Here is a 143530-nt window from a genome sequence, read left to right as displayed (position 1 = left end):
ATCATTTATTACCTTCAAGATGATACAGAGTACTTCCATTACTTGCTACAACCTCCGGTGGAGCCATCAAAGGACCACTATCGCTTAATTTGCATGTACCAGTTTCATTATTATAACTGAAGGAAACGCATTCAGTATCGTCTTTGCACACGAGTCCACAAGACAATATAAATGGAACAGACATTGTTTTGACTGCATTTCTGAATCTGACACTGCGGTGAATATTACGCTTTGTAAACTAAGAACAAAGTCGCATATATAAACATATGTCATTAAAGTAAAACACACCTAGAGCTTTCTAGGGAGACCCGTCATAATCATATTTCATTATACAAGTGTTTATTGTAGACAAACTAAGATTTAATTTTCACTTCATTTGTCTTGAACCAGTAGTATGATTAGTGAAAACTTCATTGACAATTTGTTCTAATAGATTCGTGTTCATATCTAATCTTGTTAAAGATTTCAGGTATTTTCTCAAAACTAGCATTAATTAAATTTCAGATAACCACTGTTAGAAATTAAAATCTTTCTTGTAATTTTAATGTGTTACAATTTCAACGCTAAATACAAAGTCACAGATATTTGCACAATTAAATTATCTAATGACCTTCTTATGCGTGACAAATGGAGTTCAAATTTATAAACACTTGCACAAATTATTTTTCTCCTTTGACAGTTAAAACTTTTAACAGATCCAAACTATTTAATTTACAGATATAAATCAAAATTCCTGTAGTTTTCCACCCGCTGACCCCACAAATGATTACTACATTTACAATCAACTTAGTTTCAACATTCCAAATCCTTTTCCAATACCTTCATCACAGCAACTTTGTCGCTTCTTCAACACCAGCTTGGTATTTATTAGTTTGGATATTGTTGAGTTAAAACATAAGCGATGGGTAGGAATATATGTCGCAAGCACATGCTGTGTAATCAATTGTACGCCGTTTTGAACACCTGTTAGTCGACTGGTATGTTATTTCAACAATCTACATTGTTTAGACTGCTTATCTGGCTGTACGCTAGAGCTTTTGATGATACTTTTCATTTTAGACAATACCTAAGTTGTTATTTAATAATATGTTCTGTAGACAATAAAATGAGAAGTTCAAATAATGTTTTCTTGATATGTGAGACTGTAGTATAGGTTCTCCAAAAGACACACGTTTGGATTAGTAATATTTTAACAGAAATATATGATCGATTATTTTTATAATGGTCGATTATTGCCTCCGTCAACGGACAGTTTCATCAAATGAGCTATTGTATAATCTCTTATTAATTCCTGTTCTATAGTGGACAGCGATTTTTCTAATCTTGACCAGATTATCGATTGACTAGCTGTAAATATCATTAAATATATACTTTAGCCCTATTAAATTCTATGCGTACCCTGTTTACCTACCATGTGGACAAAATATTACCATAGGTTTATAAAAATTCTAAAAGTGCAAACAAATGACAAAGAGTACTCCAAAACAAAAAAGATCTTTAAGTTTAAACTAAAGTGTTGATCTATGTGTTTGTATCACGTCTGGTTAGTCCCGTTCAGAACCAACGAGACCTGATACTAAATGTCCAGTGAAGCACAGTGTACGTAATGTAACTTGAATGTGTAACATTACGATAGAATGGCACGTAAATTTTATATTGTCCAGTAATTTTATTCGTCTTTACCTTAATTTTAGAAATTTGGATATATTTCCTGCTTTTTTAGAATGTATATGCTTCGAGGTTTTATCATCAGTTTTACAACATATTTATATAACAAGTTCAAGTGCGCGTGTAGTTCGTACAAATAAAACATACAGATATTCTTCAGATTGAAAGTACCTAAATATATTAAACTGTATAATGTAGTCATAAAATTCTCTTTAATTGTCTATAAATCATTGAAACGAATTTTTTAATCAGACTTCATGTATTACTTAGAGTTAGTAGTACTAAAACATCTTAACGAGGGTTAGAGGTTAGTCTTTCGTGAACGTCTAACCCCGTGTTGGTCTTTAATCATCCCCGACGCTGATTATTAGATTAGTCATTTCAAAGTGTAAGACTGTGTCAAAGGTTGTGTTATGTTGTTGTTTGTTATGTTATAACAGATTTATATAGCGCCTTTTTCATGATAAACACGTTCGAAGGTGCTTTACATATAGCAAACGCAGCCACACAGGGCGCGAAATTCATCCTTTTCTAATCCAGACACAGAACGAACTGACCAGAGGGACAGAGTGAGATAAAGCCCCCAAAACAGATAAAGAGAAATCCTGTTTAGATACAGGCTTGTCCGGCTAACATACCCTAGCTCTTTGCGAATAGACAGTCTGGTTCTTTAACTCTTTAACGTGTCTGGTGTACAGCAGCGGTACAAGTGAAGCCGCCTTTCCTGGGAAGAACCAGTACAGGTCTCTGAGTTAGTGGGAGACTCTACATCAATGACGTAAATTATCACCGTATGTGTATTGTATAAAATTCCGTTTAAAACTGGCGAAATTTGAATGCTGGCATAATATACATATTATGTAGCGGCATAATCAAAGTGGCGTTTAAAATCTTAATGTTTTATGTGTGAAGGTCTGTGTTTTTGCAGTAGTTTTGAAGCGGTAATGCATTGGATATCGTGAACTCCATTTTGGTTAGCAACGGCATTAACTCGCCTCTTGCCGACCACATGGTTTCATATTCTATGTCATAGCAGTATCTGTCTGACTTTACTCGAAAGGGATAACAGCTAAGCAGTTAGTACTTTCAATATGTGTTAACAGTAAGTTATTTCAATATGTATTATCAGTAACTACTTCAATATGTGTTATCAGTCAGTACTTTCAATATGTATTATCAGCCAGTTCTTTCAATATGTATGCACAGTAACAGCTTTCAATATGTATACTCAGTTCGAACTTTTTTATGTATTATCGGTAAATACTTTCAATAAGTTTTATATGTAATTACTTTCAATATGAATTACGACTAGGTACCTTTACTATAAAATATCAGTTAGGTATTATCACTATTATTATAGTAAGTAATTTTAATTTGTAACATCAGTTACTACTTGTAGTATCATTAAAAATGTCCAGATATTAGATATCAAACTTAAAGCCATTATGTAACTGTAAGCGGTAAGAGTTATTAACACCTGAATGTATGCAATTTTTGCAAAACATACAAATAATTCTTTGTTTGTTCGATCGAAACAACATACTGCTGATTCCAGACACCATTGTTTTTTTCAAACTTTAACCATTTTGAAAGGCACACTTCCTGCCATAAGGATCAACACCAATGTTTACATCAGATTAGTTCTTTTACTAGTTTGGTTCATTTTTTAAACTATCCTAATTTTATTCTATTTATTTTGTGAAGGACTGAAAAAAAATCATTTCAAAATTATATATAAACATGATAAAACGTTGCTAGACTTGTTAAAATGTCAATGCTTAAACAAACGCTGAACTATATTAAACAACACGACCAAAACAATTTGTCGATGCAATAATTATACAGTCTTTCAATGCCCTCATAATTGTATTTAAATTTTGGCGAGTAAGTCAGATTTCTTTTTATGTTAATGTACCATTTGTAAAATAAGCTACATGAACCACAAACTCTCAAGTTATTTATTACAGCAGAATAATGCTCTATTTCAAAGAGATCTTTGTCCCATTCAAATGCGATTCTATACTAGGAGAGAGAATAATTTGTACTCATCAAATATGCATCTGTTATTGAAGTTCGTTAGTTAAGCTAGGTATTTTAAACATACCCGATGGGAAAAGTTAAGTAGAATTCCAGTTCGCTAGTTCAGTAAAATAAATGTGCGCTAATGTATGGAAATGTCATATGAATTATGCAACAGCATATGGTCTCAGTTACAACGCTAAGGGATCCTGAATCTAATTTAACATTATTTTTTTTTCATTATATTCTGAACAACAAAAGAAACTATCCAGTTTAATAACTGGGGTATTTTTTACTAAAAAACTTTAATTTATAAATCACTTGTGTTTTTCATATCACATTACACTTGAAGAACTTCACGTGCAAATTAAAAAAAAATCAATTAACCATGAAGTCAGTAGTCACACAATAGCCGTTTTGCACGAAATTCACGTGCGCCTGTAATGAACAATCTTTTTGTGAAATTTTATTGTCATTGGAAATACTGATGATTGACTAAATCGAAAACAGCATAAAGTTTAAGAAATATTGTTGGTTGCACCGCACGACTGAATCAAATTTAGCCCGAGCGCCCAATTGGAATGTTACAATGCAACTGACGCCTTTCAAACAGCTATTATGGGACTACTGACTTCACGGTTGATTGATTTTTAAAAATTCATCACGAGAAGTTCTTCAAGTGTAAATTTGATAAGAAGAAATCATTCAAATTTGAAATTTTTTTGTTTTGTTTCAAGATATACCAGATATACATCTGGATAGTTTCTTTTGCTGTTCAGTATACTTCTCTAACTGGTGAAACAACTCATTTATTATTGTGACATGCTATGTACGGTTGACTTAAAAAGCTTTTAGAATTTAAACGTTGGGATATTTTTTATATAAGTTATTTCTGACATAAAATGTTTAACAGTCATACATTTTTATATTTGAAACATCAGCTATTCTTCCTCGAATGACAAATGCTGATCTGGGGCCGTATTCATAAAGCATCTTAAGTATAAGTATAACAAATTGATTATTTAATTAAGTATTACTTAGGTAAGAAATTTATTTTACTTAAGTATATTTGTTATTCATAAAACAACTTGAAAAGTGATTCTTGGCTTTTATTGTGGACGAAAATATAAAAAACAACAACATTGATTTCAGACAGATACAACATTCACAAATATGTTTAAATGTTTAAAGTGCTTTTATCTGAAGAACAATACTTTAATCGTACTCAGGATGCCATTTTGTTTTCTGACTTAGATCATTACTTACGTATCTTAAGTTTAAGCTGTTTTATAAATAGGACTTAAGTTTTTTACTTAGACTTAAGCTGAAATCACCACAAACTTAAGTAAAATCTTCAACTTAAGTCAAAACTTATACTTAAGATGCTTTATGAATACGGCCCCTTATTGGTAAAAGATTCTTTTCTGTATACGTAATTGAAATACCTAATGTCCTTAACATTTACTATTGTTTGTGTGACATCAATTATTAATGAATTGTATTTGCGTTTACTTAAAAGTAACAATTTGCAGTTCGAAATAGTTTCCACAAAATAAAAGTAAAGCGGTTTACGGTAGTGTTTCTTTGTGAAATAATACTCGAGAACATAGTGGACAAAATGCACCATATGCGGGTTGTAATAATTGTAAATGTATCATTTTTGTACTTTTATGTATATACAAGATTAAGAAATAGTTTAATGTTATTATTCTTAAATTAGTAAAATAATTCATATCTTATGTTCTCTTTAAAGATAACGACGAACTTGCACAAGGATACATATAGTCCTGAAAACAAATAAAGATACAAAAAGTATGTTACGCTGCTGAGAAATTGAGATATTAGAAAGAAAATTTCAAGAATTAATATTTATCAATATTTCATTGAACAATTTTCAAAATTTTCCTACATTTGAAATAAACCACATTGCTTGTATTAATGTCAAATTTGTCTAACATTTTAACACAACTATACTCTTTCTGCCCTCTTAACGTCACGCGCAGAGCTTAAAATAACAGCGTATATTTGAGAAAACCTAAATGTTTTTATGAATTATATCTGTGGGACATTACGATTGTAGTGTACATAAATCTATTTTGTCCTGTAATTTTATACGTTTTTAACTATATCTAAGTATATGTGAATGCATTCCCTGCTTGTTTAGAATTTATGCTCAACCGAATTCAAGTGTATTATATCATTATTATACCAGACATATATAGCGCCGATTTTATATAAACGAATGCGCTTTTCATAGCGTGTAGTTCATACCAATAAAACAAACTGATATTATTTAATGTGAAAGTACTAAAATAAAGTAAATTGTATACTGTAGTCATGCTAGCATCGTAAATTCTCTGAAACCATTGAAAATTTTGATCAGATTGAATTATACAGCACATATATTTTGAGCGTAAGTAGTACGAGGATTCCTTTACAAAAATCATAGGTTTGTCGTTCGCGATCGTCTTATCCCATGTTAGACTCATCTCATTTGCAATGTCTAACGCTTGCTATCAGGTTAGGCATTCAAGTACAAGACTGTGTCGAAGATTAGTCACTCCAGAACGTCTAATGCTACTAGAGGATTAGCCATCCCGAATGTATAACACTATGTCAGACTTAATCCATTTCCTTATGTTAAACAGTCTTTGTATAACGATTGTTTTGAACTGGCGACGTGTGAGCCATTACGTCGTGCTTGGCGACCTGTGGTTTTCCACTTTCTCTATTCCATATGAAATGCATCTTATACTCGGTATAAAATCTAAAACACCTTATTTAGGTTACTGATAAGTCCAGATTCAGATGTAAGCATGTGGTATGTGGATTTCTTGAATTACAAGATTTAGATAAGAACGGTCATTAAAATATATTTAAACATTTTCCAGATGTTTGAAGGAATAGTAATGTAATGTAAGTTATCACCATTACGGTATTAAAGTGTGTTAAATTTTATTGAAAACGCGCGGAATTGGAATGCTGATACATATACCAGCTGTAAAGATGGCGTTATCACAGCGGCGTTTAAAATCTTAGTGTCACTTAGTGTGTGAAGGTTTACCTAACTCAAGAGGGATATCAACTCATGTTCATTTTTATCTACAATGTAACACTGTCAATTAAATCTAAAGGTTAAAACTGATTTGAAAAGAAAAGTAGCATGTATCAAGTTTTACTATATCTGTCTTGATAAAGACTCTGCATATTTGAATGTAAAGATACTTATTGGGACATAGTACGAGTTAGGTTTAAGATTACATGTCAAGCACAATTTTGGCTACAACATGAAATATTCCATCATCGGTATCGCGCATACAAGTCATGGGGCTAGTATCACAATATCAATCGTACATGCACAAACATCTATTTATTAAAAGCTATTAACATTGCTAATTGAATAAAACTGAAGCACAGTTGATCTCCATATCTTCCGGGTACATAATATCAATACAAAAGCCAAAACAAATTACAATATTCTCAAAGAACATGAATTTTCCATTAAACAGTTTACAATGAATTGAAATCTGGACCTTGTCAAGTACTATTTGGTCCCATGAAAAGAATGTGTTACTAAAATGTCTTCATCTATAATTCCAATTTTTCTCTCCAGTGGAATCTTTTATTTCAGAAAATGTAGAAAATGTCAATATATATTAAACAGTTGGTTCCAGTTAAAAACATGCACATTTGACAAGTGATATGTAATAAATCAAAATAAAAGAACATCCCAGTAAAAAACACACGTAGAAACATTTTCTTCTCCATTGGAGAGTGTAACGTTTGTGCCGTTTTTTCTTAGCGCATTTGTATTCGCCCTGAAAAAAATCCATATTTTATTTTTTGTTGAAGCGAAATGTGAAATAAATAAACACATTCATTCTTTCAAGGCTATATACATACTTACGGCAGATAACTGCTTTACACAATAAACAGTTTGCCTTGTCTTGTATGTACAATTGAGTTTACTGAACATCGAACACAAAACAATATTATATCAAGAGGAAATATGCAGTTGTTTACTAGATAGTGGGGATGGCATTCTTAACTAAAGTACCGATTGCTCAATCCCTAGTTCTCGGACAGAACACGTCCACTTCTTCGTATTCTTTTACTACACGTTATTTTGAAATACGAACGTTGAGAATGAAATTTACACATTGAAGTATTCTTAATGATAATGTACGTAATATAAATTAATACCAGCAAGTCGAAGCTATACAATCATGGTTGTCGGTCGCTTTCTTTGGACATGCTATGCTACATCGAATCAAGATAAACACCATATTGTGATATCATTTTACCATTTCTTGTCATTTGGATACATACTAATTTATACCTTTTTCACAAATGCTCGGTCCAGTTATATCAATGCATTCCCCATACGGATGCCATAACCAGTCTATGTGTACGAGATAATCAACGCACCCCGTTGATGTTCCCGGTCTTCCAGGACCCCAACCATCAAATGACATTTCTGTGCCGTCAGTCCAACGAAATTCACCAGCTGTTTCATTATAGCGTGCTCCGATCAAGTAGTATGTTGCATTGCTTTCTTTGTTATCTTTAAAGAGAATATTTATATAATATTAACAGAATATCTAAGACCAAAGACAGACACCAACATATACTGTAAACTGAAAGTAAAAGACCCGTTACTAGTTTATTTCAGACTTTAATATGTGCAATTTATACTTATTTGCGAACTGTGAATTAATACCTCCAGCACGTTGTCACCATTTCCGGATATGTCATGAGTGTTATTTATATAAATATATATTTGTGTTATTGATATTATAGGAGTATAAATAATAATTCAATATTACAGTGTTTCTAGTTTCTAAAAGAACTGTCATTATTGGTGACAAATGCCCAAGAATTGTACATTTGTCTGCGCAAAAAAATCACACATACTTTCGTGACATTGACCTTGTCCAAAACACCCGGGTCATAAGCGTGACACACCTTCTTAATATTGTTAACATTTGTGTCAAATTGTTTTCAAACCCCTTCAAATATGGTAGTTATGGACTAGATAAAAACACCTTTGACTACTAAGTGTTACCTTGACCTTGAAGGTAGGGATCTGGGTCTTGCGCATGACAAATCCTCTGAATATAGGGAACATTTTTGCCAATTAATTTTAAAGTCCCTTCATCAATGTTGACAGAGTTGTGGACCGGACCAGAAACAAACCATGTTAACCATTAATCTCTGTGACAATGACGTTAGAGCTAGGGGTCTTTGTCTTGCCCATGACACGTCGAATCATTTTGTGAACATTTATGCCAAGTTATTTCAAAATACCTCTATGGATGGCAGAGTTACAGCCCAGACAACAATTTACACAAGCGAATGCCCGAAAGCACGGACGGACGGACAGTTAACTGACAGTCAGATAGTTTCATTTTCATCTACTAGCAGGTGTAAACTGTTGTCCTCACATACCGTGTTTTACATATTAAAGAATAAATGAAGCTTAAAGAAGTACTTTTTGTGGTTCCCTTTCTTAATGTAACGTAGTTTTCTTCAGTTTAACATAGATTATATAAAATCAAAAGCAAGTCATTATTTGTCATGTATGTTTTTCATTCCAACATTTAGTAAAAAAGGACAAGCTATTACTATATTCATAGCACGAAGCCATGGGAAAATGAAAACAAATTAAGTCAATTTTTTTACCTATTAATACAACCGCAGTGTGGCATTTTGAAGTTCGAACGGTATAAGTAATAGATTTAAGTTTACTGCTTTATTTATCCAAGGCATGATACTTACAATACTCTTGTAAGTTATGACGAATAAATTGGTGTTCGTCGTCATTTTCAACTTTTACAAGGCTTGCATCTAGGGATTCGCAGTAAGACTGGAATGAAATAATAGAAAGTAGACATAGTTTTCAAATGTTTTAGATTTAAATGATAATAGCAAGTTTTGTTAGTAGTTTAATCATATTTTATTGCAATTATCACACAAGACATGATAGCAAATGTACATCAAGACAGGAATATACAGTACAGATATATACAACAGCAACAGTATATTAAGACATATTATACTACAGTTCATCAAAATATATTCGGTAACTTGCAATAGTGTGATCATAATAAAAATGGGTTGGACCACAAGTTTTGCCAACATTAGAAATCTGTCCGTCCCTTGGTGTCAAATTAATGTTAGATTAAACTAAATGACGGATTTTTGTTTGGACTAGAATAGAAAAATGTGCACTACAAACTTAAACATTTTCAGATACAAATTTACATAATAGTAAGACAGTTAAGATAACAAACTATTTAAAAAGAAGAGCGAGAGAAAAAACCCAGAAAAAACGAAAACGACAACATCATAATAAAACAAGGAGCTGCGTTCAATAAACCCTTGATGCCCCCGGTGGCATCCTTGTCGATACAAAGCAACATAAGTCCAAAACGAGGTCAAGTTCAAGGTCAAGGTCAAACTGAGGTCAGGTGATGTCTGAAGTTGAGGAATGGTCACAGGTTACATCTTCATTAGTATCAAGTCATTCTAGTTAGGGGTATTGATGCTAGACGAAACGGTCCCATTTGGTTAACCTCGTACGGACGGACGAACTGACGGACGGACGGACAGGATAATCAATATATGCCTCCCGCACCAGTATATGCCGGGGACATAAAAATAAAATAGATAAAAAGATATGCAATCAAGCGCAAAGTGGTTCAATGCAACCTCGCCACAACTGTTGCCACATTTCCAGTCCAACCCAGAGGTCTCAAATCAGGTATATACTCAGACGATCAGGAGGCAGTGCTAGAGAAGTGATGTGTATGTTTTATATATGTTTGTACTTCTAGAAACAAAGTTTTGTTCTCCTCATCACTTAGTGAGGCAATACCATGAAGTAATTTTTGAGTACTACGTAGATGAAATCTACGGGTATTAATAAATAACAAGCGACCGACATTGGCATAATGGCTACATTTAAAAAAATGTTCAGCATCTCAATACCATGTCAACAAGAACAACCAGGATAGTCATGTAAATGGTTATAAAAGAGATCATTGTGTTAGTTGCTACATCGGTTTCTAATTCGTGTTTAGTTTCTCAGCATGACCATTTCGGCAAGGGTGGTTCCAATACTCCCGCTTTCATAGCATTGGATATTGTATGATCAACCCTTGGATATGGTGCCTGCTTTTTAATTTTTTCTTTTGACAGTTCCTGTGATATGCCGGCTCCATAACCTCAGATCCCCTTTCTAAATTCCAGTTTGTTTAGTTCTGCCCATTGTTTTCTCGTTTAGGGCAAACCCATAACTTTATCTGGGGACCAAACGCCGCTTTTCGTGGAATTACACGCCACAATCCGTGTATCATTGAAGGTTCCATGATCACCGCCGTTTGAATACATCTGCGGATGTCTCTAAATTGTCTTTGTACTTTTAGCATGTGTAAATGTTGAGTTCTGCTCAACCCGGGGCTAGAGGGCGTGGACGGTAGCATGCATTTCCACTACCGTCCATGAACAGGCTCAATCAAACCGAGCCTGCAACATTTTCGTTTTCGTGGTGTTGAGCGACCTGTGAAGTTTCCACTTTTTCTGTTTTATTATCACAGCAGCGTTGTTTGTGCCGTGTGGCGGCCGTAAAAAGTCTCCCCGTACATTCAATCAGGGCTGTTATATTTCGATCTTCTCAGATCGTTCAGCACGACTTTTATGTCGTGTTAATGGTACTGTTTAGTTTCTCAGCATGACCATTTCGACAAGGGTGGTTCCAATACTCCCGCTTTCATAGCATTGGATATTGATGATCAACCCTGGATGGCTGCTTTAATTTTGCTCTTTGACAGTTCCTGGGACAGTCAAAATCAAGATCCCTTTCAAAATTCCAGTATGTTGTTCTAGCAACTTCCCGTTAGTCAAATTTCCATTACTATCTGGGTCCAAATCGTTATATTCTGGAATTACACGCCAAGCCTAGATCAGTGTAGTTTCATGTTTGCTTCTAGAAACAGTTTTGTTCTCTCATCATTTGTGAGGCAATACCATGAAGTAATTTTGAGTACTACGTAGATGAAATCTACGGGTATTAATAAATAACAAGCGACCGACATTGGCATAATGGCTACATTTAAAAAATGTTCAGCATCTCAATACCATGTCAACAAGAACAACCAGGATAGTCATGTAAATGGTTATAAAAGAGATCATTGTGTTAGTTGCTACATCGGTTTCTAATTCGTGTTTAGTTTTCAGCATGACCATTTCGGCAAGGGTGGTTCCAATACTCCGCTTTCATAGCATTGGATATTGTATGATCAACCCCTTGGATATGGTGCCTGCTTTTTAATTTTTTTCTTTGGGACAGTTCCTGTGATATGCCGGCTCCTATAACCTCAGATCCCCTTTCTAAATTCCAGTTTGTTATTTTCTGCCCATTGTTTTTCTCGTTTAGGGCAAACCCATTACTTTATCTGGGGACCAAACGCCGCTTTTCGTGGAATTACACGCCACAATCCGTGTATCATTGAAGGTTCCATGATCACCGCCGTTTGAATACATCTGCGGATGTCTCTAAATTGTCTTTGTACTTTTAGCATGTGTAAATGTTGAGTTCTGCTCAACCCGGGGCTAGAGGGCGTGGACGGTAGCATGCATTTCCACTACCGTCCATGAACAGGCTCAATCAAACCGAGCCTGCAACATTTTCGTTTTTGTGGTGTTGAGCGACCTGTGAAGTTTCCACTTTTTCTGTTTTATTATCACAGCAGCGTTGTTTGTGCCGTGTGGCGGCCGTAAAAAGTCTCCCCGTACATTCAATCAGGGCTATTATATTTCGATCTTCTCAGATCGTTCAGCACGACTTTTATGTCGTGTTAATGGTACTGTTTAGTTTCTCAGCATGACCATTTCGGCAAGGGTGGTTCCAATACTCCCGCTTTCATAGCATTGGATATTGTATGATCAACCCTTGGATATGGTGCCTGCTTTTTAATTTTGTCTTTTGACAGTTCCTGTGATATGCAGGCTCCATAACCTCAGATCCCCTTTCTAAATTCCAGTTTGTTTAGTTCTGCCCATTGTTTTCTCGTTTAGGGCAAACCCATTACTTTATCTGGGGACCAAACGCCGTTTTTCGTGGAATTACACGCCACAACCCGTGTATCATTGAGGTTCCATGATCACCGCCGTTTGAATACATCTGCGGATGTCTCTAAATTGTTTTTTGTACTTTTAGCATGTGTAAATGTTGAGTTCTGCTCAACCCGGGGCTAGAGGGCGTGGACGGTAGCATGCATTTTCACTACCGTCCATGAACAGGCTCAATCAAACCGAGCCTGCAACATTTTCGTTTTTGTGGTGTTGAGCGACCTGTGAAGTTTCCACTTTTTCTGTTTTATTATCACAGCAGCGTTGTTTGTGCCGTGTGGCGGCCGTAAAAAGTCTCTCCGTACATTCAATCAGGGCTGTTATATTTCGATCTTCTCAGATCGTTCAGCACGATTTTTATGTCGTGTTAATGGTACTGTTTAGTTTCTCAGCATGGCCATTTCGGCCAGGGTGGTTCCAATTCTCCCGCTTTCATAGCATTGGATATTGTATGATCACCCCTTGGATATGGTGCCTGCTTTTTAATTTTGTCTGTTGACAGTTCCTGTGATATGCCGGCTCCATAACCTCAGATCCCCTTTCTAAATTCCAGTTTGTTTAGTTCTGCCCATTGTTTTCTCGTTTAGGGCAAACCCATTACTTTATCTGGGGACCAAACGCCGCTTTTCGTGGAATTACACGCCACAACCCGTGTATCATTGAAGGTTCCATGATCACCGCCGTTTGAATACATCTGCGGATGTCTCTAAATTGTTTTTGTACTTTTAGCATGTGTAAATGTTGAGTTCTGCTCAACCCGGGGCTAGAGGGCGTGGACGGTAGCATGCATTTCTACCGTCCATGAAAGCTCATCAAACCGAGCCTTCAACATTTCGTTTTTGTCGGTTGAGCGACCCGGAGTTTCCACTTTTTCTTTTAAATTACATTATAGAACCGTTCTCGTATAAGGTAATGAAGGCGAGACAATTGGAGATTTGAATTTGCGTTCTCAGTTTTGTCTTTAATAAATTGTAAGTGTGTTAACATTGCGTGTTGGAATGTCAAGATTATTCCATAGTTTTACTGAAGTTTGAGTAAATTTCAAGACGTCTTCACTGTAAATAAATTAGTGTTATTTCTAAGTTGCATAATTGTTAGATTACTAGAACTGTATGGTGGAAAAAGCCTCATTTTAAGGGTATCCGGAAGAAGTTCATTTGTTTCCTTTGTAAATTATTTTTTGTTAATAATAGATATGTGAAAGCAAAATCGAGTGCTAATTTTCTTTAAAAGGGACTAGGACAGATCAGAAGTTTGCTAAAATGATTTTTCTTTAAACTTGGACTTTGAACATTATATGAACATCAAAATATGAGATGTTGTTTCTGAACTATCTTAAAAGTGCTAATTTTTAAAGCTAGGGAAACAAACATGTATAAATTGGGAATCGAAAACTGGCTGCCTCGGTAATATAAAATTATTGCCTTCTTGACCAGTAAACTACGGAGATTTCGTAATTAATGGCCGTTAAATATAAAACTTTATAAAAAAGACCACTTACAACCCGTACCCCGTTACAAACGTTTTCTAAATTGAATGGAAAGGTTCAAAGCCATCAAATATACTAAAGCAATAATTTAATGATATCAGGCGTCAGTGCCTGAAAGGGAATACAGTATTGCAAAAGTGTCGTACCGTGCGTCATAGAAAGTTAAAATCATTTAATTGGCAAATGTTGAATTATTATTGAAAGAAAAAAATAAATAGTTAAAAATTAAAATGGTTATTAAGAAATAAAAGCTTTAAATAGAAAAGAAGATTACACTATAGTATGATAGCCATCAAAACTCGAATGCTAAAACTTTAAAAGTGAAGGAATTTCTTTTTCAGAGATTGCATTATTACATCTTAGTAGTGAACAAAATAAGCACTGATAAGTCTGATCTCAATTTTCAAACAAAGCCAAACCTTAGAAGATACCCAATTGCGCCTTGTCAACGAGAATAAATAGCAGGAATGTTTATGAACTTTCCAACCTTCTTCGCATTCTGAAATTATGCATTAATATTAAAGCATTAGTTTTAAAATATCTAGACATTGTCTACGTTTGAATCAAGAATTATTCATTAATTATAAAGTGACAATTTTCCTTCTTTTATTTACCTGTATTTATTTGTTCTAAAATATATTTAATATTTTCCAAAAGAATTTATACGAACAAATGTATTCGGAAACTTATAGATGAATTCGACATCAAATATAGACGGTCAACCCCCTCCTCCCCACCCCTACCCACCCCCAAAATATATCACGAAAACTTTAATTAGTTTAAAGTGGCCTTTAGATATAAAATGATTGAATGGATAAACATAAAGTACGGAAGCGCAATAGTTCGAATGTAATCAAACGTCTATAAACTGTAGCAAAAAAAAAAAATAGATATAACTTTTAAATACAATTTACTAGTAAAGTAACAAGACAACATTTATTACCTTCAAGATGATACAAGGTACTTCCAAGACTTGCTACAACTTCCAGTGGAGCCATCAAAGGATCGTTATCGCTTAATTTGCATGCACCAGTTGCATTATTATAACTGAAGGAAACGCATTCAGTATCGTCTTTGCACACGAGTCCACAAGAAAATACAGATGGAACAGACTTTGTTGTGACTGAGGACAACATTTCTGAATCTGACACTGCGATGTACATTACACTTTGTAAACTTAGGACAATTTCGCATAAATTAACATATGTCATGAAAGTAAAACACACATAGAGCTTTCTAGGCAGACCTGTCATGATCCTATTTCATCATGCAAGTGTTGTTTTTGTTTTGTAAATCTAAAAGACAAACTAAGATTTAATTCTAACTAAACTTGTCTTGAAACATTAGTGATCACTTCATTGACAGTTTGTTCTAGTAGATCCGTATCCGTATTTAACCTGGTTAAAGATTTCATATCTTCTCAAAACTGGCATTAATTGAATTTTAGTTAAAGTTTTCTATAGGCGTCGAATTGAAACAATTTTCACAGACACTGTTGGAAATTAAGTTCTTTCTTGTCCTTTTAATTTGATACAATTTGAATGCTAAATATTAAGTCAAAGAATATTTTTGTACAATTAAATTCTTTAACGACTTTCTTATACGTGATTACTGGAATTCCCAATTCGAATTTATAATTACCTATACAAATTATTTTTTCTCCTTTGACAGTTAAACCTTTTAACAGATCCAAACTGTTTAATTTACAGATATAAATCAAAATTCCCGTAGTTATCGACACACTGAACCCACAAATGTTTACTGCATTTACAATCAATTTAGTTTCAACATTTTCCAATACCATCATCAAAGCAACTCTGTCGCTTCTTCAACATCAGCTTGGTATTTATTAGTCTGAATATTGCTGATCTAAAACTCAATTTTGCGATGGGTAGGAATATGCGTCACACGCACCTGCTGTGCGGATCATGTTTTCATCAATTTTACGCCATTTTGAACTCTTGTTACTAGTAGTCGTTTGGTGTGCTATTTTATATTACTTTTCCACTTTATACTATACCTAAGCTGTTACTTATTTAAAATATGTTTAATAGACAATAGAATGAGAAGTTCAAATAATGTGTTCTTCACATGTGAGACTGTAGTATAGGTTCTACAAAAGAGACACGTTTTGACTAGTAATGTTTTAACAAAAATATATGATCGATTATTTTCTGTAATGGTCGATTATTGTCTCCGTCAATGGACAAATTCAGCAAATGAGCGATTGTATAGTCTCTTAACAATTTTCTGTTCTGTAGTGAACAGCGATGTTTCTAATCTAGCCCTTTAAAGGCCAATTCTCTGTAAGAACCAAAACAATAATCAAATAAAGAAGGGGTCGGAAACTCATAATCTCAGAATTACTTCATATTTACACCCTTTTTAGTATTCAAGCCATATATGAAGAATCAAATGTGGAAAGATATAAATCAGCTCTGTTACCATGGAAACGGAAACATTATACTTTTTGCGAACAATGGCAATTTTTGAGAGTCAAATTATACTAAAATGTTAAATTCTTTTTATACATTGTGGTCTCTATGTCTGAAATAGAGCACTAGTTTTCACATTTGCCTGAAATACATACCTGAAGTAATTATTTAAAACAAATATCGTCTTTCAATATTTTCCCCCCCCCCCCCCCCCCCCCCCCCCCCCCGCATTATATTATCTTTAAAAATTGGTCTGCATGTATATTTTTTAATTTCTAATGGAAAAAAAAATGTGCACGCATCTGAATCTGTATGGATTCAGCATTTCAATTTAAGGAGAAATTTTAGTGGGTCATTCATATTTGAGCTTTTTAGAGATTTTTGAAAACTGACAAAATGAGTTTTCAGCAAACTTATTTATGCCTAAATTACAGAATAACCTGAAATAATATTACATTGCCAGATGCAGAATTATAACATAAGTATTTCATGTAAAATCATTTATAGTACATGTATATAATTCAAGTTATAATGTCCAAAACTTTGTCTAGAAATTAAAAAAAATGATCCGTTACATGGCAACGTACAAGAAAATTCAGATCTTTTTTAAGCACTTTCTGTATCAATTTTGTAAAAAGTTCACCTGCAAGCTGTCAATGCATCAAAGGCACCTAAAGCATATTTTGGGCAGAATTAAGAAGGATACAATCATAATAATGATCTATGAAACTTAAAGCATTGCCACAAGGTAAGTTCTCAACAGCCTTGTATGCACTTTCGTTCTTTTTGGGTAAACCAGTTGTGAGTTTAAAAGCAGCTGGAAATACTCATAACCAACTGTTACTGGTCCTTAAGGAATTGTATGATTACAAATAATGACTGTCCAAAATGTTTTAAGTTGCCTTGGTGTCAACATTCATTTTGCATTATAAAAGAACGTTAAATCATAGTAACTGTTATTTCTTTGCTGCAGTTATAGAGCCATTAATATTAAATAACATTTTAGATAAAATAACAAAAACATCTATGTGTGTTTGTGTAAAGACAGTGTCCTTTCACCTTTGGAAATCACTGTGTTGCCATGGAAACAAATAGTAGTAAAAGCAAAGTCATGTAAATTTTTCCATTTGATTTCATATATACATTTTAAATACAATTTAACAAATAACAGTGTATATCCAAGACTGAAAAATATCATGATATTTAAAAATACACAGTATATTCATGTAATAACAATCTAGGAAATTTTATAAGGTTTAAATACTTTCAATGGTAAAATGAACGTTTCTGTTATCAATTTACATTAAGCATGTAACAAAATTACAATGCTCATATGTTGGGATTTGAAATACAAATATCCTATTCATTTCCATCCAGCAGATGTTTTGGTGAATATTTTAAAAATTGATATTTCTGGACCAAGATGCATATTCTTCCTTTAACAATTAAATTAAATCAAATAATCTACAGAAAAAAAGTTCAGTCAATATTTTGCTAGATACAACTTTTAAATGTATATAATTCTTTCAAATTACCAAGACTAAAGACCAGGCCCCGATTTCACGAAAAAACTTAAGTAATTACTTAGCTAAGTCTGTTATTTCATATGCCTGTATTTGCTCTTTATGTGTCTTTAATGTTGACTTTTTCAGCTATAACAGAACCGTATATGACTATTTCATAAATTAAAACACAACAATTCTGAATTTAAAAGAAAACGATGTATAAAAATAAGAAATATACTTAAGAAAATACTTAAGTTCGTTATACTGTGCTTAAGTAGAAATGTGATATTTGCTTGACTGAAATAAGTACTGCAGACAAAAACTACTAACCATAGTATAATTTAGCAACAAATACATTGTTATAGAAAAAATCAACATGAAATAACAATAAATTAAGCAATAGCATAATTTTGAAATAACAGGCTTAACTAAGTAATAACTTAAGTTTTTTCGTGAAACTGGGGCCAGACTTTTTTAAGGATAGCTATATAGATAATGTAGATTTTAGACTTGACTAAGTTTATTCAGAAAAACCCTGGTCATGCACATTCCAGTGCCAGTAAATACTCAGTAAATGCAAACTGAAGTTTCAGACATACCTTCTAATTCTTTCAAAATGTATCAAAATACACAACTAAATCTACTTAATTTATTAAAGTAAATACATGCTGGTAAAATAGGATGTTATATGCCGTGTATATCTTAGAATGAAACCTGATTTACAGATGACAATTTTACTGAATTTCTGAAGATTAATATATGTTGTTAAATGCATGAGGTCTTAAATTAACCAGAAAGTTAGCTAGAAACTCAGATGTTCTCTTTAATCATTGGCCAGTTAGTATATATAGTCATAAGTAAATACATAACACAATATAGGTTACTTTACAAATGTATGAATTTTTATTTAAAATCTGCATTGCAGACATTCTTTAAAAAAATTAATTTCATCAGAAAATATGATTTTATGATACAGTCTTTAGAGTGAAAAAGAACTGTAATATTTCAACAGTCTCACAAAATCAAGTATACAAATTCAACCATTATTTTGCTATATTTTCTCAGTATTTTTTAAAGATTTAAAAAATCAATATGAAATAAAATTATCTATGGTAGAAAATATACAATTAGATCTGCATATGTTTGTGAGTAATAAGCCTTCATGTATAATTATGCTGTAAAATGGTAACCAATTCAGATGAGAACTGCAAAACATGTGCTTTTTTTACAAATATTCAAAGACTGCCGTGTGTTGGTTCCATTTAAATATGTCCCAGTGCATCTTTTTCAAAATACATTAAATTTCATCAAATTTAAGTTTATCAAATTTAATGTAATACATGCAAAAGCAATCAAACAATAACAGACTTTTAAAATTTTAATTTAAAGTCAAAGAGTTAAGATATTTTTCAATTACAATGCCTTTGGTTAAACAACTATCAACATTTTTAAGAAATGACATTCTAAGTTTGTTCCATAAATCTGAAAAAGAAACGTTAATGCAAACAACATAATTCCTGAATCCATTTTCAGGGTGTCCAGTGTGAGTTCTTCTATTTATGTTAAAGACAACAATCATTATTTTGGTTTGTGGCAATCCAAAAAAAAAAAAAAATGGACAGATCTTCACTGTTCAGATGTCCGTAACTTATTTCAAAAACACTAATTGATGATTCCCCACTTTTAGCCCCTCTATTTGGAAAACACAAACACACTATTTTCATAAACATTTTGCCTTCACAGTGACATACTGCATTTCAAACTTGTGTCCTCTACTTTAGAGATGAAATGTCATCTTGTCAAAACTAAACACACTGGATCAGACAGTTATGTCACAGACTGCACATTTGCAAGTTATAGAAAGTCTTTTTAGCAGTCATTGTTATTTTCATTTGATATAGAATCTTGAGAAGGCTGGCTGTTCAGGTGATATCAGAGGTCTTCTGACAGCATTTACTTTTACCATGTAGCTGTCATTGAAAAATAGAGAAGTGAGAGAATAACAATCTGTCTTTTATTTGACTATGGGTGGTGGTGGGTTTGGGATGGGCTCTCTAGTTAAAATATTTGTGACATCATGTTACTGGGTAGAACTACTGATCTTCTACAAGCCAGCTGGAGGGTGCCCCCTCAACAATTTGTAAATGAATGAAATTTACATATAGTATTTCAATCATTTAATAATTTTTATATAAGTAAATGTATAATATATACATCTTTCCTTTATTCTTTTAATGAAAATAATTTATCACATAGACCTATCCCCTCCTGGAAATGAGTTTAAAATGAACAATTGTATGAAATACATTAAATACTTTTGACATTGCTTCACTTTGAATAAAGATACATGAAATTCTAAACAAAGTTCATAAATATTCTGTCAAATAATAACATTTAATCAAGCTTTTATAAAGATTTGAAATCAGATCTGATCAGATGCCTCTGATGTGTAAATATATATATAAAAAAACATACTAACATTGACACAATCAAACCATTTACATTCAGTATGACATTGTACTTGTAAAACAGTTAAACAGGCATGTGCAGATTAAAACATGCTGACTAATGTGTAGCAATGGATGCAATTAAATGTTTTCATTTTTCAGCATTCAATGAGCTTTTACTTCAGTAAGTCTATACTTCTAAAGGTACTTTGGCAAACACGTACACTATTGCAATGACTTAATTATGATTACCTCTTTAGAACACCCACTCACTTCATAGTTGTTTGAAACTTTATCATCAAGCAGTCATTTTCACAGCTGAAAAACAAAACAAATAAATTTACAAGAAAATATAAACTTTGAAATATAAATATGTCTTTATCTGCTATTTACAAATAACATAAAAAGCATTTACAACTAAATTGAGGGCTTTTCTCCCCATCAATCTACCTCCCATGAAAAGGAGGTAATCCCAAAGTGTTTGATTTTTCTGCACAACCCGGGGCTAGAGGGCGTGGACGGTAGCATGCATTTCCACTACCGTTCACGAACAGGCTCAATCAAACCGAGCCTGAAACATTTTCGTTTTTGTCGTGTTGAGCGACCTGTGAAGTTTCCATATTTTTCTATTTTAAAATGGTTTTGCAAATTTGCATGTAATTTAGGTTATTAAAACAACCTTTATAGTGTTGATCAATTACTGAAATGTAATCCATTAATGTTTTACACAAAAAAATATCTTTACATAGATTTTGGTAATTTGGAAAATTTCCAAATTAGACAATTTCTGAGACTTTTTCAATTCCACAGGTGTTTGTACATGGTATTCCCAAAATGATGAAAAACACCTGAAAGTGTTATCTTGGTAAAATATTGAGAACTGTCTGTCCAAAATTTAAGAAAACAACCTCTGTATGGTCTTTGAATCTGCTGAAGAAAGTGAGCAAATATCCTGCATAGCTTGAAATTTTTACATGGCAGGTTAAAACATAAAATATTCTGAGACTCACCTGTTTTCATTGTAGTGTTATCCTTTAACATTGATCCTTCAATTAGTTGATAATGTCGCTACTCAGCAAATTTTAAACGTGGATTTACTTTGAAGGGACACATCCAAGCATCACATGCCCGTTTAGCATAAAATCTCTGACTGTCATTGTATTAATATACTAAAAATCTGCAAACTCCGAGTAGAAATCTGATTTCAGCATAATCCAGGAAGTAAACTTAGTTAAGCTCTCCGTGGTTTCCTAATTGAAGAGCATCAAAGGGAGGTATCAAAAATATGAAAAATACCCCAAATTATAAATTTTGGCCCAAATTTACAAGAATGTGTCTGAAAGACCGACTAAAATTTATGTTTCTATTTGAAATATCATCTTCCCTAAATACAAACAAATATACTTTTCTGCTGAGACCTGTGCACTTTTCAAGATGTAGAGCACAATATTAACGTATGTTTTGCTCCATAAATATATTTTTTTCTTGCAGATGAAAGTCTATATCATACAAGAATTAAATTAATATTTGGAAATATAAATTTGGTATGAAACTTTGTTCATTTGCCTTTACAATTTGCAAGTACAAAAATAAAGGACACTTTCTAGTACTTTCCAGATAACAAAATAGGCATGCACCACTGATTGTTTGAAAATTAAGCAATTTTGGGATTTATATCCTCGTTTCCATGGTAACCGGAACATATATTGAAAAAATGAAAAACAGGATTTTCTTAATTTTGCATCTTCTTTAAGGATGTACGAGCGTTTTTTTTAGGATATCCGCCATTTTGAAAAATGTTTCTTCGAATATTGCTTTCTAACACAAGTTTTGCCAAAAATTAATGCTAAATAATTAAAATATGGCTAATAATGTACCATTTAACCAAATATATTATGCTTCTTGCGAAAAAAAAATTTCACCCTTATTTTTGCTGGCATTTGCCTAAAATTGACGTAAGATTTACAATGGGGTAGGGGTAGGTAATTTCAAATATCTATTAAAGTAGATCAGGTTTGGTTTGGTTTTTTTTCTGACTGATACATATAATGTTAAGCTATAAATAAAATAAATGTTTTCAAGATAGCACTTTATATTAGCTAGAAAATATAAATTAAAACAAAAAGAAGAAAAAATATCAAAATTCACCACTTTTTAACAGTTTTTTCTTAATAAATCTCTTAGATGCACAGTGACCCAAACTTTTTTTCTTACCATTTTGAAGCATTTTTGTGTGTCATTAATGCTGCAAAATATTTTGAAAATCTTAACGTCAGAATGTTTTTGTAGATCTAAATACGTTTTTTCCATTGAAAATAAAGTGGGTTGGGTAATTATGTCAACATTTAAAACTTAAAGAGATTTGTTAGTGACAGTAATGCTTATATAATACTGACATCACCATATATTTATATTAACCTGTAAGACCTGAAATCCCTATAAGATTAAATAGGATATGATATGTTTTATAAAGTACCAACATTTTTTCAATTTTACAAAATTTCAGAAATGCGTGAACAGTGGGTGAAGAAAATACCCTATAAAATTAAAACGAGTTCGGTGACCTATTTTTTTTTTTCTACTCTTGTTTGTCTTAGAAACTAATGTTCTTCAAGCTCATAGGGTATGAAAAAATTCTTAACGTTAGAAAAAATTCGCTCGTACATCCTTAAGGAAAAATCGGTTTCAAGGAAATCTGTGACTGAGTTTCCAACTTTTTTTGGTTCTTACAGAGAACTGGTCTTAACCTCTGTGGACAAAATATTACCATAGGTTTATAAAAACTCTAAAAGTTCTTTGCAGTCTTGCTGACTAAATATAATTAATAACATTCCTTTTATCAAAATTACAAAGAGTACTCCAAAACCTTAGATCTTTAAGTTTAAACTAAAGCGCTGATCTAGGTGTTTGTATCACTTCGGGTTAGTCTTTTCAAAACCAACGAGATCTGATACAAAATGTCCAGTTAAGCTCAGTATACGTAATGTAACTGGTATGACATTACGATAGAAGTGCACGTAAATTTTATATTGTCCAGTGTTTTTATTCGTCTTCACCTTTTATTTAGTCATTTGGATATATTACCTGCTTTCCTTTAGAAGGCATGCTCTTCTAAGTTCAAGTTTATTATCATTATTATTATACCATATTTTTATAGGGCCCATTGCTTGTTAAACACCTTTAATGGCGCATGTAGTTCGTACAAATACAACATACTGATATTCTTCAGTGTCAAATACCAAAACATAGTTGTCTGTATAATGTAGTCATAAAATTCTCTTAAATTGTCTAAAAGCATTGACACAGGATTTTATATTAGGTTTAATATATGTATTTTTAGTACAGAGACAGCTTAAAACGGGTTGCAGGTTAGTCGTTCGTGAACGTCAAATCCCATATTGGTCTTTAATTATCTTTAACGCCTTACTTTGGTTATAAGATAAGTCATTTCAGAGTATAAGACTGTGTCGAAGGTTAGTCATTCCAGAACGTCTAAACCTGCAAGAGGATTAGTCATCCCGGAATGTTTAACACTTGTCAGGCTAACAATAGCCAATATCTGACCCTCTTTATATAATGATTGTTTCTACTGGCGACGTATCATGTTTTTGGATATACACTCTTATATAAAAATAGTTATGTTTCTTGTTGAGCTTGGAATTGATAGATTGAACAATTTATTGCCATTAGAACCTACTTTAGGTGTAATATTTTCACTCCCTAGCATCAAGCCTTAACCGAAACTGCTGAAAATCGTACATATTGAAATTATGCAAGCACTTAACACTTAGTCTAGTCGGAATATCCGCCGCGACAGGCACTCGAACTTAGGTCGCTTGGATTGGAGTCTAACCTGCTAACCAATGTGCAAATGACTCCCTTGTCAACGTAGGTATTTGTTGTAAGATAAACGGAATATCTATTTCAACATACTTAAAAATCTATTGAAAAAAAATACTATATACTTAATTTAGATAGGTGTTACTTTAAATGTGTAAACACAATAAAATCGTTATGAAAAATCATTTGAACATCTTCCGTATTTTTGATTAGTAAGGACGCATCAGTGTCACTTTCATTTATTCTTTTTTTCTTTTTTGTTTTAAGTTAAACAATACGGAGAATGATTAATCATTTACTCTGAAAAAGAAACTTCGATTATATCTATAAACATTACTCTAAGAGCTATCGTGAAAGGATAACTTACATTCCGTTTCTTTCAGTTATTCTACATCTATTGTAAAGTATGTCTGGCTGTTTTATGCGTACGTTGGTCTTTATTACATATTTCATCATTACACAGGAAATCATTTTATTTTTTCTTCTTATATGGGAGAAATGGGCTTTCTGTTTACAAAATTTCGCACGAAATAATCTTATAAATATTCGCACTGACTTCGTACGAAAGTTTGATGAAACATGCGTACGAACGTCTTTTTTTAACGTTTGGCGTTTGCAAAATCGTACGAACACCGTACGAAAAAGTTTTGGGAAATAGACCACTGGTGCGCATACTTAATGCGCATTATTGATATACAAAAATTCAAACATTGAAAATCTATTACAGGGGCTGTACACGCATTGTTGTCGTGGCGTGGCGTGGTACAGTACCTCTTATTCGTCTACTGCGCATGTCTTGTACACCCACTCGTGATATATATTTACATCGTCAGTAGAAGAACGGTAATCGTTGGTGTGATCTTCAAGTACTGCGTCCATATTCGTTTTATAATAAATATATATATGATAATATTGATAACAATGATGATAATGATTGTCATTAGGATGATGATAAAAAACGATAATGATAATAATAATAATAATGATTAGTTTAAATAATAAGACGGAAAGAGAAAGATAATGATAATAACTGATCTCATTTCACTTCAGTATTAATGAAATAATTTCATGCAAGGAGTACAAAATAGATATATAAAACATCTAAAACTGTCTTTCTAAACTTGTATAAATAGAAGATGCCTGTTTGGGTATGTTTCTTTTCTTGAATATTAACAATTAAAAGGACATCGGACATTATGCTAGGGATTTTGCTCTAAGTTCAATGCTATTTCTTGCCTTCTTGCTGATAGTTTTATATAACAGCTTCAAATACTGATAAATAAGTTATATTTCTATCAAACTGTCACAAAAAAATAGTTTTATTTCATATTCGTTTTCTTGAAATTCGAACAGTTTGTAACTAAGGGTCATACCTTTGAAAAATTTAAAATGTGTATTTTAGTTATAATAAGCATTGGTATTTAAGGTATGTCTACTATGAAATACTTTAACACAATAAATAAACTAATCCCATGCAGATTATCAGTTTTATTGACATTTTTGAAAATAAACGAAACGGAAAAAATGAAAGTGGAACAAAACATTTGGTCCCTAACTGTACTTCAGGTATTTCCACCCGAGTGCCCATGATAACACTGATGCATTGATCATATCCCATTCTTTGTTTTCTATACATCTATTGCTATACTGTATTTATACACATGTACAATACTGACCGGGCATTATGTGGAGGATTATTATTGAATACATGCAGTGGTGTAGCTGACCATACATTGGCGTAGTTGGCCTTTTTCAGTTGAAACGGAGGGGTGCAGGAGACTGCTTATTCTACTGCGGGTTCAGGGATGCCTTTCTTTTATCATTTTATATCAGTGGAACAGAACTTCACTAGCTTTAAGTATCAACATTTATATAGATATTCTTGGGGTGACTGTGTTAGTTCTTTGGGGTCCTTACTAGTATTTCGGTTGGCTTCGAAATAGGTTTCAGAAGTGTGAGCGAATTGATGTTAATTCTGGGGGTGTCAGTGTTAGTTATGGGTGAGTCAGTATTAGTTCTATGGGTGTCAGTGTAAGTTCTAGAAGCAACTGGGTTAGTTAATGAGATGGTGTCTGGTGTAGTTCTGTTAGGATATAGGATGCTGGATCGGATAAAAGCAAATGTTGCTCTTAAAATGCATTCTAGGTTCACTTCAGCTGTGTCCTACAAAAGGACAAAAATTTGCACCTAAGTGGCACTATTCCCATAGAAGTTCGTCTGTATTTCTTTGTCATGTTTACGTTGAAGACACATATGTAATATGTCGAAGCCACTTGCTTTGTTCTTGACTTACGACAGATGCAGTTGTCTCAATCCTGATGACACTCAATCGACGGACTTAGACTGTCAAGAGGTAACAGATCTGATCGAAAAATTCATAAGATATACTTATAAGGATCTGTCTGCTTTCTAGCTTCACTTTCTATGTCCCCTATTTATTTAGTTTAGTGATTTCTGTGCTTGAAATATTTACAAAAATGAATAAAGCTGTAGATATGTAAGGTTTAGGAAACACATGCAATAAGTGTCAAATATTTATGTAAAAATTTATTTGCTGACACCCTGTACGTAGTGTTTTACAATTTTAAGCACTTTCCCACCAGTGACCAAGTGCCATTTTTGCAGCATACGTATATAATAATTATTTACAAAGGCATGTGAACTATTTTGTTGCGTCACTGGGGGGAAAGATGTTTAAAATGTAAAAATGATTTATGTTCATATTCTAATAGAAAAGAAAATAAGAAATGTCTACAAAGTCTTCTTTTTTGTTCATAAACTTGTAAAATGAAGTCGCATTCATCAAGAAATGGTCTTCAACTATCGTAACTATGCAATTTCAGAAGTCTATCCCTATGTCACTTTTTTCTTAATCGGATAGGCAATCTGAATAGGAAAATGTCCGAGGTCCTTTTTATACGCGACCAGAGTCCGTCGCTTTGAATATATTGAGAGAGTAAAACTCCTCCGTCCTGTTACTGTAACCGTTTTTGTGTGAAAATTTTGCACTGCCAATTACTGACATAACAAATTTTAATCACCCTGTCGACTATTCACTTGACATAACAAGTATCAGGTGAGACTGATTCACGAGGAAGTTTAAATTATAGCGTTGAAATAGATGTTTGTATCACTTCGGGTTAGTCAGAACCAACGAGACCTGAAAATGTCCAGTTAAGCACAATGTACGTAATGTAACTTTCTACGAAACTATCCCTCAAATTTACCGATAAGTGTGATAAATGTTGCGAAAACGAACCATCGATGACGATACAAAATATTGTAAAAACGTGTTTGATACATCCTGTATTTTTAACGAAAAACAACGACGTAGGTAATACATTAGAATGATCATATAACTGAAATTATTATAGAAAAAAAAAGGAAAACAATCAACAGAATGACACTTTCATTTTAGATTTGTGTATCTTTTGCGGTTGCCTTTGTTCTTTGCCAGTGATGGTACTAGAAAGAGTTGCTTCGCAGAAAGAAAAGAAAAAAGAGCTGGATTGTCTCTTGTTTATGTTGCAGAAGAAATTTTATGATACGCGACTGATTAGTTGCAAGTTTTGTCATTATGAAATTACAATAGTTTTGTGCTTACATTATGTTGTAACAAATGCTTTATGGCAGAACCGTTTTATATTTTATAATTGTTTCAAATGTATGTATGTAGACTAAGTATTCATTTTTACGGTATTAGTTGAAATGTAGACATGTCTGTTTACAAAAGAAAAAGAACGTCGTTTGAAAGAGGACTTCTCAGGCGAACGTGAGACATAGGATTTCTGAGTATTTTTTATATTGGGTATATTCATTAAAACACGATGTTCATGCACAGCGCAAGCACGTATGTTTGTGTACATTTAATTAGGAATAAAAGGGCTCCCCCAGAACCAGAAATTCACAAATGAGCCAGTTTTATAAATTGGAGGTGCTCCATTATTGTGTTAAATTCACCAACTAAAATAGAATGTTCGAGTGTAAAAGTATCAATATTGTAAAAAGGAACTTTTAAATTAGTAGAATACAATGATTTTGAAACACAGCACTTAAAATCACCGGGAATATCCATTTTATTTAGTAATAGGTTCGTGATGAACAAAGACCTACTCGCTTAAATGTAGGCTTTATACAGAAACTGTCAAGTTAACTATACAACAGAATAGATCTCTACTTTTCAAAAGTATTGTCCCAATCCAATCGTAATGTGATTCTTTCCTAGGCGGTAGAACCATTTGTGCTTATCTAATATGCATTTTCAATTGTTATTCGTTTGTTAAACTAGTTATTATAAATATTCCCGATAGACTTAAGTGGAAACAACCGTGCGCTTATATTTCAAAATGTCAAATAAAATATTAAACAGCATATGGCCTACATTCTAAAGCTCATTTATCATATTGACAAGCTGTACATGGTCTATAGGGTCTACTTTCAAAAGCTCGTTTATCATATTGACAGACTGTGCGCGGTTGACTTAAACACGCTTTGAAAAGTTGACAGTTCGGATCATTTTTATTTAAATTATGTCTGCCATAAAATGTTCACTCATACTGGTCTATTTGAATTCCATATGAGTTATTACAGCAGCTATAGCTGTTCTACCTGGAACCTGATTAAAAATTCTTTTCTGCATCCGCATTCGGTATAACATTCTCTTTTATTACTGTTTGTGTGGCATCAATAATTCATGAATTATATCTGCGTTTACATAGAATTTCTAGTTAAAGTGTTGAATCAAAATATGTTCATGTTTATTGCACAGTTCGCAGTTCAAAATAGTTTCCATAAAATCAAAAGTGAAGCTGTTTTGAGTAGTATCACTTTGCGAACGTTGAAATGCCTTATAATACTCGAGTATAGGCTGCAATTATTTATCATTTTTTACTATTAAAAGATAAAATAATAGTTCAATTATTTGCTATAATGATTTATACCTATGGCACTGACGACCTTGCACAAGGATACTCTAATATATTCTGGTAACCAATAAAAATACAAAACATATGTTCCACTGTTGAGACGTTTTAATAGAATGTAACAGTCTAAAGAGTTACCCTCGTGCTGGATATTCCAATCTTTACCCATAACCAGTGAAAGATTCTTATAAAGAAGAATTCATACTCTTCCAGGTAAGTGTAATATTGTAGTTTTTATACCAGATTTATGTAGCCCTCTTTTCATGATACACAAGTTCAAAGGCGCTTTTCATACTGTGTAGTTCGTACCAATAAAGCGTACAGATATTTTAATGTGAAAGTAAAAATATATAGTTACTGTATACTGTAGTCATAATAGCCTCGTAAATTGACTGAAACCACTGAAACGAAAAATATTACGAGCTCTTCTTAACCAGAGTACTAGGTTTGTCGTTCAGGAACGTCTATTCTCGTTTTAGACTTTAATCATTCGGGGCGTCTAACGCTGGTAATGAGGTTAGTCATTCCAGTTTTGAACGTTTTGAGTCATCCTTGAATGTTTAATATTCAATAGATAGTTATGTTTCTTGCTGTTCTTGAAATTGATGGCTGAATTAACCTTTTGCTAATATAGTCAAGGGCAGGTACTATTTCCTCAGCATTAAGTCTAGGCCGATTCTGCTGAAAACCCTACCAATTTAAGCACCATATGCAAGTTCTGAACACTAGTCGGAATATCGGACAGATAAAAGAACCCATACCGCTGGCATAAGATTCCAACCTGCTAACAAATACGCTACTGACTCTCTGGTCGATGTAGGTATCTGTTGTAAGGGAAACGTAATATATATTTTAACATAATACACAAAGGTAGTAACTGTGTGTGTGACGAGACATAAGTATATAATTAATTCAGGTAGGTGTTACTTTAAATGTGTAAGCACAAAAATATCGTATATGAAAACCGTTTGATATATCTCCCGCATTTGCGAGTAGTGAGGACGCATAATATCTATTTTCAGTTTGGATTTGAAGTTTATGTGACAAGCATTTTAAACTCGGTACAAAACCTGAAACACATAATTTCTAGGTCACAGGTAAGTCCACATTCATTGCGATGAAACCGTTGTTTTTTTTTATTTTCCAAAGGATTGAAGGAATAGTACAGTAATATAATTATTCTAGCTATGAGAACATGTACATTTGACAGTCAAGTGATGTGTAATAAACCAAACAATATTTCGGCCATCTGTGGGGTTGTAACGTTAATATTGTTATCGGCGATGTATTTTCTTAGCGCATTCGTAAGCGCCCTGTAGAAAAGATTCCGTACTTTATATCAATACAAAACGTGAAATAAAAGAAACACTTCCATTCATTTAAGGCTATATACAAATACACGCCCAATAGCTGCTTCAGAAAAGTCAACAGTTTTCCTTATTTTCATGTACAACTGATTTTACTGAGCATATAACATAATGCAATATCATAAGAAGAAATATGCAGTTGTTTACTAGATAGTGGGACTAAAGTTGTATCGGTTGCTCAAGTCTTAGTTCTGGTAAGAACACGTTTGGGTTTGCAATCGCACTTCTTCATATTCTCCTAGTACTGGTTATTTTACAGAGGAAACTTGAGAGTGACATTTATAAACTGAAATGTTCTAAATGATTACGTATGTAAAATAAATTACTTACAGCAAGTTTAAACTATAAAATCATGGTTGTCAAGAGCTTTCTTTGAACATGCTATGCTACTTCAAATCAAGATAAATAACATAAAGTGACGTCATTATACTATCTCCTATATAGTGAATATATACTAATTTGTACCTTTGTCACAAATGCTCGAACCATTTGTACTTAAACAGTCCGAATAAGAATGACATAATCAACCTGCGTGTACGAGATAATCAACGTACCCCGTTGTATTTCCCGGTTTTCCATCACCCCAAACATGAAATGAAATTTCTGTGCCGTCAATCCCGCGGTGTTCACCAGCTGTTTCATTATAGGGTTCTCAGATCCAGAAATATCGTGCCTCGCCATCTTTAAAGAGAACGACTATGTCATGATAGTTCTTTATACCGTCTCGTTACCAGTTTCCGTTAGGGCTAGGAAACACCAAGCAATTTCGTGAATAATAATTGTATAAGCTTAATCTATTTTACTTAGTTAGAAAGTGAAAATCTTTCCTCGTTTTATCTCTACAGTTTTAAAACGTATTTAATGTTGCTAATTGACGGACGTTGCCATTATTAAACATCAACCGGAATTCACTTCCTTTTAGACTGGTAGAACTGTTTTCGTTACCTTTGAAAAATGGTTGAATTAAACAATATGAAAGACACTACAATAACAGAGACCCTGGAACATTCGAAATATGTTCGTTTCCTATAACTTTTGGCACAATTGTACTGTGATAATTTAATTTGCATACAAAAATTAACACTCTCGTTGTTCTTGTCAAAAAATGTTGGAGAATACTCTTTGTATTATCGTTTTGCTAGAGGTGGGCTTCTATAAACCTACTGTAAAGCAAATTTACAAAGAAGTTTACAATGAACAATCTATCTGTCAATATATCTGTGAATATGACCGTTACATGTGTATTGATGAAATGCTTTGATTGAAACAAATGAGCATGACCATCATATAAACCAACAACAATGCTTCAGTCAGGATTTTTACACGGTACAAAAGTCTTTTTGAGTCTTTAGACATATAAGGCAGTACCTTTTTCTCTCCATTTTGTTAAATTAATTAAAGCATTTGAATAAGTCTTCCGAGGCCGTGACCTTCTGGTACAAAATGTAAACAATCGGCTGCAACATGCTATGTTAGGAAACATCGATGTATTATATATAATTTAATGGAAGCAGTAAGGTGCATTATTGCATTAATATATTTATACTATTTTAATTTAGTATGAGAGGCAAAACTGTTTTCTCTGCCTCCAAGTTCTACATGGAGCTTTTTTTTTTGGGGTATGGAAGATGACTTGACGTTTCTGAAGTTGGCTTCCAGGCTATGACATCAGAAAACAAAACAGTGCGCGAGCTACATGTAAATTATCCAGTATCATGAAATGAAGGATATCACGATTTGAGGCTACTTAAGATGATTATAAAGATCTGCTTTTTATTGAAATTGTTCCCGTATGTAAGTAATACTTCCATATCACAATGTTTCAAGATAAACAAAAGATTTTATTAATGATATTCTCATATGTTTGCATTTGTTATGTATTCGATTGGTAAACATTCAAAGAATCATAATAATCTGTCAATATTTTTAAACAGAAATGAAAATATCTGGCTTTTTGATGAATATTTACAGGTAACTCGACAGAGCCGTGTTACTGCAAAAACAATTACCTGAAAGCCAGATAGTCCCATCTTCATTTACCAGGAATGTTGTCCTCGCATACCGTTTTTCACATATTAAAGAATAAATAAAGCTAAAAGAAATAATTTTATAGCACTCTTTCTTGTATTAGCGTATTTAAAAACTCTTAAATTTTATATAAATGATATATAATCAAAGCACAAATCATTAGTTGTCATGCATGTTTTTTATTCCAGCATTTAGCAGAAACGGATAAGCAAATACTATAGTCACAGAATAAAGGCCTGTGAAAGTGAAAATCAATATTTGACCTAAAATGAGCTGAAATGTGGCATTTCGAAGACCGAACTATATATTAAGTAAAAGACTAAAACTTATACCTTTACTTATCCAAAACACGACACTTACGAATATCTTGCCCCTTCTGCTCAGTGTAAGAATCTATCTAGCTTTGTTTGAGATAATCATTTTCAGAAGTCTATTTTGGTTTAATAGATAAACCTGCCGGATAAACAGTCACCTAAACATTCATTCTAAGATTTAGTAGCTTTACCACAAAATACATTTACGCGTTGAAAATATTTGCGACTATACACGTTCCTGAGCACGTAAGTTGTTAAATACATACAATAGGAACGCTGTCATTTGCAACTGCAATATTCGAATGGCTTCTATAAATCTACGAATTTAGTATATCTAAAACTATAATGCTCAAATATATGTATCAGTATATATGGTTGCTCATTTGTGTCATTTCCTTATTTCGTCCTGTTGCAGTCTGTGACATAACAACAAATGTCACACCGCCAAATGTCGCCCCGCCAAAGCTTGCCCTACCGAACGTCGTTATTGCGGCCCGAAGAAACGTCGCCTTGCCAAAGCCGCCTTGGCAAATGTCGTTCCGCTGAATGTCACCCCGCCTAACGTCTCCCGCCGAACGTCCTACAAAGTTGACCTACCGGAAGTCAACCCGCTAAACGTCGCCACGTCAAACGTCATCCCGCTCAAAGTTGTATATACAAATTTCAAACCGACCGTCTATGTTTAATTTCTGATTGTTACAAAAAAGTATGCATTTATTATCAAGCATTTTCAATGAATTTTTATAGCATGACATCAGATATATTTTTAAACAAGTTATTTATCAAAAGCACAAACTATCTATATAAGGAGTCAAGTAAAAATTATAATTATACCACCTTTCAATTCGTTTCATGTTTGATTTTTCATCAGTCAATTTAAACAAATGAAAGTCTCAGTTGCATTGGATGATTAAATGACGTAACCAGCATAACTATAGGTGTTAGAATCGTGTACACATAAGGCGTTTTATATCCGAGTATATGGTGAACCTTTTGAAGATAAACGCTCTTGAGACACCGCTAAACATCTATGCAAACTAGACTTGCAAAACTATATTCTACCGGAAAACTTTTACTGATACATTGTCTAAATGTCGGTAAGATATCTTGCTGAGGAAGGGGATTAAATTGCCTAACTGCTTCTTTTTGCAAATATTTGTTCTTGCATAATAATGATGACATAGAATGAATGAACAGACGTGTCACACGTTTAAAAATATCAGACTCAAAATTGTCAAATAATTGTTAAGTTGACATCATCAATTTTGTTTACATGACTTAGTTAACATGGGGACAAGTATCTCAATGTATATCTTATTTATTTTCTATCTCACGTACCTCACAACAAACTGATTTACATTGTCAAGAGTTTATTCACATCACATCAGATAACATAATATTTGTAAGAATATTGGCATAGTTTGTAAAAATGGGTTTACATATGGATGGGTTGAAATATAAACTGGTCATGTTTTCTACTTACCATTTATAATAGATTGTCAGGTAAGCATATCAGTTAAGACATGATAATTTATTTGACATGGATAAACCAATAAATAAGGTGGCTGATTTCAGAATAAACAAGTTAAAAGGGAGGGGGCGAGGTGCAAAATCTCGACACTTAGAGAGGGCCCGGAACAAATACACGATAATAAGCGGGTCGCAAGGCGAAACATCGGCACTGAGTTACTCTATTGGTGGGGAGCGGTGAGAAACCTCGACGTTTGAAGAGCGCTAATTATCGTGCTTTCACCTCGCGCGATCGCCATTTTAGTTACTAAATCTCGACTTTTCTCTCCGCGGCCCGACAATTAGCGAATTTTCGACCCGTGTTCCCACCATTGTAATGCTTAAATTTCGCCTCGCGACCCCGTCGTTTTATTTCTCTAATTTCTGGATTATTTTATTGCGCGTTGAATGCCTCCAATTAAGTTTCAGAGACACAATATATTTTTCATTCAGTAAGATGACGGGTAAAATGCATTGTAAAAACTGAAATCGATAAAAGATAGAAACATATTGTGAATGTTAAAGGTTACCGTACTAGGCAGACTCGTCCTCAAATCAAGCAGACAATATCATTTACTAGTAGGACAATCTGTCACTTATTTCTCTCACCAAACATTTTACAATTTCCTTAATTTATAACACAGAGAAGTCACAACAAAGAAAATGTTATTTGAAGATGAAGAGGAGGGTTTCAAGGTACTTGAACTTGACGGAACAGTCTTTCCAACACCATTATTCAAGACTGAAGCAGAACTGCAGCAAAGATTTTCGTACGTGAAGAATTTACCGTACAAGGCTGGAGACGTATTGCTCTGTAGTTATCCGAAAACAGGTATTTTTTCTTTATGAATAAATAAAGATCATTAAGTATATATTTAGATTAAAACTCTTCTGCCGCAATACTTATTCTCAAAACAGTCCAACAATAAAGAATCTAGATCTTTTTATCTCAGTTTTGATTTTTTTTGTCACTAGTACAGAATATATATATAGATAGATAGATACATGTAGATAGATATAGATATAAGGAAATAAATTTATGTTACACAGAATCTTTTATATTAGCCCTTTCGACTTGGACCGATAATCAAATGCCATACTCATTTTCTTAGCCCAACAGCTTCCATTTATTGCATTGCTCTGGAATATCATAAATAATGATCCGACGAGCGGGACTTTCAGTCAAAAACGTTTATTGCATGGCTGTGGTATTTTGAACTCCCAGGCCTTTATTATCAGTGTTTGCCGTTCCAGTTAACATTCAGATATTTACCCATTTGCGATGCCACAGTTTCCGACACTCAATCATGATGTTCTCGTTGGAAATACAGGGAAGCAAAGATTCAAAGAAACAACAAATTTCGCTTACATTCGATTATCTAAATAGATTTTCATCTTAAGTTATACCAAAATATCAAAGTAGGCACAACTTCAAGAATATGATCACATATTCTTATTACCTTTGTATGTTTTAGGCACGCACTGGACGATGAACCTTTTACATTATCTGATGTTTGACGGTGATTTGGATGATACGATGTCCTACCCACCTGTCGTTATAGATTTCTTTGATATAGAGGGAGAGGTACAGAGGGAAGGCAGGAGGATTCTGATGTCCCATTTTCCACCAAAGCGTCTCCCTATAGAACATTTTGCAAATGGCGGAAAAACGATTCTGGTATTCAGAAACCCAAAAGATACAGTTGTCTCCATGTTTCATATGCAAAAACAGTAGGTATTTGGCGATTTCAAGTTATCCTGGGAAAAACTGTTAAAGTATTGGCTTCAAGGGAAATGTAAGTTTTACACTTTCAGTCTTTATTCAATTTATGGCAATGTAAAGAAGAGGGCAACAAAAGCATTGCTCCTTTGACCTGGTTCTTTTTACCAGGTAAACTAATATTCAGTCTGATGTAAGTTTCGTTACAACAAAACTTTTATTATGCTTTACTGTGAAATCATTAATATTCGTGGGGGACTAATTTTCGTGGATTTCGTGGTTGAGTCAATCCACGAAATTTAATCCCAACGAAAAGTAAAATTCCCGTTCACTTTATGTTCAAAAGTTGTAATCCACGAATTCATATCCCCACGAAACTGCCATTTCGACCAAAACCACGAAATTTCATGCCCACGAAATTAAATGATTTCACAGTATTTAAGACAGACAGAACATTTACATTTTTTTTCAGTAATTTTACCGGTTCTACCTGACCGAATATTCAATATCTAGATTTAGCAAGAACAGATATTCTGACTAAATTTCATGAATATTTTTAAAGCATTCACTCAGGTGACACAGTTTCAGTTGACCCAATTAGGAAATTGACCTGGAATTTAAAAGGACAAATATCGTGAAAAAAAGTCATAAATATCGGTTTGAAGATTTTTTTATTTTCATGATAAACTTTTCATTATCACCATGGTTTTGACCATAGAGGACCTATCTTTAAACTTGATTTCATTGATAAAGAAGTTTTATTAAGTTCTGTAAATATCAGGAAGAAATTGTGACATATGAGTTCCAAAAGGTTGTTTTAAGATTGTTTCTGCTGACCTTATATATATCCCTGTTCAAAAGATTCATCTTTAGTGCTAGTTTCTATGCTTACCCAGTTGCCTAGTTTTATAACTTCCGGTAGCCCAGTTTTGAACTTTAACTATGTTTTAAAGAGGCAAACATTCTGACAAACTGTCATATAGAGCAGGAAAAATATATGGTTTCAAAAGTGTTTAAAAATTTGTTAATTCATCTTATCTGACTAGTATTCTAGTTTTGAACTCCAAATAACCAAGATTAAAGCTCGGACGATAAGTCTAGGAAACATTTTGACGAAATGTCTGAACATTGTGACTTCTTGAGTGTTAACAGTAAAAATGCGACGGACGCAGAGCAATAGCTCACCTTCATCACTGTATACTCAAATTAATATAAAGTTAATAGATTTATTTCATATATAATTCAATAACATTTCGATGAAAATCTATATTCTAACAGGACTCGGTTTGATTTCCAGTTAAACAAAGAAGGAAATCAAGCTCTGTATATTCTGCGATAAACAACGGTTGACGCGCGAGAGCATTATGACGTCAATTGTGACGTCAAATTGCCGCATGACGTCTGATACATTACTTTTCGCGTATATGAAGTCCATCATAATATTTATTAAAATATTTCAATGAGCATGTCAGAGTGAAAATAATCTAGGCCGTCTTGTGATTTATCGTCTAATTTACCACGGTTCATCGTTCAGATGCTTCAGTATTAAACCACTCGGGCTAACGCCCTCGTGGTTCAATTCCTACGCATCTGAACTCTGAACCGTGGTAAATCAGACGATTAACCACTCGAAGGCCTAGATTATTTGTTAATTAAGCCCAAAAACTGTTTTGGAAGCAGAATAAGATTACGAAGTTTTCCGACAAAAATACACCTTATGCAAATATAATACAAAATCTAGCTTATAATTACATCTAAGAAACTGCGTTATGTCATACGACAACGCGATATGACATGTACTTCTTCTGTTTGGGAACGGGAAGCACTGCATGATAAGTGTATGGGTTAAGAATTTTGAATAACGACACATTTCAAATACTGCTCCGTCATTTTGGCGATGTTACAGAAAAGCCTAATGTTCGGTGCATATTTAGCATAACCATTTACCTTGGTCAAGGTATCGTGATCAAGCATGCATAAATCAAAGTGAATAAGGAAAACAATAAAACAAAGTCCTAATATTTTTCAGTCCCTTTGGGTTCTTACTTTGAGTACTACAACAGCTGGCAGGAAGAAATTAACCGGAAACCTGATCTAGATATTCTGATTGTACAATATGAAGATCTAAAAAGGGTATGTGATTTAAAGAGACCAGAACGAGCTATTTTGTTGATTTATTGCCACCGGAAAGCACTTCTCATGCAAAGTGGCAATACATTTATTGCTAAGCAGACTTTTAATCAAACAATCAAAGAGGTTTTAATTTAAAACTTTACGATTTTTACCATTAAATGCTCTTTAGTTCTAGTGTTTGTTTATACAAATCAAACAGCAGTCCTCAGTACTGCCATTATTGCACAAGCTTGACGTCCTCATGTAGATAATGTATTTGGCGTCTAGTAGTGAAGAAAATAATACTATACTACATTAGGTACAACATGTAATACCAATAATATGTATGACCATAATCAAATGATAATATTAATGAAAATAATCTACTACCAGTACATATATTTTTACGGTGCCCCTAAAGTGACATGTTATACACATTTTTTCCAATTAGGTAATGTGAGACTTTTTTTTTTATTTCGTTTAAACGAAATCATTTCGTTTAAACGAAATAACTTATTTCGTTAAAACGAAATCATTTCGTTTAAACGAAATAATCATTTCGTTTAAACGAAATAACTTATTTCGTTTAAACGAAATAATTTATTTCGTTTAAACGAAATAATTTATTTCGTTTAAACGAAATGATTTCGTTTAAACGAAATAACTTATTTCGTTTAAACGAAATAACTATTTCGTTTAAACGAAATGATTTCGTTTAAACGAAATAACTTATTTCGTTTAAACGAAATAACTTATTTCGTTTAAACGAAATGATTTCGTTTAAACGAAATAACTTATTTCGTTTAAACGAAATGATTATTTCGTTTAAACGAAATGATTTAGTTTAAACGAAATAACTTATTATCATTATTTATAGAACAGTCTACAAGAAGTTCGTCGTATTCAGAAATATTTGTGTTTGAATCACTCTGATGAACGCCTTGAAGCTGTGTTGAAGAAATGCTCCCTGGAGACTCTAAAAGCTGATGTAGACAGTGGGAAAGTAAAAACACGTTTAATTGATGAAGATGGAAAGTCTGTACTGTACAGGAAAGGTGGAAATATTCTTTCTTTACATTATCATAGTTTTATAAACACTTGCAAGTGTAAAACACAAATTTCATCTGACATGAATTTTGTGTTTATTAGGAGAATTAAGGAAATTTTACTTCGTGCAATTTGTGCAAACTATACCTCTGGTTATTCCTGGTAATTCACACAATATAGTACAACGCAAATAATTACAGGAGGTCTCAAGATCGGTTCGAGTTGAACATTGCAAGTTAACAGAAGTAGTTACATGTAAAATAGTTGAGAAACAGCTCGTCCAATTCGTTATTGTTTATTATGTTTAATTGTTTTAGATTGACTTCAAGTTAATTTTTAAATATGCAATGAAATAGGATGGTTACATATTTACTAAATAATAATGTACATATAAATAGTAATTTTTAGTTATTCGTTTATTGCAGGGATTATTGGAGACTGGAAGAACCAGTTTACAGTCGCGCAAAATGAAATGTTTGAATCAATAGTGAATGAAAAATTGCATAACAGCATATTCAACTACAAGTCATGGAACTGAGTAAAAACAGATATCTCTTTTTTCTGTCAAAATGTTTGAATATAAACTAAAAGTAAACAAGTCCCTTATAACCTTTTACAAGCATATTTGTACTGTATATTCCATATACCATACTCTTTTTTTATATTTACATTTCAAATTGTTTATTAAAAGAAATGATGGATTTTATTGAAAGCTTTCAATGATTCCATTAATGAGAATTTCCTTTAAGTTTCCCTATTACGGAAATACACTTAACGCGACAGTACAGGTAACCTAGGACTCTTAAAATATATATGAATTTGAAAGTGTGCGCTCTACTGAATTAACTATAAGTAAAATTATACTTTGACCTTCATAAATGATCTTTGGGCCAGTTTATAGACTAAGGTGGACCTGGTATTCGGATCAGCTCTATCCCCGGCCGCGTCATACCAAGACGTAAAAAATGACACTAGTCTCTTCCTAGCTTGGCCCTCAGCTTAAATAGGACAGCTCTAGGACTGGTCAGCCCGGTGTTAGTATAATGTGACGGGATCGGGTATCATGTCACGTGTCTACGGCGTGATATTTCAGTGAGGCAAAACAATAAAGCTGGGCATTGTGCTCACTCCTGCAAGTAGACACCGTCATTTATATGACTGAAATATTGTTGAAAAAGACGTTAAACCCGAACACACACAAACACACCCCCACAAGCACACACACACACACACACACACACACACACACACACGGATCATGTCGGCTAGTGATTTTTGTAAGAAATTAGCTGAGTTGCAAACAAATACTGCACAGAGTATTGGTAAGAGTGTTAGCAGTATATATATGGCATGCACATAGCGTGAAGGTTCGAACCCCAGATGATTGTTTTTAGTGTATTTCTAATTATGATTCAATAAGTATGTATCATATTTTATTGTATTGAATTTAATATTTGCCGTTAAAATATTGTGAATTATTTTTACTTCATTTTCCCCCCTTCATTTTCTTTTATATGTTATCTCTCAAAATTAATTTCATTACATAAAAAATATCATTATAATTTACAAACAAATTGATCCTCGGTTTCGCTGGCATTGTCAGTTTCTGAGCCGTCCGTTGAATCATCAACGTTAATAACCACTGACGCAATGTCAGTCAACCAGTACAATGTAATTCAATAAACTATAGTACCCCTTTACCTGGATTAGTTCAATATTGAAAATACATTTACGTCTGAATGCACAACGCGGTATTATACATTATAATCCGTTTCCAGTATTGATATTATGACGTCATGATTTTGGGGGTGACGATACACGATGCGTATGAGCTTGCACAAGTCAACCAGATAATATAGCAACACTGAGCCCAAAGTAAGGAGAGGTTGTTTACAGCCACCACAGGCATTTAAAGATTGCAGTTGTGATAGTTTATAAAATCTGCATTTTTTTTTTTGGGGGGGGGGGGGGGTGGTTTAATGACGCAACAACACAATTATAATGCGTATGGCGACTTTCCGGCTTTGATGGTTGAGGAAGGCCTCAGGTGCCCCTCCGTGCATTATTTCATCACGAACGTATACCTGTGTAGAATCACCGACCTTCCGTAAGCCAGCTGGATGGCTCTCTCACATCATATAAAATTTGCAAACTGACATTAAAGTCAAAATGTGTTCGCTTTTAAAAAATCGACATTTAGTTATTTCATCCTTTTAACATGTTGGTAGTATCGACAGCTTGAATGTTAGCAAAGAAAAATAATCCTAGGACAATATAATTTGAGTTACACCTCTTTGACCAACTCTAGTAAACCATGTGACAATATGTGTTTCAGGGATTATTGAAATATAACGAAGGCTTTCAAATACTGATAATTTTATTTGTTATAGAACTTCATACGAAAGCAGTGGGCTGTATGAATGAAACATAATTTGAAAATTTCAGTTATAGAACTGGAATTCAATGAAGAAATACTTGAAACTTGTAAATCATGACGGGCATGAAAATTAAACGGCCATCATATACAACTATATTAGGATGTATCGAAGTCTATGGAAGCATTTCAGTTTATTACCTCCAGCTGTCGTGAGTAGCGATGGGTGTGTCGTTCCGTTATTTAGACAGAGCTTGACTAAAATTATTAAACAGACGTGGAATTGTTTTGCATGATAGCTTAAAGTATCTATCAAACAAATATGCTAGAGATATTCGTGTATCTACAGTTGAAAACGGATGCTTTACTAATAATGTCATCTGACATATGATGCCGTTTACTTACCGGATGATAATTTCTTGTATACTGTTTGACACATAGTCGTGTAGTAATTTTCAATTAATTGATACACTGCACCTTGTACATGTAATTAATTAAGCTTTTATCATATACTGTTTGACAATTTAGAAGGGAAGGAGAAAATCTCAGTGTCTGTATTAAGACAGAAATTGTATACTGAAAGATGATTGACATTAGGCTAAATAAACACTGTAAATCTAGGTAAATGTCCATTTATTATTCATATAAATTCTCTCAGCCCATTGTCAACACTACTTTTGAAATTTATACAGGTCTACTGATAAAATGTAATGATATAGTTCCAGTTTGACTGAGGACTGTTTGTTTTCATTCACTTTGCTGGGATACATGTAGCATGTAGCATAAGAATATCAAATATGTCTAATCAAATTTGCCTATTTGTATTGTGATATATATTACGTATACATTATTTTTCTAGATTTTTTTTTTGTTTTGGTTTTACTTTATTGCTGGCTCATTACTTTTGTATGTAGTTACTCCATAAACATAACGTATTGTGCAATTACGTTTCTGGAGATGTTATCAACACTGGTATATTATAGCGCTCGACAAGTTTTATTTTATATCTTTACCAACATTTGTTTAAGGATCATTTTATCAACTTGAAGATAACATAGGTCAATGAGGCCTAATAAAATTCTTTGTTTCCGGTAACATGCTCAAACAAATTAGGGTAGGTAGGTCGGGATGTTTTTTAAATTTTTCATTAAAGGAGACTTTTCACAAACTATGTTTGTGTCAAAAAGAATAAAAACAAGCGAGATATGCCTTTAGAGCATTAGTAAGTTGATTTATAACATCATTTGGGATGTGTAAAGCATAAAATGTGGAGTTTTGAAACTTTTTGTCAAAAGGTTGAAAAAAAAATTCTCCATTTAGGGTCGGGCCAAAAATTTAGGCTAGCTCGGGATACCGGAAACGAACATTTTTTTACGCCTAAATATGTAGTAACTCGTAAAACATCAGCTAATTTACTGAAGCAGTTAATGGCCCTTTCTGGCAAATTATGTCATAATACTTAAAACAAATTACCATATTCTCACAAAGCATAATTTTTACATTAAATGTCCCGCATTTGGTGCTTCAGATTCTCCATTGAGCCACCACGGTAAAGTGATATATGTCTCGATATCTATCCAACTAGACATTTTCATGAGTAAGAGTCTGATAATTCAGAATTGATAGCAAAAGTTAATACACACTCAGAGGCTGTTTTGAAATAAATAAATACACTTTTAAAATCATTTAAAACACAATTTTCTCAATCAGTTATTGTACGGTATTCAGAAAAAAAAAACACAATGATCAACATCTGTTTATTACTTTCATCTCAACACAATCTTGTGAATATCTTATGAATAGAATGTGGCAACAGCAAGCAATTAGAACTGTCGTCCTCTAAAAGCGCATTTGTTAGCGGCCTGAAGATAAGTTGAATTTTACATCCTTTATTTTGTTAGCAATAACATGCGAAAAAAATTTCACAGTATGATTGATAGTTGTTACCGAGATGTTCTTCTTTTCTTTTTCTTTTTTTTTTTTTTTTTTTTTTTTGCTGTTGTTGGTTTAGTTGCGTTCACCTATTAAAACCTATTAATGAGTGTGTATCTTGCACAATAGTTAAGACATCAATAGGTGAAAAAATACTAGTATACCTTTATCTAAGCGACCTTCATGACCAAGATAGCGGCTGCTTATATCAAAGAATGTTATTAGCAATTATAGATTGAAATGAAGAAGTTGAAAATGTGATTTTAGAAAAATTATAAATAAAATTACAACGAAAGACTTGCCTTGATTCTGTTTCATTGATGACTTGTGTGTACCTATTAGCTACTAAAATAGGATAAAATATGGGTAACAAAAGGTCGTCCAACACGACATGAACGAGCACGGAAAAAAAAACAAGTATTTTGAAAACAAAATTATGTCGTTTGACAGAATTTTATCTTGATGTATAATCAAATGTTTAAGCTATTACTTGGAATGTTTTCGTCTATTTGTCGGAAGTTAGACAAGAGCGGTTACTACAGTAATGTGTTTTAATATTAACCATCCAAACCCGGTTACTGAAGGAGCTCAAATGCTGTTGTAAGGACCCGTTTTAGCTAATGTCTTGTTGGTATATTATTATACTTGTTACGATTTAATTTCCTTTTGGGTCCTTTCAGTTCTGCACATGGAAGAAGTTCGCTTGGGTTGTTTTTGCTTCTTATCGAAGGAATCCTCTATTTTTTATACTTGCTGATGTTTGGTATATGGACGTAATATTTCTATGTGCATTCAGGTATTGTGAGGGAATACTTGTATAACATTTGGGGATTTTGTTAAGCGATTTATCAGTTACGCAGATGCATAGTAGGGAGGTAGGCTGATATCATTTGCTTATTTTTGATATAGATTGTAATTATTGTACGGATATGTCTGTGAAATTACCGAAGAACTTAAACATTAAATTGATTAATATTTTATCTGTTATACTTTGCGGTTATCATAATGACTATTTGTTTAGTAACCTGCTACAATCTAATCCTTGAGTTTAAGGTGCTTATTTGTGTGTTCCTGGAAGGTATATACACTTGTATCGTCTGCTACATGGATGTTAACACACGTCTTTTTTAACCCTGCATTACAAAAGAATGCACTGATATCAAAACGCGCTGGGGAAACCACATAATTACCTGCATAAATTTGCAAGGCATATTACCAATTAAACAATTCATATTACCTTCGATTACGACTTGCTCTTTTACCTCTCGTTTAAGATTTGTTCGTCTGTTTTGGGTTAAACGCCGTTTTTCAACAGTACTTCAGTTATTTAACGGCGGGCAGTTAACCTAACCAGTGTTCCTGGATTCTGTACCAGTACAAACCTGTTCTCCGGAAGTATCCGCCAACTTCCCAACATGAATTATCAGAGGTGGAGGGCCAATGATTTCAGACACAATGTATTTTATCAAATCGTCTCGAAGAACATACGCCCCGCCCAGGGATCGAACTCGCGACCCCGCGATCAGTAGACCATAGCTCAGTAGGGAGAGAGTTGATATCGTACCGTCTTGAGGAGTAGACAGAACGCGTTGACGCTATATATACGTTACACACACTAAATATTATTTCTAACCGGAGTTATGTTATTTTTGTTTTCAATCTTTTACATAAAAACACATTTCTATAATACAAATCAGATTTAGTTGTCCGTCAGAATATTTACCATTTTCAAGAACTAGAAACAAATGAAAATCTGTTGTTAGTCTTGGTTAAATGTCATCCTTGTGACCACAGATCTCAAAATCAAGTAAAACACATATGTAAGATGTTCAGTCAATGTCGCCTCGATCGCAAAAGCAAAGCTAAATCTGAATGCATTTTATAAGCCCCTCAATAGGGTTTTTACCACTGACCGTTGTTCTCTTGTGTTCGATTTTCCTCTGTGTGTGTTTACATGTGTGTGTTAATTGTGTGCGTGTCAGTGTGCTGATAGTTGCAGTTTCTTAGGGGCGGCTACGTCTCCCTCTCCCCCCCCCCCCCCCCCCCCTCTCTCCCCCGCTCTCCCTCTCTCTCTCCCTCTCCCTCTCTCCCTCTCTCTCTCTCTCTCTCTCTCTCTCTCTCTCTATTGGGTATTTATTCAATACTTTACAATTTGTTAATAAAAGTAAAGCTGAGAATAGTTGTTGGTTTTATTGATGTGGTTCAGCCCTTCGCTTTCGTGAAACATCTGTATCACAACAGTGTTTTCAATATATTTACATGAAGTTCACGTGAGGACAGGTAGGTCATCCTTTAATTCACTTCTTCACATCTAGCAGATAATCTATGTCTATTCACGTCTCCTCTGATAACAGGTACAATTTGTTTACTTGATAATGGGGGTTAAAATAATGTAGGGTTCATGCGTTGTACTGATTATTTAGGATACACTGTCAATCAATATTAAAACGTTTACTACTATATGTGAACCAGAAATCTTGCATGGTAGTCGAATGTGTTATAACAGACGCGTACACATCAAAAATAACCCAGCTATGCATAAAATACTTACGTGTACGTGTAATATTAAACTCAGTATTATACTTAACACTGCTAAATTACCTCTTTATTTCAAACCATAATAAATGGAATGACGCATAATTTTCTAAGTATTTAAACGTATTAAATGGTTTAATAGTAATCAATTCCAAAGCACATATTTCTACCAGCACCAAATATTTATCGCATAAACAATATCGCATAAAACAATAACAAATGTGTTATGTTAAATCGAAATTAAGAGCGCAGTGAAGGTAATGTTCGAGGGGAAATTGAATGCTCGGTAATATGTTTCTTTAGACAGTTAAAAGTTACTACCGTTTCTTTTTCGTAATCTCTTGGCTTTTTGCGAAACAATTTTTGCAGGGACAGCAATTCAGAATGATACTATGCATTAAAATAATCAGAGTTGCCCGGTAATATATACATGTAAGTGGATCTACAGGGCATGATGTTTACGTGAGGAAAAGTATGCCATACTTTTATTCACAACTTCACAACTGGCTCAAAGTCCACATAGTCCATCTGTCTATCTATTCACGGCTGCCCTGGTAACAGGTGCAGTTTGTTTACTTGATCATGGGTTTAAATGTAGAACGGTTCATACGTTGTACTGATTATGTAGGATACACTGTCAATTAAGCAAATCAATATTAACACGTTTACTAATGTACGTGAATCAGACATCTTGCATGATAATCAACTGTGTTGATTACTGAATTGTAACGGACGCGTACACATCAATAATAACCCAGCTATGCATAAAATTACTTATGTGTACGTGAAATATTAAACTCAGTATTGCTCTGAGTCTCTATTGAAATAAGACACGTTTGTACAAATGAACATTATGGGTTAATCTATCAAACTGACAGATTGTCCTGAATGATTATACATTTGATCTTATCCGATACTCATTTACATTTTTTTGCTCACATCAATAGCGTAAGGATTTATAAAAGGTATGGAAAAAAAGCAAACGGTAAGACTATCAGCTTGTTTTATAATGTTAAACACGCACTACAGAATAACTGTATTTGTTTTGTATTTCCATGATGTAATTATACATAATTTGCATAAAATCCTGAGAAATACAGGTATCTGCCGAATTTACAAAATGACAATGACAAATATAAGACCTAGTCAATGTTTTTAATGTTTAGACCACAATTCATCGACTGTCGCAATTTACAAATGACTAGCTCATACAGCAATACGCTGGGTTGTCGCAAATTTACGGAAATAAGAAAGCCTATATGGGGCACCCTGATCATGGACTGATTTCGTCTCTGTCGCGTTATACAACACAACAAGTCGTCAAAATATGACGAAAAACCTCTACACAACACATCATATTGTCTTACGGTATGTCAACGTGTCGAGTTAAATAATCCAGACAAAACAACATGTTATATATGTCGACTTCAAGTGAGTGAATAACATGACGGTTATTTTGCAGACTCCCAGGTGTTATCGGTGTACAACGAACATCCATTTACATGATTACATGTAAAACTTAAGAAGCCCGCTCACACTGTAGCTGAGCAGAGAGAGCAATGATCTATGGATCGCGGAAATGTGAGTTCGATCCCCGGGCGGGTCGAATGTTCTGCATGACAATTTGATAAAAGACACTGCGTCTGTAATCATTCGTCCGTCACATCAGAGTCATGATGGGAAATTGGCAGTTAATTTGGAGTCCAGGTTTGTACTGGTACAGAATCCAGAAACACTGGATTTATAAATTGCCCGCCGTAACGTTACTTAAGTACTGAAAAAGAAAGGCGTTTAACCCAAACAACAAACATTTTTTGAAACTTAGTAGGCAGGATAGCAAATGATGCAGAAGCAATTCTACAAACGACTGCCAATTTAAATGATGGCCTCACTACCGTCAATTTATCAAAATAAATTAATTGACTGCTATGCACCGCATTGCAAAACAATTTTATTTATTCGTTCGATAAAAGGTGAAGAAACGTTTTGCAGTATGGTTTATAATGCTTATGCATTCATTGAGGTTTACGGTCTCTGATCAGCTAACCTAAATTTGATCAACAACTTATCTGCAAACATTTGCATGCGTGTATTCAAATCAATATTGAATTAAAATGCAGTCATTTGTATAACTAAAAAGGTACTTTTATACCGTTATTAATAGTTTTAAGGTTCAGTTAATGTACGAGTGATCTTTAGGCAGTGAATGAAAAAGAAAAATGGAACAAAACTAAAACGTAAGACAATCTTAGATATTGAAGATCAGAAAGTTGTAAGTTTCCTTCTTTCATAGGTACGAAATGAAATGGTCGATAGAGAACATGCAAATTTGGTCTACACGTTCTCAAACACAATTCTAAAATTTCAAATGACTTTTATGGTTACATATTAATTAACTGTATCGGATACTTAGAGGCAATCTGTTTGTCTCAGTGTATTTCACCAGTAAATATCCATATATGGCATAGCCACGAGTAAATTGTACGGTATGGTGTTTATGAGTAAAAGATATTTTGAACTTAAATGCAAAACAAACAATTTCTTTTTGTTTTTGTGTGTGTTTTGAACGAATTTATCTATTTTATAGTTTCTAACCAGATATTGCACTTTAATATTCCGATTATTCACTGACACTCGTGTAATGAATTTTAATCATTTAATATAACCTTGTCACTATCTGTGAAGTTCGTGACTATACGTTCACTTATTTACGTTGAACTCTCAATGTTGGTCTTCGGTAAAGTATGAAGAACGATAAGAAAAGTAAATGATAATACTAATGATAACATATTGAATGTAAAACAGATTAAGAATGATAATCATGATGATCATGACATAAAATTTAGGCGGTTTGATATATTGTACCATTTCCCTTAAGTGAATACATCAGTCATGACTTCTTGTGTATTTGCTGCTTTCTTTATTTCTTTTAAAAGCAGCAATGCTGTAATTTAAATGATTTTACCACGGATGTGTTGTTATGTCAAGGGCAGAACATTTTATTGTCCGAACAATGGGTTGCTCTGTAAAGCACTGATTCGGATTCCAGTATTGAATGTTGTTCTGTTTCGTAAATTCATCAACGTAGTAAAATAGACCCTGTAATATGTAAGTTTGTCATTCATCAAACACTCGAATCTCAGAATGGACGGCTTTAGTCAAATTTTCTTATTTTGATGGACTTACGTTGTTGCAACTATGAGACTTGAAGCGACGTTTGACGAACTAATACGTCCCTTATAATATCGTTGATTATCAAATTTTGTATGAATCAATATTTGCCAAAAATTAAAATAATATAACAGATGCATTGAAATACACAGAGTTTCAATGTTTAATGCAAACGACGATACAACAACGATAAACTAAAAACAAGTGTTTTCAATTTATTTTAAAGAATGAGACAGAAGATGAAGAAGGCGTTGTCACGGTCCTTGAAGATGAGTACGGGGAGCAGTACAAAGTTGCTACTTATGATGATGTCGTTTTTCCGATAAATATTGTGGAAATGGGGGCTAGGAAGAGACTTTCATATGTGAAGAATTTCCAGTACAAAGACGGAGATGTACTTTTATGTAGTTTTCCTAAAACAGGTACACTAACTAAATACTACATTATTTTAAGCAATTAATATAATGTCAGTTACCCAGGCAAGTTTACCTATGATACACATATATACACTTATCATCATTACTTCTAGATTCCTATTTTGATATGTCAGACTCCAGTCTTAGACAGTCGGTAACCTTCAATCTATCTAAAGCTGAGATAAAGGTCCGGAATAAGATTTTGATAATAGTTTGAGGGTAAATAACATGGGGTCGACCATGCTTCTTTTTATCTAAATTGACATCTATCTTGAATAAAATAAGTACTCTTTCTTTCATGAAGTGTTTACGGCGTGGAAAAAAATCATATGCATTTGTGCTTCATCTATTATTGACTGAACCAGTATTTGTGTGAATGTGTATAAATGAGAAAACATTTAACAACGTTATTAAACAATTACTACCAAACTACCATTTGCAGCTTTGAAATTTAAACGAGTAAATCACACAAGATTTTTTGTTGTTGTAGACCTGACAGCATGGTTATATCCACAAGCTACTAAATGTATAAATGTTGCTGCTGTTGTTTTTCTACTGAATTAATCAAGTAAATCATTTTCGAATTAAGTGTTAAGACACGTTTATTTTAAACAATACCGTTGTGTATTCCTTACAACTATTGTATAGTTATAACACCTGTAGTAAGAGTCAAATTAAATTTAACATAATTTTAAAATAGTTTGCAATCCAACATGATTTTATTTTCGTTGTAACAATAATTGTGGTGCATGTACATGTACATACATATGAACAGCACCATGAGAAAACCAACATAGTGCATTTGAGACCAGCATAGATCCAGACCAGCCTTCGCATCCGCACAGTCTGGTCAGGATCCATGCTGTTCGTTTTCTAAGCCTATTGCAATAAGAGAAATCTTTAGCACACAGCATGGATTCTGAACAGACTGCACGGATACGCAGTGCAGTCTGAATTCATGCTGGTCGCAAATGCACTATGTCGGTTTTCTCGTGGTGCGGCTCATATCATAACGTCTCTTTATAAATAGCTTTGATATGCTTCTATTAACATTTCGTTTTCATTTTAAAGGCACACATTGGACGGCAAATCTTATACATTACCTAATGTACGATGGTCCCCTAGATGCCTTGGTGTCCCATCAACCTTGCTTAATAGACTTGTTTGATATTGAGAGTTTCGGGCAAAGAGAAGGTAGAAGAATTATAACATCTCATTTACTACCAAAATATTTTCCAACTGAACATTTTGCAAATAGTGGGAAAACTGTTTTAGTGTTCCGTAATCCAAAAGACACGGCTGTTTCAATGTTCCATCAACTTAGAAGACTCAAACTGTTTGGCGAGTTCAGATTGTCATGGAATAGTTATATGAACTACTGGATTGAAGGAAAAAGTAAGTATGGCATTACAATTGTGATAACTGGTAACATCTGAATATATTTAGAATTTTATACCTTCCGAATAGCAAAACTGACATTTCAAGGGAAACAAAAATGTTTCAAGGAAGAATTGTAATCAAACGTTTATGTGTTCTTAATTCAAACTCCAAAAAAAGTATGAAACGTTAAGCCCATAATACTCTCATAATGAAATGTATTTTATCGCTTTATATTATTGTGTAATTTTGATATGTTTTTTTCTATTGCAGTCCCGATGGGTTCTTATTTTGACTATTACAACAACTGGCAAAAGTTTATCAAAGACAATACTAAGATGGATGTTCTAGTTGTGCAGTATGAAGATCTGAAAAATGTAGGTACTCCTGTTATACTCAACATAGGTTTGTGTTTTATGAAATTGTTTATTAAATAGCCGTAGCGTAATTTATTTTAAATTACAATTCAATTCGTTTGATTTATCGTTAACAAATAATCACATACATTTTCTTCTAGAGATGATGTTTTGTACCATTTTATTATACCAATGATTGCTTTTCTATTCGTCCTCGACAATGTAATTGTGTCCTTTAACAGGATAGTTTGAATCAGCTACGCCGAATTCAGACCTACCTTGAACTGAAACATTCTGACGAACGGCTTCGAGCTGTGTTAGAGAAATGTTCCCTTGGGAATCTTAAGGCTGACGTAGAAAGCAAGAAAATTAAAACAGTCCTTATTGATGAGGCAGGAAAATCTATTCTTTACAGAAAAGGTAAAAGTTGAAACGTTTTAAAGTCCTTATTGCCTTGCGTAAAACAAATGTTTTGAACAGAATGCAATTTAGGCCAAAACACTACTGTAGGTTTTTTTCCACTCAAGTCATTACCAAAAAAATTTTACTGGCCCAACAAGGTAGTCAATAATTATTTTTTCGACCAGTATGTTATGTGTTCATTTATTTTTTGTGGCCTATCATTTTCAAAACCTTCACTTGTTTCGTTTTGAACCGGAATTGATCAGCACTGCAAACTAGTGTAAATGTGTACAAATGACAGCCTTTTATAAGATCGTGTACAGACTGAAGGATTTCATTAATTGCAAAATTTAAGCAGTGTTCAATTATCAATTGATCGTCTTTTTTTTATCATTTTTTTCAAAATTTGTCCTTGTTGTCTGTGGTTTGTACTTAGTGAAATCTACCCTGACATAAATGTTTAGAAACATTTGATATTCATATCAAAGAAAAAAACATATATTTCAATATACATTTTTAGGCATTATTGGAGACTGGAGGAACCATTTCACTGTCACACAGAATGAACAAATAGAAGCAGTAGTGAAAGAGAAATTCAAGGATAGCATGTTTAATTATAACGCATGGATTTGTTAACATAATATCACAATTAGGTGGACGATTGTTTATCATACGCAAGTGTTTAGAAAAGTATCATGCGTTCTATCTTAAGGAATATAAAACAATGCTTTTGATATAAGGATAGTAAATTGTTGTTAATTAGCTAAAAGAAAAAACACAAGAAATCATGGACAGGTTTTCAGTAGAAAGCCACATTCCAAGAACTCAGACCCCTAAAACTGTAACTCTGCTGCTTTGTATAAATATGTACATCACTGAAATATAACTCATCACATAGGCAAGGTATAATATCAACAAGAGCTAAACAAATGAAAAAAGAACACATTTGAACAGAATCTGGAACAGTTAGTGTTAACAGCATCGATGTATATATTCTATTTTTATCAAATATGTTCCACTATCACATGAAAGTGTAAATAAAAGTAATCCTTGCTCGAGGAAAATTTGTCACACATGGAATGTTGCCAAGTGTAATGTTACAAAAATAAACGATATGTAAGCACACTAATTGTCGTGTAATTAATTACAAAACAATGTACTCAGCGCCACTGAAGAAGGCAATATGCATTTGTCGAGAGGTCCACTGAGGTAGGGGTAGGGAACGTGTTCGATTCCTGGCTACTTATTCCCATTGCGGTGTATCATTGGGCATGACACTTTATCGCGATTGCCTCTGTCGGTCCAGCTGCAAATTGGTACCCGTGTCTTGCAAATTGCTTGAGGTAAGATCTAGTTGGTTTTATGCGACAACTCATCTTTAAAATAGTGTTGCTCATAAGCTCTACATAGCTTTTGCTCATTGTTTCACAAAGCGATGAATTACCTTTGCCGCTATATTCGAAACATCATTAGGGCCCGGCGACATGTGCATACTGACAAATAGCAATTCAGTACACCACAGTAATTGGGTTATGCCGTGTTGTCTTGCTGCCATGTCTGCTAAAAACCGATTTGTCGTAACCATTACTTTTCACATTTTGAGAAAATTGAACTTTAAATTTCAACTCGCCAAAACGTTATTTGTTATAAAAACTTTTTTTGAAAATTTAAAGCTGCTATACTTTTAGTATATCATAGGCAACGTCTGACCTTTTGAATTCTCTTCAGCGTTTGTTCAGTCAAAATTTGATTTAATTGTTTGTAGGTACGATCATATTTTTCTCATAACTAGTCTTCAGTATGATTTGGACTTATGACATTTTATTTTTTAATGCAAAACCCGAGTTTTGGACAAACGACACTTCAGATTTAGCAATTTTATCACGTGACACCATTCTGTTACTTGGATGGCTGATTGTGATCACATTCTGTTACTTGACTGGCTGATTGCGATAAGACATACTGTTTCGGAAAAGTTGGTTAAGATATGGAAATCTGATATTCTGACATTTTCAGAACGTGAAAACTAGACCACCTAGGTAAGCAAAGGATGCGTCTGGACATACGGCATTTCAGATCTGATTCAACTGAACCAATATCTCTATATTTCAAGAAATGGAGATACGACAAATCGTTTTCTTTTTTCTTTCTTTTTTTATCGGGCGATGAATTATTTTAATTTATTATTATTGTTAACATAATTCGTTGTGTTCATTTCTAAAAAACTGTATAAGTTTAAATGGCATTTTATCACTAGTAGATATATTTAAAAAAAATGTATTGGTTCAAAAAATCTCCCCAAAACACAGTACCGAATTTTTTACACGTCCATACGTGGAGAGGAATGGCAATTTTAAGGGTGCAGTTTCATTTCGTTGTGTATTTTTCAAAGTAAATCATGGCTTGATCATTTAGGTACATTCTAGCATGACTTGCTTGCAAAATATCTGGTTAATAACATCACCCTAATACTCGAATACTTCACAGATACCGACCATAGAGAAATGACGATCTTTTGAAGGGTCCATTTTAGGGCCATTTCGGTTTGTATTTTCTAATATAGTCCAGTGTATGGTCATTTGACACCATCCTAGCATGACTTGCTTGGAAACTATCCGGGTCCCAAACATTACTTCTAAACTTCGAATACTTCACAGAATGTGTAAAGAAATATTGATAATATCATAGACTAAATATCTCGTTTTGGGTCGTTTCTGTGCTTATCTTGAAAGTAGGTCAGTGCTTGGTAATCTAGGATCATTTCATTATGAATTGCTTGCAAAATATCTGAGTATCAAAAATCTTCACGAAGCACGAATTTTTCACAATCCCGATCTTAAGGGAAGAAATGACGCTAGTATTCAGATGTCCAGTTTGGGCCGTTTCTGTGCGTGTTTATCTTAAAGGTTCGTCAATGCTTGATCATAAAGTAATATCCTAGAACAATCTGACTAAAGTATTTTATCTTCTAAACGAAGATCTGAGAACGACCCATTCACATTCGTCTTCTGTATATTTTGAATTTCCAATATTACTATTTTTATTTTCGCAAATCTATTTTGATTTGAACCAATCAGACGACTTGTTCGAATGTTAAAGAGTAAGAAACATTTGCAGTCAGTCCAAGGTTCGAACCCGGGACCCCTCGCTAACAGAGCAAGTGCCCTACCGACTGAGCTAACCGGCTATCTGACCTTTTACGACATAGGAATTGTAGATATCAAAAACCAAGGCTTTTTTAAGCTTGCGGAATGTTGTAAGTTAGCTTTTGACTGGCTAGCAGAAGGGTCGTCAGAACGAGGCTATCAATAGCTCGTGTTCAGATCCTAAGCGTAGCGTAATAGGATATGTGCTTTAGTCAGACTGTATCCTAGAATGACTTGCATGCCATATATCTGTGTCCAAAAATCACTTGTACTTCTGTTTACGTACTGTGCCTTGTGACTGGCAGAAATGCGAAAGAAAGTTATCATATAGTAGCTAGGCACACACACTTTGCATCGATACTGAGCCCTTTGAAATGACAAATGGAATGGGGGATCATCGGTACGCTACATGTAGGGCGAAAAAGTTCATTTTCTATACCTTAGTGTACACAAATGTGTATAGAAACCAACGTTTTTTTACAAAATTTCGAACAACGTAAACCTTCTATGCAATTAACGTTGGGATGGCCCTAGAGGACGAGTGACTTACTTAATTTACCATATAACAATATATTGTATTTAGCCAAATCTCAGTGCTCTTGAATGTGAAAACTATAGAAAAAAATATAGTACCGAAACCCAACAATTCTTTTACATAATTATATACGTAGATTTTTTTTGAAGCTTGTAATTGGCAGAACGAAACAAGAAATGAAACATATCATTGCGTGGCTTGCCGCATACCCTTCGCAATACACTGAGCCTTTTGAAAGGTTACGTTAAACGAGTGAGCGACAGTGCACTAAACAGTAAACTAAATATAGTGTAAAATACTGTCAGTTATTATACATGATTATATCCACATGTACGAATAAAGATTCATTTTATTACCCAATTTTGGGACCTGTACTTCTTCTTACAATCAACACTAGTGTATCGCCAAAACGGATATAATTTATACATAATTATTAATTAAAATATATGTGTATAAAAATCAACGCTTTTTACCTAAATATTCCCTTGTAATTGTCTCAGGGATGTCCTAAAATCCAAGAACTTACTTACAATACAATATAAAATATTAAGCAGCCCTTTACTGTGAATATTACTAAAATAGGTCAGTGCTTGTTCATTTAGGACCATCCTAGCATGCACTGCATCCAAAAATATCCGGGTCCCAAAACTCACCCAAAACTCGAATGTTCCTCTGGTTCTAACGTAGTGAAAAATCACGATTTCTAAGGTTTATGTCTTTGGCCTTATTAAGTGCTTACTAGTGTTAGATGATCCTAGAGTTAATTTCAAACTAAGATACCGTGGTCCCCGATTTCGGAAATAAACAGAACTTTCTACGCACATATATAACAAACGTCCGTTTTGCCACTATATTGAATGCATTGTTGCTACCCCGTTGAATGTCACATTTCAAAGGTCTTAGTGTCGTTGAAAAGTGTATTTGCCTAACTACAATATGATACGTTTCGTTTTTATTATTTAAGTTACCTATCACACGGCAGGGGCTTAATATTGTAATACCATGCTGCAAGTAAAAACTGTGCCTCTGGGACCAAATTATCGTTCATTGCAAGCAAACATTCAGAGGTCAAACTTCGGGTCTTAATACCGCTATTTCATATAACATTTGAATGGTGGTATTAAACGGAGGAGTAGCAGTACACTTCACATATCGCAAAAACGGACATATCTTACACATTATATCACACATATCTGGTAGAAAGTTACGCTGTTTAAGACAATTTCAGGACCTGGGATTTTTCCTTGCAAAACAACCCTTGGATGTCTTAAAAGACCAAGGACATTCTTTCAAGGATGTTTCCAGAGGACCGAGGATTTATTTCCATTACGACAAGACAATATTAACACTCCCCTTGGTGTTCCTAATTTTCTCTTTAAACTTAATCCATGCTTGTATATTTTTATATACGCATGCGATTCTCCTGGATCTTGTGATTGGCAGTATACAATAGAAAAGTATCATATTGTAGCTATGTACACACACTTTGCACCGATACTAAGACTTTTGAAAGTACACATTGCGACAGGAAAATATTAAGCCACAACAGAGAGGTATCATATTATACCTAGGCGCGTACACTTTGCACCAATACTGAGACTTTTGAAATAACGTATTGAACGGGGGAGCAGCAGTACGCTCAATATAGTGCTTAAACAGACATTTCCTATACATTATTATAGACGTATGTACAAAGAAAATAATGCTTAATACCCGCATCGGCTTAATCAAAATTATCTTTAACCTTTACACTGCTGGCGGCAAGCGATTCTGCCTTTGCGACAAGTGCAGACCAAGATAAGCCTACACATCCGCTATTCAGTCAGTAAATTTTCAGTGAACACCCCTTCGAATAATAAATGGTACTGCCCAGATTGAATGATGGATCAGTGCATTTTAGAAATTTAGCAGGGTAAGGGTTAAAGTTGAATATTCACAATGACCGTCAAGGCCAAAAACAATATAGTAACACAGAGTTAAGGAAAGGGGAGATTGTTAATAGCCGGTGTAATTAAGGATTTCGACCCCCATAGAATAACGACCCCCCGGTCATTATTCTATAGAAAATGTGACTCCTTTCCTGTAAAATATTGACTCCCCTTATGAAAAACTGACTCCCTTTGAAAACTCTATAGAAAAACGACCCCCGGTCATTATTCTATAGAAAAACTGACCCCTCCAAGTAAAATACTGGCTCCCTAAAGATGACTCCCTTCGAATGTCATAGAATAACGACCCCGGTTATTGTTCTATAGAAAAAGTGACTCCTTCCATGTAAAATACTCACTGCCGAAATTACTACATTCGAACTCTCATACAATATCGATTCCCGGACATTATTCTATTTAAAAAAAGTTACTCTTTCCGTGTAAAACACCGGCTCCTAAAAAGACGTTCGACGATAATATCTGTTAAAAAGTGATCCCCACCAAACCTAACGGACAATTTTACTAGATCTACAACTCTAATACCCTCCATTGCCAATAGTTAACATTTTGATTGTACTACTACTACTGGTGCCGCTACTTCTATTGCTATTACTACATGTACTTCTTCTTCTACTACTACTACTACTACTACTACTACTTCTACTACTACTACTACTACAACTGCTACTACTGATACTACTATACTTGCTTCCATTAATACGTCTTGTACATCTACCTCTTCTTCTCCTGCTGTTGTTGTTGCTGCTGTCACTTATTCCTCTGCTGCTGCTGCTGCTGCTGCAGCTGCTGCTGCTACTGCAACTGCCACTACCACTGCCACTACCACTACTACTACTACTATACCTTTCTATTGTTGCCGCTACCGTGCTTTACTGCCACTGCTAAGTATTGAAACTTCTATTAATACTAAGTTCTATGCTAGCAGTTCCTTGTGCAGTTTTCTTCTGAAGATTTACTTCATACCGAAGTTTGCAGGGATTACTGACACTGGTATGCTTTGTGAACGTATTGTGAATTGTTATTTTCCTGAAAAAATGTATACACCAAGATACAGCGTCTAGAAATAGAATCCCTTTTCCCGTTGCGGAATGCTCTGATTTCTGTGTCAAGTGATGGTATATGGGGCTAATGGTCAAACAGAAGGACGGACGGACGGACGGGCGGACAAGTGCAAATCTATATGCCCCCTCCCCCGAGTGGGGGTATAAAATGCAGCAATTAGGCCTTAGATACATGAGTTATCACTAAATTTGACCAAAAGACCGGGGGTCGTTTTTTTATGGAAGTCAATATTCTTCGTGAGGTTAAGTTTACTTCACGTTGGGGAGTCATAGTACTATGGTCTGGAGGTCATAATACTATGACCGGGGGGTCATTTTTTCTATAGAATAATGACCGGGGGAGTCGAAATACTTCATTACACCGGCACAATAAAATTGCAGTTGTGATAATTGATAAATCTGCTAACAGACAGTGTTCGCTTCAGATAAAAAATCGACATTTAGTTATTTCTTTATTTTTGAACATGATGGTGGTATCAACAGTTTGAGTGCTAGCAAAGGAAAATAATCTTAAACATTTTTTGTAGGTCGATATTACCTGAGCTATGCCTCTTTGACCAAATCTAAAAAAAGCATGCGACATTTTGCTTTTCAAAGATTACTGAAATATAACCGTTACGATAGCCTCCAATCATTCAAAGAGATATTATTTTAAAACTGATAATTTCACTGAATGCAGAACTGCATACGGGAGCGGGGGTGTATAAATGAAAAATAGTTTGAAATACAAATAGAACTAGAATTCAATGAAGACTTAGTAGTATTTGTCACTTGTGAATCATGACGGACATGAAAATTAAACGGTTATGATATAAAACTATATTAAGATGTATCGAAGTCTTATGGAAGTATTTCAATTTTACTATCATTAACTTTCTGACCTTAAGCTGTTGTGAGTACTGTAGCGATTGGAGTGTCTTTGCGTGGGTGATGTGGAGAGAGCTGACAAAATTTATTTAACAGACGTGGAATAAATCATGCGTTAGTTTTGCATGTTAGCTCAAAGTATCTTTTAGTTAAGCCTCAAAAAATTGCAACTGGTGGAATACTTGGATTTTACACTGACAGAAAACAAATATGCTCTATTCATATATCCACAAATAAAAATGGATGTTGTTTAAATATTGCCATGGGACTCAGGATGACTTTTACTTATCGGATTATAATTTCTGGCATACTGTATGACACAAAATCTTGTAACAATTTGGAATGTATTTGCAGTTATATGATAACGTACCGTGCAATTAAATAACCCTTTCCCTGCTAATTTTTGAAAATAATTGGTCCATCATTCAATTATTCAAATGAGTTTTCACTGAAAAGTAACTAACTGAAAAGTGAAAAGTGTATACCATGACCAGACTACACGGATGTGGAGGCTGATCTCGATCTGCCCTGGTTGCAAAGGCAAAATCACTTGCCGCCTACAGGCTAAAGATTTAGCTATTTTGCTATGCATATTTGATTAAGTTCACTATTTAATAGTAAATTATCCCAAAAGGTATAGGTAAAGAGAATATAAATGTGGAAGATTAAAGAAAATATTCATGTGATGTTCCATTGAATCGTCACATGAAATATGCAGCTGGAAGCAAAATGCTCACAAACAGGGCATCGAATCAAAAACTCTGTTTTACTAAACGTTGAAGCGAGCTTTTAGATATTGCCCCTGTGGATGTACGGAGTTATATCTTTCACAACGTTTAAACTGAAAATCCATAATTTTCTGTTTAACATTTTAAATGTAATTTATGAAGTATGTCCCCTTTTAACAAAACCTTTCCGGTGTAAATTGTGTTCAAAAATTCAGTTTCACTCTATTCCTGTTTTCACCTTCAAAATGACAATTTTTGTTCAACATCATCATGTACATTATGTAAAACTTTATATCTCTAGCACAAAAATATCAGAAAGTATTCCCCCTTTTAAATGGGTTTTCGGGTTTATGTTTTGGTGAGTTTCCACGCTGTTTCCTAAATATCAATCATGTGATGGATTTTGCTTAGAACTTGAAATAATAGCTCCACATTATACACCTTCACTCACAGCTTATAACACATGGTCCAAAACTCAGACATATCCATGAATTATGTCATGTTTGCACAATAAAAAATCTTATATCTTCAATAAGATCAAGCTAGATCAGTCTCTCCTTTAGTTGAGTTAGGTTAGTACCCAACTTCTCACCACACACTGTCATGTCAATGTAGAAAGCGTCCACAAAATGTTTTTCTTCCTCTGCCACGCTGCATCGCTGATGTATGTGTTACTCTTCTGATAGCTCCAGATTTAAGCATTGAAATCGGCGAGCACGCTCTTTCCTGTGGCATCTGCTGCATTGTGTTGTATTTGCCATAGATGTATATTTGTTTGAGAAATTGTGGTATATATGTGGTATAATATGGTGATTTTCTTTTGTTTTAAATTTGTTAGGCCTCTAATTAACGAGAGGAAATTGAAGATGATGTGATATGGAAATCCTTGTACTTAATAATAGGCATACATGGCTGCATGTATGCATGATTGATAAAAGTTATAATAGGACATTTTAAAGTTATGTTATTCAAGTACACATTATCACATGTCAAATTGCATTGTATATTTTACGGTTAAGAAGAAATTTGCATTATGACAATAATGTCATTTTAAAAGGTTTCTTTTTCTTAAAAAGGCAAATTTTATCAATAAAAATTAGCTCATTCCACTTTTATTCCATTTTGGATATAAAACATAAACAATTAATGACCGCTTAGTTATGGGTAGGTCACAATAGAGATCATTTACCATTACAACAATCAGGAAATTAGCTAAATTTAGTTGTTTTTTCCAAATGTGGAAGTTATATCTTTATGTATCTTCCCATTGTCCTTATTTAAAAAAAAAAAAACAGAAAAAAAGGAAACTTTTCATTCTTGCCTTCCATAAAAAAGATGTACTTTAAATATTGAACATTTCATGCTTTCTGTTTATGTAAGGACACTAAGCTTTTAGTGCTGTCGAAAAGCTGAACATTTTTCTACCTTATTCTAGATGACAAAGCCGCGAGGAACAAACCACAACTTATGACATTATGTAAATAGAAGGGAATAGTGTAAAAAGACTGTTCACAGTTTTAACTCTATTATAGTCTTTGGATCTGTGTTTCAAACTGTGGAAATCACAGACAGACAAAGTAGGTTTTACCAACTATGTAATTTATGTTTTGTCAATCACTTAACACAAACACAAAAATGATGAAAAATAGTAAAAGTTATGCAATCGAATTCAATTCAGTTTTTTATAGTAATTCCATTGTTTTCTGAAGTTTACTTTCAGGAAAACAAAAAAAAAAAAAAAAAAAACTTACAGGCAGTTCGCAAAATATGATTATTTCTATAATTACAATTTTTACTTCAAAGTTCGTGCCAATTACAATGAAAGTAGTGTTTGATATTGACCTAAATCGTATGCAAATTCCATTCCAACTGTTAAAGAGATTTATAGTTTTGTCCAATGTACTAATTGTTTCAACCTTTGACAAATGAAAATCCGCCTGTTTGCACATAAGTCCGTAACTCGTGACAGAAATGAACATATCGTGTCACATATTTATTGTGAGTAGGATGCCAGCGTATTCAGAAGACAGTTACAAGTAGGCGGTCAAAGGCATTGGACAGGTCAATGAGTGTGGTCGCTACAAAATTGCTTGTGACCTAGGATATTTTTTTTTCAACCGACATAACATCAAAAATAGGCGTGAAAATATGTTGAGCTGCCGAGTCCTAGACTTTGCAAAAATTCCAGACGTAAAAAGTCAATGTCCAACCCAAATAAGTCTTTAAGAAATTACATTCGTATATGACTGTTTTCTATGAAATCTGCTTTTTTTCAAAAGTCTTTGTTCATACAATTGTCGCTTCAGTTATATCTGGAATAACTTTCATTCGATTCAAAAAGTAATTTGCTTTTTGATATAAAGGACAAAATCACGTTTGTGAAAATAAAAGGAGTTATGATGAACAGGGTGTACAATGTACAATTATCTATTAACAAAAATATAACATTTGAAAAGACATTTAATAACATAAACATGTAGAACGCCATTTGTTAATACAGTACCTTTTAATTCCTTGTTTTCTATTGTACAGACCTGCATATGTAAAATATATCTTTTTCCTTGTCGAAGAAACGATAGGATGCCAGCGTATTCAGAAGACAATTACAAGTAGGCGTTCAAAGGCATTGGACAGGTCAATAAGTGTGGTCGCTACAAAATTGCTTGCGACCTAGGATAACAAAGTTGCGGTGCAACACAGTGCACAGTGTACCTTCTACCTCTAAAACACTTTCGACCAACCATCATCATCTCATTAACGGTTATGTTAATTTAAAAATGATATCAAGCAAATGGTATTATATAAATATTGCATGCCTGAGAGGGTGATATGAAAAATGTTCACCGCGAGATATATGAATATTGACCGAGGCGCCAGCCGAGGTCTATATTCATATTTCGAGGGATGAACATTTTTCATTTCACCCTCTCAGGAATGCAATATTTATTTTATTATACCGAAAGCTTATAAGGGTCAAAGCATTAACTGGAAAATCAACATAATAATTTATTTAACATTAAAAACTAATTACTAACCAAATAATGAATACAGAATTAAAAAGTGTTTACTTGTTAGGACTCGTAATTTGTGGCGACTTTGCTGTAATAAGACTTTTTTGATAGATTTAGTCGAGACGTTTACATATCGCTGATCCCTATATTTATTTTTTAATATTTCAACATTGCGTCAGTCAGTAGCATTCGAAAAAAGGCGATAGCTTTCTTTCTCTAAATGAAACGTATAAGTGTGAGCACTCATTTTCTTAGTTAGATCATTTCCAAGCTTATTGTTGCAGTTTCGATTCAATATTTGATGAAAAATTGTTTTCGAAATGTTTTACACATAGCATAAAAAAGAAAATAATCAATGCGAAAGTATCAATCTCTCATGGGGTGATATGAAACAATAATATCACATGCGCAGGAAAGACAAAATAACGCTGTTGCGCATGTGATATGAAATTATGGATCATATCACCTGCGCAGAAATTGAAAATAAGGATTTTGCGCGTGTGATATAAAATCACTGGGGAATATGATATTTTATTCAAGTTAAACTAATGGGAAATTTGCATTGGACAGTTATGTGAGGTATAATAACTTTTTTTATCACATTGCATTTTTAATCGACTATGCATACTGCACATGTCATTGATTATTTAAAATATCTGCAATGTTTGCCTGTCAGGGACGGGATTTACCCAACTTTAGGGAGAAGATGTAATAACAAACCGTGCTTAAGACACGTGACAACATTTGGTGGAATGCCACATTATACAAAACTGTAAAATTTTAATTCAATTGCGAATAGATATAAATATTTCTCGGCATTTTGAAAATCTTGTAGAATACAAGTTACTAGTGTTTGACTTTCTGGCTATGCTGTTATCAGTTTTGCATCGAATCATTGGAAAGTTGAACACTTCAAAAAATAAAAAGGTAAGGATAGTTTTCATGGAAGCATCGAGCATCCCAACACACAGCTATATAGCCATGCATCGCAAAGTAGGCCAATAACAAAATTATGTTATAATGGAAAAATATTGTAGACGGGTTGATTCAAGATCCAACAAGTACATTTGAATTATATTCAAAATACAGATTAAAAAAGAGGGGGCGGGAAGGGGTAAAGGGTAGATTAAAGGGAAGGTTGTTTGGGGAAAGTGGAGCAAGGAAAAATATACAAAGGGAAGATTTTGATTGGCTGACCTGTTCAGATTTATTTAAAACCGGTTTCACTTATCTTTAAAATCAGTGTAGTTATGTAAAAAGGGATTGATTAAAATTCAAAGCCCCATGTACAGCGATAAGATAACAATATATGTTTATATTCACCCAAACGCATTCAATTGTTTGACAGCGTGTTCAGAATGCATTATAACTAATGCTTCTAGTTACATATTTCGGTCAGATGTCAGAAAAAGTGTGTTTAATAAACCGATTGTTGTCGGAGTACCCATCTATTACTTATAAAGATTATTAACGTAACCTTAATTATATCTAGCGGTTAATTCATTCAAAACAAAACAATTTATAAAGTAGATGGATTATCTTTAGACGACATGCAGTTTAGGATTTAGATAAGAATCGCCGCTCCAGTTTGAAGTTGTTCCAGAGTAGTGTACGCAAAAATCAGTAACGTAAGTTATCATTGTATCAGAATTGTATCATTTTATTCAAAATTGCAAATTTCTGCGAAACCACTTGTCTTACCTGAATGACATTGTGCACTGAGACAAATAGTTATTATGCATGTAACAATGTGATTATTTTCTAAAACTCTAAAACAGATTCTATTACCGGCTCGACCTTAATTGTGCGGTTTCGCGACTTTACTGTCTTGTCCATACAATTACGTTAAAAACAAATAATTATAGCCATATTGCGACTATGAAATGTTTTGCTTAAACAGAATTACGTGTATTTCTACCTTTAAGAACGTGGACTCCATACAATGTTTAGCAAAATTTTTAAAGATCCCCTTTGGACGGTGAGGGGTGGAGCACATTGTATTACCACTGAAAGTTAAACAGATTCAATCTAACTGAGTCTGCTATTTTTGTTTGGTTACATTGGCTGCATCCTATCATCTTGTACCATTTTTTTATAAAAAAATGCTTTCCGTTCTGCAAAGATGTGTAAAATTCATTTCCGAAATAAAAACTGAGAAAAGCTAAAGATAACAGTATGAAAATTGATGTATTAAGTAGAGTATTCCTCAAGCCGGCGTAATCATTTTGTATAACTGTTTTAATTCGTGTTTATAATCCAACTCTTTATTCCAAAGGTGAGAGGAAGCTACAATTAAGAAAATGTTATTTGAAGACGATAATGACTATAAAATCATTGAGGTTAATGGACTGGCCTTTCCAATACCATTTTTCAAAACTGAAGAAGAAATCCTGCAAAGATTTCTATATGTGAAGAATTTTCCATACAAAGCTGGTGATGTGCTGCTCTGCAGTTGTCCGAAGACAGGTATGACTATTGGATAATTATACGTACGATAGGCATTCGGTGTATACAATTTTTTTTACAAAGTACATAACAGTTTTCATTCTTGAAAAATAGCATTCTTTCTTACAAATAGCAATTCATATTTTACAAACAATTCAAGCAAACAAAAATAAACCAGAGTGCTTCCACATTCCATGTTTGGAAACGTGAACTTTGTGCGAGCAAATTTTAGTCAGCTATTTATGGCCAGTGAAAATTTTATAGGAATGAGCACTTTATTAATCGAGTTAATGGTTTTTGTTACCTAGCAACGTAATAATACATGTAAATCATGTCTGGCCGCATTATATCTAAGGGCCATGTAGTAAGACCCAGGAAGAATTTTCATAATGAAACGTCAAGCATTTTACAATTTCTACAAAAACAGTCAGATTTAAGCATTGCTGTGGAAAATAATAGTTCGTCAGCTGTGAAAAATATCATCATTTATGGCAACAATAAGGCCTGCCGTTGCCTATTAATTAACTGCAAAATTATTGGAACTGTTTTATATGACATTGTATTTTATTTTTATAAGTTCGTCTCTCATTAATAAGTTTGCCTTTACACAACAATTTCTCTGAAACAAAAGTCACTTAACAGTGGAAGACTTTTAATAGCTTTAGACATGACTACGATGTAGTAAATGCATACAATTTTAATGAGGTAATGCATGATTTGTCTTAGGCAAATTGAATGACAATGGAAATCAACCATGATATTTATAACAGCTTTTATTTATTAACAAAATTACCTTTACTTTAATCTCTTAATAGTTGTTAACCTAACATTTAGTTTTCGCATTTAATCAATATGTACTACTCGGGGCATCACAGTTATCTTTTTCTGCCACAGTCGCCGCTTAAATCATTACTCAAATTTTCAGAAAAAAAGCCTGCCCAAAACTGTTTAGAATGTGGCATAAACGAAGAAAACATATTAAATATAACATCAAAATTCACGAATTTGCTTATATTCAATTATATGAAAGATTTGTATTTAACATTATTTGAGTAAAGTTACGTCGTAGTAAGTTAGAACTCATGGGATATAAGAATTCATATGTTTCAGGCACACACTGGCTAACGAATCTATTACATTATCTTATGTACGACGGTCAGTTAGACGACATGTTGTCCTATCAACCTTATCTCGTCGATTTCCATGATATTGAAGAAGAGGTTCAAAGAAATGGTCGAAGGATAATATCCTCCCATTTTCCGCCAAAACATCTCCCAGTCGAACATTTTGCAAAAGGCGGGAAAACGATTCTTCTCTTTAGAAATCCAAAAGACACAGCTGTTTCGATGTTTCATATGTTGAGAAAACAGAAAATATATGTTAACTTCAAGTTATCATGGGACACATATTTAAAGTATTGGCTCGAAGGGAAAAGTAGGTTAAACTTTTATACTTTGTACAGTTAATCAGATAAAATCGCTATTATAGATACTAAACGATGTGCATTGTCGATCTACCTCTCATATATTGCATGTTTAGATAATTACCTCAAATGCTGAAAATCCCCATTAAATGCACCTTTCTATACTAAATAAATAAATCAACTGCGTAGGGATACATTCATTATAGATAAATGTCATGCAGTAACAGTAGATTACATTGTATTATAAATATATTACTGATATTCGTATATAGTTTCTATATTTTTAGAATTTTGATCTACGATAGTCCTGAAATGCTCCGTTAATTTATGTACGTGTAACCCCTGCTAAGTTCATCGTAGTCTTCTTTCAAAATACCTTCCATTAATGATTTTAGAATGAAACATGTTTTAGCGAAAATAAAAAATAATAACACACACTAACAATGTTATTTCAGTTCCTATGGGATCTTACTTTGAATACTACAACAGCTGGCAGAAGGAACTCAACAAGAGACCTGATTTGGATATACTAATTGTACAATATGAAGATCTAAAAAGGGTAGTCATTGAATACGTACAATCTGTATTAAATGTGTCATTTCATTTAAAGTATTTCCATTTAACTATTCAGTCTCCACTGACAACAGTTATACATTAGATACAGCAAATAAAAAGAAAACGTTGTTTAATCAAATACGTCTACACATTTTCAAAAATAGAGTGCTATAATATGATAATTAAGTACGTAAGTACATTCCATCTTCAATTTGGAATGTCACATTGATTGTAGTATTATAGAAACATAAAATTATACCATTACTTTTAGGACAGTTTACATGAATTACGTCGCATTAAGAAATACCTTGGCTTGCATCACTCTGATGAACGCCTTAAAGCTGTGTTAAACAAGTGCTCCCTTGAGAATCTAAAGGCAGATGTTGACAGTGGGGAAGTAAAAACACGTCTAACTGACGAGAAAGGAATATCCATCCTTTTCAGAAAAGGTAGTATGATTTTGTATTAAAAATTATTTTATATTTACTGTAATTTAAACATCTAGGCGTTGTCTGTGATAATGGACATGCTGTAAAATACTGCTTATATTTAACAGAAAAACGACTAAAAGCAAAACATTTTAACAATTACTTGATCCGCGATATATTCGGATCACACCGTTTTTGCATTGGCTGTAATCTAAACCTGACTAAACCACTAGAGTTAAACAAATTTACGTATAAAATCTCTGTAAATCATCTCTTTTTAAACGTCACATTAAAAGCCTTGTGGAATTTTATTAAATTCTACAGAAGCAACATTATTATTTGCTGGTCCTTTCGGATGTCCATTCAATAAATCTATAAAATAGCATTCTGGTTAATGACCGTGACAGATGTTGCACATATCATTATCTCTCGTGAAGAAACTCAGTAAACTGAGTCTGTTTTTATTTTATTTGGTTGCTTTCTATTCTGATTTTGTAATATAATTGTATTATCTCTTTCTAACTGATATTAGATCTTTGTTGAGATTATGTGCTTACAGATTTCTGAAAACGTCAAATGTAACAAATTGTGTTTTGTTCTGGAAAACTTATGTAACTTTATGGACAAATACCAACAAATATGCCTTTAAGTTACCTTACAGTCATCATTGAATTGCTTCAGTCAATGTTAAAAGACTGGTGAAACAAAATGTTCTGTGATAAACAATCGTAATACATTATCATCACTGAAAACGTTTTATCCTTTTTTCAGGGATTATTGGAGACTGGAAGAACCACTTTACAGTTGCACAAAATCAAGAATTTGAAGCAATAGTAAATGAGAAATTGAAGAACAGCATATTCAACTATAAGTTATGGAATTAATATAGAATGATAATGTTACGGTAAATTTGACACCGGTTTTCAAAATACAAAATGAAAAATGAAATAATTGTTCACAGATAACAGGCATCCAAATTTATTTCAAATAATGTATAACACACTCTTCTGACATGCTATGATATCCTACTGTCCTGAGGAGTAGACAGATTGCTTTGATGCTATATAAGTAACATACACTTAATGTTATTTCTAACCGCAGTCATGTTATTAGCTCACCTGTCACGTAGTGACAAGGTGAGCTTTTGTGATCGCCGTTCTTCCGTCGTCCGTCGGCATACGTCGGCGTCCGCCCGTCCGTCCACAATTTCTTGCGAACATGATAGAGACCACATTTTGCAATTGATTTTAATCAAATTTGCACAAAACTTGTATTGGCATAACATATCAGTTCCTTTCGAAATCTGGCCCCTGACTGACCCCTGAAAGAGCCAAAATTTGTTAGTTTTTACCATGTGAACACGATAGAAGTGACATTTTATATTTGATTTCATCTACACTTAGATGCAATTTAAGTCACAATAAGATCTCGGTTCCTTACGAAAACTGGCTAGATTCCATCATTGGTTCTAGAGTTACTGCCCCTAAAAGGGGCATTTTTTTATTTTGACCCTTTCAGCCATATAGAGGTTACATTTATGCTTTGATTTGATGCAAACGTGCACAGAACGATAATCTTGGTGATCTCTAGGTCATCTGGTCAAATCAAACGGAAAGCTTGTTAATGCTCTTGTTCATTTGATGTGCATAAAACTTGGTCAAAATGTTTGTCTGCATGAAATATCAGACGAATTTTTATCCGTGTCATGTAGTGTCATAAACTAAGTCACCAGGTCAAATCAAAGGATAAGCTTGTTTACACTCAGGAGGCAACGGGTTTTGGTCAAATCTTAATGAAAATTGGTCAGCATATGTATCTCTATGAAATCACTAGGTTAAACATGTTTACACTATTATTGTATGTTACTCAGGTGAGCGACCTAGGGCCATCTTGGATTTTGTTTGTAACACATATATCAATATTTAAAATAATACAATATTTCAACACAGATCAGGCTTGGTCTTCCGCCAGAATATTTAGCATTTTCAAGATTCAAAAACAAAGAACATCTGCTGCTCTTCTTGGTTAATTGTCATCCTTGTGACCATAGATCTCATAATCATGTGAAACAAACATGTATGATGTTCAGTCAACGTCGTCTCGATTGAAAAGACAAAACGAAATCTAAATGTATTTTATACGCTTCATTTGTGTTTTTGCAACTGACCATTGTCCTCGTGTGTTTCTTTTTCCGTTTTGTGTGTTTTACATGTCTGTGTTTGTTGTGTACGTGACAGTGTGCTGAGAGTTGCAGTTTGTTTGGGGAGGCTACGTTTCTTTTAGTAGTTTTGATTTTGTTTTCTGTTTGATATTTATTTTTGCCTGTTACAATTTTTGTGGGTATTTGTATGTCTAAAATCCTGATATTAAATAAAGTTTTAAAAAGCTATGTGGTCATTTATATGAATATCGAATTACTTTGGTGGCTGATTACTAATTTTGTTGAGTGCTTTGGGTGCATTATTTGCAGGAGCGACATTTTACCTTGTTAAAGTAAAGCTGAATATAGGTGTTGTTTTTATTCAGGTGGTTTATCCCATATCAGTATTACAACAGTAGGTCATCCTTTAATTCACTTCTTCACAACTAGCAGATAATCTATGTCTATTCACGTTTCCTCAGATAACAGGTACAATTTGTTTACTTGTTAATGGGTTAAAATGTAGAACGGTTCATGTGTTGTACTGATTATTTAGGACACACTGTCAATTAAGCAGATCAAAATAAACGCGTTTACTAATAAATTAGAACCAGAAATCATGCATGATAATTAACTGTGTTGACTTCTGAATTATAAAGGACGCGTACACATTAATAATAACCTATGCATATAATTACTAATGTGTACGTGTAATATTAAACATTAGTATTGTACTAAACATTCTTAAATTACGTCTTTTTTCAAACCATAAGGAATGAAATGACGCATCATTTTTTAAATATTTTACGACAAAACGAAGATAGGGTCTCTGATAAGCTAACCTAAATCTGAACAACAACATATCTGCAAACATTTACATACGTGTATACAAATCAATATTGAATTAAAATACAGTTATTTGTATAGCAAAGTAGCTCTTTTATACCGTTATTAATAGATTCAAGTTTCAGTTAATGTACCAGTGACCTTTAGGCAGTGAATGATAAAGAAAAATGGAACAAACTAAAACCTAAGACAATCTTTGAAATTGAATATCAGAAAACTTCAACACAAATCAGTTACCTTCTGTCATAGGTACGAAATGGTATTGTCAATACAGAAATTGCAAATTTGGTCTACACGTTCTAAACCAAAATTCTAAAATATTTAATGAATTATGTCGATTTACCAATAGTAAGTTTTTCGATTAACTGTATTAGATAATTAGAGGCTATCTGTTTGTCTCAGTGTATTTCATCAGTGAGTGGCATAGCCACGAGTGAAAATGTAAGATATGGTGAGTAAAAGATGTTTTGAACTTATATGTAAAACAAACAAATTTTCTTTTCATTTTTGGTTTTGAATGAATTTGTCCATTTTATAGTTTCTTACTAGACATCTTACTCTAACATTTCGATTATTCACTAACACACATGTAATAAATTGTAATTATTTATTTAAGCTTGTCACTATCTGTGGTGTTCATTACATGACTACATGTACACGTGTTTACATTGAATTGGTCTTTGGTAAAGTAAAAATAATGATAAGAAAAGTAAATGATAATAATAATGATAATATATCGATAAAACAGATTAAGAATGATAACCATGATGATCATTATATAAAATTGAGGCAGTTGATATATTGTACCTTTGCTGTGGCATATTGTGCATTTTCCTTATTTATTCTTTTTATAATTGCAATGATTTACCATGGACTTTTTATTATGTCAAGGGCAGAACATTTTAATTTCCAAAAAATGGAGAGCTCTGTAAAGCATGGAGTCGGATTCCAGTATAGAATGTTGTTATGTTTTCACAATACGTCAACAAGAAATAAAAAAGTCAATATAGTAAAATAAACTCTACAATATGCAAGTTTGTCAGTCATCATTTTTCATACTGGTCAACTTGTCTCATTTTGGTACAGTTACGTCGTTGCAACTGCGAGACTTAAACAGGACATTTGTCGAACTATTGCATTATTATAATACTGTTCATTATCAAACTTTGTATAAACCAATATTTGCTAAAATGAAAAAACTACAACTGATGTATTAAAACACACTAAATCTAATGTTAAATGCAAACGAAAAACAACAACGAAAAACTAAAACAAGTGATTTGCAATTTGTTTATTTTAAAGAATCAGACAGAAGGCGCTGAAGGCGTTGTTCTTAAAGATGAATATGGAGAGCAGTACAAAGTTGTCCTATAACTATTTTGGAAATAGGGGCTAGGAAGAGACTTTCTTATGTTAAGAATTTCCAGTATAAAGACGGAGATGTACTTTTATGTAGTTTTCCTAAAACAGGTACATTAAGTAAATACTCTGTTATTTAAAGCAGTCATTATAGTGTCATCTACCCAGACAGATTTATTTAAAGCTAAGATAAAGGTCTGGAATAAGAATAATAAGATTCTGATAATAGCTTGAGCGTAAATAACATGGGATCGACCATATTTTTTTTTTTTATCGAAATTGACAATTATTTTGAATGAAGTAAGTACACTCTTTCATAAAGTATTTACGGCGTAGAAACAATCATATGCATTTGTACTTCATCTATGATTGACTGAACCAGTATTTGTGTGAATATAAAGAGATAAGAAAGTATTTAAGAACATGTTAACATACGAAAGTGTATTGAATATTTTACAATTACTACCGAACTACCATTTGTAGCTCTGTAATTTGAACGAGCAAAGCACGCAAAACATTTTTGTAGACCTAACAGCATGCTTATATCCAAAAGCTACTTAATATATAAATGTAGATGCTGTTGTTGTTCCACTTATGCACTAAGGTTGTTTTCTCGTGGTGCAGCTTATGTCATAACGTCTCTTTGTAAATATCTGTGATATGCCTTGTTTGACATGGCTTAAAAATAAAATCTATACAGAATGTTCCAATGTTTTCGTCGATGCTGGAAAAACTCGTCTTACACCCGACGTGTAAGATGACTCATGAATGAAAATATGCTACTTAAGTAATGTACGACTTATACCTAAAAGAAACACATTCGTTTTATTTTATATTCCTTTAGGTTTTCTGAAGAGTACGGCATACAAAATCAAAGGAATTAATCACGGATTGCAATATCCGGCACTCGGGTAATTGTTTAAGAAATAATATATCTCATTCAGTGATATGTTGCTGAATAGAATCATTGTTTTGAGATCAGATGATATAATTATACGCATCTGAACTCCAAACAATGATTTTATTCAAAAGCAAATCACTAATACAAATGGCCACTTTATCAAGGATTTTAAATAACATCCATGACGACATCTATTAAATATTTGCCTGTTTTCTGCTTGTTTGTTTTCAAGCGCGTCGTTAGGCCGTTTGACGCTATGACATAATAATTTTGACATCAGAACAGTGAATTGTTCTAAAATAACACACAGTTTTCATCCTTCTTTGTTTAATAGGACATTCGAACGAGTCGTGTTAGAATCTGCGTTAATTCTGCAGAGCATCGTTACCATCTAAACAGTAATCCCAAGCCGGATATTTCCATTTGCACCTAAGATCAGTAAAATTATCTTATAATCTGATATCAAGGAGAAGAATCATTCCAAGGAAAATGAAAACTCGTTGAACTTCGTGCTTTTATAGCACTGTTTTTTCTTTACTATCTCAAATTAACAAACTTGGGGCACATGAAAGTGTTCCAGATAACGCCATACGCAATGCTAGGAACGGAAAACTTAATTTTAAAAGGGAAAACGACCAGAATTGCATGAAATTAAATGTGCGTTAAAGGTAAACAATATGTTAACGTAGATCATATGAGAGATAAGGCCCGGCAAGTATGACACAGAACGGTATCCACTTGATTGCGTTGTGCAGCGATCCACTCGAAACTGCGTTGCGTTAGGTTTTCGGCCGATTTTACTGAAACCCAAATAGTTCTATGAAAATACACATGCTTTGTTGTAAGAGGTATCCCGTTAGATAAGAAGTGTTTTAATAATTACTTGTTCCCGATAAGCACTAAATATGATGCTATATTGTCAAATTTTAAACTCCACATTTGATCCACCCTTAATTATACAATTAACCACCCTCCATAACCATCACAATGAAATGCATGACAAAATTTACAGTCTTGCAATTCACTTCTTAATATAATTTAATTTTTTGTTTTTATTCCTATTTATTTACTATTTTTGACTTGACCGTACTTAATAAAACTATCTTTTGACAGAATGTAAGTCAAGCTGTCAAAGTAAAAAATGTATAAATTTTCTCTATTTATCTGGAGTTATTTCAATTCAACTTGTTTAGCAATAAAAAATCGATTAGTAAATAGGCACTGTACAAACTATGACAAACACATTTCATGATTTGACATAAAAAAACAAACAAAAAAAACATTGAGACAACGATGTAAATTTTAGTAATTACAATATAAGTATAATCATGAATTTATCAGGTACAAGTATATTACTCTTTCACTTTGTTATTTTTATAACAAAACATTGTTAGGAGCACCATGATAATGTATTTTTAAATGTGGGAAATTTAGAGAAAATCTGTTTGTGTTTTAGATTGTCTAAGGGACAAAACTCTCCTAGTTTCAGTGGTAAGTTTGTAGCTACTGTTAAATGGGGTTGATAAATTTCTTCGCGAAATTGGATGGGTATCATTGTCAGACAGAAGGAAAATGCAAAAAGTAATTTTAATTTATAGATACAATCATTTTGAATAACCTAGTTACTTGAGCGATAGCTTTCCAGACACAGTTCGTAACAAACTACTCTTTGGAATAAACCTATAAGTGAAGAAGACAATAAAAAGCTCTTTTAACATGTTCACTGTTTTATCAAATCGACAAGAACGCTCGAAAAGGATTGGTATGTTCTAAATTTAAATCAAAATACGTGTTCAATAATTGCTGTCTTAGATGTATGTTTGGTGTTTGCGATAGGGCTCATGGGCAGGAAATATCAACGCAGGGATTTTTTCTTTCTTCTGTCTTTTCCAAAACAAATATTTCTTCTTTATTGTATAATTTTCCATATCTTTATTTTATTTTTCCTCTAGTTTATTTCTGACTTTCATTAATAAATCAAATATTCTCTTTTTTGTTTGGTTTAAACAATATTTATTTTCCAATACTGTTTATTTTCATTTGTCTAAATGTTACGAAAATACAAAGAAAATAATGTTCATCTTGTTATTCTTAGTATGACAATAAGTGAAGTGCCAGCCCTCTAATGCTGTTAAAATTTGCGGCCCAACCATTTTGCTTTTATATATAATCTGTATACCCAAGCATTTATGAAAATCTAAAATTTAGTTCGCCTTTTGTATATTTGTCTTGTAAATTTTTATAGCCATGAGAAGAAAGCAGGTAAACTTGTGTAAAACTGAAAAAATGTATCTTTTGTGAAAACAATTGCCACAATAACTTTAAAATCTTATTAGTAAATAGTAACTATTTACATAGTTAACATGCAAGTCTACACATCCCCGCTGTTCTGATCATGATAAAAATGTCTACTCTCAGTTGCCTATCACGCAGCCGACGCCAAATTTCTTTACCAAAATTCCATTCGCTAATCGTTGGTGGTAAGCCCTACCTGTCGTACATTTTTGAAGTTCGCAGAGGACATGTCGTCTTTTATAGAACGCATCATGTTTTAAGATGAAAAAAGTTATCACAGGAATCTATTTTTATGATATGACTAGCTGACAGATTGACAGAAGGTGGATAAGCCATCAGTCCCGGCGTCCGACGAAACACAGAGAGATAACTGATAAAACACGTGCACAGATTCGCTATAATCTGTTGCAAAATGCCAAGACGACGACTACATTTGGAAGGTAGACTTCGATTTTATCTAGTTTGTAACAATTGCAACGTTTGTCACATCTGAAACGTATCGATTTTAATTAAGGCAGTGGCTAGAGAACTGGAACCGGTTCCCTAGACAGCGAAGTTGTTCGTCCGGAATAGGTTCTCTAACCCAAGTACGTGAATAGGCTAGGGAACCGGAATTTTATTTCTATGCATTAATCAGCCGAAATTCACGTTGTTTCTTTTGGTAAGTATATCATGCATGTTACTATCATAATTGATTTTATCATTTCAGCAAGTCATGCCCTTGCGTTTACTGTGTCCCCTAAAGCACACTCACCGCATACTGCTCTCCATATTAGAATAATATAAACTAGTAACATTAAAATTCATAAGAAACAAACATCACTGCATTGATAGGATACATTTACAGAAAAAAAAGTTTGTCCCACTTTAACTTTATACTATTAAAATACTTTCTTAACTCACATGTTAAGCTCTAGTGTATATTTTCAAAGTAGTTGGTCTGTGACCTACAATTTCGGTCTACCATAGAACATGTGTTATGTGGACTGTATGTATATAGACTGTATGTATACAGTATATAACAAAAAAACAAAGTCCCATAACTATGCAGAATATTTATCTAAAAGAATCTAACATGCACCTTGCACAACTAGGGTTGGTACTGATCACTTGTGTGAAGTTTCATTAAATTGTGTGTAAGGGTTTGGTAGATTAGGCACGCACAAGATTGCATATGCAGACTGTATGTACATAGTACGTTAACAAGAAACAAAGTCCCATAACTGAGCAATTTTTGTCGCTGAAAGAACCTAACATGCCCCATACACAACTACTGTTGTTACTGATCACTTGTGTGAAGTTTCATTAAATTGTGTCAAGGGGATGAGAAGAGATGGTGCGCACAAGATTGTGTCTATGTATATAGTATAGTAACAAAAAAACAAAGTCCCATAACTCTGCAAATCTTTTTTCTGAAAGAACCTAACATGCCCCATGCACAACTACTGTTGTTACTGATCACTTGTGTGAAGTTTCATTAAATTGTGTCAAGGGGATGAGGAGAGATGGTGCGCACAAGATTGTGTCTATGTATGTAGTATAGTAACAAAAATACAAAGTCCCATAACTCTGCAATTTTTTTTTTCTAAAAGAACCTAACATGCCCCATGCACAACTACTGTTGGTACTGACGACTTGTGTGAAGTTTCATTAAATTGTGTCAAGGGGATGAGGAGAGATGGTGCGCACAAGATTGTGTCTATGTATATAGTATAGTAACAAAAAAAACAAAGTCCGCTAACTCTGCAAATTTTTTATCTAAAAGAACCTAACATGCTCCATGCACAACTAGTGTTGGTACTGATCACTTGTGTGAAGTTTCATTAAATTCTGTCAAGGGGATAAGGAGAGATGGTGCGCACAAGACTGCGTCTACGGACAGACGGACAGACAGACAGACGGACACACGGACAGACATACAGACAGACAACCTGAAACCAGTATACCCCCCCCCCCCCCCTTACAACTTTGTTGTCGGGGGGTACAACAATGTGAATTTCGGCAGCTTTATGCATAGAAAAAAATCCGAATCCCTAACCTATGCACGTATACTTTGGCTAGAGAACCGACTTTGGACGAGTAACTCCGCTGACTAGGGCACCGATTATGGACAAATAAGTTCGCTGTCTAGGGCACCGGTTCCGGGGTTCTAGCCGCTGCCTTTAATTAAACAAAACAAAAACAATTTTTAAAGCAACGTAGCAAACAGCACTTTTAACTTATTCAACAACACAAACACTAAAGCAAAAGAAATGTTGTCAGGAATAGGGATATGCATGCTTTTGGTATTTGGTAACAAGTTTAAATGCGTTTTCTTTGTTTCTGTCTTTTCTTTTTTTATTTTAATGATTCGTTTGTTTTAATAAAACATGGATATAAAATACGACATTTTGGGCAAAATATCAAATACATGGTATGCATGAAGCAATTTCACTCGGACTACTATATTCCTTTTTAGATCATCATAGTGAGCTATTGGGATCGATTAATGTCCGTCGTCCGTCCGTCCGTCGTCTGGACGTTCACATTTAGTTTGTTTACACTCTGGCATCAGCAATTTTAAAGCAATCTTAATCAAATTTGGTCACAATGTTTTTGGTTACAAGACATAGGATGAATTTGATTATGGGTTAGTATGACCAGAGTTATGTGCCCTTGATTGACAATATTTGCTAGATTTCACATTCTTTACATTCTAGCATCTTCATTTCTTCACCAATCCTTATCATATTTTCACAGAATGTGTATGATTCCAAGCTCTCAGATGAGTTAATTAGCGAATTCGGGCTGGTAGGAGAAGATTTATATGCCCTTGATTGACAAAATTTGCTATATTTCGCCTTGTTTACACTCTAGCATCTTCATTTCTTTACCAATCCAAATAATATTTACATAGTATATGTATTGCCATAAGTTGAGTTCAATTTTGAACAGAATCAGACAAGTAGGACCAGAGTTATGGACCCCTGATTTTGCAAAAGTCCCTGTATTTTACCTTGTTTACGCTATAACAGCTTCATTCCTTCAGTTATCCAAATAATATTGATAAAGAATGCGTATGAGCATAAGATCTCAGGTGAATTCGATTATAAGTGAAATATGACCATTAGGACTAGAGTTACTCACCCTTGATTTTACAGAAATTGCTATAGTTCTCTTGTTTACACTCAAGCAACTTCATTTCTTCACCAATCCAAAATCCAAAAAATATTTACACAGAATGTGTATAATTAAAAGATCCTGGATGATTTCCAAGAGCTAAATCAGTATAGTAGGACCAAAGTAATGTGCCTTTGATTTACAAAAAAAAATATATATGTCACATTTTTTTGCAGTTTTCATTCTTCACCAGTCCTAATCATGTGTATGTGAATGATTTGAAAGTTCAATTTTATGTTTTCAGGTTGTCATAAATATCAGGGTAGATAACTCTGGACTGATTTTATTTCAATTATCTCCCTTTTTCTTTGATTAAAGAAACCACTTGCATGATCGGTTCCAAATTTCATTTATGTGATCAAGTGGACCCAGACAATCAGGGAAGACAACTCCGGAGTGAACTTGTGACAAATAACCTCCATTTATTATTGAATTTGAATGGATGTTTTTCAGTAACTTCAGAAAGACTGATTTGAAATTTCACCAGTGTCATCAGACTACTCAGGTGATCAAGCTAGAAACCTCTGAACTAATTATGTCAGATTACTTTCATTTGTTTTTAGCTCACGATGATTATTGTAAACTATGGTTAGACTATACTTACCATAGGTCACATTCTTTTAACTTAAACAATTTCGTTGAAATTTTATCTAGGGTCCATTATTTCGGATACTATCAAAGATTGGAAAACTTCATTATTATCAACACCTACACCAAGACCGTCAATCCTCATAAATATTTTCCTTCATTTTTGACAGATTTATATCCCTTTTTAACTTAGAAATTCGTGGGGTTTTTTTTTGTTTTTTTTTTTTTTCGAGTCGATATCTCCAATAGCACCCTTCCCCCTAAGGCTATCTTGCCCCTATTGCCAATACCAGTGCTGAAAGCCTTACATGGTACGCCAAGACGGGCTGCATATAGAGGTTCAAACCCCATGGTTAATGGTGCCATCACTTATTACTTTTTAAAAAAGAAACAACACTACACACTACCCCACGATGTTACAATACCCATGGGGCCTGCACCAGCACGTATAGAAAACATGTAAATTAAGTTTGAATTAATTGAATAAAAGCGAGATTGTTTACAACGTTTCATTTAAAAGATACAATTTAAGGTGTTTTTAAACTGACTTCGAGTTTCGCGATTTCTGATTTTGTAGGGGAGTCCATTCCACCTCCTAGACCCACCAGCCGAGAATGACCTATCATATAATGCTGTTTTAGATCTAAAAACTTTGAGATGTTCATTTGTGACCGATCTTAAGGTTCTATTGTTAAAATGTTAGAATAAGAAACATTTGTGATCAATTTATAAATGTATTTCGGTGTCATATTATCTAGTGAAAGACATGTTTGATAGGTCACTCGTTTAGTGATTGACAGCCACCCCAAGTCCCTGAACATGTCCGCCGAGGGTGCCATAATGTCAGCTTTCAGGATTATCATAGCAGCACGTTTTTTGAAGTTTGGACAGTCTGTCTATGTTGTAGGCAGAAGTACCACCCCAAATGACACAACCATAATCAAATAGAGGAAGAATGTATGAATTATAATGTACAGTTAAGATTCTCTTGGAACATATTTAGAGAGTAATTTGAGTAATGTTATCTTACGTGAAACATTGATGCACAGTTGATCTATCTGTTTATTCCAAGTTAAGTTGTTATCAATATAGATTCCTAACAATTTCTGAGTTTCTACATGAGGTAATATTTTATCCTCATATGAAATATCAATCTGTGGTGTTATTGTGTTTTTTCGTACAGTACCTAAACTCATGACTGAAGATTTTTCTACAGTTACCACCATATTGTTTTGACTGCACCATTTATTGAATTCATATGCACTATTCTATAAGTTTGTTGCGACAACCTTATGGTCTTTATTATGGGTGTGTATCGTTGTGTCATCAGGAAACATATCTGTATCACAACTATTCATAAAAAGTGGAAAGTCATTTATAAAAAGTAAGAAAAGTTCAGGTCCTAATACACAGCCTTGAGGAACCATTCTTGAACTAAATTTTTAATATGACGTTTGATGCTAATTTATTATAATAAGTAATTTTGGCTGAGTACCCGTTGCTTTCTTCGAGTCTAGATCACTGATCTGTTTTAAAACGTCAATTTCCTTAACAAGTGGTATCAGAAATTTTATATTCGGTGGAACTTTATCTTCTACAAATTGAGAGAGTTTTTCAAAATTTCGGTTATCAGAATGTGTTTTTCAATTATGTTTGAGCTTATATTAGTAAAGAAGTTGTTGAAAGTGCTGATAATACTTTCTAGATCTTCAATCGTGCACCCATCAATATCGATACTTTGTGGAGTGGAATTTTGACTGCCTTTTCCATTGATATCATTAATATGTTTCCAAAGGTATGAGTTGTCCTTATTGTTATTTATAGCATTTGAAAAGAAATTTTGCTTACTTTTTCTAATTAATCTTATAAATTTGTTAAAAACATTTAATTGTTTTGAACTATTATAAGAAGTATGACGTAGTATATCATGATGCTGCGCTGGGTACATAGAGATACTTAACGACTTTAAAAATTTAAGTATAAGGACCTTTTATTTACATTTAAATATATAAATCTTATAAACTATTTTCAGGAACAGATGCTTTACAGGTAAATATTCGTTTATGTTTGTTTCTGGCTGTTTCTGTTGGATAAGACTTCCCACCATGAAGAGTTTATCTATAGTGGCTGAATTTTGCCATGTTGAGTTGTTGTGCATGTCCATGTTAAAGTCTTATATACTTAGTGGCAGAGTCACTGGCCTTCCTTGAAATGTTATCATTGTAACTGGAATAATGCTTAGATGTCAACATTATTATTTCTGTTTTATCAGCATTTTGAGTTTGAGCATGTTACAATATGGGGCGATACCTAACTATAGCTTTTGTAGGCTTAAAAGACAAGTAAAACAGAAAAACTTTGGTTTAGTAAAAATGAATCATTCCATAGCATCTCCTTTTTGCACCAACGACCAATATATTAAGTATATTAACTTTTTGGATCTAGTATTTACCCGTTGGTACACTGTATTTCTTCAACATAGGCGTCGATAACTTACCATCAATGCACTCCGTTTGATAGCGATTGCTTACTAGAAAGATGACATACGACCTTTGAAATGGTACTCAAGTCCGTGTAATAGAGTCTGATTGTCACTAGTGATGGTAAAGTAGCTTGAGAATTGTAGCATGGTCATAGTGTGGTCAAGAGACTGAATAATGTCGTTCTGGAACTTGTCAGGTCAGCCTGAACTTTCATTAGCGCGATTTCAGTTGAATAAACATTTCAGTATGCAGACTACAGTCCCTCAAGAAGTTAAATCTTTTCTAGATGGTGTGCTATGACTTTATATCGACTACCGTCTCCAAAACCTTTAAAACGAGTGGGAGACGGGATACAAGCATGTTGCTTTTGTGAATGTTGGTTCTAGACTATGATCTTATTCGCACATTCTTAAACATATTTGGTACATTACCTAAATTCATGGCATGTATTTATAAATTATGTTCGAAATGTTTACAGTTCCTCCATGAATTTCTTAAAAAGTCATGTCGGCACTGTTGCATATGTCAAATCTACAAACCAGTTCTTTATTATATGACGTTCTATAACATTTTGAGTATAACTGATTTGATCTGAGCGATCTGTCTTGTAATTTGTGTAAGTTCATAGCATTTCATATGTTTTCAGACTTCTTGATGTAAAATCACTGAAATTCTATTCTTTGCAAGTTCCTGTAGGGAATTGCAAGATCACTACTGGCTCCAAACAGATTTTTGATGTCTTAGAAAAATCCCTATGCAGAGTAATAATCAGGACCTATCTCTTTATATATTGATTATTGATTGTGTCATATTGCCTGCTGCACAGTAAATGGGCCAATTTTCTTTTGAAAAAAGTATGTAATTGCATTTTTCTTATAGAGGAACATCTGCTTCAAGTTTTGTTATCCCACGACGAAAGTCGGAGGGATATAGTTTTGGCGTTGTCCGTCCGTCCGTCATTCCGTCCGTCCGTCCTACCTTCCGTCGTCCCTCCGTCCGTGCATCCGTGCGTCCGAAGTTCGTGACGCGCCTGGCTCAAAAAGTATTTGATATAAATTGATGAAACCTTGCAAGAGTCTTTATCATGATATGAACTTACGCACCTCCTATTTTTCGTCTGGCTCTGCCCACTATTTTTAGAGTTATGGCCCCTGAAATAGTCAAAAATGCACATTTTTACCTTGTGACACGCCTAGCTCAGAAAGTATTTGATATAGATTCATGAAACCTTGCAAGAGTCTTTATCATGATATGAACTTGCGCACCTCCTATTTTTCATCTGGCTCCGCCCCCTATTTTCAGAATAATGACCCGTGAAATAGTCAACATTGCACATTTTCATATTTGACACAACTAGCTCAAAAAGTATTTGATATAGATTCATGAAACATTGCATGAGTGTTAATCATGATATAAACTTGCGCACCTCTTATTTTTCATTTGGGTCCGCCCCATATTTTTAGAGTCATGGCCCCTGAAATAATAAAATAATGCACTTTTTCACCTAATTATGTGCCTCACTCAAAAAGTATTAGATGTTAATTCAGGAAACCTTGCTGGAGTCTTTAACGTGATGTGACCTTGCACACTTAGCATCCTTCTTGAGAATCTTAGCTCTTATTACAGCCCTTGAAATAGCCAAAATAGAGGATTTTTTATTTGTGATGTCATAGCTCAAAACGTATAGGGCCTAGAATAATGAATCCTTTTCATAAAATGTTTGTTGAGGCTATACCCCATTAAGACTGCAAACATTTGAATTATTGCACCTTATTTGTGACAAATGTACCAGTGGGGGCACACCCTGTGTCCTACAGACACATTCTAGTTAGCTGAAGCCTTGTAGTTTTTGTCTTTATAATCGTAGTGTTTGCACTTTCGAATGTAACCAATTGAATTTCCTGTTCTGATTCTCCTTTGAGCCCAAGTCGTTTGGCAAGATCCTCTGTCAAGTATGTCCTATGAGAGCCTGAATCTAACAACAATCTTACCTTTTCACTTCTATCTCTTTTAAATGATTTTACCTCTGTAGTTGCTGTTTGCATAAGAACACTTTAATCATAAGAAAGCAGTCCACTTCCTTCTCCAGTCCTATCACTAGGCTGAGAATCATCTCCTCTGGTATCCTCGGTACAAAAATACAGTATACACAAGTCCTTGAAGACTTACACTCACTAGAAATATGTCCTTCCTTTAGGCACTTGTAACAACTCCCTTTAATTTTGGGTTTTCGTTCTTCCACTGTTTTAAAAACATCTCATTCATCGCTCCAGTGAGTTTTATCGCAATACCTGCATTTCACCCGTTTTGCACTCCTTTGTTCTTTCTGTTTTTCATTACTCAACAATGCTCCCGAAGAAGCTCCTGTTCGAATAAAGTATCCGTTAGAGGTTCCTGTTGCTACAGACATTCCGCCTTTTCTATGTAGATAACTAGAACTTTGCAGGGTATTTCTGCTGTGTCCATTGCGTGTATCACTTTTTCGATCCACCGAACATTCCTTTTCAGACGCTTCCTTAGCTGCAATGAATTGACTCAACAGCGTTCTAAGTTTCTTCACAGTCCATTTTTGTCCAGCTCCTTTAAGAATCTCAAGTTGGAGTAACACGTCTGATGGCAACTCCCTTTTCATAATAGAAACAAAAACCTTTTGCTCCGTATCCTGATGTAATACTTGCAGGCTCCTCAAATTTTTCTCGACAAGAAGAATCTGATACTTACCATTGTGTTCTTAGTAGGAGGTAAGTCCATAATCTGTTTGCAATGAAGATCTATTATCTCATGTTGGTCTCCGAAGCGTTCCTTCAAAATACCAATAGCAATTGCGTAATTTTCATTTGTTGAAGAAAGTCCACCTACAGCCCTACGTGCTTCTCCTGTCAGCTTACTCCTTAAGTGATTGAACTTTTTAACTCAAGATAATTTGTCATTACTGTGTACTGCAGTTGTGAATGAACTCCAGAACTCGGTGTAGTAAAACTTATCCCCGTTAAATGAATTCATATCCCATTTTGGCAGTTTCACTGCTGTAGATGAAGCATTATCCTTGGTCTTTTGGCTGTCTAGAAAATCCTTTGTAGCTTGAACTGATGCTCAAATACTTTATTCAATTCATCGGTTAGAGTTGATGTTACTGCACTTTCCTCCTTCTTTACTTCACGACTTTTTTCCTTTCATGCTTCCTTTAAAACACAGTCAAAGCTTTTCAGCTTATATAATATCGTCATTGCTCCGTAATATGAATGTGAATCCTCAGTGATTATGGACTGAATAGAAGTCTCGTCCTCATCACCAATAGCATAGGCTATCCTATCAGACTGGATGCATATCTTTCCAGTATACAACTCTATTTCGTTCATGCATTCTGATACTTGTAACATGACTTTTCACTTTGAAGTACCATAATGATTAAAAAATGAAAGAAACGTAAGATTAAATAATAACGCTCTAAACTGGAAGTCAAGAAATATTTCGCAACTCTGCGACACTCCGCCTCATAAAACAACAAAAAAAACTTTAAAGGTACAATTTGTGTATACTGCTACACTTACTTATATCCAGCTGTTTATTTGTAATTCCATAGGTTTTGATCACATTTTTATGTTTAATTTTTCATGTCATATGTCCACAAATCGTCCTCATATTCTACTCGACTGTAGATGTGTCTTTCATTTCTGTATGTTGTATATCTTAGTCCCGTTCTCGTCCACACTTCAACTGTTGTTGTAAGGGTACGGGGTTTGAGCCAGGCGTCATTAATAATGACATCATCATCATCATCTCTAGCATTTCTGTTCACATCCTCATCATCCTCCTCTTCACTGGAGTTTCTCTCATAAAAATTACTGTACAGATCGTCCTTTTCTTTGTCAGGTTGAATTGCAAATTCTATGCTATCTAGGCTTTCTTCACTACATGTAATTATATCTGTAACATGACTTTTTACTTTGAAGTACCATAATGATTAAAAAATGAAAGAAACGTAAGATTAAATAATAATGCTCTAAACTGGAAGTCAAGAAAAATTTCGCAACTCTGCGACAGAAATACATGAAACCAAGATGACAGTCAAACTTATCAAAATTACCCCGGATGATTTTTTGCAATTTGGCAGTCTCGTTTCTTCTCTTGCCTTTTCCCACTGTTTTATTTTTATTGTTGATTTAGTAACACCAGAAGTACCATGACTTTCTTCATCAGAAAGCATGTGACCGATTGAGGTGCATTTGACATTCATCTGATAGTAGCATTTGTTTTCACTTTCTCTTTTTTCTGTTTTAAAATATGAGTTTGTTTCCTGTGACCGAAATATTTCTCGACATGAAAAGTTGATTTTACATCCTTTCTGAACTGTGCAAATAGTACCAGACTTATTTACTTCTTCTTCATAAATTATCTCGATGTATTCACAATCTGAATCCTCAGAATTTCGGAACTTATATTAACTTTGTCTTTTGCTGCACTTCCGTACAGCTAGATGGCTTTAAGAAAGTTGACCTATTATGACACTTGACAATTTCCGTATTGCCACGTAGTCCCGTTTTGCAATTTCGTATTCTTCATTATGTAAATGTAGCTAATTGGGCAACGAGTCTCAGTAAAATCTAGAACACATACAGAAGAACGAAATATGCTGTCACCCTTTATGCACTGCTTGTTCTGTAAAAAATCAATATACATGTATTTCGGTCTTAGGCTTACGTTAGGTGGAGGCGTGGAAAGGGGCAAAATATGGACTGATTATGCTTATGTTAAAGAAGAACACCTTGACACCTGTCAACAATGTTTTCTCCATTATTTGTGGTTATCCTCTTTAACAGTCAACTGTCTTCAACAATAAAAAGGCTACGCCGTATGCTTATGAATTTTTAACAAGCCAATGTCTAGAAAGAGGACACATGACGTATAGTTATGAAATATGCTTACACTAAATAGGTAAATGGCGCGAAGAAATGGTAGTCGCATAGCAGCGGAGTCAAATAGTTTTCATTTGTTTCGCTCTGAAGAGCTATTGTCCTTATTTTTCATATGTCATAAACCACCACAACAATTTGGGGTACCAGTGTGTAGCTGATTTTACAGTGTTTGTTTTGCTGAAAATACTTACCTTGCATCAAGCATGCACCATTTTTCTTCTGATATAGATTCAGCGCTTCAAAAGTTGCAAGTAGAACTTTTGCATCTCTGTTATAAGTTTAATAACTGTCTTCTGTTTAGTAAACTGCTGTTTTAAAGGCTTTTAATTGATAGTAACCGCATATCATAATCATTTTGACCATTCATTCTTTTGTTTTATTTTTTTAATGGTTCAAATATGATGTGTACACTGAGATAATAAACACCACTTCAGCAGGTAATACAATACTAGTAGTATGACTGTAATGCTCAGGTATAAGAAATATACAATTTCTGCCTTGCTCATTTACAAAGTACATGCGGTATTATGCTGTTTAGAATAACTACCACTGTTGTATAGAATAAAGTCCATGATGTTTGCTGACACACACATTGACACTAGCTATGTTATCGCAGTCTATGACAACAGTCTTTTTTTCCTCCTGTTCCAATTTTCACTTCTGTTTAACTTCTTTTTATACCCAATTTACTAAAAATGGTTATTTTGTAGAAGCTGTGATAATTAATTTTAGATAGGAATTTAATTTGGTTGATCTAAAGTTGGAAGTGTTTAAATTTAAAAAAACCGCTGTCAAATCGCAATCAAATTGTAAAAATAATCACTCGTTGTCAGGAAAAGAAAATGTGACAGCATTCGGTTTTCAGCAGGAATCTATATTAGGCCCTTTACTAATCATTTTATTTAAACCCTTAATTAACCTTTGAAAACAAATTTAAGAACACCCTTGTCTATCTTAAACAAATGACGCCTAAACACATACAGTTAAATATCAATAAAACTACGTATACTTAATTCAACAGAAAGGTCACCTGTTGGAAACAGATGATTCTGGCCTGTCGTGTATTAATTCAAACTTGGACGAAAATCTGGTAAAAAACCACGTGGGGGGAGGGGGGGGGGGGGGGCTAGGGAGCCGAGTGGTTTAGGTCACTGACTTCAAATCACACACCCCTCATCGATTTGGGTTCGAGCCTCACTCGTTGCATTCAATTCTGCATGTCATCAAGCTAGTTTACGGAAGGTCGGTGGTTCTTCCCTGGTGCTTGCCCGTGATGAATTAATGCAAGGAGAGACACCTTGAGTCTTCCTCCACCATCAAAGCTGGAACCTATAATTTTGTCGATGCGACGTCAAACCCAACAAAAAACCTAATATGAACATATTCAACATGATACAAAAGAGGATTCACATCTTAAAACTATCTGCAAAATACTGTCGTTGTATAATTGCTTGTTGTAAAGAATCGGGGGTTTAAATTTAAGAATTTTGTTTTAAATTACAAAGTTTACTTACAACCACATTTAGACTTTATACAATACTTTCAAGGAAACCAGTACCAATTCAGGTCATGAAAATTAACATATGTTCTCAGTGATTTAAAAGGGGAATCCTAAAGTCTATGTGCACAATAAATCGGTTTAAGTTCCAACGTGGTGTTTTCGCCATTGTCCGTTCCATGGCGGTGCCCCACTGTGTTCGTTTTTTTGTTCGTTTTGTCGTGTTTGCTCTTTCTCTCTCTATCTCTCTTTCTTTGTGCGTTCGTACGTACGTGCGTGCGTGTGTGTGTGCGTGCAAGCGCTATTAGTGTGTGCGTCCGCGCGATGCGGGTTTCAGTTTTTGGCGGCTGCGTTTTTAATGTTGCTTTGTCTGTTGAATATCCATTCTTGATATTTATATTTACACCTGTGTTCTTCGCGCCATGTGATGGCCGTAAAAAAGTCTCCATGCACATTAAATAAATGTTATATTTCATTATTCAGGGATATTATACGATTTTAAACTCTTGACCTTTGCTAAAGGTGAGGAGTATTTTATACCTCGTTAAAGGTTCTATGTTTACTGACATTTGGCTGCAGTTTAGTTATCCCGTTCCATGATACTTGAGGGGGCCTCCAGAATTTTTTTCCCGTTTTATGTTGTACTGTCGGTTAAGATTTTCACTTGTGCATTTGAACTGGATGTTTATTTAGCCAAACGCCTGTTCTGTTTGTTGGTTTGTTTTAGGTTTAGCTCCGTTTTTCAACAGTATTTCAGTTTTGTAACAGCATGCAGTTAACCTCTGTTCTTTGAGCGTACCTTCCAGCTTCTCCACTTGCATAAGAGGTGGCCGAATGATTTCTGACACCATACCTTTTATCCAATAGTCGGAGAATTTACGTCTGGCCTTGGAATCGAACGCACCACCCCGTGGTCCGTAGATATCTATTTTCTCTACAAGGGTATTACACTATAACATAAATACATACAAAACAGTTTCGATATTTTAATACCTCTCCGGTTAAAAGGAATTTGTTTAAATACAATATTATATTGAAGACATACACCATTTACAGCCTTTTGAGAATTTGTCTTTCACCTTTCAACTGTACTATAATGAACACAAATATAATGATTCATACAAACATTTCGTAGAAATGTCTATTTACATGTGTAGTTCTAAGGCACGGCTGATGCGGTCATTTATCGCACAGGTCTACTATTACTTCAAATGTTTGGCAAAACATTGAAATTGACCAGAATACGCCCAGCATGATTTCTGTACTGACACGAAACGCGCCTAGTGGCATTCAGTAAGTTTGTTAAACTGGGCGATCTATGAAAATTCCTCTCTAAAAACATTCGTACAAAATGCATAGTCGGATCAAGTTTAACACCTTTTTATACCAACAAAATCTCGCCATACTTTGGATCAGGTGGCAATTCTGATTGTAGATCAAATCAAATTAAATGAAAACATATTGTTCCGCCGGACCGGGAACAGTTGTTGAGTTGGGTTCGGACAAAGAGTGATGGCAATGTACCTATATCTCCAGTCACAGATCCTTTATTTAGATATAACATTAAAGAAATTTCATGGTAAAAAAAATCAGTAGTTCAGTTATTTAAAATGTGAGCTTGAAGTGTAACTTGAACGAAATATTGGATTGGAAAAGTTTAATAAATGAAGAACATAATATTTACAGTGCACATCACTTTGTGTACTGCAAGAAGTTTTACCTGTCCAAGCTCACAGTTGAACGGCAATAAAGTGATCTGTGTATTGAACTGGCTGACACGATGTATGTAGATCTGAAATCGAGGAGGTGGCCAAATCTACAGTATGACCAAAGATATGAGTTGGTGATTTTATATGTTGCTGAAAGTGTTGCCTTCGGAGGCACTAAGTGTACTTAAAAGAACAGATGTCCTTAAGAGAGCACAATCAAGTAAGACATCTGGAACGTGGGTGGTGTATGTGGGGGGATGTGGTGGGGGTGGGGGGAGGGGCTGAGGTTACTTCTTCACATATTGATTCCTAACCACTTCTTAGATATGGCTTTTGACGGACGAACGGACGGACAATGCCAAAACTGGCGTTTCAGTTATGTCTTCGATGGTGGTAACAAATTGTGCTGCCCTTGTTGCAGGTTTGTTTTTATAACATTTATCCTTGACCGACATTACTGCTCCCACTATCTTTACGGTGTTTTTGGCACTGGTCGTTCCAAAGCGGTGCCCCACTATGGTCTTTTATTTGTTCGTTTAGTCAACTTTAATATTTAGCATCAGCTAAATGAGCCGCCTACCCCACCTTCCACCTATATGTATTAAGAACATACTTTCTTACTTACTTACTTACTTACCTTCCTACATGCCTGTCTGCCTGTCTCTTTACCAACTGTATGAATAAAGAACGTACCTTCTTACTTACTTACCTTCCTACATGCTTGTCTGTCTGTCTGTCTCTTTACCACCTGTATGAATAAAGACTATACTTTCTTACTTACTTACTTTCTACCTTCCTACATGCTTGTCTGTATGTCTCTTTACCTACTTACACATAATCTTACATTTTCTGTCTATTTGTCTCTTCACAACTTTTCCAGTCTTTAATTCATTACCATAAAAGTAACATTGATCGATGTTATTCCGAAGTACTGTTTTTCAAAAACTTTATTTCTGAAATAGCGCCCTAATATCGCTATATTGTGCCATGTTATTTGCTTATATTACATTAATGGTAATAGTGTATTACAGTAAACGGAAGAAACACATGCCTTATATTTTTGGAAGACAAGTACTGGGCTGAAAAGTGTACTTTTGATTTACAGACTGGCCCTATCCGTCAGTCTCTCGAAGCATTAAAGAAACTATAATATTTCAGGCTAGAATAACAACAGCATTGGAAACTGCAATGATCTGCCGCCTATACCAGATATATCGCTACTTCAGTTACGTTTAAATTCAATGAAAATAAACAAGTTTTACTATCACACCATACCGGCTGTTAACAAAAAGCTTGACGATGTATGTACAATTAATATTTACCGTGACTTTAGCGTAGCAGTCGTAAAAATGCGGCGATGACGATGGATTCGATTAATCAAACTTTCTTACAAACACTATATTCAATTTAGTAATATCTTTCGTCTGAATTTAAGCTATTTAAAGCTCTTAACAGTGTATGGCAGCTAATATGAGCTAAATATTAAATTGATGCAGGTTTCGAAAAAGGAAAATGTTAATATGAAACTTGTCTTTACGGCGTATTTGAAAACTTGTGGCAATTGTAAAGTACACACAAACAATTTTCTATCAATGCATGGCCCATTAATACTTGAAAATAACAAACTTGCATAATTGTTACAGTTGAATGTTTTGATGTGTATTATCTGACGGGTGTCCAATTATGGACCAAACACAACCTAGTGACCTACTTTTTCCCCCAAACCATTCTGATAATAACAGGTATAATACAGCTGTACTGTAAGATGGCAGGTGAACAATTTAGTTCCTTCCAGAATACTATGTTTTCACAACGTCAATTGAAAACTTGTTCAGGCAATCTTTTAATACCTCCACGTTTATGGAGGGGGCATAAAGCTTTTCCTGCTGTCCGTACGTACCACAGTCTGGTGTGTCCAACTCATCCCATATAACATTAACCTGATTTGCTTCAAACTTTCACAGATGAATAGGCTTGAACACTACTGAAAGCATATACTTAAAACATCCTCAGAAGAACAATGACCATAAAGGAAGGAACGTTTGCTGTGACAATTTTACCCGTAGTCATAGCCCTTTTGATAGTTGTGCTATAGAGCATATAGAATCCAGGAACACTGGTTAGGTTAACTGCCCGTGGTTACATAACTAAAATTCTGTTGAAGAAACACGCTAAACACAAAACAAACAAACACTCAAAGAGAAAATTATTGTGTATTCAACTCCATAAACGTTATTGAAAGGATGAGATTGATGACCATCAATAAGAGACTTATTTTCTGTGGCTGTTTTTTTTTCTCTTCCTAGAATTACGGCCCCTAGGTTCAGCCCGCCCGCTTAGCTCAATAGGGAGAACGCAGGTCTATTGATCGCGAGGTCGTGAGGTCGATCCCCGGGCGAGGCACCTGTTCCTCGTGACAATTTGATAAAGACATCGTGACGTCTGAAATCAATCGTCCTGCACCTCTGATTCATATGTGGAAGTCGGCAGTTTCTTGCGGAGAACAGGACTGTACTTGTACAGAATCCAGGAAAACAGATTAGGTTAGGTTTACTGTGGTGACCTTTTACACGTCTTCACACCACATCGGAAATTTATTATGTTTAATATCCCATTAAAGCGAATATTTTTTTTTTAATTTTCAGGTAAAGATTTATGCGATTTAATCACCACCACAATACACCAGACCAATTATGGCAAAGCGCCTATAGCAGTACAAACGAGTCCGCGCATTCCACTTTAAGTCCACTGACCCAGTAAGTAACTAATAAGTAACTTGATCTCAATGATACACTGAATTCATACTGGTAGTTTGCATTAAGGATATAATTAAATTCAGAAAAGTTGACTTTCCCATACGTGAGATGCGCGAGGATACAAGCTTTAAGTTCGCATTAAATTACACAAATGTAGCATGCTTGTGTTTATATGCAGTCTTAGAACACACCTAATACTTTTATAGCTAAGCACAATATAAATATGTACTACCACTAAAGAAAATAAAAATTATGTTAAACAAATACTGTTTTACATGGCATTTAAGGTTACCATTCAGTTTTAACTGATGCTCAACACAGCTTCAGGAAACAAATATCATCTGAGACCCAGATGATACTCACGATACAAGACCTGGTTAGCACAAGCGACTCTAAGAGAAAGACTGGTGTGATTCTGCTGAACTTTTCACATAAGGCTTCTTCATAAGCTAGAGTTCTATGGTGTGAGAGGGAAGCTACATAGTTGGATCAGCTGCTTTTTGGGAATCCGTACTCAACATGTGAACCTGGATGGCACTTCTTCTGATACAGGCCTAGTCTAGTCTGGTGTTCTCCAAGAATGTATTCTTGGCCCTCTGCTGTTTCTTTTGTTCATTAATGACCTGCCTAATTACATCTCCTCCAAACAACAGCTAGATTTTTTGCTGACGACTTTGTGCTCTACCACAGGATTAGGTAAATGGAAGATGCACAAGCACTGCAAAGGGATCTGGATGCGCTACAGAAATGGGAATAGTATTGACTGATGGAATTTCACCCTCAGAAGTACCAAATAATGCACGTAATCACCTAACGGAAACCAATTAGAAATCTATATACCATCCATGGCCACATTTTAGAAGAAGTAAACTCTGAAAAGTATTTAGGCATCAACATTCATACGAATCTCAACTGGAACCATCATATTAACATTTTACAAAGAAAGCAAGCAATACCAGATCATTTATTCAGAGAAATATGCATCAGTTCCCAAAGAAAACAAAATAACTTTGTTATTTTACCCAGGCGAAACCACTTGTGGAAAACGCTACCGTCATCTAGGATCCCCATACACAGGAAAATATACGAAAACTGGAGATGGTGCAGCGAAGGTCAACACAGATGGTTTTCTCTGACCACAGACGAACCAACAGCGTCACCTATGCTACATCATCTTCAAGGGTCATTATTCATTGGGCGGAGACCACAGGCAAATGTCACCATGATGTAATGGGTTGTCCATGGATTAGTGGATGTGCCAACTACACACCTAATCCCATTGACCAAATTCAGAAGTCATGACATGAGATTGTTGGTGCCTTTTGCACGGAACCTCAGCTACCAGAAGTCGTTTCTCCCAGACACTATCAAGTTATGGAAAGCCTTCCCCCAAGAGTGACAAGTTATCTCTCATTAGACAGATTCAGGAGAGAAGTGTAGTCTCTAGAGCTTCGCTAAGCTCATACTGGATGATTTTTAGATATACTGTAATATAATATATTTTAACAAGTCAGACACCTGTAAAAATTTCTTACACCACTCAAGCGCCATTACCAGTATATGTCTGATGATTGGTATCTGTGTACTGTAAAAAAGAAGAAGGTGTTAGACCCATTATAAAGTATCTCCTTTTAAAGAATATTCAATTCCTACCATAAACCTACTTTGACTTATATTTTTCAAGTGGGCATTGGTTCGAGCCCTAGTGCGACCAATTGTTTTCCCTTATATTCCTTTTTTCTTGTAAGTTTTTACTTTTTACAGAATTATTATTGATTTATTCTACAATAGTGGACATTTTTCATTTGATAAGAGATGTTTTGCTGTTCAAAATTAAAGTACCTCTGAAACAGAAGGGGCAGAGTTAGACATTTTTAGAAATACCGAGTTACATGCGGTAAAAGTTCTCTAGTTTGCCTTTACTCTTTATATGACTTGACCCGACTTTAATTTCCTAATGTTGGGAGTCACAAGTCTGTCTCATTAAATCCTTTTTCTTAAGGGACTCTAGAAAAGAATGATAATGACTCTTTTAGTTTGTGTTCTATCCTTGTTTGACGTTTGTTCTATAAAAAATTAATGGGATAATGAATTCTCTGCAAACGTTTTGGACAGTGGTCAGCGCTTTGAAATTTGTCTCTACTTGAGTAGGAAGAAGTATCATAAACTATGCAAGTTTATAAAACACGTCACGGTAAAAGTTGTTTTTAGTGCGAAATAAGGTCAACGTTAAGAATATACCAAGCGAAAGCCATTTTTAAACATTACTATTAGGGGTCTTATACCTTAACTGTGAATGTAGTTTCACAAACACACCATTAGTATGTATTTTGTCAAGTTGATATTTTTATGAGGATTTTCAACATCTGAAGTTAGTTTCTAAAAAAAAACTGTTTAGTGAAAGCTGCTCTATTGTAGAAACGCTGATGCTTTGTTTTCTGTAAATGCAAAGAAAACTAACTTCTCACTTAAAAGATATATACATAAAAATCTTCTTGGACATATAATTCTACAAATAAAATGCAGTAAATATGATTGTGTGCGACATTAGTGGCTTCAAATACTTATAAACGAGAATTACTGTCGGGAATATTATGATGTTGGTTTTCTTAGCGACTTATACATTTTCTTGTAAAAAAAGTTTCCGAATCGGCTAGTGCTTCACAAACATATTGAAATACCCGAAGCAAATATGTCCTTCATACGGATCATGATGACAATAGAGAGTTTGAGATTTCAACCTTCGCCTTCCCCTTCAACGTCTCTCATATATATTTGGGGTAAAACGTCACCGGTATGAGTGTATTTTATTTATATCAGACGTTGCTACTAAAGTTTTCCATGTAATATCAAGTAAGCCTAAGACTTCGCTTTATTACTATGTGAAATAAAAAGCTTTGTTTCAGGATTTCTACTTATAAAGTTATTCGATTATCCATATGTATAACCGGACTAAATTTGATGCGAAACACCATCAATAAGTATAAGAATAATGAAGTTTTGTTTGACTAATGATTTTAACTATATACATTGAATTGAACCTGGAAGTATGAAGTTATCAACTGATTTTGAGAAACTTTGAGATTTTGTTCAAACTTTAACTTCTACGGCATATTTGTGTCCTCAGGCGGTATTAATTATACAAGATGGACCTTTTTTGTCGTAAGAAGTGAAGTTTTGAACGTCCAAAGATGTGATATCTAGAAAGTCCAAACTTCAGTCTTTGTACATCTACTCTGTCCACATACTCGGCATCAAAGACTGAAATCTGGATGGAGGCACATGGCATAAAAGTCATTTTACTTGAAAAATGAATAATAACGCGCGATTATCAGTTGGTGGAACATTTTATTTTAACTTCCGAATAAAATCGATCCGTTTCTGTTGGACACTTAATAAGACAATTACGTTTTAATTATAAACATAAAATGGTACTAGTAAGACGGAAAAAAATTTCTGAAGTATTAGACAATTTCAGGTCTATGATATCATGATGCGAGAAGTTTCCTGTTAGCCGTATGGAATAACTCCATTCTTTACATGCACGGACCCAAGAGCCTGGCAGAGGGGCATTGTGGGTCAATCCCCCTTTGATTCTTACTTTTTACAAAGAGAATCGGTCTTGAAACTCGGTGTGACTACCCCCCTTCCCCCTCCCTGAATGAGTGACTCCCTCTTTAAAGTAAGTGTCCCAAAATTCCTTGATCTGCACATGCTTTACTTATGAAAAAGTATATTCGAACAAATACGTGTATAAGTCCACATGTTATTTTGTGCGACAATTTTTGTCTCCACCTAACAGTTCTTGACTGTTTCGCTAGACACATGATGACTTGGCACGATTATATTGTGCTGTCTGAGAGTTTGGCATTATGCAGAGTCAAACTGAGTGTCATGATGCCAAAACGTATGATATCACGAGAGTATCTTACATTTGTTTCAAATCGCTTGTTAAATGTATTTCGGCTCATGTTATCAACAGATCTTTTAAAAGGTTAGATTTTCAACAGGTACAGTCTACAAGTAAAACGGGTCTTTTAAGGAATTCGATGTAAAAAGTACCAGTTCAAAGTAAAAAAAAAACTTTAAGAAAAACTATGAAATACTAGTCAACAGCCTTTTGTGTTTACTTTATCTCATATATTTAACTTAACTTTAAAGTATATCGAGAAAAGCATTTGTAGTAGTTGGTGTCTCATGTTTTTGTTTTAAAATATTAACTGTAATATCTTTCAAGAACACCATCAACAATAGAATACGTTGATATAATTATCATTTTTATTTCCTTTCATGTATGATTTATAATCGTGCATTGTATACTGACATCATTTTATATAAAATGTTGTTTTATAGTTGTTATTATTATTATTATTTTTGTAATCGCACTAATATCCATGCGATGATTATGTTAATTGATATGTTTTAATTTAATTTTCATTTTTAAAACCTCTTGAAAAAGTCCTGCACTTTCGGACAATTGATATCATAATTTCAGATAAATTGAATGGGCGGATTAAAAGAACTAAGGTTCATTCTGAAGTTTGAAATCTCAAGGAATTTTAATCAAACTTCAACTTCATACGTTAACTTCGCAAGAGACGTTGAAGGGGAAGGCGAAGGTTGAAATCTCAAACTCTCTAATATCTTATTTACGTCGGCATCCTATAATGAAATCGGTACCATTGATTTATTATCACAGGATTTTGTGTCCGTTTAAAGTATTTGTGCGAGCATGGAAAAATTCGACTGATCTTCATGCAAAGAATTTTAACTCAATTCACGCATGTTTTCGTTTCGGCCTGCCTCGATTTCAATTAGCTACATTCCATTTCTTTTTCCGGCGTATGCAAAACACCCGTGTGTGGATGAAAGGCTGGAAAAATGGAAGTATCAATCGGTCTTCACAGACTTTATTGAATTCTACACAGTACATAATCGGTGACACGATTCTATAACGTCAAGAAAAGTTGATTGACAAACATTCGGCGACTAAGGACGATGACTACAAATTCAAAGGGAAGAGACAGAAAAATTAAATATTTAATGAACAGAAATAAAAAAAAAGATCATATTGCTTAGATCGGTGATGTCAGAATTGCGTTTCGTGTATCGCGGTCAGTTTGTTTGTTTGTTTGTTTTGGGTTTAGGCGGGCAGTTAACCACTACCTACTGAGCTAAGCGAGTATCGCGGTCAGTAAAGTAGCGACTTGTAGTTTAAAAGAAAGGAAAATGTCCGTAGGTAATTAAGAGAGGCGATAAGCGCCCCCCCCCCCCCCCCTCCGAACCCCCATATTTTTAATATTTTTAGAATCAACCCACCACCCATAAAAACGATTTTTGTGAGGAAAACCAACCATAATTATGATTTTCTGACAGACCCAACCTACCATAATTATGATTTTTTCCGATGGACCCAACCACCGTCAATAAAAAATCGGTTGCCGTCCGACACCAACATACATTTAGTTCTTGAATCGCCCAAAGTTAGCATATTCGTCCGCAATTTTTGAGTTCATATTTACCAATCTGCTTTTGCATGATCGTATAATCTGTCTTGGTCACTTTCTGATTTACTAATTGCACCTGCCACATGCTTTTGAGGCGAAGCTTGCAGGGTGTTATATGTGCTGTCTCCTTCTGACCCAGTTTCTGTAGATTGTATCCTTAATTTTCCATTTCCAATATGCGCATACGTGTTGTCATTAAATTTTGTATTAGGATTTGTTTTTGTCATTATAATGTGAGAATATTCTGCGGATATCGTCAAATCCATATCTGGCTGTGCTTTGAGGCGATCATATGTGTGGACAGCTTGTGGACTATCAGCTGTAACTACTCTGCTGTATTCAGTATCACAATCAGCTGAGTTTCTGTCTTTGTTTGTGTGCTGTTTAGTACTCGTCTTGTTATCAACATGTTTCTCTAGTACATTTTCGTTATTAGAATTCTTACTAGACTCTGAAGTATGTAAGCTGTGTTTAGAACCATTTGTATGATAACTGACATTACACTCACTTTTAACTTGCCGTCTCCTTTAAAAATATGAGAAAAATTATTCATGATAACAGAAAACTACAACAGCAAACACAGCAACAATATTTGATAACCACATCTAGTTTCTCAAGTGCTACTTGTCTGAATAGTGCAATGATACCATGTAGGGCTTTTCCAATACCGTCCAGGAACAGGCTCAATCAAACCGAGTCTGCAACACTTTCGTTTTTGTCGTGTTGAGCGAACCTGTGGAGTTTCCACTTTTTCTGTCTTGTCTAGCTTTAAGAGTGCAGTATTAGCAGGTATCGATCATGTTATTTTAATTAAACTGCTTGTTGCATATTTCATTACCTCTCATGAACAATCTCAATCAAACCGCATCTTGTTTATTATCTTGCTTGGTTGCGTTCTCCGCTTCTAAATATTCTTTTCACAGATATATTATTAGTCAGTAATAAAATTACAAAAAAGACATGTAAACAACAAATGATACATTATTGGCATACGTACAATATAAACCTATAAACAATTAAAAGTATGTTTAAATAAGTAAAAACGTTTGATAGGTTTTTACCTCACAATAAGGCAAATGACCAGTGCAATGACCCCGGACACTATGATCACAACTGGAAGAGCAGTGTAAAGTACTGTAGCTGCTTGAATACCTTCCGTTTCATCTGCAACAAAGTTTAGAGTAATATACACCTAGGATAAGTGAGAAATTGTAAATTCTAACACGACCTGGTTGATTTTCCTATTAGACAAAGAAAGCTCAAAATTGTGTGTTAATATACATTCTAACACGACCCGAATCAATTTCCTATTAATCAAAGTCGGCTGAAAATTGTGTGTTATTAAACAACAATAATTTCTCTGACGTCACAATTGTTAATTCATATCGTCAATCGGCATAGCGGCGCGCTGGAAAATAAACCAACGGAAAAGAGGTAAATATATTATGGATAACGTCCAGACTGTACTAAAATATCCTTGGAAACGTGTTAGAATCGAAATAATATATCTCATTTAGTGATTTGAATAAAATTATTTTTTTGTCGTTCAGATGCGTATTATGTTATCACGCGGGCTGCGCTCTCGTAATACAATTCCTTCGCATTTGAACTGCAAACAATGATTTTATTCAGCGACAAATCAAAAAGTGAGATATATCATTTTTTAATCTATTCATTTTTCTTGCGTCACAATTATTACGTCATAGCGTCAAACGGCGTAGTGGCGCGCTGAAAAAGAAACCAACAGAAAATTATTTGATATAATCGAAATAATATATCTGATTTCGCGATTTGCTGTTGAAAAATATCACTGTTTGTCGTTCAGATGCGTTTTATTATATCACTCGGCTACGCCCTCGTGATATAATTCATTCGCAACTGAATTTCAAACAAAGATTTTATTCAACGACAAATCACAAAATGAGACAATTAATGACCATTTAAGCTTCAATATTCATAAATAAGCATATCGAATTTAGTATGAAGGGTACGTCTTTTATTTCGAAGAGAAACATTTAAATAAGTCGAAACTGCTGCTTTGGTTTCACCACACTAAGATTATTTCATGTATTTATAAGTTTGATTCCTATAGGTTTTCAATCTGTAAAATAAACACTAACGGCAGCACAAAATGTATACCGGAATGGAGAATAAATATTACCAACAGTTTTGCTACATAACCGATTTTGCCGTCTTGCTTCGAAAATTGTTCAAGATAATGTTTTTTTTTTTTTTTTTTTTTTTTGCAAACCTGTTTCTTGTGATGATCCTAATTCTCTATCTGGTTTAAAATCTGATAATAGTTTTTCCGTTGAGATTCGAGTTTTGATACTTGATAATTCTGTTCTTGACTGAGTCTGTATTGGCATAACTGTTGTTTCTATTTTTTCTGTTATTGTTGTGACTTCTGTTACCGTTGTTTCTGTATTCTGTACTGTAAAATTAAACCTAATGAACGCATATTTTACAATGAAAGTAACTCAGAAATATCTTGATCAAATTGATGAGAAAAGTAGACACCAGGATGGTACTAACTGTTGATTATGTAAGGTGTAATTGTTTTTATTAAGTTTCTGATTCTTCAAAGTAATATGGTAAAGCAAAGATCAATTAGTGAAAATAGAAAATAGGAACACATACACCCTATCTTATACAATGATATTCCATTTTCTCCTCCACAAACTTCGCCTTTATCCCCAGGACATTTGTAGTCACAGGTCGCTGTTTTTAAATCGTTTTGTAAGGTTTCAGCGCAAACACATAACATATCCTTTAACAAAAAAAAAAAAAGAAAATATGAAAAAGAAGAAGACAATTCACATAATAATATATCTCATTTTGTGATTTGTCGCTGAATAAAATCATTGCTCGAAGTTCAGATGCGAAAGAATTATATCACGAAGGCGCATCCCGAATGAAACAAGTGAATGAAGTATTGCCATGCAATACAAAGTCCCCTACTGGAAGGCACCTAATTTTCTCTACTGCAGTATAACATAATGAACTGATATCTGTCAATGATGTATAAACAATATTGTACTATATATACAATATGTTATAACAACACACTTGGATTAAAATGTGCATATATAAAAACCCACAGTTGTTTTCATATTGAAATGTTTTTGCCGATTATAAAAAGTTATCATATAAGTTATTTATAGTACCAACAAAGGGAAATTAATCTTAAAAAAAAAAGATCTATATAATATACGTCCACAAGAAAATCTTAACTAGGTAGAGATAAGTCAAAATACACCTAAAATTGGATGTAACATGCATGTTGTACCACAGAAAAGTGGTCTCGATTTTTCTCTACGGCCAGTAATAAAAAAGTTACAATAAAATCTATTTATAGTAAAACAAAGGGACGTAATTATAAAAGCAAAGGTGCCTCATAGTGGTGAACATTTGGTCCAAGTTACATCAAAATCCATTACTGCATGAAGAAGAAATGCTCCGGACAAAGTCATTCTTGAATTTGACCTTTGACCTCTAAATATGACCTTGACCTTAGACCTAGGGACCTGGTTCTTGCGCCTGACAATCCGTCTTATGTTGGTGAACATTTTTACCAAGTTACATCAAAATCCCTCCATGCATGAAGAAGAAATGCTCCAGACAAAGTCATTCTTGTGTCTGACCTTTGGTCTCTAAGTGTGACCTTGACATTAGACCCTGGGCGGGGGTTTTGGGTTGTCTCATCTAGGGAAATATTTGTGCCAACTGATATCTAAATCCTGTTTTGCATGACATGTCATCTCATCATGGGGAACATTTATGCCAAGTAATATTGAAATCCCTTGATGGAGTTATGGACCGGACAGGAAAAAAGCCCTGTTGATCTTTAACCTCCAATTGTGACCTTGACCTTTGAGCTAGGGGTCTAAGTTTTGCGCATGACATGTCGTCTTATCATGGGGAACATTTGTGTCAAGTAATAATAAAATCCCTTCATGGATGACAGAGTTTTGGATCGGACAGGAAAAGAACCTTATTGACCTTTGACCTCCAATTGTGACCTTGACCTTTAAGCGAAGGGTCCAGGATTCGCACATGACACGTCGTCTCATCATGGGGAACATTTATGCCATGTAATATTAAAATCCCTTAATGAATGTCAGAGTTATGGACCGGACACGAAACAGACCCTGTTCATGCTATGTTAACATTTGACTGCTAAGTGTGATCTTGACCTTTGAGCTAGAAGTCTGAATGTTGTGCATGACACATTGTCTTATTATGAGGTACATTTGTGCCAAGTTATATTAAAATCCCTTCATGGATGGCAGAGTCATGGACCGGACAGGAAAAAAGCCCTGTTGACCTTTGACCTCCAATTGTGACCTTGACCTTTGAGCTAGGTGTCCGGGTTTTGCGCATGACACGTCGTCTCATCATGGGAAATATTTGTGCCAAGTAATATTAAAATCCCTTCATGGATGGGAGAGTTATGGACCGGACAGGAAAAAAGCCTGTTGACCTTTGACCTCCAATTGTGACCTTGACCTTTGAGCTAGGGGTCCGGGTTTTGCGCATGACATGTCGTCTCATCATGGGAAACATTTGTGCCAAGTAATATTAAAATCCCTTTATGGATGACAGAGTTATGGACCGGACAGGAAATTGCGGACGGACGGACGGAATGACGGAAAAGCGCATTCCTATAGTCCCCGAAACTGGTTTTCAACCAGTAGGGGACTAATAATTATACCTGAACGACAAACAATTATACAGTGATAAAATTATAATTTTGCTACCATAACTTTTACACAACTTCTGCTATTATTATTGATAAATATCAACAATTATAGGCATATTCGCAACTTATATGCAGTTAATGGCATTGTTTTGATAACTAGATAGCGGGAGAGATAAAACCTGTTCAATAGCAAAATGCACTAAATAACATTTCACACAACAACACAATATGGAGAGAAATCTACCTTTGTACCGGCAATTGTGTATCGTAACGACCTGCAATAGATTTTACATGAAGTGCTTGTATTGTTTTCAGGAAATGTAATTTTCCCTCTATCTCCAGCTACAAGGTCAATCCCAGTTGCACCTTCAACACAGTCCGGAATGGATACCAGATTACCTTTGTCGTCTATGCCTGTTTAAATAGGCATAACTATTATGTTTATGCTATATATCACTATACATTTATTGAATGTAATTTACGGCTTTTAAAATATATAGACATTGATGCTATATATTACTATACTAGTCTTGTATTGAATGTAATCTACAGCTTTTAAAATATATAGACATTGATGCTATATATCACTATACATTTGTTGAAAGCAATTCAGGGCTGGTAAAATCAACAAAGTTTCTAACATGAATGCCATGCATTTTACTTACATTGTATGTAATTTACTGCTAGTAACATTAACAAACATGGATGCAATAAATCACTATTCTTACATTGTTGGTAAAATCAAGATAATTTGAAATGCTATGTTTAACTATACTTACATTGAATGTAATTCATGGTTGGTAAAATCAACAAACAAATATTCATGAATAATATATGTAACTTATCCATTTTGCAATTAACAAACAATATGACAATCTCGCAGGAAATTAAGTCGGATGTAATACTTGCCCGAGCTCAAGTACTCAACAGGATGTAATGTACAAACATTTCGAGCAAGCTTAAATTAACTTAAATCTTTGTTTCAGAATTGTTCTGGTTATAACAGGCGATAAGAAAACCTAGCTGATTTATTTCTTTTATATTTATTGGCAACCGATGAAATGAAAGAATAGGAATAGGCAAAATAAACTTACAGCAGTTTTTTTTTTGTCATGAAAGAATTGGCAAAAATAAACTTATATCTGTTTTTAGTAACCTAGGTAGACTGGATTGGACTAGATTGGCCTTAATATCTATTTCATATTATTTTCCGTCTGCACCAATGCGTAACCACAGAAAGCTTTTGGGAATCACTTCGTTAAGGTTTTTAGTTCCTTTCAAAATCAGTTAGATAAACACTTGAAAATTGTGCAACACTTTTTAAAATAAATATAAGTTCACAAAACGGGTAATAAGTATTTGAACGACTTTTCCTGTTGTATTCTTATTCTTTTTTTAATGCCCTATTAGTAACAATCAAATTCACTAGCAATGATTGTATAATTAATGAGAAAAATATTTGCGCAATGTATTGTTTGCTGTAATGAATTTTATCCGTCAGGGAAAATATATAGAGGATATTTGTTTGTTTCATTGTACCAATAAATTGGTATTGACATAGCTAAAATCATTGATGCGATAGAAAATGTCAATCTGACAAAATCACGTTTTTGACGGTAGCTTAAATATATATATGTCAGGTGACAGATTTTCTTCATACGAAGATCAAGATAAGATATGGTGTTCAGGAGTGAATACTTCCTGGTGTGTGTATATATATATATATATATATATATATATATATATATATATATATATATATATATATATATATATATATATATATATATTATATATATATATCACTCTAATATTTCGATAGTACACCAATAAACATGTCATAAGTTGATTTAAAATATGAATTACGTTGTTTGATATGCGTTAAGGTAGTTTGATTTAGGTTATGTAATGGCGTTTTTATATAAAATGTTACGGCATGTAATGTTACGGCGTATTTAGGTTATATAACGACGTATTTATGTTATGTAAAGGCGAATTTAGATGATGAAACGGCGGATAAAGTTAATATAATGACGTATCTAGGTTATGTTACGTATTATTTAGGTGATGTTGCGGAGCATTTGGGTTATGTAAAGGCATATTTAAGTTATGTTACAGCGTAGTTAGGTGATGTTATGGTGTATTTAGGTTATGTTAAGGCATATTAAGGAAATGTTCCGGCGTTTTTAGGTAATGTTACGGCGTATTAAAATGACGTTTATGCTTATTTAGGTAATGTTACGACGTCTTTAGGTAATGTTGTGGCGTATTTAGGTGATGTTACGGCTCATTTAGGTGATGTTACGGCGTATTAAGGTGATTTTACGGCGTATTTTGGTGATGTTACGGCGTATTTAGGTGATGTTACGGCGTATTTAGGTTATGTAAAGTCATATTAAAGTGATGTTATGGCGTATGTAGGTTATGTTACGGCATATAAAGGAAATGTTACGACGTTTTTAGGTAATGGTACGGCGTATTAAAATGGTGTTTATGCGTTTTTAGGTAATGTTACGGCGTCATTAGGGAATGTTGCTGCGTATTTATGTGATGTTACAGCTTATTTAGGTGAGGTTATACATATTAAGGAGGTAGGTTACCTTCATATTTGTATGTGCGCATGTCCAACCGGAAGCTAACGTGACGATTTACGACGACGTTTACGACAAACCAAATGTATTTGTAAATTCATTTTCCTGAAAACAAATCATGAAACTACCTTCGATCTGATGCTTTATGGTTTAATAATGCAGAAATAATGAATAAATTGCCGCAGAAACGCTTCAAAACAAAGCTGCCTTAAAATGACGTCATTGACGTCATGACGTTACGTGTCAGTTATCGCGCAAAATTAATAGCTTTTATCTTGAAAGTACGTAATTCTGTTCATTTTCTTTATATTAACTATTTTCAAATAACCATTATTTGCTGAAATATTTTTACGAGTCTTTTGCTCTGAATTATAATCAATATTTTGCTTCTTTTATAAAGATATATTGAAATATTATGCGGAATGTAAGAAAATGGATGATGGTAACCAATGTTATTTGGAATATAGTTGGATGAAAGGTTACTTATTACGGCCATTTTCAAACAAAAACTCTAGCATTTTGATTTGTAATACCTTTTTTCAGTTTTCGTTGATAATTTGTTACTTATATACTAAAATTAAGATCTTAAATTGTTCAAATTTCAGTTGTAAATTGAGGTTTCTTGAATTGAATTGATGTTACCATGGAAACGAAGCCCGTGACCTATGTATCTAAATGTAAAATTCAAAAGCCTTGACACTGGTCTATTTAAGAAACACAGCTTCGGCTTTTCAACAATATCCATGAGAATAATAGCATCATGCTGACCGATTTTATCATGAAAAATGCCAAACTAGGGGTACTGCTGTAAGCATTCTAAGCTGTGAAATTTGTTTGAATAAATGCAAATAACACGAAAATATAACTTACGTTAGAAATAATATGTTTTAAAGCTACATAAACTGGAAAGATAATCTCATTCATTATTTTTTTATAAGAAATTACGACAAAAAGCAAGATATAAGCTATTTCAAACATCGCTGTTGCCATGGTTACTTTAAACTTTAAGAAAAGTAGGGTACCATGTAAAGTGCTTGGTATGATGCTAATAATATTTCCTAAATATTCCATGTTGGTCATTAACAGAATGGTATTGAAGCCGTCGAAAACCCCTATTTTTATACATAGTTGTTTAAAAATGAGAGAAAATGCGTTACCATGGAAACACGAGTCCCGCGACATATACATTTTAAGCTTATATTAGAAAGCAAACGTGCATACTAGTAAAATTATCAACTATGCTACGGATATCAATGAAACTAAAATACACTGACAAGTGTTAAATATCCGTATTTTTCTTCTTTCAATATGAAATACCTTTGGAGGGTCATGTTCTTTAAACCTGGATAAAAGTTGAACTTGAAGAGACAGAGACAAACCAAATTGAGATTGTAGCAGTTAAAACTTTATATTACATGAAATACACAAAAATGCTGCGGTTCAACTAATTTGAATTTACCCTTGTAACAAGGTAACCTACCTCCTTAAGATGATGTTAGGGCGTATTTTGGTGATGTTACGGCGTATTTAGGTGATGTTACGGCATATTTAGATGATGTTACAGCATATTAAGGAAATGCTACGGCGTTTTTAGGTAATGTTACGGCGTAGTTATGTGATGTTACGGCATATTTAGGTGATGTTATGGCGTATTAAGGTGACGTTACTGCGTATTTAGGTAATGGTACGGCGTATTTAGGTGATGTTAAGGCATACGTAGGTAGTGTAATGGCGAATTTGGGTAATGTAACGACGTAATAATATGACGTTACAGCATATTTAAGTAATGTTGCGGCGTTTTTAGGTAATGTTACGGCGGATTTAGGTGATACAATGTACCTAACGGATACCGCCTCTTTTCCCGAAGCACGGACATTTATCGCGAGCGCCACTGTATTACGGCATATTTAGGTGATGTTACATGTACGGCGTATTAAGGTGATGTTAGGCGTATTTTGGTGATGTTACGGCGTATTTAGGTAATGGTAAGGCGGATTTAGGTGAGGTCAAGGCGTGTTTAGGTAATGCTACGACATATTTAGGTAATGTTACGGCGTATTTAGTATTTAAATAATGGTTACGGCATAATCGATTAATGTTACGGCGTATTTAGGTAACGGTACGGCGTTTCTGGGTAATGTTACCGCGTATTAAGGTGATTTTACGGCATAGTTACGTAATGTTACGATGTATTTAGGTGACGTTATAGCGTATTTGGGTGCTGTTATTACGTATTTAGGTAATGGTACGGCGTATTTAGGTGATGGTTATGCGTATTTAGGAGATGCTACGGCATATTTAGGTGATGGTTATGCGTATTTAGGTGATGCTACGGCATATTTAGGTGATGGTTATGCGTATTTAGGTGATGCTACGGCATATTTAGGTGATGGTTATGGCGTATTTAGGTGATGGTTATGCGTATTTAGGTGATGCTACGGCGTATTTAGATAATGGTACGGCGTATTTAGGTGATGTTAAGGCGTAGTTAGGTGATGTTACGGCATATTTAGATGATGTTACGACGTATGATGTGACTGCCTATTTAGGTGATGCTATGACGTTTTCAGGTGGTTACGGCGTATTTAGGTTATGTTACGGAATATTCAGGTGATGTTAATAAATGTATAAATTCAAAAATGTTCTGTTCTTTTCAGCTGTTGACACATACTATAAGCAGTATTTGGGGTATTACTGTAACACGTACAAACTAGAGATCGTTTTTCATGAAAAATGTATGTCTCCCACATACATGAAAACAAAGATTGTAAAATGCCACACATTTAGGGCAATGATATCTCAGGTGAAGGTTGGCGGAATTCTGCAGCGGTATAAAAGGAAAAGCACGAGCATTATAGAAATAATTTATTGTTAAATCAAGCGTCACAAGTCTGCTGAAATTCATTAAACGATTTGCAAAACTATTTCCGTGAATTTTGGTTAACTTCGTTCTTCTGGCATAATGTAAGTCAAGTAGTGTGAACACTGTTAAACACAACAAATCAAGGACCTTAATTCCACTTATAATCTCTGAACCGGAACATTGCGATGGCATGCACTATTAGGCTTGGCAGTGATTACTTTCGTGTAATTTGGGGTGTAATTCTTCCTCTTGATATCGTAGCAGTTGCGTGGAAAAAGTAAAATATGACAAATCATCCAATGAAAATCAATAATCCGGAACATGCACTGAGGCTTGATACTGATAACTCCTGTAAGGTACAATAGAACAGAAGAGCCCAAACGCTTAAAATTGGCGAAACAAGGACCATAACTCAACTGACTGAAAGTCATCGAACCAGAACATTGTCAGGATACGAGTTATATGACCCAGGGAAGTGCCTACGCCTTTAGTATCTTGAACAATGAAATTGATCCAGTCGCTAAGGTGACTATGTCTTAGACTAGCTGACAAACGATGTAGAATGTCCTCTGTTAAAACGTATAGCTGGTGAGACCAAATATCTCATTTATAAAATTTTCCTCTGGCTACCTTGCCTAAATGATTCGTGTACCAATGTCTCGTAAATGATTTCTATTACGACTTAAATAATTTCAGGGATCAGGCAAATCAATAAATATTTCAAACTAACAATCTTCAATTAATAATAAGCTCAAACTCCTAAGGGCTGTAGACTCTATACTTGACCGGTCTTTTTGTTGAAGTTCCCGTCAGACAATGTAATTGAATCAACAACATACGAGTCTTATCGCATAGTTGCTCGGCCTCTGTCCTCTTAATTGAAGTTGCAACTCTAAATAAAAGCCCTGACTCCTGGATGCTCAGCGCCTATATGCTATCTCATGTAGCATTCAACTACCATATATGCATATCCCCGATGCCTTGTCTGTACTTTGCCAATAACGCTGAACCGTCTGTAAGCTGGAACTCTTCTACTATCTCAGTAGCTTACCAAACTCTGGGTCTCTGTCTCAGCTTTCCAATGCTCAGCCTATATTTGCTATTGTCTAGCATTCAACTACCATAAAGGTAAAACTCCTATGCGCTGGCTTTATAGCTCGAAACCTTGTTGAAATTCTGCAACTCTTCTTTAGTCTATGAACTTCAAATGTCTTCTTAAAAATGTATCCGCCCTGACAGCGTAGTTGCAATATCTTCCTCATTAAGGTACTGGGATAAATTATTAGTTGAATCCACGATGTGTCTTCTTCGCTCTCTGGATACAGAATGACCTCTCTGTCATACATCTACCTATTTATACCACAGCAGACTTGCTATTTATAGAACCTGTTTCTGATTGGTCCAAATTTATATGAGTACTTGCTCTTAGACTAACAAATATCTGGTTCCATTTAACTGTTGTATATGACATAGTGTGTGATACTGGGATCCAGCTATCAACATAATGAGCCCCAATATAGCCAGAAATAACCCAAAGTCTGTTATAAACAGCAATTCAACAACGATTATAGCAACTGCTCCATGAAAAGGGAGTCAAATACTATCTGTGCTTACGTGTGACGTTATCAATATATCAGATATACAAATTATTCTGACAAGCATGCCAACGAACTGGCAATGGTCACTTTTTGTGAAGTTTAGTGAAGATCCGCCTGGTGGTGTCAGTGGAGTTGTGCGTACAGACTTTGAGAACCACAGACAGACAGTCGGACGTACAGTCCTACAACACTTAAAGCAATATGTCTTCCCGTTACATGCAGGAGACATAAATATGGTCGCAATGAGACATACAAATCAACATAAGATAAAGTTAAATTAAGTACAGAAGAAACTTATACCGTAGTACATAAAGCGATACTCTGGCGGTATAGTGAACGACAAATAAATTGTTTCAAGTACATCTTGTATTTAAAAAAAAATAAATAAACGATATTCATTTTATTTATCTAGTTAAGAAGGATATATTTATTTTAGATTATGTTGGTGTATAATTGTTATGAGTTTAACTACTTACAATGTGCGTTTGCTAGGTAAGGATAAAAGCTGACAAATCTCGATCTTCCTAAATATTTTATCTTTCTGTATAATCGGATTTCCAATATTGCTTTTATATTTCCACCAATATATCTTAATTTCAGACGACTCGTTTCAACAAGCTTTTGGATGAAACGGACTGGACCCAGATTTTGGCTAAAATATTTTTCCTTAAAGGCAAAGAAAATCTCTTATATAAGTGCCCCCCCCCCCCCCCCCCTAAAAGCCAGACACTTTAATCCCCAATAAACAGGTTCCTGTCTGGTCCAGTCTGATAAGGGTCCATAACCCCCCTGTCGACTTGACATGTAGTCCATGTCAGAGGATCATAAATTTTATTGATACGGTATGTAAAGATAATTGGTTATTTCCAGTGCTATACATTTCACTGATTAAAATGCAGCTTTTTCAGATTATACAAACAATTATTTTAATTGATAATATACTAATTGTAATAACTCATTCTTGTTGAGTAATGTCCTGACAAATTAAATAATAATTCTTACATCAAGACAGTTCTCACCATTTTAGAAAACTCTCACCTTTATTTAATGAAAAATGAAATAATTATTTTAAACTCAATAAGAGAAATAACAAGAATTTTTTTTTTCAATTATTAATTAATTATGATATTTTTATCTAAGTAACAAAATAAAAAACAGAAAAAATTAAATATTGCTGGATTTTATTAGAAATTAAAAATGCGCTCAGTTGCATTTTCAATAAATGAAAAAAAATTTGGACCTTGATAATAAAATCCAGCAATAAACAGATATCATTGTTGAAAATACACAATCATGATTTATTTATAGATGAATTATTCATTATTTAAAAAAAGTACCTGAATGCATTTTCTTTCTTTCATTCATTTTTTTATAAAAATCAAGCAATAATGAGATAATTATAATTGTTTATAAAGCTTGATTATTGAAAAATAAATATGCTGTTGTATTTTATCACTTTGTTTGTTTAGTCCCAATTTAATCAGGCTTTCTAAACTCATTATAAAAGTGAGAACTGGTTTGATATAAAGGTGAAAAATATCCATGTATTTTTTTTCCTGTATCGTGATCAACCTCCTGTTCAGTAGACATAATTTCAGATGTAGTTTTCATGAAACTGTTTGGTGTAAATAAATGCTTATAAACATTATCAAATAAGTGTTTCAACAATGGCATTTATTGTACTGACTATTTAGGTTTGCCCTATACTTGATACTTTTCAAAATATTTTTCTCAACACTAATGATCAGACTTTTATCCAAAAATTTTATAAATTCAATTCATTTTAATTTTCGATTACAAACAGAATTTCTGGGGTACACAATCCTTTTAACTATGGACTATAAACCGCTTTTCATGGAATTACACTCTAGTGTATCATTGAAGGTTATATATGCGCCAATATATCTGTGAATGTCTCTTAATCGTTTTTTGTACTTGCAGCATGTGTAATTGTTGAGTTCTGCTCAACCCGCGGTTAGAGGGCGTTAACGGTAGCATGAATTTCAAATACCGTCTATGAACAGGCTCAATCAAACCGAGCCTGCAACATTTACGTTTTTGTTTTGTTGAGCGACCTGTGGAGTTTTATACAGTGCTGATACAAACACTCTGCTACAGGGATTTTTCCAAATAAGTTATGCCTTCACATGATCTCAATAGCACTGAATATAGTGTCGCACCTAGTGATATCACTATAAAAGTGCAATGTTAACACTGATTATAAGAAACTATGCTTTAATCATTGAAGATGTAACGTCTGTTTGAATATTTTTGTTTCTGACGTGTATTGAGTTACTGTGACAACATGCAAGTATGGCGACTTTCCTGCTTTTGATCGTTTCTGCTTTTGGTTGTTGAAGATGACATTAGGAAAAGTAAAAGAAAGAGCTTACAACAGCTATGTCCGCCCACAGCTTAAATACTGTTCCACTATGATTCCCTTGGCAAAAATCCCTCACATACAAAACTGAACGAGTACAACGATCTGAAGCTTGATACGTATGTAACACCTATGGTCAAACAAGCACTTCACCCAAATGCTTAAGGATCTCAATTGGCAATCCCTTGAACAACGCCGCATTAAACATTCTCTTATTCATATTTTTTTAATAAAGTACAGTCTTATTACAGTTGACCATAACCACCTCACACCTACAGGAAACCTAAACGACTTGATCCAACACTCTCATACGCAATACCATTTTAACTTTTTCCAAAAACAATTCGTTCCTGGAATGGTCTACCCCTTCACATACAGTCCAGCCCTAGTTTTATTCAATTCGCTGAGAGGCTGGCAACTGTAAATTTCTAATCTATATCTATGTTTTTATCTTAGTAATTGTAGTTCTTTTTGGGGCGATTAGCCCCAGAGTGAACACTACGGTTCAGATTCTCTTAATACCATATGCCAACAAGCAACAGTAAACAATCGCCCCCGAAATAGTCCTAACATTCCCGCAGAACAGTAATAACATGTATGGCAAATAAAAATATGTGTAGCTGTCCAACATAAGTAGAATGCTATAATTTCTACGTGATTCTGTAAATGATAATGTCATGCAGTTCTCTATTACCCTTTCAGATAAAATTAGAAAATATTACATATTGAAGGCAAATTAACTAGCCCCCTATGAATGAAATATCCGCATGAATGGAACCTTTTCGTCAACTCAATGACATATTACACACAGTGTACACAGACTGTGTAATATGCAGAGATAAAGCTAATAAATCATGCGAAAAGTAAGACGTATTTAACAAAAATATACAACACATCGAATTAACATTTTATTGAAAGTTTATGGTGTTTAAATTGAAACGAGATTCCAGCGACCACTTCGTTATAACTTATGACCTCGGTTTATAAAAAGCTCATCAAACAAACACTGTTCATTCATAAAAATGTCGATATGAATTATACTGCGCATTATTAATTATATGTTTAATAGGGGATTTATTAAAGCGTATGATTTTACATATAATACAATAAATAATGATCACAAAATATGAATATTGTAAAAGGGGAGAATAAGTTTTAAAAATAAATTCTTCCAGATCAGTTGCTATAAGTAAGGGGAGGTAAGCGCTGCGTGGAATTGCCACAGTAACGAAAGAAAAAACAAAAGGCCACACTCTACGATTTGTATACTGAAACAGCGTACATAATATATTTTGCTACAGAAACACTTACAATAGAAACTAAAATATTATTTGTTTGAACGGCAGGTTTTTTTTGGCAGTTTTTTTACTAAACAAGTTTGTTTTAGAAACATTCTGACGAATGCTGTAGGGGGATGGAGGGTAGATGTAAGCGATTGTTGTTTAAACACCCGCTTTCAACTGTATTTAAGGTAATATTAAGATAGTGGATCCGTAATGGTAATGTTTAATAATTGCATTAACTTGATACAGTCTTAAAGTTAACATTGTTTTTGCACTGTGTTGCATTTGTAAACAATATTTACCTTACCTTGTCGTTTTTTTTTTGTTGTTGTCGCTTTTTTGTGTGTGTTGTGTGTGTTTTAATTTTGTGTAATTTATGTTATTTCCTCAAGGTCAAATAGAGACAAATTTCAAAGTGATAACCACTGCGCAAAACGATCGCAGATAATTCATTATAACAAACATTTTGATAAAAGAAACCTCAAAGTATTGCGAAACAATTATAAAACACAAAATTAAAACTGTCGATAACATTTTTTCCGGGGAGCCTTAAGTAAAAGGATTTGATCGGATAGAAATTAAGCTCCAACACTGAAAAAATATGGCATTGCTCTCTGCATTCAAAAATAACCATAAGGCAGAAGTAAAACCTACATATATTTCTTCCACAATAATTATGTAAACTAAAGACTAAATACAAAAAAAAAGAACTTTTACTACATGTAACTCAAAGACGTCTAAACCCTCAACCTTCTATATCTGAGGTTAAATTCACTTAAAACTGCAAAGAACGGCTAATCAAATGAAATATTTCCGATTTTGTACAACAGATCAACAATAAGTCTTGAAAAAACAGTTTATCTTACTAGATAAAAGAAATAAAATAAAAAAAAAACAAAACGTTTGATCCTAGTGGGGCTTGAACCTATGTCCTCCTGAAAAATTAGTTAAAGTAGGTTTATGGAAGGAATTGAATACTCTTAAAAAAGGAGGTACACTATTACGGGTCCGTCAATTTTCCTAACCATCGTGTTAGGGAAGGAACAAGACTATACCATAATCATTAACAGTCCGGTTTGAAGCGGGGTTCGAACCTAAAATTTCCCTCAGACCGACAAGAAAATCGCCCATTCAGTACTTCAGTGCTTTGATTTACTTTACACCTTATGAGCTTGCTCATTTTTTAACAGTCTGTCCCAGACAAGCGCCTCCGAGTTATAATCAGAATCGATTGTTTGGGAGTACACAGTACATGTAGATATAGGGACTCCTTGAATCAAAAGGTAAGGCACGAATGGAATCAAACGTAAAATCAACAGTCTCTCTTTGGCTTCGTCACATGAAAGAATTATGCATTCTTGACGGCTTTTTTTTAAATAATGATAAAGGCATTTATTCTTGTAGCCAATGTACATACTTTTGGTAAAAACCTAAGCATTTTTACACGTTTCAAGCATTTTTTTGTAATTCCTTCGTCTGAAGGATTCGTTGTGGAAAGACTTTCACTGAATTACTATGCCGCCGTAGAGTAAAAATAATTAAAATAGAAGGCATTTAATTTCTGAAACAAGCTCCACTTTTGACTGTATTTCTTCTTAACTTTAGTTTGGTTTGTACATGAATGTCCTGCAAGCAGCAATGATTTCAATAGCAAGCAAGTTTAAGCAAGGGCGGAGAAAATTGTATATTATAAAATTGTAAAGAAAATGACATATATATTCATACTTTTAAGAAATGTGTGTTCTATAATCTGATACAAGTACCGTTAGTTTGACGGGAAATAAGGTATCTCCTCTCACGATAGTGCAAATGATGAAATCTTCACCAGTCTTAAACCATGGAAGCTTCAAAAGTGGAGAGAGCTAAAATATATTTTTTGTATTCAAGATGGCCGCATTTTTCAAAATGTTCACCTAAAATAATTCTAAAATTTGTTTCTTATATAAAGTAATTTTAATGTTCTTGAAAATGTCTGATGATGAGTTAGATACCACAAATTGTCAATAGAAAAAAAAAAGTTTGCATCAATAACATCAAGATGGCCGCCATTTTCAAAACAGCCACAAGAAATTAAAATATATTTATACTAAAGAATATGTTATATTTTCCAAAATGTATTTATTGCTGCATGTTTCATTGTCTGTTAACATATTAATCAACACGTGAATGTTTACATCGTTACCAGATTTAACAGTCCAGTTCCACGAATGTTTCTTATCAAAATGAACCTTACTTACCCTAACAAAATTCCAGACGCACGGATAAAACTTACAATGCCTACAATATTTTATGACATCAAGCAATGAACACTGTTCGTAATGCTACTCCATTGTCGACAAACATCTAATTTTGCTGGTCCTTAAAATTACTAGTAAAACAGTCAATAAACATAGCATATATATAAACACATATATATATATATATATATATATATATCGCAAAATTATAAAATGAGTTCACACGCTTGCTTAGTTTTTCTTAAATTTTAATATAAAAGTCTTTTATATTAAAATTTAAGAAAAACTAAGCGAGCGTGTGAAGTCATTTTATAATTTTGCGATATTTTGTTCTCGTTCCGGGTTCTTTTTTCTTCGTTATATACATTTTATCTAATACATACATACGATTTGAATAGATATCAAAAGTCAAATCACAAAACAATAATTCATATACATATCTATGTTACGACTCTTTCCCGAAAGCTTTTTGCCTCAGTGCTTTTTACGGTCTAGTTACGGCACTGAAAGAAGTTGACTGCTTTGCTCCGAATTGACAAAGCAATATTTTCAATTCGTTCTATATTCATTACTAACTAGTAACAGGCAAAGAAGAGTTTTGCAGTATGGTTTATCATGCTTATGCATTCATTGAGGTTTTCGGTTTCTGATAAGCTAACTAAGGTAAATCTGATCAACAATTTATCTACTAGCATTTGTGTACGTGTATGTAAATCAATATTGAAATACAGTTATTTGTATAGCAAAAGAAGTCTTTTTCTATCGTTATTAATACTTTTAAGTTTCAGTTAATGTACCAGTGATCTTAAGGCTGTGACTGAAAAGAAATATGGAACAAAACTATAACGTAAGACATTCTTCGATATTGAAGATCAGAAAGTTATCAGTTTCCTTCTTTCATAGGTACGAAATGAAATGACCAATACAGAACATGCAAATTTGGCCTACACGTTCTAAAACCAAATTCTAAAATTTCAAATGAACTATGTCGATTTACATGTAATAGTGAGTATTTCGATTAATTGTATCGGATAATCCGAGGCTATCTATTTGTCTCAGTGTATTTCACCAGTGAATTTCCATGAATGGCATAGCCACGAGTGAAATGTAAGATATGGTGTTAACGATTAAAATATTATTTTGAACTTACATGTAAAACAAACAAATTTTATTTTAATTTGTGTTTTAAATGAATTTATCTGTTTTATAGTTTCTACCCAGATATTCCACTCTAATATATTTCGATTATTCACTGACACACGTGTAATGAATTTTAATTAATTATATAACCTTGTCACCATCTGTAAGGTTCATGACTACACGTTGACTTATTTACGTTAAACTCTCATGTCAAGATTGGTCTTCGGTAAAGTATCATTTCCTTTAATTCAGTTTTGCAACAAGATAGATAGTGAATACATCTGAAATGTGCAGAGGCTATGGCATATAGTGTATTTACTGATTTCTATATTTCTTTTGAAAGCAGCAATGCTATAATTTCAATGATCTTACCACGGACCTGTTATTATTTCAAGGGCAGAACATTTTACTGTCCGAAAATGGGGTTCTCTATTAAGCTCAGAGTCGGATTCCAGTATTGGATGCTCTTATGTTTCATAAAAACGTAAACGTAGTAAAATAGACCTTGTACAGTAATATGCAAGTTTTTCAGTCATCAAACACTCGGATGAAGGATTTTTCCATACTGGTCAAATTTTCTCATTTTGATGGAGTACGTTGTTGCAACAATGAGACTTCAACAGGACATTTGACGAACTATTTCGTCCTTTATAATATTATTCATTATAAACTTTTGTATTAATCAATATTCATTTTGCATAAATGAAAATACTATAACTGATGCATTAAACATACATAGAATTTTAATGTTTGATGCAAATGACGAAACATCAACGAAAAACTAAAAACAAGTGATTGAAAACTTTTTTTTTAAATTTAATGAATCAGACAGAAGACGAAGAAGGCGTTGTCACGGTCCCTGAAGATGAATACGGGGAGCAGTACAAAGTTGTTACTTATGATGATGTCGTTTTTCCGATAACTATTTTGGAAATGTGTGCTAGGAAAAGACCTTCTTATAGAGATAGACCCTAACATTTTCATCAATAGAAATACATGAAATAAAGTCTAGAAATTGATTTCCAAGTCCTTGAAATTAACAGAAATGATTTCACAAATGTGCAATGTATGACAGTTTTGTTAATATCAATAACAGAAATTTTAATATTTAATTCAAAGTTGTGATCCGCAAAGAATGTCAACTCTTGCCTTGGGCTAGTACTTTCAAGCAGAGGTATTTATTAGTTTACTTCCCTTGCAATTACACAATAGAGTAGAAAACGAAAACGGTTTAAAACACAATATTATACATTTTTGCACAACAAAATCGTTCAGGATTTATTAATATGTGTTTGATTTACCCCTGAACCACTGGTTTCTATGATTTTGTCAACTTATTTATGGTAAAAATTAACTTTTAACAAGCCGATAATAAAATGAAATACCAGTAAGTATTTTATAGTGCAGATAATACAGTTTTGCTTGTATCAAAATGTCACAATAGAAGCACTTTTGTAATACAGAACACCTGGTAGGATTAGTAAAGGTGCAATTATATTGATCTCTTTTTCCTATGCCTACTTCTTATGTAAAGAATTTCCAGTACAAAGACGGTGATGTACTTTTATGTAGTTTTCCTAAAACAGGTACATTAGGTAAATACTACATTATTTTAAGCAATTATTATAGTGTCATCTATCTAGGCACATTGACTTATGATACATAAATATACACTTAACATCAGTGCTTCTAGATTCCTATTTTGATATTATGTCAGACTCCAGTCTGAAGCAATCGGTAAACTTTGATTCATTTTAAGATAAGATAAAGGTCCGGAATAAGATTCTGATAATAGTTTGAGCGTAAATAACATGGGATCGACCATGGTTTTTCATCTATATTGACATCTATTTTGAGTGTAATTTCTCTTTCATAAAGTGTTTAACGCGTGAAAAACCCATCATATATGAATTTGTGCTTCATCTATTATTGACCGAACCAGTATTTGTGTATATAGATAAGAAAGCATTTAATAACGTTTTAAAATACCAAAGTGTATTGAATATCTTACAATTACTACCAAACTACCATTTGCAGCTCTGTAATTTGAAAGCACACATGTCAACAAGATTATTTAATTGTAGATCGATTTGTTATTGTAGACCTGAAAGCATGACTATATCCAGAAGCTACTAAATTTATAAATGTAGTTGCTGTTCTTGTTCACTGAATTGACCACCGCCTCGGTAGCCTAGTGGTAGAGCGTCCGCTTTGAGTGCGGGAGGTCGTGGGTTCGATCCCCGGTCGCGTCATACCAAAGACGTAAAAAATGTGGCTTCCTTGCTTGGCGCTCAGCATTAAGAGGATAGTGCTAGGACTGGTCGGTCCGGTGTCAGTATAATGTGACTGGGTGGGATATCATGCCACGTGTCTACGGCGTGATTTCCAGTGAGGCAGCACTATAAAGCTGGGCATTTTGCTCACTACTACAAGTAGACACCGTCGTTTATATGACTGAAAAATTGTTGAAGAAGACGTTAAACCTGCACAAACGAACAAACACACTCCACTGAATTAATGATATCAAAATCAAGTTAATTATTTTTAAATTAAGTGTGAATACACGTTTATTTTGAACAATACCGTTGTGTATTCCTGGTTTTCTCGTGGTGCGGCTCATATCATAACGTCTCTTTGTAAAAAGCTTTGATCTGCTTTTTTATCATAACATTTTCATTTTAATGGCACACACTGGACGGCAAATCTTACACATTACCTCGTGTACGATGGTCCCCTTGATGCCTTGGTGTCCCATCCACCTTGTTTAATTAAGAGTTTCGAGCAAAGGAAAGGCAGAACAATTATAACATCTCATTTACTACCAAAATATGTTCCAACAGACCATTTTGCAAAGGTAGGGAAAACTGTTTTAGTGTTCCGTAATACAAAAGACACGACAGCTGTTTCAATGTTCCATCAACTTAGAAGACTCAAATTGTTTAGCGATTTCAAATTGTCATGATATAGTTATTTTAAGTACTGGATTGATGAAAAAGTAACGATGGTATTGCTAATGTTCTTTTCTTTTCATCCTCGGCAATGTAAATATGTACTTTAGTAGGATAGTTTGAATCAGCTACGCCGAAATTAGACCTACCTTGAGCTGAATCATTCTGACGAACGGCTTCGAGCTGTGTTTGAAAAATGTTCCCTTGGAAATCTAAAGGCTGACTTAGAAAGCAAGAAAATTAAAACAGTTGTTATTGCTAAGGCAAGAAAATCGATTCTTTACAGTAAAGGTAAAAGTTGAAATCTTTTAAAGTCCTTATTGCCTTGTGTAAATCTACCCTGACATAAATGTTTTGAAAAAATTAAAATTCGTATTTAAGGAAATCATATAATTCAATATAAACTTTCAGGCATTATAGGAGACTTGAAGAACCATTTCACTGTCACATAAAATGAGTAAATAAAAGCAGTAGTGAAAGAGAAATTCAAGGATAGCATGTTTAATTACAACGTATGGAGCTGTTAACATATAATTAGTTGGATGCATTTTATATTGTATGCGAGTGTTTCGAACAGCTGCGCATATTAATTTTATTTCAAAGAATATTATTTTGTTTCATATATCAGGGAACTATATTGTTGTGAAATAATTAAGCAAAAACAAAACAACAGAAACAAGGAGAGGTGTTCAACAGAAAGGCAAATTCTATGAACGAAGACATCTAAAACTGTAACTCTGCTGCATTGTACAGATGTGCACATCAGTGATATATAATTCAACACATAGACAAGGTAAGACAAAATATCAGAGAAAACAAAAACAAAAATGGAAAACAGTAGGACAGAATTTTAGAACAATTCGTATAAAAGCCCCGATGCATATATTTTATATTAAGACACCGTCGTCTTTATCCAATAAAATTTGGAAAGTAGATCCCTCGAAAGCACCGAGAACAAGGCAAACAGTGAAAATTTCAGACTCGGTTTGATTGAGTCTGTTCATGAGCAGTAATGGAAAATGCAACACTGCCCACGCCCACTAGCACCGGCTTAAGAAGTATTCAATCTTCTTATCTAAATGAGTTGAAATCAATGATCCCGAAGCACCAGAAAATATAACAACACTGAGATGAAGTCGGGGCAACTTTTTACGGCCGCCACACAGCACTTAACACCCGCTGTTGTGAAAAAAATAAAGTCTGGAAAGTAGATCCCTCAGAAGCACCGAAAACAAGGCAAACAGTGAAAATTGCAGACTCGGTTTGATTGATTCTGTTTATTAGCAGTAATGGAAATTGCAACACTGCCCACGCCCCCTAGCCTTGTTACATTATTATGAGAAAGTGTAAATAAAAGTAATTCCCGCCAGACTATAATTCGTTGCACATTCTTATCTTTCCTAAAGACATGATATATAAACACTATATGCTCCTGTAAATAAATATAAAACATCAAACTCAATGTTACTGAAGAAGGCAGAGCAATATGCATTGGTCGAGAGGGCTAAGACCCTTTCCCATGGAGGCGAAGGCAACGGCTCCTATATCTGGCTACTCCCATTGAGATGTGTCCTTGGGCAAGGCATTTTACCGCGGTTGCCTATGTTGGTCCAACTGCAAATGGGTACCTGCAAATTGCTTGGGGGAAGGTATGATTCGTTGAACCTAAAACTCTTCTACAAATTAGAGTCGCTGAAATGCTCTACAGAGCTTATGCTCTTTGTTTCATAAAGCGATTGGAAACTGAATTATCCTTACCTATACATGATAACTGAACAAGCTTTCGTATGTACGGGCCCACCGTAAGGATTTTAATTTACCTAACATACAAAACTTTTTCACCTATTTAGAAATACAGAACAACAACACATTGAGATTTTAAATGAGGTCGTAGAAATTTAGCCGTGTGTAGTAACCATGGAAACGGCTACTGAAGCTAGTAATCGCGGAAGCTCAAAAACTTACCTTTGTCATTTTTCTAAATGTAGTAGAGTTAGAAACTTAAATTTTTCACATTTCATTAAGTTATGACTACCTATTATTCGCTTCCTTTTTGCAATACAGATGGAAAATGAAGTTAAGAAATAACTCGTTACCTCTCGGTTTAGAGTACTTAACGTATATTATATTAAAAACAACAAGAACAACAACAACAACAACAAAGAAACGAAAATAAAAACAAACTATGTTAATGAAGAATGACCCCGCGTGTTATGAAAAGAGAAGTTTGGCAAGCATTTTAGATGATGTTAGATGATCGAATTATTTTGACGCAATTCAAACATCAGTCGTAGTCGCAGAGCGAAGGAGCGTTTACTTCACGAATTCTGTATCTTGTAGGACTGCTTACACCAAATAGGAAGTGACTACTCAGTGCTACATGTGAAGTAGTCCAAAATGCAGCTCCATACTGTTGCGATCTGGTACGAGTCATATAAGGATGTGAAAGTTATATTTTTGGCTTAGTTGCATTTCTTATTGCATTGAGAAAAGATCTAGACCAGTTTCATTTAAAAAACAGGACTATACATAAGCGTAATCGCTAAAAGACACATTTCATGTGAGCATTTTCAGAGGGTGATGTTTTTCATAACAGATTGTTGGTCTTGTAAGTAACATAACATTCAATATTTTTTAGTTTTGGTACGAAGACACGCTATACTTAATGGCTATATATGTTTTTTTATATCATTGAAATGCTGTAAAGGTCTCAAGATTTGATTGTTAATATATAATAAAGTAGGATCTGAATTAGTATAATGTAACGTGTTACCATTTCGCTATTTTCACTGGAAGCAAACTGATTCTAAAGTGTGCATATTAATAAGTGCTGGAGTGGTCGTACTAAGTTGCAATATAAAATTAAATCTAGCACTGAGACCTCTAGGATTCATTCAAGTCAGAGAATATGCGTTATAAATTTGGTTATTGCCATGTCGCTCAGAAACATACGCTTTTAGCGCAATAAAGGGGGATAATTGTTGAAGCGCTCTTACCAATTCATTTTCATTAAAGGAAAAGAAATGCCCTCACGTATTCCAAATTTATTAAGAACAAAATCTATTTCTACATGTATCAAGTGCCGCCTCGGCATTTGAAACAGTGTGAGATACCCGGATGATTCGATAATGGCACTAAAAGTTATCTGTTTTAGCATATGAAACATTTGGACAGCTTGGTTAAAGATGAGATATATCTGTAACGGACATATCAGGAGGCCATTCAGCTGGCTTAACCTAAAGTATATGTTGGTATTTTTGGGTAAAAACAACGTTGTTTGACAAATATTCCCTCCAAAGAACACCGCATGAATAGCAATAAATGCATAATTCACGGACGGCCGATATAAGGTAACCATGTTTCCGTTGTTTTTAAGTTCTGTAGAAAGTAAAATTGTTGATTTCATAATGCGTGATAAACATTCGAGTTTTATAGCAATAGTCTTCACTTTCACATAAAGATTCAAATTGTCACAAATTTATCTAGACTAAGTCATTTATTGCGTTGTTTAACACAGGTATTCAACATGCAGATTAACTGTTTCACTTTCATCCTGCTGGATCTTCTTATGAAATATAAATTTATTACTTCTTTCTCTTATCTTCATATGATTTGTGGTGATATATTTCAAAATATTATTATAAAAGGACATGTTATTTTTGGCCCAAATTCAGATATTTATGTCAACCCTCATATATCATGTGGTATTAACAAATGGCTTGTTGATCGTTTTACGTTTTTGCCAATATCTATTGATAAAATTTTGTAGTTTAGGCAAAAATCTACAGTTTTATTTAAATGCAAGCTGAAATAAAATATCTGTTCTGCAGATTGTATTAGTCCATAGAGACTGATGACGTTTTCTGGTGATAATAATCTTTAAGAGGCACAAGAGGTTATTTTAAATTTGAAATTTCCTTGTCTTTGATCTTTTGCAAAACATTCAGTTAGATGTATCAATCCTCAGTACACAAGAGAATGACATTTAACTGATGTTGTGATAGGAAATATTATCAGTTATCTGCTTCGTTAGAAAATCAAAGATTGTTTTCTTTTTGATAATTGGCAATGCATATTGCAGGTTTTTGGGATTGTTTCGTTATACAGACAAATGAAGATAGAAAATTGTGATAATATTATATGAACATTGATTTGCATTATTGAATGACTAAACAAAAGGAACCTATCTAGGATTTTGAATGTAGTTTTCTTACAAGTAATTGGTATTCCTAATAGACCAAATTGTGTTGACCTTATAGCCGCATATATGTTTTAGAATAGTAATGGTTGAGATACTTGAATCTTTATCCTGATAACCAAGCGACGGTACTAACGTCAACAATACGATATTACTCAAGAAGATCCCGTGAACAGTGACACAAGTCGAGTTACATTATTTTATACTACTTACTTGGATTAGAATTATTAAATATGTAAAAATTAAAGACATCTTCCATCATCTTTTCCCGCTATACATAAATATATATCTCAATTCGACAAAACATATATTGCATTTGTTATAAAAATATCATATGTATCATTTTCTGGTATTTTTCTTGTTGTTAAAGAGGTAAATATCCATATGAACATTATCCGGGAGTTATAACATAAAGTTCTGTACTGGTTAGGAAACAAACTTGTGTGCGTTAGTGTGTATCCGTGCGTGTGCATTTGTTTCATAAATATTCACTACAAGGTTTCTAAGATAATTTAAACCTAACCTCAGTATGCAAAAATACAGTCATTTCATTGGTAGATTCGTGCGCAGAAGCATTGGGAGATTGATAACCTACTAAAAGCAAATGTAAGATTTGTCTTACAATATTTAGTAAATTCAATTTGCGCCTATTAAATTATGTGCAAATAGTTGGTTTATATATAATAACAATACCAGAGCACCGCCTAAGAAAAGAATTACAGTTCAGATTTTTAGTACAAAATGGACCGTAATTCTGACAAAATGCAGGTTGTAGTTGTGGTGCTTTGCCTACTTTGTCACCAAATAATAATAAAAATGTGTGCAAAGTTTCAAAGCTGTAGATGTTAAAGTTTTGTAACGTGGCGTATGGTCTCGAGCAGATATTTAACAAAATAATTATAAAAACACAAGTACGAAGCACTGATCTGTTCGAAATAATATATATGAATTTTCCTCAAGCTATTTTGCTTTCCTAATTAAGTACAAATAATTAGATAAACGATTCTTAGAAATGAAATAATCAAACTTAATCATTTTGCAATAAAATTATAATTTAAAAGTAGCAATGTCCAAGTTTCGTTTTATCAAATCTATGTCTCAAACTCTATAGCTTAATTAGGTATGGAACTCGTACTGTTTTTGGCCCGTCCTCTTGAGCTGAAACAAATGGACTAACAGGTCTGAGCGAACTGCAACTTAGTTAGTCGGATGCTTCAACTACTTGGCACAAAGTATCAAAACTTTCTAGTAAGCCTAATTACCCTCAGATCTGAGCGAACAGCAACTTAGAGGGCAACCAAGCATAAAACCTTCACCTAATCAAATTATTAATATTTATTTTCTCCTATCTTCACTTTTGACTTTATGTCTTACCTCTATGGCAGCAGCAGCGATTACGACGGTCAACCGCTATTTATACTACTCACATGGCGCATGTTCGGATTTTCGTATGTTTCCGTTGAACTTCGCTGATTTCCGTGAAATAAACAATGCTGCATATTTTTACCATTCAGCTCGCTGTACCAAACCTATTATTTATCTACTTTAGACAGTGTTTCTATTCTGGGCATATTTTAAATGGTTGATTTAAGTTTCACCAACTATCTTCTCTACAGTTTCATAAAAATTAACGAAGAATCTCAAAACACAAAAAGGGACATAATTTTGACAAAATCTACATCAGAGTTCTAGTTCTTCGCCTACACAGGCACTTATCGATGATAAGCACGTGTGCAAAGTTTCAAAGCTGTAGATTTTTAGGCTTCTAAAAAGGTGGACCTAAACAAAAAATACCAACGCCGACGCCGACGATCAAGTGACGACACTACCTCGTATTTTGTTTTTAAAAAATCAGACGAGCTAAAAACCGTTCTATTTCACATAATGTTGTGAATGATGTGATCTTATACATGTATTGACTTTTCGTTTGTTAATTAACAACAGAATGGGCAAATTAATAAAGAGAGTATGACATCATCTAACAAATGTTGTTGTTGTTTTTTCTAACAAGATATTGTCGCCATTTAAAAACGAGTTGGCTGATCAAATCTGGCCCCAGTTTCATGAAAAAACTTAAGTAATTCCTTAGCTAAGTCTGTTATTTCAAATGCTTGTGTTTGCCCTTTATGCGTCTTCAGTGTTGACTATTTCATCTATATTAGACCAGTACATAACTATTTCATAGTTCAAAGAACAATAATTCTGAATGTATAGAAATAAGAGTAGTGAAATGCATGCTACCGTCCACGCCCTATAGCCCCGGGTTGAGCAGAACTCAAAATTTACACATGCTAAAAGTACAAAAAGCAATTAAGAGACGTGTTGAGACGTCTTATTCCGTGAAGAGCGGCGTTTGGCCATCAGAAATAAAACTTTAAACAGAAGAGCGATTAACTGACACTCGTACACTCACCCCCAATAGTCACTATGTGTTAACTCGACGTGCTCGAGGAAAATGTGATACTTAAAATTACCGAAAGAAATTAAGTTATTAAAGAAACCTTTATTCTCATAGATATTATAGACATGAAAGATATCTTAAAAATATTAATCTGTTTTAAAATCATGCGGTAATATTTGATATTGTCAACAAAATTCAAAATTCAGCATAAATCATAATAAGTCGTTTAACTTGCTTTGTAGCACCTATTGCAAGGGTCATCTTTACCAATTAAATTTGATCGACAATTTAATTGATATATTTCACTAAAGTATAATTCATTGAAAACCTACCTCATCCGCTAGGGGGCTGATACAGTATACAAGGCGACTTTAATACTTTCTGCGTTGCATTGTCTAACAAAATATCGTTTATTTCAGTTACGAGTATTAAAGTGAAACGGATCGTTAATAACGAGCCTATGATATCGTTTAAAGCATTATGTATACCGTTAAAGATACTAGCACATTAATAGGCAGATTGAATACATCAATACGGTTTTGTGTTAAAGCTGCTTATTGCTAAGACATAAACTTACTTGTTGTTAAAGAAAGACCACAGTCATGATCAGCTACTTGAATGACCTTTGTATTTCTGAGCCTAGGTAAATATCAAATTGTCGTCAATTGTGAAAATTCGAAATTAAATATAAACATGTTCTGAGTATCATTACTCTAGGCTGTTTAAAACAAACTTATTTTACCAGTTAAATTGAATGATGAGACGGAAGGGCAGGTTAAAAAGCCCAGTTAATTCGGTTAATAAACACTTGTTTCGCAGAACTCTAATATATCTAATGTTCAACTTCTAGCTATTTAGTAGTATACTTAACCTAACTCTAGCTTGGTTCTTTTTCAAATTAAATAAGCCTCCGGCTCTGTTATCATTCTACTTCACCTTCCTTAGGCCGTAGAGCATGTCTGTCTTTACTCAGTCTATATAAATTGCATCGAAATTGAATTCGATTTTGTCGTACAGTTTTAGCTTGCCAATTTATGTTTAGTTTAAATCTCAGGTACTATTGTCTTTTTTATAAGCAAGTAAAGACATTGTCTTATACTATACAAGTTGGAAAGATATCTAAAGCAGATTTTCGTATCTTACATCATTTCCAAGTGTCAAATATACCTTCCATACAATTGCAACATTGTGATATATCTTTCTCAACTGTGACTCTCATTACCCTATGTTTTTAAATATTTGTACACACTCCACGTTCTTTTTTTTTTTTTTTTTTTTTTTTTTTGTGAAGATGAAACAGCGTTTGTTTTTGGTTATTCGAGAAAGATGGATTCGAATAACCTCAATCGGTAAATAAAGCTTGGAATAAACGTTGTGAATAATTAATGTCCGGTATTTCCTCATCCATTTCACTTGTTCATGTTTCTATCATACGTAAATAAACCTTCCGTGCAATTTGCAGAAATCCAATTATCTGGATGATGCTATATGCGCAGTGACATCAAAAACGAGAAAATCTTCCTGTAAACAGTAGCAGTTAGAGCTCCAAAGGTGTATATACATCCGTTATAGTTAATAGATCTTTCAGATGCGCATCTACGTCAGGGTCAAATAACAATGAACTGAATTGAATCAAGATGTCATCTTTGGGAATATCTTTCGTATGCTGGTTCATTGTCTTTGGAGGTATGTTGTATTCTTTTTTTCTATTAGTATGTATTTTGGGAGTTTAGAAACTCCTGGAAAAACGATAAATTAAAATCCTATATTTACCTTCTCTGTGACTTCAATATGATGAAAATTATATTTCCTAGAATAATTTGGTTTAATGCTGCGCAAATAACAGCAACATAAATCTGAGAAAATTGCAATTACTGTGATGTATTCGTTATGACTTAAAGTTTTCCTTTCAGAACCTCGTTTCATTTATATATGGAATTGAGTTGATTTTGTAATGTTTAAAGATTAAGGCTTAAAGACGTCCATACACAGTTTTTAATTGCCAAATGTTAAGTCAAGAAACAAACCTTTTAAAAATATTTTTGTAACTTGTTTTGTTATTTTACTTCTTATCACTTCGAGTATTTGATATGGTCATTTAATGCATGCGTCTGCATAACAGAATCTTCTGCAGGTAGCAACATACGTTAGATCATTTTTAAATGTATTTATCGGATATCATCAGTGATAAAAGAAATTTGAAAGATTGTCGCAATAAGTAAATCATTTTACAAAATTTGAAAATTTCAAAATGTGGTGGGGTAGGCCCTTTGTTTATATGATGATTCCAAAGAGTATTATCTTTATGGTGTCAAACTTTCAAGAATGAACCTGCTACATAATTTTGCAACATATTTCAATACAATGTTAGAATAATGTTTCGACGATACTTACAGTTTTGCTATACCTTCATATGGCATTGTAGATGCATTTAAAAAGCAAATGATCTTTTTAATACATAATAAACACTGCATCTCGAATGGATCGAGCATCTTTTTCGAAATAACCGAAATGCGACATAAAATGATGTTTTGTGCTCACGTCCTTTTTTTTTTTTTTTTTTTTTTTTTTTTGAAAAGTGAAAATGTCTTCGTGATAGATGGAATTTCGAGATACATGTATGGCGTTCGAGATATTGATCGGGGCTGAAATTTAACTAGATCCTGCATTAATCATTTAGTCATAATTTAATAGGTTAATGGCATCAAGGTATGAATCATGCCATACATAAAATAGTTATAGAAAATGTTTTAATATATCTTGCATTTATAAACAGTAATAACCTCGAAATAATTATTCTATCAAAAATATGATATGAAAATACCATAACACTACTCAGATAGTTATAAAAGATCATCGATCTCTCATATCCTGGTTGTAACGTCTTTATTGGCGTGCATTTCCCGCGTTCCGTTTCAGGTATCAGATCCTGAAATAGATGACATTTGGTGCCTGGTAACCCCATTGTTTGGTATTATTTCTACTGATCAAGAATAAGTACATAAGATGACCATAATGATATGCACAAATCACAACAGTCATGATTTTTGAATGCGTAATAATAAATATTACACTGTAATATTAACTAGATTTCTGTTGAAAGCTATAAAGTAATTTGTTTTGTAATGTTATTAAATCCTTCCGTTTTCAGTTTACAATACACTTTCAAATGATACCAATAACTATATATGAGCTTACCAGGCATTAATATTTGATATATTTTCATAGCCCATGTATATTATGCTAAGAACTTGCTTCTTAGTTCATGGACCATATACCTTAAATATAAATCTATGAGTAAATACTGTAAATGTATCTGTTTATTCGACTTATTAGTTATATAATATGGTTTTATAGAACGTCAATACACCGCGGAGTCTCGTCATGTTGTACAATGGTTCATTTTTTGCAGTATTCTTCCTTTAAGTTAGCTATGATGTTCCATTGTTTAGTTATTAGGAACATATTTAAATATCAACTGAAATAAACCCAAGTATCTAACATCCATTTTTTTGTATCCCATAAAAAACTTCTTCAGTTTAGGCCAATGCATATTCATTATTTTTGGTCATATAGGTTTAATTCATACAATTAAAAAGCTTATATCTATATATTTTGTTCATGTATGGAAGACTTTTAAAACAAGCAATTTATTATTTATTATTATTTCGAAATGAAACGTATTAATATTAATTATGAACGCTTAAAAAACTTAAATGTCATTTAAAACGGTTATTCAATTAAAAAAATATTTGAATAATATAAAAATTGTTCATGAAAATACATAAATGAGCGAAAAAATTTAATTAAAGAATGCCGATCCTGTACACAAACGGTGTATATTAAACAGTGTTTTTCCATCCACCAGATTAACACAGTTTTAAGCGTGACGGCACGGCGATCTCTCCTATAGATAGAACTCAATAATCTGATTTTATCCTGTCACGTTTATATTCAGGTATATGATGATGAAATCCTTTTACTACTGTTTTCATTCGGCCTATTATTTTCCATATATTAAATTGATGAAGTATATTTTGTTTGAACAGCAAAAGGAAAGACGACAACGTTGCTTATAAATACTTTAAGAAATCTGCGTAAAGTGACGGGAGATAGTTCTTCAGGTGACGTAGCAGTTGTTCCGTCTGTCTGGTGAGTTCAAGCGAAATGAATGATAGAATAGGATCGGCAAAAATTAAACATGAATGCATTTGTCCATCCTATTCTGTCGGTCATTTCGCACGAACTCCGAAAATAATATTTCATTTCTTAATTATTTTTTTCTTGAGATGAGATCATTTACAATAGTATGGACTTAAACTTTTATTATGATATCAGCAGATTTTTTATTCCTTTATCAATTTTATCAGATTATCTGGTTTTCTCTAAATCCATTGTATTGAATGTTTCCCATGTAAATGTATAAAATACACAATGCTGGATGCGCATTCATCAACATTAAAGTTCGACGCCATTAAGATTGTTACGGCCTTAGATCTTTAAGTATTTAATTTGGAAAGCATTGTTTTGAAACAATTTTGTACTAAATTAAATGTAGTTTTACTAAACTGTCTCTGTAGGTACAATCCACTTCACACGCAACGTTCAATCATAGTTTGTACTGGTTTAACAATGATATAATGCAAGACAAAAACAACATTTGTAGTCCAGGTCAAGTGTATTGAATATGCACTTTGGCGTATGAATTCCTGAGATCACATCATATACACGAATTTATATTCTTCTTTGGGAATTTAATCTGTTAATGCTCCGTAAATGGAGAATTATTTTACATCAGGACTTATACTCTATCATTTTTGTTTGATGGTGATGTAAAATACAAGCTTAATTTTAATCACAGCCAATTTCACTTATGAAAAATTCCAGTGCTGGTGTAAAGACCGTGTGGTCATGACTCCAGAGTGCTCAATCTTTCGGTCACGGGATTGAGTGTCTCACATGTACATTAAGAAAATGACCATTAACAAGGCCTAGATATAGATAAGTCCAAAATCTCATTTTTACAACTTAAACTTAATTAGTCATTATTTTTCAGCGTTAAATTTCGTTCCTTTGATAACCAAGATAACTAAAAGAGCATGTTACTTAGATAATAATATTAAAGCAAAAGTAGTTTCAAGTAAAGAATGTCATGTCAACATTGTGCTGTGCATTTACCAGGTATAAATCAGCAAATATGACAGAATTATGACATAGGAGTATATAATTTACTGGGATAAGATTTTAACAGCTTGTAAAGACAGCTTTAATTTTGATAGTGCTCTTTTTTCATTTGTTACTTTTATAAATGGATTCGGATAGAATTAGAATTTATAATTCACGGGAAAAAATAGAATAGGCTATAAAGACAATTTTAATTTCATAGTGTACTTTTATTATTTATATTCTATGTGCTTATTTTAATAGTGGGTCTGGATAAATGTTTTACTAATTCGGACATATTTAATCTTATACGTATCTAAATTATTGCTGACATTACTATATAGGACCTATATCATTTATATATACATTTAGCAACTGATCACCTCACATATATGAAGTGATATTTATTTTTAGATTATTTGATTACAGAAAGATACTGAAACACTCTGAGCAAGAGAGAGGGATAATGAACGCATTTTAATAACTAATAAAGACTAAGACATAAATTGAATGTTCGCAGGAAGAGTATTCTTGGCATAAAAAAAGCACACACCACAAAACCTAGACAAAACGATTTGGTAACATGAAAAATATTATACATATATGAGCCGTGCCATGGGATAACCAACATAGTGGGTGTGCGACCAGCATGGATCCAGACCAGCCTGCGCATCCGCGCAGTCTGGTCAGGCTCCATACTGTTCGCTTTTAAAGCCTATTGGAATTGGAGAAACTGTTAGCGAACGGCATGGATCCTGACCAGACTGCGCGGATGCACAGGCTGGTCTGGATCCATGCTGGTCGCACACCCACTATGTTGGTTTTCCCATGGCACGGCTCATATATGTGTTCTTGAATCAAATTCTCGAGAAGAAAAAAAACAATACTGAATCACTGAATATATACGTTTTGACTTCATGTAGGATTTTAACATGTAACCTCTAAATCGATGGTCTTGTCCAAAACAAAGTTCGTCTTAAATTTGGGATGCATTATATCAAAGAAACGATAAATTAATTACAGGTCAAGCCAGGATAACACGAGCGGGTATTGACGCCCCGATACATATACTTAAGAAATGCGTTCAGAAGGAAAGTCATGATATATTGTGTGAGGATTTCATTCCAGGTAGGTGAATAATATTGTTAAACAAGAGAACATTGTTAATTTTAATATCATTTTGCGGTCCTATATGCAGTATTGATACAATGTGTTCTCTGAATAGTCAGACAAGTTATAAACAAAAATGAATTGGTTCTTAAGATATTTGAATGACCAATGATGCAATATAAACCTGTTGACGATATATTGGGGGTACTTATGACTATATTAGTTATTAAGTATTAGTGTTATTACAATAAGTATTTTTATTACACTCTATGTTAATGTTTTGCTGCCATCATTATGGTCAATATATCTGTTGATATCACCAGTTTCATACCTATTATAAAAGTGATAATGATTGTCGTTACATAATGCACAAAGAGAAACGGCCAATATAAAAAAAGAGCATGTTTGCAGAGGTCAATACACGCCAGGGCCGTATTCATAAAGCATCTTAAGTATAAGTTTTGACTTAAGTTGAAGATTTTACTTAAGTTTGTGGTGATTTCAGCTTAAGTCTAAGTAAAAAGTCCTATTCATAAAACAGCTTAAACTTAAAGGGAATTCCTATAGTTTTTACAGCCGACACTTTCTATGGAAAACTGATTTAAAGTCAACATTTGTTGAAACATGTTACAGACAAACTTAAATATGAGGAATCTTGAATGAAATAACATTTTTGATAAGTTTATCAGTAATCAAATGTTGATACTGGTTTATGTTGTATTAACAAGTATCATACCCGACAGGTGTCTTGCTATTTTTGTGGTTGTGTTTTCACATCGCATTTTAGTACAAAGACAGTGTTGTTCATATAATGTAAGATAATTCAGATTATTTAGTATTCAATTATAGAAAGAATAAAGAATTTTTAAAACTTTTATTTAACTTTTAGCAGACATACATGTAATCAATTTGGCCAGGTTCGCGCCATTTCCGTCCGAACAGGTGTTGTATTCTAGCGGTCCTAACATAAAATTTAGCCTGGTGACCCATATTTTTTTTATTCATTTTTATGCTCACAGTACAATTATCTATACACAAGAAAAACTTAAAAAATTCTATGAAAGAGTTTTTTTTTAATTTAAAATAATGTTCTTCACTATGGATATTTTTCATTGAAAAAAGTTCACAAAAGTAAATTTGAAACAATATTTTTTTTTCATTTGTACCCATTACAGTAAGGATAGAGTATTACAAGTATTACAAATATAACTATGATATCAAATAAGTATATAATAAAATCTGTAAAAAGAAACAACCGTATTGTGCAGTCTTGATGTATATTTTGGTTGGTATAAAAAAGCAGAAAATTATGAAAATGTTGAAAAATCGCTGGCAGTTTCAGCAACAGTGGGTGTGTTCAAAACAATTTTTCACAAAAACAAGCCTGGTGACCTATTGTTTTTATTTCTTCATTGTTTTCAGCACAAATTTTCCTATCATATATGTGAATTTAAAAAAATTCTATGAAAGGAAAAACACTATAGGAATTCTCTTTAAGATATGTAAGAAATAACGTAAGTCAGAAAACAAAATGGCGTCGTGAATACGATTAAAATGTTATTTTTCAGATAAAAGTACTTTAAACATAACTGTGCATGTTGTATCTGTCTGAAATTAATGTTGCTTTTTAATGTGTATGTCCACAATAAAAGCCAAGAATTACTTATTAAGTTGTTTTATGATAACAAAAATACCTAAGTAAAAAAAAAATTCTTACCTAAGTAATACTTCAGTAAATAATCAGTTTCTTATACTTATACTTAAGATGCTTTATGAATACGGCCCCTGGTGAGTGCCGCCATAATGACACATTTAGTATGCCATTATGGCATAAAGGCAACACGTAGCCGTATATTAACATCTTATTAGATACTCGTTTCTATTCCCCGTTAAGTTACACTGGTACCGGAAACGTCAATATATTTCCATACTTCATATCGGGTGCGTGACGTAATTCAGTGTCTGTTGTTGCACTATTTTTTCTATTTAGTTCAGTATAGTCAATCCTATTCAGGCCACTGAACATATTTATGGCATTTACATTATATTTGTACGTGTAGATGTGTATTTAATAGAAAGGGTATTATCTTTGCATCGGGAAATATGCACTCGTTCTTCAACGGAAGAACATTGCGCTCCTAAAGTCGCGCAATATGCCGCTGAAGAACTCGTGCATATTTCCCGATACAAAGCTAATAAGCTATAATTATCATTGCCAATACGATGTTCAGTATATTTACTACAGAGGCGGAGGAGCTGATAAGTAAGTGGCCTGCAGGTCCTTATGTTTTACCGATGACACGCCATGACTGTCCAGAATCTTACATGCAAGGTTGGCGAGAGGGTTACCTGTCAATTACGTGGCAGACGTCCCAGTCTCTGCATGTGCATACTAAGAATATAAATGAAGATGCAAAGTTTGTCGATCTATCAAGAGATTTATTCAACTCGTCAGACAGACACATACATATTCCAGCAACGCCTAATGATCTGAAACTTAGTTTCTGTTATAAATACAGAAGCAACCTGTCACAAGATATTGGTTCATGGTCAGATTGGAACTTCAGTATTTACGCGACAGAAATTTGCTGTCCGACAGGTAACTGTGTATTAAGTGCACAAAACTGTATTTTGCTCTTACATATTATATATGCTGTTTATTACAATGCAAGATAGATAACCCTGACCACTCTAAATAATGGCCGTTAGCATTTTTATTTTTTTTAATTTTTTTTCGGGATTTAGCTTCAATGTCAAATAAACATTTGAATACACACATAAGAGTTGAAAAATATAGAAATCGTGCGGGAAACGAAAAAAAAAAAACTCGTATTTTTGTTTATTTTTAATGCTCTGCTCACTGCTGCGTAAAAATAGTTTAGAAATCTTTGAAGTTTCATGTAATTTTCTCATAGTGTTTTAATACTTTCATGTTAATTCTAAGTACCACTGTTACGCCTTTTTTTTTATCTTATATGAGTTATTTTTACAGTTTTTTATTTTTCATCTGATATGAAATAAATAAGATGCCTACATGTTTATTAATCCCCCGCCACAAGTGGTGGGGGGTTATAAGAATGGTCTCCGTCCGTCCTTCCGTCCTTCCGTCCGTCCTTCTGTCCTTCCGAGCTCACATTTGCATACTTAGGTGGCTATAGGAACAATAGGTAACTGTACTTTTTCTTTGATGTCATTCATTCCGTAAGGCTTTTATGTGGCTATTTTTCTCTTACGTGGCTAAAAGAACAATAGAGAGAACAAAAGAGTAGCCACATAAGTATCCATATGTAGGAACGTCCGTCCTTCCGTCCGTCTGTCCGTAACTTTCGTGTCCGCTCCATATCTCCTAAACCCCTTAAAGGATTTTCATGAAACTTGGGTCAAATGATCACCTCATCAAGACGATGTACAGAACTTATGAGTCACCCATGCCGGCTCAAGGTCAAGGTCACATCTCAAGGTCCAAGGTTTGAGCCTTCCATTTTGTGTCCACTCTATATCTCCTAAACCCCTTGAAGGGATTTTATAAAACATGGGTCAATTGATCACCTCATCAAGAAGATGTGCTGAACCTACGAGTCAGTCGTGCCGGTTCAAGGTCAAGGTCACAACTGAAGGTCAAATGTTTGAGCCTTCCATTTTGTGTCCGCTCTATATCTCCTAAACCCTATGAAGGATTTTCATCAAACATGGGTCAAATGATCACCTCATCAAGACGATGTGCAGAACATATAAGTCAGCCATGCCGGCTCAATGTCAAGGTCACAGCTGAGGGTCAAATGTTTGAATCTTCCATTTTGTGTCCGCTTTTGCAACTTTTAAATATCACACTGTTAATAAGGTGACTTATAGGCCCGTGTGGCCTGGTGATTTCTATTTTATTGCATATATGTCTATTCATCATTATTGAATAAGTCACGATAATAAAAGATTGCGGTGGACAAATTTGTACTGGTACAAAATTAAGGAACACTGGTTAACTGCCCGCCGTTACAATACTGAAATACTGTTAATAAACGGCGTAAAACCCAAAACAAAACACAAAATCTCGAATGTACAAGATGTTTCGGCCTTGCCGGTGCTCGTTGGTTAGTTAACAGCTCGTGAGATGACGCGGATTAAGTGTACACTGAAAAGTTGGTTTCTTGTATATAACAGACTGTCCAAACTAGCTGATAATGACATATCTTATACATTTTGGATGCATGCAAAAATTAAACATCATATTCTGCGTTTATGGAACAATGGTTGGTCAGCATTTATTCTCCCGCACTGAGTATACGACAAATTGATTTTTCACTATTTAACATATGTAAAACCTGACCTAATATTTAGTCAGTATAGTGTACATTCAATACTAGCGTACATGCAGTAGGGGAGATTTAATATCGGCGAACAAGGTTGCAAAAAGAAATTAATTCACCGTACTAAACTTTATTGGCTTCACACATTTTAAATTTGAAATAGAATGTGATATTTAAATTAAATTTACACTTCTGCTTTTAATACTGGAAGCAAAATATTTGAGCAATATATAATAGATAGCATAATAAAACATCTTAGGAAAGAATTCTCTTTCGCCGAGTTATGTCTGTTATATCTGAAATTCATTTATTCAGGAATATTGATACAAAATGGCCTGTTCCATTTCAAATGTTAAAATAAATTTGAACATGCTTTTATGTTTTAACAGTGATTATGACATTTGACTTGCCTCATTTTTCAAAACTAAAATGTCGGACGCAGTCTTGACTATTTGTACATTATTTATGAAAAAACAACAACCTTTTCTTTTCCAATTAAAAATCATAACATGCTTATTTTAAGCAAAACAGTTCTATTTTAGGAATGCTTGCACTGACCAATCACGTGATTTCCGGAGAGGTTTACGCATGGGCAGCTGTCTTCATACTTCCTATCAACTCTGCTCTAAACCCAATTTTATATACTTTTAGCGCAATTATTGGAGGAAAAGTAATTAAATAATTTCATATGGATTATTTGATTGTAATTGCTAAAACGTAAATCATTAATATAGCATGTAACAAGGTATGAATGTATGTTCGGTAGTGAGTTCGCTTAATTCTTTGATGGACTAAATATCTGGAAGACATAATATTATAACCAGTATCAAAATTACAATTCATTTGATATTGGGAGAAAGTGGTAAACGCGATAATGGACAAAATTGTAAATGAAAGTGAAATGTTAAGAATAAAAATTTACTGACAAACGTGTAAATAACAAAGGATTAGAAGCTTTGTACCGAGAACTATGCACGAATTTTGCAGCAGAAATACTAAGCCTCTTTTGATTTGCAACAAACAAAAAAATAAGTGCATATTGTTTATATAGATTAGTTTTATTATGCCCCGAAGAAGGGCATATTAAAATCGCACTGTGCGTCTGTGTGTGCGTCCGTGCGTCCAAGCGTCTATGTTAATTATTTCCCGGGCTGAAACTTTGCCATCCATAAAGAGATTTAAAATAACTTGGCATATATATTCACCATAATAAGACGATGTGTAGTGCACAAGATCAAGACATCTAGCCCCAAGGTCAAGGGCACACTTAGAGGTCAAATATTAACAGTGTTTCGTGTCCGGTCCATAACTCTGCAATCCATGAATGGATTTTGAAACTTGGCGTAAATGTTTAACATAGTAAGTCGATGTATCATGCGCGGGATCCAAACACCTTACTCTAAGGTCAAGGTCTCACTTAGAAATGAAATGCTTACAGGGTCTTGTTCGTGTCCTATTCATAACTCTGCAATTTCAAGGGGTTTCAAATGTACTTGGCATAAATATCCCCTGAGATGACGTGTCATGCACAAGATCCAGACGTACGTCTCTCTCTCTTATGTCAAGAACACTGTTTGAAGGTTAATGATTAACGTGGTCTGTTTCTTGTCCGGTATATAACTCTGACATCGATGAAATGATTTTAAAATCACTTGGCATATTCTTAAGAGGTTAATACTCGACAGAGCCGGGCCGGGGGGTGGGGGTGATAATCGGCCCGGAAAATGAATAATGACCCGAGGGCTTTAGCCCGAGAGACATTATGAATTGCGGCCCGATTATAACCTCCCGGCCCGGCTCTGGCGTGTTTTAATGTCTTTAAAACATATGTTTGTTTGCACTACACAAGGGGAGTAATTACAACTCCTGACGTTAATACTTTCTTGGCGGTAAGGAGTGAAATGTACATAAATTCATGTTTATGTATCTATCAAGCTCATTAAATGGTTTGCCTCTCTTATAATTCAATAAAATCATATGTGTCCCTTTCCGACACGCTTATAGCAGCATTCAAGTTTTACAAACGGTTTGCTAACGATCCCAACGTCCGCTCGCTCGCCATATTGAAAGCCATATTGAAAGCGCACAGACCATGATGACGTTATATGTGGCCATTGGTTTCACGCGCATCTGTTCACCGGGCCGATTATGATTATGAGTTTTCGGCCCGGGCCGATTAGTGATACTCAGTGCTTGAAAGAAATAATCTGCTAAAACGCATTCATTTTTGTTACTATATATTATAGAAACATTAATTTCCAATAATGAGATGACATGTCATGCGCAAAACCCATTCCTCTAGCCCTAAGGTAAAGGTCACACTTAGTAGTTAAAGTTTAACATGGTCTGTTTCTTGTTCGGTCCATAACTCTGCCATTTATCAAGGCATTTGAAAAAAAAATACGTAAATGTTACACATTGATACAGTATGTCTGACTTATGACCCTGGTCTCTCAAGTCAAGGTCACAAAATGATACATACCTAAACTATGTTGGCATATTTTGCGCAAACGACTGTAGCATTCTTTGGAACGTTTCGGGGGCATATGTCACTAAGTGTGACAGCTCTTGTTACATATGCATTACAACTAAGAGTATGGTTTAAATATGTGATGTTGCGATCGAAAAACTGACATTATCGTGGTTTTAGATGACACAAGATCCCCTTAGATGACGTCACAAAAACGTACGTGCATACCAGTTAGAAAATGCAAAAATATCCACGTTTAAGTCCCTATTTTATTATAGCGTTGTTGTTCTTTTTTTTAAATGTGTATAATGAATTTTCTCAGAAATGATAGGGGAAGAAACTCTAAAGTAATTAAGATCAGATAATGTATTTTCTATTTTAAGGTTTTGATCTTTAGTAGAACTTACTTACATTTAATACTTCATTGAGTTTTATTATTCTTGTTTCATTTTTAGAATTTCAGTCCTAGTGCAGACGAGCAATCGTTGAAGAAGACAACTAAAGGTTCGTTGATTGTATTGATTTCAAAAAACAATTACTGATAAACCTACAGACAGTTTAATTCTAAATGTTCCAGGCATATGATGGCAATTATGTAAATTATTTACAATACATAAATGTACGCATGTTGAACTCCGATATCAAAGTAATAAGTAATAACTTGAGTCCATATGCAAATACAATTCGTAGTTTCATTAAACATTTACAGATATTGACGGACATGTCGTTGGAAATGGATTATCAATGGTGAATGATAATAAACATTTCAAATGATGAATATAACTTTGAAAAAATGATCATATATGTGACGTTCACGGAAATAAAAAGCGTTATGAAAGGCTTGTGTTGCTAGTTAGAATATTCCCGTTTTTGACAATCATGTACTTGCATACACTATTTCTGTCAACTATAATACAGTAAAATACAAAATGTGATAATCAAATGCTGTCATTTTTATTTGTATCTAAAATAACTTTGTGTTTCTGTATCGTCTATTTACGTAAAGTTGAAAATTTCAATACCTGTCTGTCTCTCATTGCGAATGTAGAAACTCATCATCAAATGTATTTAAATTTACTAAACATGTGTTTTAGTTACATTTACACATGCAAGAAATAGTAAACAGCAGAGCTGAAATCAATACGAAAAGTTCAATTGTGTCACTAGGGCGTATATGCGACGTATAACCGATTCGTATCATAACTTTAGGTTTAAACATGGTTCTTCTATTCTTAAATATAAAGTTTTGGTGTAGGAATCACAAAAAAAGAAATACTCGGAAAGCTGCTCAAACGTTATCTGTTTCTATCACGTATCTTGTCATTTACAGAAACGGGAGAAGGTGTAATTAGATGTTTAGCAGTCAGTCGTCGTTTTACTGCGCGGACAACCGTCCCGAAATTTCGCCTTATAAGTGACATCACTGAGGAGGAGGTGCAAATAACCTTGGATGCCATTCTCAAGATTGTCACGAAACTTGCACAAACTGTAGACGCGTTGCATTCGTATTTGTTGGGAATAAAATCGATGGACACAAGAACAGTTATCGTTGGCATTCGAAATAAAAAGGTATCATCTAGTTATATATCCGAAAGACATTTGCGATGTCGTGAACATTTAATTGAGAAATTAAAGGCACATTTGAATATCAAATAGTGGTAACATAGAAAGTTCAGGTTTCAAAATCAATTAAGTTCCTACTAATTTTAGAGATTGCACGTGTTTGTAAACGAAAAAGAAAATATTCATAGAAAAGAAATATTCTGTATCCGCTTTTCGAGGATAATTTATTAAAGTTTGAAATATAACAGAAACAAAAATGTATCTGAAACAGTCTTGTTAAGTAAGCAATGATGTGAAAATAATTCCTGTACCTGGAACCTCTTGACAAAAGTTTGAATTACCAATCAAATTATTATACTGATGTTGTTGCAATTCTTTCTACATATTTATGCATTTATTGTTCATCTTTATGAATGTCTTAAATTTCTTATTTATTGTCAGCTTACGGGAGCAGTGAAAATCAAAGGAGAACCATTTATTTCTTACAAATCCGAAGCTAAAACAAATGATATCAACCAGTTAGGAGTTTTACTGAGGAGCCTTATTGCTACGAGAGAGAAGAACACCCATGAAAGAAATGCTGCTTGACGGTAGTAACATATCAGCTCGGATCACTTGAATGAGTTCCGCTTTGCATCAGCTCCGATCTTGAAAAAATAAAACCTGAAAGAATTCCGTTTTTCATCAGCTCGGAACACCTGGACGAGTTTTTTAATTTATTTCTTTTTATTTTTTTATTTTTTTTTTCTGTTTATAGTGACTTAAAACAATCTTTTTTCATTATATATACTTTTCTTTCAGTAATTTTAGACATGTTTTCATTTTATTTCATGTTTTAACTAAATGTTATCTTTTCGTAGTTCCTCATCATTGACAAATATAGCTGTCATTGTGAAAATGCCAGATATATTTCACTGACATATTTCAATGATTCAATGAATGGCATGTCTTTTAATACCGCAAATATTGCATAACATTATTTTTAATTTCCCCTAAATTCACCTTCATCATATTCATAGGAATGTACCTATTATTGAATGCAAAAAAAATGTTAATAGCCAGGAAAGAACCTTATAATGACCCCAAGGGGAGGGGTGCGGTCATGACTGTTTGTTACAATTAGGCTGTTACTATTATTATTGTCATTATTAATATTGTTATAAAAATTATTTTTATTACTATTATTATATACAACGCCATTGAATGTATCTTTGTATAAAAATAGGCATTAAATCAAATTATTCAGTTTCAGTTTATCATAACAAATTATCAAAATCCAGTTGTAGAAAATATTTTGAATAAGATTTGCGCCTGAAAAAATCAGTCTAAAAGTTCTAATACATGTACATAAAAAAACGAAAAAAGTACAGGGTGTTTGACAAAATAGCTAGAGCTGGTTGTTAGCTATTAGTATCTTGGATTTCCTGAATGAATTCCGCTTTTATCAGCTCGGATCACTTGAATGAGTTCCGCTTTGCATTACATGTAGCATATTTCAGCTTTACGAGTGTCTCTTTTGACGTTCAAGAAGTATGCAAAGTGACTTGTGATCCGCATTTGGAACGCATTTTATGTTGATTTTTTTTTGTTTAAAGTGATTTGAACATTTATTTTTTATATTAAATATATTCATTTTTCTTCCAGTAATCTTGGACATGTTTTCATTTCATTTCATGTTTTAAGTAAATGTTATCTTTTTGTAGTTCCTCATCACAGACAAATATAGTTGTCATTGTGAAAATACCAGATATATTTCACTGACATATTCCAATAATTCAATGAATAGCATGTCTTTAAATACCGAAAATCTTGCATAACATTATTTCTAGATTCCCCTAAATGCATATTGATCATGTTCATAAGGAGGTATTTATTACTTAATGCAAAAAAAGTAATATTGAATAGCCAGGAAAGAACTTTTTATAACAAATTATCAAAATCTAGTTGTAAATTATTTTTTGAATTGTTTGCTGCGCCTGTAAAATCAGTTAATATTTCTAATACATGTACATTAAAAAAAAGAAAAACATACGGGGTGTTTGGCGAAATAGCTGTAGCTGTTTGCTCATATTACCTTTCTTAAAAATATTTTTCTTTCACTGTCATATATATTAATTGTCCAAGTGTTAGTTAATATTTCTTTATGTAATATATTTT

The 143530-nt window shown here is 33.8% G+C and overlaps 4 protein-coding genes across 7 annotated transcripts; 3 read left to right on the top strand and 1 right to left on the bottom strand.

Moving 5' to 3' along the window:
- Window positions 1-35338: 35338 nt before the first annotated feature.
- On the top strand, window positions 35339-41043 carry LOC123561952 (sulfotransferase 1C2A-like). Its single transcript, XM_053524252.1, has 6 exons — window positions 35339-35507; window positions 36151-36353; window positions 36411-36471; window positions 38425-38528; window positions 39385-39562; window positions 39980-41043. Exons 1-6 carry the CDS (start codon window positions 35339-35341, stop codon window positions 40090-40092), a joined length of 828 nt encoding a protein of 275 aa, XP_053380227.1. The 3' UTR covers window positions 40093-41043.
- Window positions 41044-44537: 3494 nt separating this feature from the next.
- On the top strand, window positions 44538-53242 carry LOC123555472 (sulfotransferase 1C2-like). Of its 3 annotated transcripts, none has more exons than XM_053525320.1 (6): window positions 44538-44656; window positions 49793-49988; window positions 51054-51377; window positions 51633-51736; window positions 51958-52135; window positions 52638-53242. In XM_053525320.1, exons 1-6 carry the CDS (start codon window positions 44645-44647, stop codon window positions 52751-52753), a joined length of 930 nt encoding a protein of 309 aa, XP_053381295.1. In that variant the 5' UTR covers window positions 44538-44644; the 3' UTR covers window positions 52754-53242. The 3 variants fall into 3 exon arrangements, with proteins under 3 accessions (XP_053381295.1, XP_053381294.1, XP_045202022.2); XM_053525319.1 differs by having other exon boundaries at window positions 44603-44735; XM_045346087.2 differs by lacking the exon at window positions 44538-44656 and adding an exon at window positions 47291-47380.
- Window positions 53243-53324: 82 nt separating this feature from the next.
- LOC123555483 (sulfotransferase 1C2A-like) lies at window positions 53325-70652 on the top strand. 2 transcript variants are annotated; one of them, XM_045346101.2, is made up of 6 exons: window positions 53325-53460; window positions 65690-65880; window positions 66970-67293; window positions 67738-67841; window positions 68109-68286; window positions 69037-70652. In XM_045346101.2, exons 2-6 carry the CDS (start codon window positions 65715-65717, stop codon window positions 69147-69149), a joined length of 885 nt encoding a protein of 294 aa, XP_045202036.2. In that variant the 5' UTR covers window positions 53325-53460; window positions 65690-65714; the 3' UTR covers window positions 69150-70652. The 2 variants fall into 2 exon arrangements, with proteins under 2 accessions (XP_045202036.2, XP_045202030.2); XM_045346095.2 differs by lacking the exon at window positions 53325-53460 and adding an exon at window positions 64614-65042.
- Window positions 70653-93863: 23211 nt separating this feature from the next.
- Window positions 93864-104033, bottom strand: LOC123555460 (uncharacterized). Its single transcript, XM_045346078.2, has 6 exons — window positions 103904-104033; window positions 103369-103538; window positions 101063-101192; window positions 100674-100856; window positions 99484-99586; window positions 93864-98947 (listed from the first exon to the last, which is right to left on the bottom strand). Exons 1-6 carry the CDS (start codon window positions 103971-103973, stop codon window positions 98434-98436), a joined length of 1170 nt encoding a protein of 389 aa, XP_045202013.2. The 5' UTR covers window positions 103974-104033; the 3' UTR covers window positions 93864-98433.
- Window positions 104034-143530: the final 39497 nt, after the last annotated feature.

Source organism: Mercenaria mercenaria, chromosome 15 (genome assembly GCF_021730395.1).
Source record: "Mercenaria mercenaria strain notata chromosome 15, MADL_Memer_1, whole genome shotgun sequence".
Classification (NCBI taxonomy): domain Eukaryota; kingdom Metazoa; phylum Mollusca; class Bivalvia; order Venerida; family Veneridae; genus Mercenaria; species Mercenaria mercenaria.
Note: the sequence above shows the minus strand (reverse complement) of the source record. Positions and strands in the feature narration are given on the sequence as shown.

Bases quoted from the DNA above. Each gene is read 5' to 3' on its own strand.
- LOC123561952 (XM_053524252.1), top strand. From the start codon at position 35,339: ATGTTATTTGAAGATGAAGAGGAGGGTTTCAAGGTACTTGAACTTGAC. The intron at 38,529-39,384 runs GTATGTGATTTA...CATTATTTATAG, and splicing joins AATATGAAGATCTAAAAAGG to AACAGTCTACAAGAAGTTCG. The intron at 39,563-39,979 runs GTGGAAATATTC...CGTTTATTGCAG, and splicing joins GTCTGTACTGTACAGGAAAG to GGATTATTGGAGACTGGAAG.
- LOC123555472 (XM_045346087.2), top strand. The intron at 49,989-51,053 runs GTACACTAACTA...TTCATTTTAAAG, and splicing joins ATGTAGTTTTCCTAAAACAG to GCACACATTGGACGGCAAAT. The intron at 51,378-51,632 runs GTAAGTATGGCA...TTTCTATTGCAG, and splicing joins CTACTGGATTGAAGGAAAAA to TCCCGATGGGTTCTTATTTT.
- LOC123555483 (XM_045346101.2), top strand. From the start codon at position 65,715: ATGTTATTTGAAGACGATAATGACTATAAAATCATTGAGGTTAATGGA. The intron at 65,881-66,969 runs GTATGACTATTG...CATATGTTTCAG, and splicing joins CTGCAGTTGTCCGAAGACAG to GCACACACTGGCTAACGAAT. The intron at 68,287-69,036 runs GTAGTATGATTT...TCCTTTTTTCAG, and splicing joins ATCCATCCTTTTCAGAAAAG to GGATTATTGGAGACTGGAAG.
- LOC123555460 (XM_045346078.2), bottom strand. From the start codon at position 103,973: ATGGATAAGTTACATATATTATTCATGAATATTTGTTTGTTGATTTTA. The intron at 101,193-103,368 runs GTAGATTTCTCT...TTTTTGTTAAAG, and splicing joins ACACAATTGCCGGTACAAAG to GATATGTTATGTGTTTGCGC. The intron at 100,857-101,062 runs GTATGTGTTCCT...TTAATTTTACAG, and splicing joins ATCATTGTATAAGATAGGGT to TACAGAATACAGAAACAACG.